Source organism: Ranitomeya variabilis, chromosome 2, assembly GCF_051348905.1.
Source record: "Ranitomeya variabilis isolate aRanVar5 chromosome 2, aRanVar5.hap1, whole genome shotgun sequence".
Classification (NCBI taxonomy): domain Eukaryota; kingdom Metazoa; phylum Chordata; class Amphibia; order Anura; family Dendrobatidae; genus Ranitomeya; species Ranitomeya variabilis.
Window position 1 is genome coordinate 374705211 of NC_135233.1, and position 144179 is coordinate 374849389.

General features: G+C 43.4%; 3 protein-coding genes and 1 long non-coding RNA gene across 4 annotated transcripts; 3 read left to right on the forward strand and 1 right to left on the reverse strand.

The window, feature by feature from the left end:
- The first annotated feature begins 2353 nt into the window (after positions 1-2353).
- On the forward strand, positions 2354-27490 carry LOC143803793 (uncharacterized). Its single transcript, XM_077281560.1, has 7 exons — positions 2354-2443; positions 8785-8880; positions 14069-14161; positions 14333-14422; positions 25679-25726; positions 27342-27380; positions 27486-27490. The coding sequence occupies exons 1-7, from the start codon at positions 2425-2427 to the stop codon at positions 27488-27490; spliced, it is 390 nt and encodes a 129-aa protein (XP_077137675.1). The 5' UTR covers positions 2354-2424.
- LOC143808948 (uncharacterized) lies at positions 18714-25429 on the forward strand. The gene is made up of 2 exons (XM_077292125.1): positions 18714-18816; positions 23235-25429. The coding sequence occupies exons 1-2, from the start codon at positions 18714-18716 to the stop codon at positions 25427-25429; spliced, it is 2298 nt and encodes a 765-aa protein (XP_077148240.1).
- Positions 27491-28746: 1256 nt separating the features above from the next.
- Positions 28747-113569, forward strand: LOC143806081 (uncharacterized). Its single transcript, XM_077286016.1, has 31 exons — positions 28747-28875; positions 38818-38994; positions 39217-39306; positions 41359-41457; positions 43492-43581; positions 43853-43990; positions 44226-44315; positions 50275-50373; positions 50585-50674; positions 51003-51119; positions 51356-51445; positions 69407-69505; positions 69717-69806; positions 74435-74554; positions 74791-74880; positions 75216-75332; positions 75569-75658; positions 83886-83984; positions 84196-84285; positions 84616-84732; positions 84970-85059; positions 87451-87549; positions 87761-87850; positions 88181-88297; positions 88534-88623; positions 90994-91092; positions 91304-91393; positions 91724-91840; positions 93298-93396; positions 110833-110927; positions 112477-113569. The coding sequence occupies exons 1-31, from the start codon at positions 28824-28826 to the stop codon at positions 112615-112617; spliced, it is 3171 nt and encodes a 1056-aa protein (XP_077142131.1). The 5' UTR covers positions 28747-28823; the 3' UTR covers positions 112618-113569.
- A 25273-nt stretch (positions 113570-138842) lies between these two features.
- On the reverse strand, positions 138843-140803 carry LOC143806083 (uncharacterized). Its single transcript, XR_013221390.1, has 3 exons — positions 140611-140803; positions 140271-140350; positions 138843-139181 (listed from the first exon to the last, which is right to left on the reverse strand). It is a non-coding gene; the product is annotated as an uncharacterized LOC143806083 (long non-coding RNA).
- Between the last annotated feature and the right edge of the window lie 3376 nt (positions 140804-144179).

Genomic DNA, 144179 nt, shown 5'->3' on the forward strand with positions numbered 1-144179 from the left:
CAAGACTCCCAACAACTACAATCATGTCAACTACTACAACAGAAAGCTCAAAAACTACAACCATGCCACCTACTACCACACAAATCCCAACAACAACAATCGTGTCAACTACTACCACACAAAGCCCAACAACTACAACCAATCCACCTACTACCACACAAAGCCCAACAACTACAACCAATCCACCTACTACCACACAAAGCCCAACAACTACAACCATGACATCGGCTACCTCAGAACACCCAACAACTACAAATATGCCAACTACTACCACACAAAACAGAAGAACTACAACCATGCCAACTACTACCACACAAAGCCCAACAAATACAACCATGCCACCTACTACCACACAAAGCACAACAACTGCAACCATGCCACCCACTAACACAAAAAGCACAACAACTACAACCATGTCAATGGCTACTACAGAACACCCAAGAAGTACAACTTTGCCAACTACTACCACACAAAGCACAAGAACTGCAACCATGCCACCTACTACCATAGAAATCCCAACCACTACAACCATGCCAACTACTACCACACAAAGCCCAACAAATACAACCATGTCAACGGCTACCACAGAACACCCAACAACTACAACTATGCCAACTACTACCATACAAAGCCCAACAACTAGAACCATGTCAACGGCTACCACAGTACTCCCAATAACTGCAACTATGCCAACTACTACCACACAAAGCACAACAACTACAACCATGCTAACTACTACCATGCAAAGTTCAAAAACTACAACCATGCCACCTACTTCCACACAAAGCTCGACTACAACCATGCCATCTACTACCACAGAGCACTCAAAAACTACACCCTTACTATCTACTCACAAAGGTACTCAACTTACTAAACTTACTAGGGGTATTAGCTATTCAGTCCCACTATCTGGATTCTTTCCAGTGGAAGAGGTTCTCCACCAAAATAAATTTTTTGCTAAATCAAATCAATGCAGTTGAAAGTGCAAACTTGCTTTTCCTAATCACCTCTTTCCTTAGCTGAGTTGGCAGATAACTCACTCATTGTACAAAGAAAAATAATAATAATATTCATGTCTCCTAAACATAGGAATAGATCACTGCTGGTTTCTTCCACAAAATTGCAACCCAGAAATTTACTGCAGTTATCTACAGCATGTTCTCATATACTATGTGAATGTCAATCAAAGTATAATTTACCTGAATGTTATAGAGATTGTGTGATCAGTAGAGATGAGCAAATCTTTGGAATTGTATATTTGAAACATTTGATTAATTTTGAGATGAAATTCCATTTATTGTGAAAACAATTACTGTGAAAGTCCTCGAAAGCCTCCAACTGCCCTGATACGACATGAATAACACTATGAGGTGTTTTTTGGCTTTATTTCCTTATCTCTGTGGCTATGTGAACTGTGAGTCCCCTCACAATCTAGATTCACCACAAAATGGCTGCTGTATTGCCTACATTTGCTTTTATACAGGTTGTGATAGTCCCTCCTGATTGGCTGAGTCATAACTTGTAATGTGATATCTGTGAGACATTATGGGGAAATCAACCCAGCTGTGTCCATGGTCTTTTGGTCCATGTCTTGCTGATGCATTGCTCTGCATTATGTGAAATGTTTGTGACCAATTTGGTTGATTCAACAAACCCAAATTCCAAAGTGGTTGAATTCGCCAGGTTCAGCAAATTTAAAAAAAAGTTTACATGAATTCAATATGCATCACATCGATTAACTAATTTCTGTTGATAAATCCTTTATATTTTGCATAAAGCTGTTCTCGCTGAGAAGGTACATTGGTGACATATTGATTTTATTGGGCATCATGATAGTTATCTAATCATACATTAAAGTATACTTCTAATAATGGTTCCAGCAGTGCATTCCACCAAAAATAAAAAAGATGCGAGAGAGATGGTTGGTAGAACTGGAACTGGTGGGTTATGGCATATAATAGGTTTCTTTAAATAATCGACACCCCCTACAAGTAAGGGCATTCCAACATTAAAGACATCTATTCAGTTCTTGGAAGGAATCCCCAGTTGGTCCCATCACGTTTGTTATTACATACTAAACTGTTGCATGACTCCTCTCTGTAGAAACAAAGTGTGGTGGACTTGGCCCAAGGGTCATAGGAAGGGTGTAGCCCACAGCGATTTCCAAAAGGAACTATGCGGGGATTAGACATAAATGGAATACCAGACTTGAGTGACACGAAGTTACCTGTCTTACTCTATATTAGGCATTTAACATCATGTATGATATGTGCCCATTGACCACCACTGATGACCACCATCACATTCTCTTTTTTCAACGGAATAAATTTACATTTTTTTCTTGGAACAGACATTACTACTACACAACATCCAACAACTTTAACTCTACCGCCTGCTACTGCACAACGCCCAACAACTACAACCATGCCAACTACTACTGAAGGTATGCTATTGAAAATTTTGAATGGTGATCACGGGGATAGTTAGATTAATGTGTTGAGGCGGAAGGCAGTTCATATGTTGGCAAGGCTTAGTGACAGCAGAGAGCAGTGTCTGAATTCCAGCTTCTCAATGCCCGTCAGAGTAACACTCAGCCCCCACATATAACAACTACTGAGTGGGTTCTTCAAAACATTGAGTACTGCATGAAGATGGTGAGCGCTGATGATGCTATTGTCAGCGTGACCATCCCGCTGCTCTGTCTATTAAAACATTCACTGAATAATCTCAAAGAGAAAGATTTAAATGCCAATCAGGTGGCTATGGAGCAAGATTGTACAGTGGCTGATACCACACAGCCCAGCATAACACTATATTCTCAAGCCACACTGAGTAATGACGAGGAACAGGAGGAGGATGAGGCAGAACAGGAGTTTTTGGTGTGTGCTACAGACGGGACTTCCAATCCCAACTTCATACCTGTCCAGCATGGTTGGCCTGAAGAGGAGAAGGAGAAGGAGGCTATGCATCGTGAGGAGGAGAGGATGGTTAGCATTCTTCCTGGTGGGGACACTGAACATTTGACTCTTTGTTTTCTGCCACGCAAGGCATTGTTCATGTCCAGATGCCTTTCCCAAGACCGTTGCATGAAACACATTTTGTCCAACATGAAATACTGGCTGTGCACCTTTTTTGACCCATGGTACAAGTAGATACTTGATTCTATTATGTCGGAGTCAGACCTGCCACTTTCAGTGCATTTATGCATTCATTTATTTATGGTGGCAGAGGTACTGGCTGTTTTCACCCACAAGGATTACAGGGGAGGGCCACGCACACCAAGTGCACCTTGGGTTTGGGGGGAATGTCCACCAATTGACACATTTTCATAAGACTGTCACATCAGCAAGGGCTATCTATGGGTGTAAATATGATGAGGAGTGAGAACTTGAAGATGGTGAAGGATTACTTAGTAAGTGACCATATCAGCGTCCCTCCTTATTCCTGCTGTTCTGTTCACATTGACTGCACACTTGTGTATATATACTTTTTCGGGTCCAATAAACCCAAACAGAACTGCAGGATTAAATATTGGTTGTCCAAGCTCCACATTTGGCCAGACCTCTCCTTCTACATCTTGGAGGTGCTGCCATGCCTTGCTGTAAGTGTATTGTCTGAGCAGGTTTTTAGTTTGCCTGATGCAATCATAATGGATAGGCGCACATGCCTGTCAACGGAAAATGCAGACAGGCTGACTCTTCTAAAATTGAATAAGGACTGGATTTCTGGCAACTTTGTAAGCCTTACGGATGAAAGCAACAAAACGTAAAAGCAGCCCAAATGTTTTGTTTGGGAAGTTGTCTTAGCACATCCATCCCTTACCATTCAAAACCATTTTTTTCATGAAATCACCTCATCCTCCTCATCTTCCTGCTTCTGCAACAAGTACTTTGTGATTATGTATGTATACCCCACATGGCTAATGTGTTGCACTTTGTGAAAACCTGGCATATTGTGCAATGGTGAAACTTGTACTCTCTATTGATTGTCTTGCTGACGCACTCCAATATCGGAGTAATGAAGATTATTGCACCTGCTAAATTGTCACGTAAGATTATCTGTACCCGGATTGCGCCAGTCTCACAACTGCTAGATAAAGATATGCTATTTTTTAGAACGATAGAACATTAAGATTTTTTTTAATCAGATTGCTATAACACTGCAAATGCGGAGTAATGAAGAATATTGCCCCTGTTAAATTGTCACGTAAAATTATCTGTGCCAGGATTGCGGCAGTCGCACAACTGCTAGATAAAGATACGATATTTTTTTAAAACAATAGAAAATTAAGATTTGTTTTTAATCGTCTTGCTGACATACTCCAAGAGTGGAGTAATGAAGATTTTTGCCTCTTCTGAATTGTCACGTGCGGTTTTCTCTACCCAGATTGCGCCAGTCGCACAACTGCTATACAAATATTAGATATTTTAAGTGGAAACTAGGACAGAGCTGCAGCATGTACTTCCAAAGATAACACCCAGGTGCCTGCCTTTCACCCACCCTCCCTCCCTCCTTCTCTCCCTCCCTCCCTCCTTCTCTCCCTCCCTCTTACTGAATCTCTCCCTACTAAATCCCCACTGAACAAACAACTAATCTTGACAATCTTCAGCTCTTAAAAGAGCTTTTTGGAAGAAATAATGCTCACTGTAAACTCCTATAAATTGCCCTAAGCTATTTTCACTGTCCCTACAGTGAAACTACGCTCTCCCTACGCTGTTTCCAGCTGCAATATGTGCAAGATGGTGCAGGCAGCTTTTAAATTGTCTGGAAGGCCAGCCAATCACAGTAATGCCGGCTGCACCAAAGATGGTGCCTGCATTACTGCGATTGGCAAGCCAGCCCAGCATGTTCATTAGCTGCAAATAAAGCACAAAACATGCCGGGTGGGTCACTCCAATATACCTAGGTGAATACCTAATTACTCGTTCAGGGCCGGTTTTAGACAAAGTGGGGCCCTAGGCAAAATTCAAAGTGGGGCCCCAAATTCTGAAACATTGCACTAACAACCACACTACAGTCAATTCAGTGCATTGAAGTGAATTTTTAACTAGTAGCAACATCTTTAACCCCCAAGAAGCCACTAAATAACAAAGACAAAATTTCTGTCCAAGGAGTAAAACATATCACAAGGTTGGGTTTGTTCTTTGTTGACTACAACTAGTTAAGTCACTAAAAACACATTTTCTCGGGTATCCTCACTCTAGTTGTATCCTACAAAGAACACAGCTTTGTAATATGTTTTAAATTCAGAACAAGAAAATGGATATGTGGAAAATATGTAAATTAAAGAATATTATTACACCATTGAAATTTGCATTCTAGGTTTATTTATCACTTATTTCTCGCAAATGAGTATGAGCCCTAAGAATGGATAGAGTTGTTTTGCACCTGATCAATCTCTGCTCCATTCAGCTGGGGCTCTGAAGCCCTGATTCTTGGGAATAATGGGGGGTCTTGGCAGTCAGACCGCAGGGATCTGAAAATTATCCCGTGGATGAGTGACATCTTCTAACCTTGAGAACCCCCTTGAACAGTGATGTCTGAGCTAAATATAATATTGCATGGCAGCGTTAATTCACTAGAAATAATGAAATGAATGATACCTGCGGTCACTGATCAGGATCCTGCACAGGCTGCTCTGTGGTGTGCACTGTCACCAAGAGTGATGATGTCACTGATCACTAGTGCCAGGACCCTGGGCAGAATGGAGACATATGGTCTATGTGTCTCCATCCTGCCGGCGAAACATATTGCATCTTGCTGCTTTCAATAAATATAATTTAAAAAAAAAAAACTTTCTCCTTACCTGGCTGCGCTCCTGTGGTGATGACCCCTCCAAGCATTTCAAGCTTGCACTCGCCGGCCAATGACAATGTTGTAATACGCCGGTGGCGTGCGTGCTGCCGTCAGCTGTCAGCCTCCAATTGGCTGGCGCTTTATTGCCGTGCGGGCCCGCACAGCGATAGAGTAACTGAACCTGTGTCCCACTGGGGCCGGGAGCAGAAGAGATGGGGCTCAATGTGGTGTCATTAGGATAATCATCGCAATTATCTTGCATGAGAGAATATACACTAGTGTGAGCAACCCCTATAAGGATATATGCACACGTTGTGGATTTGGCTGCGGATCTGCAGCGGACTTGGCCCTGCGGATTCGCAGCAGTTTTCCATGTGGTGTACAGTACCATGTAAACCTATGGAAAACCAAATCCGCTGTGCCCATGCTGTGGAAAAATCCACATGGAAACGCTGCGATTTATTTTCCGCAGCATGTCAATTCTTTGTGAGGATTCTGCAGCGTTTTACACGTATTCCATAATAGGAATACAAAGGTGTAAAAACGCAGGTGGAATCCGAACAAAATCTGCATAAAATCCGCAGATAATCCGCGGTGAATCTGCAGGTAAAACGCAGGGGTTTTACCTGCTGATTCTTCAGAATCCACGCGGAAAAATCCGCAATGGAATCCGCAAAGTGTGCACATATAGCCTCACAGAACAAAGTGGTACCGTGGCTAGGGATCAGTGACATCATCACTCCTGGTGCCAGCGCACACTGCAGAGCTGCCTGTGCAGGATGCTAACGAGTGACAGACAGTAGTAGGTATCATTCATTTTTTTATCACTTTTTTTTCATTTCTTTTTTACGTTAATTACATTGGAGTTTTGGTTGCTGACTGCGCAGACTGTGTGACTGGTGTGGTAGTGCAGTTGAAAAAAACTCACCAGTAAGCACCTAAGCAGTGAAGTGTCTTCTATATGGGAACACTTGTCTTCTGGGTGGCAGCACAGCTCCTGCATTGTGTCCCTGACAGGGGCTGCTGACTGCTGTGCAGCATTAGGACAACGTCGGAGGTCACTGGTCAGGTGACCGTGTCACATAGGAAGGTCCTGCCGGCTGCCGCTGAACAGCAGCTGCCAGCCCAGGACCCAGTATACATTATAACCTGGAGCCTGCTGCACAGTGAGGATGGACGGCCACAGAGGAAGAACAGGAGAACATGCAGAGCGCTGGTCAGGTCAGTATAACACGCCTGACTGCTTCTGCCTCAGGGATTGCAGCCGCTGAGCCGACATAGATAACACAGACAAGGTAGTGCAGCCAGCGCCGACAGGAAACAACTCACAATTGCAGAACAGATAAGAGACAGATGCACTTATGTCTGCCTCTTCTGCAAAGCAAAGCACTGCCTTGTCCTATTTTAATTGTAAGCAAGCTCCATTGTGGTCATGGAACCAGCAGGGGGCCCTTGGAGGAGCGGGGGCCCCAGGCAGCTGCCTGGTCTGCCTGTGCTTAACGCCGGCCCTGTACTCGTTAAGTAATGAATAGCCCAAATAGCATACTATTCATGCGAGTAACGAATAGGGCTAAATCTATTCGGTCATCAGTGATCATCACTAGTTGTCAGTCATTATATAGGAGAGGGAGAAGGTGAGATATGACATAGAATCATAGAATGCTAGAGTTGGAAAGGACCTCAATGGTCATCGTATCCAATGCAGGATTCACTAAGCCATCTCAGACATATGTCTGTCCAACCTCTGTTTAAAGACTTCCATTGAAGGAGAAATCACCACCTCTCCTGGCAGCCTGTTCCACCCATTGACCACCCTCACTGTCAAAAAGTTTTTTCCAATATCTCATCTGGATCTTCTCCCTTTCACTTTCATTCCTTTTCTTCTTGTGTTTCCATGTGCAAATGAGAATAATGATGATCCCTTTACAATGTGACAGCCCTTCAGATATTTATAGACAGCTATTAAGTCTCCTCTTAGCCTTCTTTTTTGTAAGCTAAACATTCCCAGATCATTTAACCGTTCCTCGTAGGACATACTTTTCAGTTCACTCACCATCCTGGTAGCTCTTCTCTGAACTTGCTCCAGTTCTTTGATGTATTTTTTAACATGTGGTGCCCAGAACTGGACACAGTATTCTAGATGGGATCTGACCAAAGAGGAGTAGAGGACGATAATTACTTCATGTGATCTAGACTCTATGCTTCTCTTAATACATCTTAGAACTGTGTTTGCCTTTTTTTCTGCTGCATCACACTGTTGACTCATGTGCTGTCTGTAATCTATTACTATACTCACACCTGATAATTATACCTTCACTTTGCTTATCTAGATCCTTTATAAAAAGAAACAGCACTGGGGCAGGACAGATCTTTGTGGTACCCAACTTGAAACACTTTTACAATTGGATGTGCAACCATTTATTACCACTCTTTTAGGACAATCACTGATTCACCTATCATGAATGGCAGATCCTGAGTTATCTACTGTATATATAGATGTAATTAGTCATTTTACAGGAAGGGGAGGAGGTAAGTTGTGATATCATCTAATGTGAATGGTGGATCCTGTGTTATCTACTGTATATAGAGGAGTTATCAGTCATTGTACAGGAGGAGGTGAGCTGTGATATCACCTATTGTGATTAGTGGATACTGTGTTATCCACTGCGTATAGAGGTATAACTTTATATTTTAATCCTATCTGTGATGATAATGAGATGACCGATATTTAACCCACTAAGGACATGGCCTATTTTAAGCATATTGTCATTTGAAAACCCTATTTTTTTCTATTTAGATTACAATTTAAACCAATTTTTTGAACATTATATTCCCCTTTCTGTATACTAAGTTCCATTAGTAAAATATCCCCTAGAGATGAGAAACTTAACAGATGTTAAACTCAGCTTATATAATAAATGTATAATAAAGATAAACACTATATAAAAATAATGTTTATAACAATCGTGTGTTCTTAACAATATGCAGAAAAGAAACACTGCTGGTGCCTTCCTCAACACTGCAATCCGACTATGCCCAACTACAACCATTATAAATGCCGCCTCATCCTGTGTGACTGTCCACGTAAGTAAGATTCACTCCAGTGTTGTCTAATACAAAGATTCAGCTCCTGTTGAAACTCACTGCATAATAGATATACATTAACCCTTTAAGCACACAATCTATTTCAGCCTATATGTGAAGACTTTTTTTCATATTTTTAATCTCTGCTTTCCAAGAGCCATAACTTTTTTTCTGTCTTCCTCAGGAGGGATTATCCTTTTTTTGCAGAATGAGCCATATTTTTCAGCACAACAATTTTACATAGAATTTTACCACTCTTTCTACTTTCTGTGGGGAATAATAACTGATAACAGAATCAGCTTCTGTTTAAACTCACTGCATAATAGATATACATTAACCCTTTAAGGACCCAATCTATTTCAGCCTATATGTGAAGACTAGTGATGAGCGAGTATACTCGTTGCTCGGGTTTTCCAGAGCACGCTCAAGTGGTCTCCGAGTATTTATAACTGCTCAGAGATTCAGTTTTCATCACCTCAGTTGAATGATTTACAGCTACTATCCAGATTGAGTACATGTGGGGGTTGCCTGGTTGCTAGGGAATCCCCACATGTACTGAGCCTGGATTGTAGCTGTAAATCACTCAGCTAAGGTGATGAAAACTAAATCTCCGAGCAGTCATAAATACTCGGAGACCACCTGAGCGTGCTCAGAAAAAAACCCAAGCAACGAGTACACTCGCTCATCACTATTACTTACTAGTATACTCGTTGCTCGGGTGGTCTCCGAGTATTTGTTAGTGCTCGGAGATTTAGTTTTCATTGCCTCAGCTGCATGATTTGTGACTGCAAGACAGCTTGAATACATGTTGGGATTCAACCAGGCAAACCCCACATGTACTCAGCCTGGCTAGCAGCTGTAAATCATGCAGCTGAGTCGACAAAAACTAAATCTCTGAGCACTAACAAATACTCGGAGACCACCCAAGCGTACTCGGGCAAACCCGAGCAACGAGTATATTCGCTCATCACTATTATTTACCCATAGTAGCATTGCTTTGAAGGAAAATATGTGCAAATAGAGGTGCCATAATATTTTTTTTCTTTTTGATCTGTGTGTTAGGGCTTATACTTTTTTTTTTTGCAGAATGAGCCATATTTTTTATCACAACAATTTAACGTATAGGTTATTAACTCTGTAGGGAATGATAACTAAAGGGAAATTCTGATCTTGTTTTTGTGAGTTTTTTATTACATATCGGGCAGCTTAATGGGAGCATGTCGATGGATAAATGTAAAATGTTCCATTGTGTGCCAGAGTTAATTAGTTACTTACCCATAGTAGCATTGCTTTGAAGGAAAATATGTGCCAAATAGAGGTGCCATAAGGTGACAAATTAAAGGGAATCTGTCAGTGGGATCAACCCTCCTACTACATCTATATGGATCTGTAGGCCATAGGAAGCGGAATAAAGTGATACCTTGATCTCTGTGACCCGTTGTCTTATTCCAGAGAATTTACATTTTTCTTATATGCAAATGAGTAGATAAGATCTATGGGCCGGACTTAGATCTCTCTGAGAATCTGCCCCCTGAGATTGGCATCACCAGTGTGAGACATGTAATGACTGCTAGTCTGCTCTCCTGATCTACATGTCTCATACTAATTATGGCCCCTGTCATTTCAGAAAAAGCTTTACAGGCAGATTATCAGGTAGATCTATGTCTGGCCCATAGATCTTAACAAATAATTTACATATTAAGAAAAGTTTGTTTTTCTCTGGAATTAGACATTGGATTGCAGATATCAATCAGTATAATAGTGTCTCAGGAACTGTGGGGGGATCACTATGGGACATAATATTGTGGAGAGATCAGTGAGAAAGGCCTCATAATATATGGAAAGAAACTGACTGGGTTTCATATTATGTAGGGGGATTACTTTGAGGGCTTCATACTGCTTGTGGAAGAATCCATGTGTGGGATACTGGGGGGAGAAATTCTGCGGGGGATTGACTGTGGTTTATACCATATGGTGTATGTTGGGAGGCGGATTTCAGAACATAATATTGTATGGCGGCCATGAAAGGAATATCACAGTGGGAGAAAGAGCACTAAGAGGCTTCCATATGGGCATTATGCACTGTCCTCTACCTGTCTTTAAAAAATAGGAAGGTACAGTATGCCCTTCTGTGACTTCACCTAAGCACCACTATCCTACAGACTCCACCGAATATTTTTATTATTTTGGTGTATCATCCAATTTTTACTTTTGCTTCGGGACCCCATGATTTTTATGTACCCATCTGCCCATCTCCTTTACTACAACTATGTAGTAACAAGTACTTACAGCAGTAACTGGGAAGAGTTAGTAATAAAAGTTGTACCAGACTCAAGATAAACAAAGTTACATGTCATCACCTACGTTGGGCATGTCACTGTCCATATCACATTTGCTTTGTGCCCATTGCCCAACATCACATTCTCATTTTTCATTGGAGTGAAATAACTTTTTGTTTGGCGTGTTTTCTTTTCTCGGTCCAGGCACTACTACTACACAAAGCCCAAAAGCTACAACCATGCCACCTACTACCACACAGAGCCCAACACCTACAACCATGCCATCTACTACCACACAAAGCCCAACACCTACAACCATGCCACCTACTACCACAGAACACCCAACAACTACAACCATGCCACCTACTACCACAGAACGCCCAACAACTACAACCATAGCAACTACTACCACACAAATCTCAACAACAGCCATCTCAATTACTACCATAGAACACCCAACAACTACAACCATGCAAACTACTACTACAGAGCGCCCAACAACTGCAACCATGCCACCTACTACCATAGTAATCCTAACAACTACAACCATGCCAACCACTACCACACAAAGCCCAACAACCACAACCATGTTAACTGCTACCACAAAACACCCAACAACTACTACCATGTCAACTACTACCACACAAGGCTCAAAAACTACAACCATGCCACCTACTACCACTCAAAGCCCAACAACTACAACCATGCCAACTACTACCACACAAAGCCCAACAGCTAAAACCATGTTACCTGCTACCGCAAAACGTCCAACAGCTACAACCATGTCAACTACTACCACACAAAGCTCTAAAACTACAACCATGCCACCTACTACCACACAAAGCCCAACAACTGCAACCATGCAAACTACTACCACACAAATCCCAACAACAACCATGTCAACTACTACCTCAGAACGCCCAACAACTACAACCATGCAAACTACTACAACAGAACACCCAACAACTACAACCATGTCAACGGCTACCACAGAACACCCAACAACTACAACTATGCCATCTACTACCACACAAAGCACAAGAACTACAACCATGCCAACTACTACCACACAAAACCCAGCAAATACAACCATGCCACCTACTACCTCACAAAGCCCAACAACTGCAACCATGCCACCCAATAACACAGAAAGCCCAACAACTACAACCATGTCAATGGCTACCACAGAACACCCAACAACTACAATTATGCCAACTACTACCACACAAAGCACAACATCTACAACCATGCCAACTACTACCATGCAAAGCTCAAAAACTACAACCATGTCAACTACTACCACACAAAGCCCAACAACTACAATCATGCCACCTACTTCCACACAAAGGCCGACTACAACCATGCCATCTACTACCACAGAACACTCAAAAAGTACAACCATACTATCTACTCACAAAGGTATGTTACTCAACTTACTAAACTTACCAAGGGTATTGGCTCTTCAGTCTCACTATGTGGATTCTTTCCAGTGGAAGAGGTTCTCCACCAAAATTAATTTTTTGCTAAATCAAATTAATGCAGTCGAAAGTGCAAACTTGCTTTTCCTAATCACCTCTTTCCTTGGCTGAGATGGCAGATAACTCCCTCATTGTACAAAGAAAAATAATAATAATATTCATGTCTTCTAAACATAGGAATAGTTCACTGCTGGTTTCTTCCACAAAACTGCAACCCAGAAATTTACTGCAGCTATCTATGTTCTCATATACTATGTGAATGTCAATCAAAGTATGATTTACCTGAATGTTATAGAGATTGTGTGATCAGTTGAGATGAGCAAATCTTTTGAATTGTATATTTGAAATATTTGATGAATTTGAGATGAAATTCCATTCATTGTGAATACAATTACTGTGAAATTCCTCGAGAGCCTCCAATTGCCCTAAAAGGACATGAATAACACTATGAGGTGTTTTTTGGCTTTGTTTCCTTATCTCTGTGGCTATGTGAACGGTGAGTCCCCTCACAATCTAGATTCACCACAAAATGGCTGCTGTATTGCCTACATCTGCTTTTATACAGGTTGTGATAGTCCCTCTTGATTGGCTGTGTCATAACTTGTAATGTGATATCTGTGAGACATTATGAGGAAACCAACCCAGCTGTATCCGAGGTCTTTTGATCCATCTCTGGCTGATGCATTGATCTGCAGTATGTGAAATGTTTGTGGCCAATTTGGTTAATTCAACAAACCCAAATCCCAAAGTGTTTGAATTCGCCAGGTTCAGCAAATTTAAAAAATGTTTACATGAATTCAATATGCATCACATCGATTAACTAATTTCTAATGATAAAACCTTTATATCTTGCATAAAGCTGCTCTCGCTGAGAAGGTACATTGATGACGTATTGATTTTATTGGGCATCATGATAGTTATCTAATCATACATTAAAGTATACTTTTAATAATGGTTTCAGCTGTGCATTCCACCAAAAATAAAAAAAGATACGAGAGAGATGGTTGGTAGAACTGGAACTGGTGGGTTATGGCATATAATAGGTTTCTTTAAATAATCGACACCCCCTACAAGTAAGGGCATTCCAACATTAAAGACATCTATTCAGTTCTTGGAAGGAATCCCAGTTGATCCCATCACGTTTGCTATTACAATGTAAAGTGTTACATGACTCCTCTCTGTAGAAACAAAGTGTGGTGGACATTGCCCAAGGGTCATAGGAAGGGTGTAGCCCATAATGACTTGCAAAAGGAAGTATGCGGGGATTAGACATAAATGGAATACCAGACTTGAGTGACACGAAGTTACCTGTCTTACTCTATATTAGGCATTTAACATCATGTATGATATGTGCCCATTGACCACCACCGATGACCACCATCACATTCTCTTTTTTCAATGGAATAAATTTACATTTTTTTCTTGGAACAGACATTACTACTACACAACATCCAACAACTTTAACTCTACCGCCTGCTACCGCACAACGCCCAACAACTAAAATCACGCCAACTACTACTGAAGGTATGCTATTGATTATTGAACTTCCTAAAACTTACCAAAAAACAACACAACGCAGCCAAAGCTACCAACCTGCTATTCCTATTCGCCTCCTTCCTTTGCTGCATTGAAACATTATGTTGATCTTGTATACAGAACAATGATGATAATAATATTCATGTCTTCTAAACATAGGAAATGATCAGTGCTGGTGCCTTCCTCAAAACTGCAGCCCAGAAATGTACTACCGTAATCTATGTCCTCTTATGCCATGTGAATGTCCATGTAAGTAAGAGTTACCTCAATATTATGGAGCACATGTGGTCACTAGAGATGAGACAGCTTTTGAAATTTGAAGTCACCACCTTTGCCAAATTTTCACAGGAAATTCGTTTTACTGCTAATCGAAAGTACTTGATTACTTGATTGAGTACCTGATGAGATGAGTACAGCACACATTTGATTTACATTAACTCCACTTGCTCATCAATACTGACAACACCTCTATATCCAGTAGATATAACATGATTCACCAACAGGGCAAGTTTTAGACAATGTGGGGTAAAAGTTTAAAGTGTGTCCCCAAATACAAAGATGCTGCATCATCACAAGGAAACATTTCGATTTATCCAGCTGATAAACAAGCGCGATGGACAATATTGAAGTAGTTAGATGCCTATTTACCGGACTTTTCACAGAAGATACGTAGACTGATGGGCACAGAACAATCACAAGTAGATCAATCTGTCCCCATACAGTATCTGTGGTTTAGACCGGTGAAGTGCTGATGAAGGCAGTGATCTTTGTTCAGGTATAAACAATCCATTCAACAAATGAATAAGCAGTATTTTGCTCATTCGTTGGGTGATGTTTACACCTATGAACTCTCATCTTCGTTGTCAGTAATTATTAATGCTACATAAACACACACTGTATGTGGCACAGACATTATATGTTACACACACATATGTATATATATGTAGCACACATGTATGCACAGAGCAGGTACATGCAAATCCAGAGCTCCTACGTACACGGACCAAATACTGTACATACAGATCAATGAATACACATACATACATTTACATGCATGCAAAGGCACATAAATACAGATGCATGTGTAAGCAGGTTACGGGATGCAGAGGACAGAGCAAGGGTTGACACAAAATTAATTTTTTTTACGATTACTACTCCCCTCAGGGAGAAAACACAACAGGGATAATGGGTCAGCAGAACACGGAATCGGGAGCAAGGAAAAAAAAATGGGTGTGGAGGAAAAAAAAGAGAGAAAAGAGGAAAAAAATAGTTCCAGGGGAGAAAACCAGTTTGTTACAGAGAGTTCGTTGGCGTCAAAACTGTGACGCATAGATGTCCATTATGATCCTCTGAATAATGATGTCTCTGATTCTGGCGGTGGTGTTAATCCCTCGGGATCAGGAGTATTTCTCTTAATATTGACGTATATCCTCCTGCCGGCGGTGGGGATTTCCCGGAGTACGGTCAGTGTGCAATCAATAGGGATGTGATAAGCTGGGTATCACACAATTTCTCTTCCCCTCAGCGTACCGAGATCTCGTATCACCTGTCTTCGTTGTCACTGAAGAAATCTCCTCAAAGCCATTATCTAATTTCCCCCATCTGTGGGCGCTAACGTTCTGCCTCTGTGATCTTTTCCTCACAGTATATGATGTTGGCAGAAAGCCGGTTCATTGTGGTTGGTAGTCTCTATCTAAAGGCACGCGTGCAGCCCCCGCTATCTCTGTCAGTTTGGCACCTCGATGCAACAGGAGCCACCTCAGTCCAGCGAGCTTTTTGTCCCCGTCCTCTTGGCACATCCTTCTCTCTGCCTGACGCACGTCCTTCTTCTTGACCATTAACCAACTCCGTCCTTTTTTCTCCTCAACCGCGCGCTTTGCCTTTCCGCCAAATCTTCCTGGTCTCTGGCGCGCTGCAGCCCTATTAGCTTGCCCGTACTCCCTTCTTCCCTGTATAACCTGGGTGACAGTCCCGTTGGTTCCAGACCCTTCATGGAAAGATACGCCTGTATCGGGTTTTCTCCTTACATTCCCCCGTCTTTGTGCTAGCCATTCCACGGGCGAGAGTTCTCGTAATAGGCATTGGCATTCTCCCACTCCTTGAACAATTTGTTGCCAAACAAAATACTCCTGATCAAAGCAGTTGGGGTTTTTCCCTGCTGTATAACATACAGAACATTGTAATTAGGGAATCTTGGACGAATCTGGTTGAGTAGCTGGGTCCGTTTGATCTGTTGGAGGCGGGGATGCAAGTGGAACAGCCAATTTAGGAACTGCAGATGTTTCACACTTCAGTCCTCTTTGTGTTAGCTCTAGACACTCTCCTTCTTCAGAGTCACTATCGTTAAAGGGAAGATTCTCAGTAAGGTTAGGCTTCTCTTCTTTCGCTAAGACAGGGTCTCTGGATGCGCAGGGGCGGAGCAGGTTTCTGTGTAATATGTACGTAGAGGAATCTTCCTTTCCTTCTAATTGTACTTCATAGATGGGTTCTTCAGAATTGACTCGCCGCTAGTGTTGAGCGATACAGTCCGATACTTGAAAGTATCGGTATCGGAAAGTATCGGCCGATACCGGCAAAGTATCGGATCTAATCCGATACCGATACCCGATACCAATACAAGTCAATGGGACTCATGTATCGGACGGTATTCCTGATGGTTCCCAGGGTCTGAAGGAGAGGAAACTCTCCTTCAGGCCCTGGGAACCATATTAATGTGTAAAATAAAGAATTAAAATAAAAAATATTGCTATACTCACCTCTCCGACGCAGCCTGCACCTTACCGAGGGAACCGGGAGCCTTCTTTGCTTAAAATGCGCGCTTTTCCTTCCTTCCGTGACGTCACGGCTTCTGATTGGTCGCGTGCCGCCCATGTGACCGCGACGCGACCAATCACAGCAAGCCGTGACGTAATTTTCAGGTCCTTCTAGGCATTCAGTATTTTAAAATTACGTTCCGGCGTTGTGATTGGTCGCGTCGCGGTCACATGGGCGACGCGACCAATCACAAGCCGTGACGTCACGGGAGGCTGGACACGCGCGCATTTTAAAAAATTTCTTTACCTGGTCTGCCAAAAAACAGGGTGTATGGGGTGTTTCCGGTGGTGCGATGCACTCGGTTGTTGTATACCCATACCAATTCTGTCACGAATTCAGGCCAACGAGCATGACAGTCTTCCTCCAATGTTCTCAGCATTTGAATGAGAGTCCGGTTAAATCTTTCACGTGCTCCATTTCCCTGAGGATGATAGAGTGTTGTCCGTGACTTCTCTATTTGATACAAATGATAGAACTCCTCCATTACTCGTCCCATAAAACAGGCCCCTTGATCCAAATGTATCCTCTTCGCTCCGGACCTACACCATCGGGACTGTCACCCCCTGTTCTTGCTCACGCATATGTGCCTCAAGCTCAATTTCTGCAAACATCATGTGATGGTTTACTCGCAAGCGTTCCCGCAAAGCCTGTGTAATAATTATAGGGGATAACTCAGGAGACTCTTTGCGTGGAACAAGACAACTACAGGACACAGTTTTATAAATGGTAAAGTCTATATTATCACACGGTGATTCAAACAGGTGCAGAGAGAAACTCAAGTCTACAACACTTGGTGCAATTATCAAATGCAGCTCAGCAGTCTATAGGAAACATCAGAGGAAAATGCAATAACGCCGAAAGTCTATGAAGCACAATTATTCTTGAGGATACTTGACACGAATAAGTCCTTTCTTAGTCCACAACACAGATAGATATGCTTATAAGGCAGTTCAAATAATATCTTAGCTCAACCAGGGAGGTCTGGGTAATAGTCTCAGGTTCTTGCAGAGCAGAAACAGCTTACATGTCCAGCAAATGCAGATGGAAGCAAACACGAGCAGCAGATGAAGGAGGATTACTGGAACTGGTGTATGCAGCAGGAACTCAAAGCAGAGTAGCAGGATAACCCCACAGGTTCACAGGAGCAGGTATATAGCCAGGTAGTCACCAGAGGTCAGGAGCTGGATGCAAGGCAGAATACTCTAGCACAGACTGAAGGCTGGGGTGGAGTTTTATAGCAGGAAGACACAGTGCACATGAGACCAATGACGCTATCTTGGAAAAGGGTAGTAATGCACAAAAAGGTAATAAAAAATGTTCAGAGTCCTGACAGCCTGTTTCAACAGCGCATCTCTCAATCCAGTCACTAACTTATCCCGTAACACTATGTCAATTGACCCTACTCCCACAACGTCCTTATGGGTTATAGCAGTGTGATTCTCCTGTAAGAATTCATATACTGGGTCACTGTATCCCCCTCTCTTTGAACTCGATTAAATAGTGGCATATGCAGTTTCCCTACATCTGTGGGGTCCCCATGCATCTCCTCCAGTATACTTAACACTTTGTCAACTGTATCCCTCATTTGGGGAAGTCTTAGCATTAACTGACCCCCTGGCCTCTCCCTCCAGGGCCATCATGGCCACCTCCGCCTGTAGTGTGGGGATCATAGGGTGCATCTTCATCATCCCTCTAATACAAACATGGAATCGGGAGCAAGGAAAAAATGGGTGTGGAAGAGAAAAAAGAGAAAAGAAAAAAAATAGTTCCAGGGAAGAAAACAAAGGAAAACAATAATTTCTTCAACTACCGTCGACTTCAGGAAACCGGTTCGATACAGAGAGTTCGTTGGCGTCAAAACTGTGACGCATAGATGTCCGTTATGATCCTCAGAAAAATGACGTCTTTGATCCTCGGGATCTGGAGTATTTCTCTTAATGTTGACGTATAGTCCTCCTGCCGGTGATGGGGATTCCCTGGAGTACGGTCTGTGTGCAATCCATAGACACGTGATGAGCTGGGTGTCTCACAATTTCTCTTCCCCTCAGCATACCGGGATCTCCTGTCACCTGTCTCTGTTGTCGCTGAAGAAATTTCCTCAAAGACAATATCTAATTTCCCCCATCTAAGCGTGTGGGCGCTTATGTCCTGCCTCTGTGATCTTTTCCTCATGGTACACGATGTAGGCAGAAAGCCGGTACGTTGCTGTCGGTAGTCTCTATCTAAAGGCACGTGCGCAGCCCTCGCTATCTCTGTCAGTTTGGCACCTCGATGTAACGGGAGCCACCTCAGTCCAGCGAGCTTTTCGTCCCCGTCCTCTTGGCACAACCTTCTCTCTGCCTGACGCACGCCCCTTTTCTCGACCGTTAACCAAATCTTCCTGGTCTCTCGCGTGCTGCAGCCCTATTAGCTTGCCCGTGCTCCCTTCTTCCCTGTATAACCTGGGTGACAGTCCGTTGGTTCCAGACCCTTCACGGAAAAGATTTGCCTGGTTCGGCTCTTCTCCTTACACATGCATGCATATACATACAGAAATATGCATGCGCAGGCATATAGATAGAGAGACATGCATGCACATACACAGGGACACAGAGACAGAGACATGTATGCACACAATAGAATACTTACCAGTCTCCTCTTCTTCAGTTCTTAAGCAGTATCAACATTAAAAATTAGATTGATAATGCAGAGTTATTATAAATATCATTTTTGCCATAGGCTCTGGGGGCCCTTGAGGGAGTTTGTGCACTGAGCAATTACCCAGTATTTCCCTTAATGCTGGCCCTGTCACCATTCACAAATAGGTGATATCACAGCTCACCTTCTCCTGTACAATAACTGATAAACACCTCTATATACAGTAGATAATACAGGATCCACCATACACAATAGGAAATTCCACAGCTCACCTCCTGCTCCTGTACAATGACTGATAACACCTTTATATACAGTAGATAACACAGGATCCACCATTCACAATAAGTGATATCACAGCTCACCTCCCCCTCCTGTACAATGAATGATAACACCTCTACATACAGTAGATAACACAGGATCCACCATTCACAATAGGTGATGTCACAGCTCACCTCCTCCTTCTGTATAATGACTGATAACACTTCTATATACAGTAGATAACACAGGATCCACTATTCACAATAGGTGATGTTACAGCTCACCTCCTCCTCCTGTACAATGACTGATAACACCTCTATATACAGTAGATAACACAGGATCCACCATTCACAATAGGTGAGGTCACAGCTCACCTCCTCCTCCGGTACAATGACTGATAACACTTCTATATACAGTAGATAACACAGGATCCACCATTCACAATAGGTGATGTCACAGCTCATCTCCTCCTCCTGTACAATGACTGATAACACCTCTATATACAGTAGATAACACAGGATCCACCATTCACAATAGGAGATGTCACAGCTCACCTCCTCCTGTACAATGACTGATAACACATCTATATACAGTAGATTACACAAGATCCACCATTCACAATAAGTAATGTCACAGCTCACCTCCTCCTCCTGTACAATGACTGATAACACCTCTATATATAGTAGATAACACAGGACCCACCATTCACAATAGATGATGTCACAGCTCACCTCCTCCTTCTTCTGTAGAATGACTGATAACACCTCTACAGTATATACAGTAGATAACACAAGATCCACCATTCACAATAGGTGATATCACAGCTCACCTCCTCCTCCTGTACAATGACTGATAACACCTCTATATACAGTAGATAACACAGTACCCACCATTCACAATAGATGATGTCACAGCTCACATCCTCCCCCTCCTGTACAATGACTGATAACACCTCTATATACAGTAGATAACACAGGACCCGCCATTCACAATAGATGATGTCACAGCTCACCTCCTCCTGTATAATGACTGATAACACTTCTATGTACAGCAGATAACAACAGATCCACCATTTACAACAGTTGATGTCACAGCTAACCTCCTTCCCCTCCTGTACAACTTTGCTCAAATTACAACATATTTAGAAAACACCTACCGTATATACTCGTTTATAAGTTGAGTTTTTTCAGCACATTTTTTTGTGCTGAAAACGCCCCCTCGGCTTATAAACGAGTCACGTTACAGAAAGCCGGCGGGGGAGGGGGGGTGGTGCACATATCATACTCACCTACCTGCGCGCCCTCGGTGTTGGCACTGCATCTCGTCTACACTCCCATTGGGTGGCGAGCATATTCATCACCTTAATGAGCAGTACCACGTGACCATTGACCACAGGAAGAGCTGCAGGCAGACACCGGGGACAGAACGAGATGCAGTGCCAGCACCCAGGGCGCGCAGGTAGGTGAGTATGATGTTTGTTTGTTTTTTCAATAGGAAACATTCACACAGGGATAGGGAATAAGTAGGCATGCATACAGGGACAGAACGGGGGGGAGGCATTCATACCAGGACAGGAAAGGGGGAGGCATGCATACAGGGACTGAATGGGGAGGCATGCATACAGGGAAGGAACGGGGGAGGCATGCATACAGGGACTGAACGGGGGAGGCATGCATACAGGGACTGAACGGCGGGAGGCATGGAAACAGGGACTGAATGGCGGAGGCATGCATACAGGGACTGAACGGGGGAGGCATGCATAAAGGGACGGAACGTGGGAGGCATGCATACAGGGACTGAAAGGGGGGGTATGCATACAGGGACTGAACCGCGGGAGGCATGGAAACAGGGACTGAATGGCGGAGGCATGCATACAGGGACTGAACGGGGGAGGCATGCATACAGGGACTGAATGAGGGAGGCATGCATACAGGGACTGAATGGGGAGGCATGCAAACAGGGACTGAATGGGGGAGGCATGCATACAGGGACTGAACGGGGGAGGCATGCATACAGGGACTGAATGGGGAGACATGCATACAGGGAAGGAACGGGGGAGGCATGCATACAGGGGCAGGGACAGGGGAGGCATGCATACAGGGACTGAATGGGGAGACATTCATACAGGGACTGAATGGGGAGGCATGCAAACAGGGACTGAATGGGGGAGGCATGCTTACAGGGACTGAATGGGGAGACATACATACAGGGAAGGAACGGAGGAGGCATGCATACAGGGGCTGGGACAGGGGAGGCATGTAGACAGGTGCAGGGATTGGGAGGCATTCATACCAGAACAGGGATGAGGGAACAAAGTATATCCAGCTTATACTTGAGTCAATAAGCTTACGCAGTTTTCCAAGGTAAAAGTAGGTGCCTCGTTTTATACTCAGGTCGGCTTATACTCGAGTATATACGGTGTACAAAAAATAGGGTATGCATCACTATGCTGCAGCTAAAGTTCATGTGCCCAACAGGAAGTAGGAGTCTAATATTAGGTCCACTGGCCAATGTGAAAACTGCAAAGATTTTTTATATATATATATTTAAATATTTACATATCAACAGTTAAAATACAGGTAAAAATTTGCTTAAAAAAATAGGTCACTTTATGATTACATATTTCTTTTGCTGCTATAGTAGCTTTGTTGCACGTAACTACTGTATACAGTTACCTGTTTGTTCTCAAAAAATAAATCTCAACTACTAGGATCCATTCCTGACAAGCAAAGTAAAGATAGAAGTGCTTAGTACTTACATCAATCATTTCTCTGCATAAAGCAGCTCTAGTTATAGGAGGATTTTGACACACCAATTATACCTGTCCAAATGATAGTAGTCCAGCCATACATTAAGGTATACCTCTAATAGTGGTCCAAGCTTTACCTTCCACCAAAAATTTAAGTCATGCGAGAGAGGTAGCTGGAAGAACTGGCTGGACCTTTAAAGAATTATACTTCTTTAAACAATTGACACCACCAACTTTAGAGATAGCTATACATTTTGTAGACCATATCTGTTAGGAAGAAAGGATCCCAGCTCCAGTTGGCCTCATTCACTTTGCGAATATATATTGAAATTTGGTAAGATTTCTGTTTAGAGAAACAGCAAATAAACTGTGGGGCATTTGGCCCAAGGGTCATTGAAATGGTAGAGCCCACATGGATTTGCAGCAGGAACTGGGTGAGGTAACTAAAGCTGTAGAACAAGACTCCAGTGACGAAACATTGCATCCCTTGTACTATGTTAGGCATGTCAATGTCCACATCTTATATGCTATGTGTTGATTGCCAACCACCACATTCCCCTTTTTCTTTGGATTTAAATAATTGATTTTTTTTTCGGGCATCAGACAATACAACTACACAACTCCCAGCAACTACAACCATACCATCAACTACCACAAAACACCCAACAAATACAACCATACCACCAACTTCCACAGAACACCTAACAACTACAACCATACCACCAGCTACGACAGAATGGTCAACAACTACAACCATACCACCAACTACGACAGAACACCCAACTGCAACAATACCACCAACTACCACAGAACACCCAACTACAACTAAACCACCAACTACGACAGAAAGCACAACAACTACAACCATACCACCAACTACCTCAGAACCCCCAACTACAACCATACCACCAACTACCATAGAACATCCAACAAGTACAACTATACCACCTTCCACAGAGCGTAAAAAAACTACAGCCATACCACCAACTACCACAGATCTCCCAACAACTAGAACCAAACCACCAACTACCACAGAACACCCAACAACTACAAATATACCATCAACTATGACAGAACACCCAACAACTAGAACTATGCCACCAACTATGACAGAACGCTCAACAATTACAACCATACCAACTATCACAGAACGTTCAACAACTACAACCATACCACCAACTACCACAGAACACCCAACTGCAAAAATACCACCAACTACCACAGAACATCCAACTACAACTAAACCACCAACTACGACAGAAAGCCCAACAACTACAACCATACCACCAACTACCTCAGAACCCCCAACTACAACCATACCACCAACTACCACAGAACATCCAACAACTACAACTATACCAACTACCAGAGAGCGTCAAAAAACTACAGCCATACCACCAACTACCACAGATCCCCCAACAACTAGAACCAAACCACCAACTACCACAGAACACCCAACAACTACAAATATACCACCAACTACGACAGAACGCCCAACAACTACAATTATACTAACTACCACAGAACTCTCAACAACCACAATCATACCACTAACTACCACAGATCGCCCAACAATTACAACCATACCACCAACTACAACAGAACGCCCAACAACTACAGCCATATCACCAATTACCTCAGAGCGTTCAGCAAATAAAACCATACCACCAACTACCACAGAACACCCAACAACTATAACCATGCCACCAACTACCACAGAACGCCCAACAACTTCAACCATACCACCTACTACCACAGAACGCCCAACAACTTCAACCATACCACCTACTACCACAGAACGCCCAGCAACTTCAACCATACCACCTACTACCACAGAACACCCAACTGCAACAATACCACCAACTACCACAGAACATCCAACTACAACTAAACCACCAACTACGACAGAAAGCCCAACAACTACAACCATACCACCAACTACCACAGAACGCCCAACAACTTCAACCATACCACCTACTACCACAGAACACCCAACTGCAACAATACCACCAACTACCACAGAACATCCAACTACAACTAAACCACCAACTACGACAGAAAGCCCAACAACTACAACCATACCACCAACTACCTCAGAACCCCCAACTACAACCATACCACCAACTACCACAGAACATCCAACAACTACAACTATACCAACTACCACAGAGCGTCAAAAAACTACAGCCATACCACCAACTACCACAGATCCCCCAACAACTAGAACCAAACCACCAACTACCACAGAACACCCAACAACTACAAATATACCACCAACTACGACAGAACGCCCAACAACTACAATTATACTAACTACCACAGAACTCTCAACAACCACAATCATACCACTAACTACCACAGATCGCCCAACAATTACAACCATACCACCAACTACAACAGAACGCCCAACAACTACAGCCATATCACCAATTACCTCAGAGCGTTCAGCAAATAAAACCATACCACCAACTACCACAGAACACCCAACAACTATAACCATGCCACCAACTACCACAGAACGCCCAACAACTTCAACCATACCACCTACTACCACAGAACGCCCAACAACTTCAACCATACCACCTACTACCACAGAACGCCCAGCAACTTCAACCATACCACCAACTACCACAGAACGCCCAACCACTAATGCCATACCACCAATTACCACAGAACACCCAACAACTACAAACATATCACCAACTACCACAGAACGACCAACAACTACAGCCATACTACCAACTACCACAGAACACAAAACATCTATAACCATGTCACCTACTACTGAAGGTATGTAACTCAATTTACTAAACTGACCAATAGGGCATTGGTTCTTCAGCCTTGCTATCTACAGGAAGCATCTTTCAAATTCAAGAGGCTATCTACCAAAATTAATATTGGCATCTACCTAATGCAACTGAAACTAACAACTTGCTTTTTATATATGCCCCCCACCCCTTGTCTGTGTTTGTGGATAGAAATTAAGTAAGAAAATCAAAAGCAAGAAGTTATGACTGTTATTGTTAACTCAGTTTTCTTTTCTTCAGCTCTGACTACATCAAAAAGCTCAAGCACCACTCCGCATCTCACTGCTGGTAAGCTATTGGTATACTTGTGGTAAAAAATGTAAGACTTGAAAATGTCAAGATTTAATTATTTTTTTAGAGTGAAATTTCATCTAGTGAAATATACAAAAAATATCTGCATATACGAGATTATGGATTTTTGTAAATTTGAAAGGCTTCAGAAAAATGGCTTCTAGCTGGTTGCTAAATTGGTAAGCCATAGATGGCCAGGGTAAGTTAAAAAAAGTTATACTCCGCAATACACTAACCTGCCCAGCCTCTCTACCACTGGCTGCCCATCATGTGGCCTTCAGAGCTGCTTCTTCTTTCCCCCTTCATGCTGCCCACCGTCTGGTCCTCTTCTTTCCACAGTTGTGTCTTCGGCCAGCTTACATTGGGTGACCAGGCCTCAGAGGTCTCTGCACATCAGACAACATGATGCCATGGATGAGTGACATGCAGTGACCTCTGGGGCCTGGTCTCAGCCTGAAGTCCTGAAAAAGAGTGAATAGGTCAAAGAAGGCCTCTTCTACTGCCTTCCTACACCATATTTTGCAGCCTGTTCAATTTAGGCTTTGACTTTAAGCCGCGACCTCACTGTGCATTGCAATAGATGAGGAGCACAACGGAGGAAAGAGGCAACTCTGAGGAACAGATGGCAGGCAGCGATGGGTCCAGACAGGTGAGCAGTGAGTATCATTTTTTACTATCTTACATTTACTATGCTCTGGGGTTTGATGAGACCTCATAGTATAATAAAAGACATTCAATTTGTGGAGAATAACTTTGCTGAGAAATGAATTTCCTGAGAAAATTTACATAATTTAGATAACTCAAATTTTGTCAGATCTGCTCATCGATAGTTTTGTGACATGGTTTACATATTGTGTTATGTGAAAAAGGGGTTGTCCGGTCTTCTAATAAAAGTCTGCAGTCACTCTATGTGACTGCAGACTTTTGAATCCTTACAGCATGCACACCGCACACTGTCAGGATTCTTCAGTGTTGCTGCCAAAAGCTGCTGGTCAAGTGACTACAAGTTTGCAATTTGGATCCTTCTGGTCACATTCCGACTAGACGTTTTCAGCCTCGCTTTAATACAAGTGAAATGTGTGAGGACCAGCAAGTATGCTCAGCATATAACTGCATGTATGCAAATCGCATACATGTGGTTACCTCAAACCCACTCAAAGTAGCAACACTGGCGAATCCTGACATTGGGCGCATGGCTTGTGGCTTGTGTGATTTAAGAACCTCACGTGAGTCCCAAGAACGCGAGTGCCGACACTGCTGGAACAGCACGGGAGGTGAGTATAGGAGTCTTTATTTTAACGGGGGCAAATATCAAGACTGAGAAGGGGTTATCCTAGTAGTGGACAACCCCTTTAACCAATATCTTGACAGAAGAATAATTTTTTTATGTGATTAATCTAAAACATCCAATTTATACAGATCAGATTGACATGTTTTTAAACTATTCCTTTTCGTATGGGTCCATCTACATCACCATACCTAAGCCCAACAATTCCAACTACTAATAATAAGCTTTTGGTGTCAGTTTACATTACATTGTGTTCTGCATCATGGAAAAACTGTAATTTTTTTTAATTATATTGTTTAGTAACTCTCCTTAATTCTGGTATAGTTCCAGATACGTCATTAACCCCAACGGCAGCCTCTACAAGTAAGTGTTTAATACTTTTGATATAGAGAAAAAAGTTTTTTTTTTTTAATTATTTAACAAGTATTCAGGTTGTGTTTAGTTGTAATTATACTTTTTGTGACACAGCTTAACCTGCAATAGATCACAGAATCCAATTAGAATCACTTTGCTTGTCACTGTTTTCATGCTATTATATATTCTTCTACTAAAAATAATGTCCGGAATGAGAGAAGAAAACCTGTGGATTCAACTGAAACATATTTTAATGTATTGATAACTTTTGGTACATTTATTGATTCATTATGGGCTACTTCACTGAAAAGGTTTTATTTTCCCACCAAAGCTGAGAAAAATATATAAAAGGTTAAAAAAGGGAAGTGACCTCTTTATACACGGGAATTTAATCTGCGAAAAACTCTGAAACGCTACAGAACTTTAAAAAAGACGGAAACGTGCTGACGAGTACAAGCCACAGAGGAATGTGAGGACTCCACCTCGTTCGATGTACTATGTGTATAGGTAGAGACCTGTCAGTCCAGATCCAGAGGGAGGGCAGGAGACAGTGGGACAGGCCTCCATGACTAGTCTGACGAAACCACTAATCTGTTTGATAATTTTGGCTCAGGTACAATTACAACAAAAAAGCCAAGTACAACAACGACATTATCAGTCATTGCACAGGAGGAGGAGGTGAGCTGTGATATCACCTATTGTGTATGGTGGATCCTGTGTAATCTACTGTATATAGAGGTGTTATCAGTCATTGTACAGGAGGAGGAGGTGAGCTGTGATATCACCTATTGTGTATGGTGGATCCTGTGTAATCTACTGTATATAGAGGTGTTATCAGTCATTATACAGGAGGAGGAGGTGAGCTGTGACATCACCTATTGTGAATGGTGGATCCTGTGTAATCTACTGTATATAGAGGTGATATCAGTCATTGTACAGGAGGAGGAGGTGAGCTGTGATATCAGCTATTGTGAATGGTGGATCCTGTGTTATCTGCTGTATATAGAGGTGTTATCAGTCATTATACAGGAGGAGGAGGTGAGCTGTGACATCACCTATTGTGATTAGAGGATCCTGTGTTGTCTACTGTATATAGACGTATAACTTTTCATTTTAATCCGGTTTGTGATGATAATGAGATGACCGATATTTCACCCACTAAGGACACGGCCTATTTTAAGCATATTGTCTTTTGAAAACCCTTTTTTTATTTCGATTACAATTGAAACCAATTATCTTGCACCATAATATTCCTCTTTCTGTATACTAATTTCTATTAGGAAAATATCCCCTAGAGATTAGAAACTTAACAGATGTTAAGCTCAGCTTATGTAATAAATGTGTAATAAAGGTAAACACTATATATAAATAATGTTGGTAACAATCGTGTGTTCTTAACAATATGCAGAAAAGAAACACTGCTGGTGCCTTCCTCAACACTGCAATCCGACTATGCCCAACTACAACCATTATAAATGCCGCCTCATCCCGTGTGACTGTCCACGTAAGTAAGATTCACTCCAGTGTTTCCTAATACAAAGATTCAGCTTCTGTTTAAACTCACTGCATAATAGATATACATTAACCCTTTAAGGACACAATCTATTTCAGCCTATATGTGAAGACTTTTTTTTTTCATATTTTTAATCTCTGCTTTCCAAGAGCCATGACTTTTTTTCTGTCTTCCTCAGGAGAGATTATCCTTTTTTTTTTTGCAGAATGAGCCATATTTTTCAGCACAACAATTTTACATAGAATTTTACCACTCTTCCTACTTTCTGTGGGGAATGATAATTAAAGGGAAATTCTGATTTTGTTTTTCTGAGTTGCTTATTACATATCGGGCAGCTTAAAGTGAGCTTGTCGGTGGTTAAATGTAAAATGTTCCATTGTGTGCCAGAGTTACTTAGAGTTACATACCCGTAGTAGCTAAATAAATAAAATTTAGATTAGGGACAGTTAAAATATACATTAGTGATCGACATCTACTATTCTTACATTTAGTTAGGGTTAGTGTCAACGTGGAAAAAAAGAATCACATCCGTGCGTGCGTCTTACAGCCATCGAGCGCTCATCACTGACGCACATCTGTGATCGGCCTATGGTTGTTGGGGTTTTTTTTTGGTGTGAAAAAATAATTAATAAAAAATGTAGATTAGGGACTGTAAAAATATACTCTAGTAATCGGCGACTACTATTTTTTTTTTTTACGGAATTGAGTCAGGTTTAGTGTCAGTTGTGGGCTCTCAGTAATTATTTTTTACTGACTTCCGTTCAGTAAGTTTGTTTTTTATTTTTCCACATTTTTATATTCTTTTTATATTTTTCTATCTAGATTATTTTCTTTTTTTCCTCTTGTAAATAATAAAAAGTTTACAGCAAGCACTCACACACCTGAATAATTTGGTGCACACACAAACACGACATACGTGAAAAAATGTCCCGTTTGTCCCAATCACTGTATTTAGCGGAGGAGACATATGCCTTCCTTGCCTCCGACATTGATAGTGAGGGGGAGGATCCCACCTTCCTTTATTTTTCCTCCTCCTCAAGTGATACTGAAACGCTACGCAGACACCCCAGGCCAGAGAATGAACCAGTGCCGACCATTACTGATCTCATATTGACCTCACCCCCCTCAGATTATGAGCCACTGATTCCCGATTTTGTGGCGCAATCAGGCAATCAGGAATCAAATTTCACACAACCATCCTTACAGAAATAAACGTTTTCAAAGTCTTTTTCTCTGAGGATTTTGTGAACCTCATGGTGGCCCAAACTAATCTGTATGCCCAGCAATTTTTGGCACAAAACCGCCTTTCATCATTTTCTAACTGGACCCCTGTAGACACAGTAAAAATGATGACATTATGGGGCCTGGTCCTCCACTTGTGGTTAGTGAAAAAGCCAAAACATCATCAATATTGAAGTGTTGATGTTTTATACAACACTCCAGTGGCTATGACCCATAAACAATTTGAGGCAACCCAAAAATGTTTGCAATACAATGATACTGCACAAAATGACCCCAAGTTTGACTGTTATTTCAAAGTTCAGCTGATGAAGAGGTTCTGCATTGACCTTGAAACACGTTGACTTTGTAAACCTGCTAAAATAACGTTTTCAAGGAAAATATTCGTTGGATATAATTATCAGCAGCACATCCAGTGACACTTCAACAGGAAAGGTATGGAATTAAACTCTGCAAGCTCTGAGATAGTACCTCAGGGTACACCCACAGGTTTAGAGTTTATGATGGGAAGGACACCCAGATTGAAACCCCTGAATGTCCCTCTGTCCTGGGAGTGAGTCAAAAAAGTGTGGGATTTGGTGCACCCATTTCTGGATAAGGTTATCAGTCCTCTACATAGGTAACTTTTATTCCAGCATCCAACTTTTCAAGTCCCTCTCTGTGTAAGCTACCGCAGCCTACAGTACTGTCCACAAAAATCAGAGAGGCCTCCCTAATGCTAATTGGGAAGCTGCTCAGAAAGGGTAAGAGCAGAGCTCAATGTATAGACAACCTATTGGTGGTCAAGTACAAGGACAAGAGGGATGTCTTTTTCTTGACCACAGTACATGGTGATGGAAGTACCCCCACCGCTGTATGAGGTACCTGTACACAGGTCACCAAACTATACTGTGTACTAGTGATTGAGGAAAGCTCATGTTACCGGACAAACTGTCAGAGAATGTGCAGGAACCAAGGAACAAATGGAGGAGGATGAGGTGATGGATGTGCAACGGTCAGGAGATGAAGAGGATAATGATCCCCTTTCTGTTGTCCATGGTTGGGAAAGGGGACAGAGAAAGCAACCTTTACCCCCCCACCAACACACCATGGACTTGGACCTCATGGAAGCGCCCGACACATGAGCGCCTTCTAGCTGCACTGTCTGCAACATGATGACCGTATTCTTCGGTTTAGAAATAGTGCCGACTACTGAGTTGCTACTCTGTTAGATCTATGGGACAAGAGTACATTGAGCTTGATGCTTCATCTCTGGAAAGGGACCTATGCATGCTGTAGTATCAGAACACGCTTGCAGACAATCTTAAGTGTGCATCCCAGTTCTAGACGTAAATCCCTGGGAACATCAAGCAATCATCACAAAAACTTTAGCAGCAGCATCAGTGTAAGTGGCATAAGCAATTTCTGTGAGTCGTTTCACACATTTTTTAGACCAGCCCATGCACCAGCAGAACTGAGTACAAGTCTGACGCGTTGTGAACAAATGGAGAGGATGGTGCAGGAGTATCTTGAACTCAATATCAGTGCCATCAGGGGGGATTTGGACCCTTTTGCATTTTGGTCTTCAAAAATGGAAGCGTGATCTGAGCTCGCCTGTTACCCCTTGGAGGTTTTCTCATGTCCGGCAGCCAACGTTAAGCATATCTGGCTGTCCCCTGACAGTGTAGATCGCATAGCTTTCATTAAAATGCATAAGTCATGGATCTCCAATGACTTTGGTGTTCCAGTTGCAGACTGGCAAGACTAGGCGATGGTGTCGCTTTTAGTGTCACTCACTGATCTTGCATTATTGCAGTCTGTGACACCTTTGTTATGGCTTTTGTGTCTGCTGCTGCTACTGCTACTGATATTACAAACAATTTTTTTTTAATTTGAAGACTCAAAGTTGGGGCTCCATCTGGTAGGTTGCCTGTAGTGGAAGGTGTGTCAGAGGTCTATTATACTGTTTGTACTCTGTGGAAATTGATGCCACTTCAGTGGTGTGTGTCAATAATTTTTTGGAAATGTGGAGAATCCAAGTTGCATCTCCTCCGTGTATGTTGCCTGTAGCAGTAGAGTTCCCAGACAGGCAGACCTGCGCTTACTTTCACTCAACTACTTGTGTTACTATCCTTACATTTTTCTACCAATAGTACTCTATGAAACTGATGTTTGTGCCATCTGAGTGTGGCTGGAAAAAAAATTGTTGCTTGAGGTATCAGGGCTCTCAGCAAAGTAGGCTTACACTGATCGCTTAACCACCAGGTCTTAATTAAAACTTCAATTCAAAGTTCTAAATTCTGGCCCAGACCCTGATACCTCATGCACGGCCCGTTGTTGACTGCTGCTATGCCATTAGAAAATTTCTAGTGTGGGTCAATTCATGTCACTTTTCCTGTTGTCTGCCCCTAATTTTTGGAAATGTTTGGACTCCAAGTTGGGTCTCCTTCGTGTTTGTTGCATGAATTTGGCAGGGCTTTCAGAGCACCAGGCCCAGGGGCGGACTGGCCCGGGTTGCAGGAATGCATATGCCCCCCGGGCCGGTGCCTGAGCAGGTGCACAGGGCCGCTGGAGGACCGGCAGCGATTTAAATACATAGCGCTCCGAATCCCTCCAGCCGGCCCTTTAAAACTCAGCCAGGTCCTGTGTGCGCGCATTGCCCGAGCTGATAAGTGCCGCGGCGGCCCACGCTAGTGCGCGAGCATGGCCGCGGTCCTGAGTCCTGCGCGTGCTCGTCTGCTGCCAGTGTCAGCGCGGGCAAGCAGGAGACCACGCGCGCACATGGAGATATTTGAAAAGTCCGGCGCGCATAGGGCGCCTCCACCTGTCTGTCTGACGCTGGCCCGCCTGCACCAGCGTCGGAGAAGACTGCTGCTCACCAATGCCTGGGATCGTCTTCACCGCCGACGCTGGACAGGACCCGACCCACCTCAGCTCTTCATCCTCCCCACCTCCCCCCCCATCTCAGGGACCTGGGTGAGTCCCAAGATGATTTTTTTAATGTATGTACAGCAGTTGCACTTATATAATGTGTATAGACTGCTATATATATACATTATATAGGTGATGCTGCTGTATATAATCACTATACCACCTATATTATGTATGTATAGCAGCCTATATCTGATATAGATGACACTGCTACTGATGCGTATATACGTTATATAGGTGATACTGCAGTGTGTGTGTATATACACACACACACACGTATGTATACACATATATGTACATGTATGCACAGCAGTATCACCTATATAACGTATGTACACATCAGTAGCAGTGTCACCTATATAAGATGTAGACTGCTATACATACATTACATAGGTGGTATAGTGATTATATACATCAGTATCACCTATATAATGTATATATAGCAGTCTATACACATGATATAGGCAATACCGCTACTGATGTGTACACTGATGTGTATATAGGTGATACTGCTGTGTATATATGTCGTTATATAGGCGATACTGGTGTGTATATACACAAACACGTACATATATACACAACAGTATCACCTATATATAACGTATATACACATTGGTAGCAGTATTGCCTATATAATGTGTATATATATACAGTATAGACTGCTGTATACATGATATATAGGTGATACTATCATTATACAGCAGTAGCAGTATCGCCTATATATCGTGTATCCAACATTTGCAGTATCACCTGTATAATGTATAGACTACTGCATATACTTTGTATAGGTGATACTGCTGTGTATAGTCGCACTATCTATCTGTGTCTAATATATATATATATATATATATATATATATATATATATATATATATATTTTATTTTTTTTCAGTTTCATCTATATAATGTGTGTACACCAGTCACAGTATCACACACAATATATAGGTGATACTACAACTATACACATCGGTCGCAGTATCAGCTATATATTGTATATACAGTAGTTTCAATGTAATATATATTCAGCAGTCGCAGTGTCTCCTATGTGATGTGTGCATCATAATCTATATATATATATAATTGTCTAAGGGTTACTTCCGTCTTTCTGTCTGTCTGTCTGTCTGTCATGGATATTCATTGGTCGCGGCCTCTGTCTGTCACGGAAATCCAAGTCGCTGATTGGTCCTGGCAAAACGCCCACGATCAATCAGCGACGGGCACAGTCCAGCAGCGAAATGGCCGCTGCTTACTACCCTGCACTCAGTGTCCCGTCCATACTCCCCTCCAGTCAGCCCTCACACAGGGTTAATGGCAGCGTTAACGGACCGCGTTATGCCACGGTGTAACGCACTCCGTTAACGCAGCTATTAACCATGTCTGAACAACTTTTTACTATTGATGCTGCCCATGCAGCATCAATAGTAAAAAGATCTAATGTTAAAAATAATAATAATAATATTAAAAAAAAATGGTTATTCTCGCCTTCCGACGTCGCCCGCTGTCCATGGCAGTGCAAGCGGATGCCAAGGATGCTATGCACGCAGGACCTGGAATGACGTCATGTGACCGTGACGTCATCCCAGGTCCTAAGGGCATAGCAACCCTGGGACCGGAAGCCGCCGCGTGCACCGCAGAGTCGCCAGGACTTAAAGGGGCCTTCGGAACATGAGCATATGTTTATTTTTTATTTTAATTCTTTTTTTTTTACCACGCATATAGTGCCCACATTGCTATATACTGCGTGGGCTCTGTTATATACTACATCTCTGTGCTATACACTATGTAGCCGGGCAATACACTAAATCGCTATGCTTTATACTACGTAACCTGTGTTATATACTACTTCTATGTGTTATATACTACTTCTATGTGTTATATACTACTTCTATGTGTTATATACTACGTGACTGTGCAATATACTACGTGACTGCAATATACTACATGGCTGTGCAATATACTACATGGCTGTGCAATATACTACATGGCTGTGCAATATACTACGTGCTCTGTGCAATATACTACGTGCTCTGTGCAATATACTACGTGCTCTGTGCAATATACTACGTGCTCTGTGCAATATACTACGTGGCTGTGCAATATACTACGTGGCTGTGCAATATACTACGTGGCTGTGCAATATACTACGTGGCTGTGCAATATACTACGTGGCTGTGCAATATACTACGTGGCTGTGCTATATACTGCGTGCGCTGTGCTGTGTTATATACTTCGCCGGTTGTGTTATATACTACGTGACTGTGCAAAATAGTACGTGGGCTGTGCTATATACTACCTACATATTCTAGAATACCAGATACGTTAGAATCGGGCCACCATCTAGTATAGTATAATGCTGTCCTAATTACCGTATATTGTAGAGATGTGTGTGTGTTTGTATATGTGTATATATATATATAGAGAGAGAGAGAGATGTTTATATAGTATGGCGCTATGTATATAGTGTGGAATTCACACTATATATACACTGCTGCCACATCTATACACTATATAATATATACACTGCTCTATATTCCTTAACACGGTATATAATATGCCGCTGTGTATTTAATAGATTGTAGTATACCATATAAACTCGTGTATAAGCCGAGTTTTTCAGCATATTTTTTTTTTGTGTGAAAACACCCCCCTCGGCTTATATACGAGTCATTGTCCCAAAAAAATGGTGGGGGCTGTGGCTAAAGCCTGGGCTGCTGCTAAGGAGGAATGAATATTCACTGCGCTGGCAGTGAATATTCATTTCTCTTATAGCGTTCACAGCCACAGCCTTCTAGCACACATCCCACTTACCTTCCCTGCGCACCCTCGCTGCATCTCGTTCCGGCGCCAGCAGTTCTTCAGGCCGAGCGATCACGTGTCTTCCGCTCATTAAGGTAATGAGTATTCACCCCTCTCCACTCCCATAGGCGTGGGTAAATATTTATTACCTTAATGAGTGGGGGACACGTGATCACCCGGCTACAGGAGCTGCTGGCACCAGAACGAGATGCTGCGCGAGGGCATGCAGGGAATGTAAGTAGGGTGTTTTTTTTTTGTTTTTTTTATCGGAACCATGCATACATGAACAATGAAGGAGCCATGCATACAAGGACGGGGATAAGGAGCCATGCATACAAGGACGGGGATAAGGAGCCATGCATAAAAGAATGGGAATAAGAGGCCCATGCATACAAGGACGGGGATAAGGAGCCATGCATACAAAAATGGGAATAAGAGGCGAGGGAGCCATGCAGACAAGGATGGGGATGAGGAGCTATGCATACAAGGACGGGGATAAGGAGCCATACATATAAGGACGGGGAAGCCATGCAGTCAAGGATGGGGATGAGGAGCTATGCATACAAGGACGGGGATAAGGAGCCATGCATACAAGGACAGGGACGGGGGAGCCATGCATACAAGGACGGGGATGTGGGGACAATGCATACCTGGCTTATACTCCACTCAATAAGCTTTCCCAGTTTTTTAAGGCAAAATTAGGTGCCTCGGCATATACTTGGGTCGACTTATACTCAAGTATATACGGTATATTGGGAGCTGTGTATACTTCTACTGTCCTGCATAAATGGTGTAATTCTCAGTATCTATTCTTATTATGTATGTGTGTGTATCTGTCTATCTATCACTCTGATTAATTGTGAGAAAAGTAGCGTACTCTTTATTGGCCCATGTGGCAACATTTCGGATCCATAACTGCACATTTCTCTGATATGGAAGTGAAATGTTACCACATGGACTAATAAAGAGTATAAAAAAAAAAAACTGTTCCATTTTCTTCCACAAAAGTAGTCTGATTCTCCTCTCACTTGCTGTCCGTGTGCAGTAGTTTTTTTTTTCTCAGCAGATGTTGCAGTCTGATACACGGCGAGTCAGACCATTGAGGAGATGGAGAAATTAATTTCTCCGTCTCCTCCACACCTGTGCTGCGAGAGCATTAGAGCACGGACACTTGGCTCACACTCACAGCAGAGCAAGAGCCAAGTATCATTGGCAGATCACATCCAATGCCATATGCTGCTGTGATTCCACCCTAATGAGCACCTGTATTAAAGGGAACCTGTAACCCCCCCAGGTGTTTTTAATTAAAAGAGCCACTTGTGCAGCACTACTGCTGCATTCTGTGAAGGTGGCTCTTTTAGTTCGGGTGAAATACCGTAATCGTTTTTCGAATTTGCCTGTCATACCTGTAGTTTGTCAGGGGGGCATGTCCTTTCCCCCCTGACACAAACGCCTTCCAGCCATCACTCAGTACTCTGCGTGCCGGGCGCCACCTCCTCTTCCTCCATTAGCGTCCCTGGCGCCTGCGCTGTAAGTTTTTTTTCGGGCATGTGCAGTTTGTGCTGCCCTTCAAACATACAGCGCAGGCGCCGGGGATGCTAATGAAGGAAGAGGAGGTGGCGCCCGGCTCCGGAGCAGAGACTGCTGGGCGGCAGGAGGAGCGCTGGTCCTCTGTGAGGGAGATGCCACCTCTGCTGTGACTCCTCTGCAGAGTGGTCACTGGGCGCTGTGCTCCTCAGTCCTCTGCCATCCTCTGGGCTCTCCTCGTCCCCAGGGTGTCCCCGGCGCCTGCCTGCAGTGTAAAGAGCACCATGTACATGGACCTGTGGTCGATCATGCGCACTGCGGCGCCATTCACATGTGGCTCTTCAAATAACGCCTTTAAGAGGAGTGTTGAGGGGCAGGACAAAGCAAAATTCACTGATCGGGATGGGGAGTGTTATAGTATGTGGGCTGGTGGGATTTGTGTGGCAGGGCTGTTTTTTTGTCCCAGTCCGGCCCTGTCTGTGTGTCATTATACAGTGAGGCTGTGCGTGAGATTATACAGTGGGGCTGTGCGTGTCATTATACAGTGGGGCTGTGCGTGTCATTATACAGTGGGGCTGTGCGTGTCACTATACAGTGTGTGTGCGTGTCACTATACAGTGGGGCAGTGTGTGTGTCATTAATTATACAGTAGGGTTGTGCGTGTGTGTCATTATACAGTGGGGTTGTGCCTGTCATTATACAGTGGGGTTGTGTGTGTGACTGTCACTATAGAGTAGGACTGTGTGTGTCAATAAATAAATATATATTCGCATGCTTGCAGTAACAAGACCGCCTGTTCCCGGTGCCGGCACCAGAGAATCCTCAGTGCGCACGATATGAGGATTCACACATAGTGACTGTAGACATGTAGCTTAAGATCCGACAACCCCTTTAAGGATGGGCCGCGACTCATGGGCCACTGCTGTGTGCTTGCCCCCCAGGCTAAAATTTGCCAGCCAGCCCCTGACCAGGCCTATACCTGTCACTCATCCACCTGTTACTGATCAATGTTTCAGCTGGAAATGCTGGTTCAAGCCCCTGTCTGCCCCTAATTTGAGCTGTTTGGGAAGCTTTTTGGCACCCATTAAGGTGTTGTGTATAAATTTGGTGAACATGTTTGGTGAACATTGAGACATTCGGAGAACTGAACCAAACCTTGGAAAGTTCACTTATCTCTATTCCTCAACACTGCAGCCCAAATATGTACTACAGTCATCTAACTGTGATCACGTTAAGGCAGAATTTTAGAATTTACATGTAGTAGTGAATCTAAATAGGAGCAATTATCTGCTCTGATTCAGTTCTAAGGTTGTGATTGCATCAAAGGTTGGCTTACTCTATGTTCGACATGTCACTGTCCACATCATATATGTCATGTGCCCACTGACCATCATTACATTGTTTTGTTTCTTAGGAATAATTTTTATTTTTATTTATTTTCCAATTTTTGTTTTGTTCCAGGGTCAGTAAGTACTACTGCACAACCTCCAACAACTGCTATCATACTATCTACTACCACAGAACGCACAACATCTACAACCATGCCATCTACTACCACAGAACGCACAACATCTACAACCATGCCATCAACTACCACAGAATACCCAACAACTACTACCATACCATCTACTCCTGAAGGTATGTTACTTAATTTACGAAGCTTACCATAGGCTATTGTTTCTTCAGCCTTGCTATCAGGCATTTTTCCATTTGAAGAGGCTTTCTAACTAAATTAATTTTGGAATCAACCTAATGCAACTGATTTTTCTATTCGCTTCCTTCCTTGGCCAAGTTGACAGATCATGTTCACCCTATATAAAAAATGATGATGATAATAATATTTATGACTTCTGAACTTAGGAAAGGATCACTGCTGGTGCCTTCCTCAACACTGCAGCCCAGATATGTACTACAGTAATCTGTGTCCTCTGATACCGTGTAAATGTCCACGTAAGTATGATTTGCCTCAATATTATTTAACCCTGTGATTTTTTAAGGCCGAATTTTACAATTTATATGTTGTACTGAATCGATATAGGTGCAATTATCTGCTCTCAGTTCTGAACATATAGTTGTACAGTACTGTGTAGAGTGTAGGCAGTTGTGGAAAAAATGCTACAATGTGAGAACGCTTCAAAAATAATAGCGTAATCGTATATGATATCAATGAACAGAATGCAAAGTGAATGAGGAAAAGAGGAATATAAGTCAAATATTTTTTCTTTGGGACCACTAGAGATGATGGAATCGATTCTGCTTCGAATTAAATTCAATTCAAATTTTATAAAGCTGGTTGGTCCCGGAGAATTCAAAAAATTTGCAAATCAATTTCTGTTCTCCACCTTTTCACACATTGAAGAAGAGTATATCAATCATGAAAGACTGACATGACTTCAGGCACGACCCGCACAGGCTTCCCCATAATGACTTGCAGCTATTACATTACAAAGAACAGAGCAGCCAATCAGGAGAGACTATCATAGCCTGTTTAAAAGCTGAGGCAGGGAATGCAGCATCTGTTTGAGGTTGATTTTTTGAGCGTGAGCAGATGTCAAAGCTCACAGTTCAGCAATGGAGATGGAAAGAGAAAGCCGATAAACATTGGACAAATACTGCAGGCATTATTATGTTAAATAACTGCAGCTAAGAAAATAAGAATAATAGTCCATGAATAATATAGAATTTCCGTTCATACGGAGAGAGAAGAGAGGAGCAGCTTTATCAGAACTACAGCAGCAGCCCAGTAAGTGGTAACCACAAGACTCTTTTCCCCTCCATCATGCTTCTTTCTGATCATGAAGCAAAATCTTAGTGACAGATGTACTTGAACTAATAAGCAGGCCAGCACAATATTTTTACAAGTGCTCACAAGAGACTGTTCTGAATATTCACATTTCTTGTGCAGTCCTTTATGTGAAGAGGAAATACTTTTTTTTAATATAAAAGGATATTCCCTAAAATCCAGATATTTAACAGTGACTGTGTAGCCTACAATGTATGCATGTCTTAATCAATTTGTTTTTTGCACATCTATTTTAGAAGTCAAATTTAACATTTTTAAACATCAAATCAATGTCAAGACAGCACCCTGTTGCAGATGATGGCTTTTTGGATGTGCACCTACCTAGAATTTCTTAATTTGTCATTTTTTTGGAAAACACAAAAGCAAAAATTGAAAAAAATGCAGCCTTCTCTTTGTGCATTTCTACTGTTGCCCACCTATTTTCGTAGTCCAATTTGACAACAGTACATGCCACACTAACACTGCAGCTTGCTGCCATATTTTGTTTTCTGCATGTGTACATTCGCATATAGTGTTTCTTCTTATGTGATATTTGGTAAGGTTTGAATAGTTAGGGTTGAAAAGATTGTCAAACATTAATGATAGTATTATACAAATTGTATGGTAAAAGAAAAGTGGTAATGCATTTGGATGTGGTAGGATGAAAGCGAAATTAAAAAAAAAAAAACTTACTGTGGATAAGAATATGTGAATGACTTGTGCCAGCAAAAGTATAATCATTAGCACTGACAGAAGCTGCAGGCAGGGCAGTGGTGCTGCCAAATGAAAGCTACACTAGGCCTCCTCTTTTGTATGGTAAGCGTGTTAGTGGGGAAGAAGTGGAGAACATTGTAGAATTTACAATCTCTCAGTCTCAGCAGGATAATGTTACCTCTGACAGTGACACAGTCAGTTAGAGTCTGTGGTTTGCTCGGAATAGTTTACTTGATCGCAAATGACAAAGAAGGATAATTTTTGGAACTTTTTGGATTTTAAAAGACATGACAAGTCTAAACTGCACTTTGCTATTAAATGGGCTGTTGGTTACTACCACGTTACCGTCTATTTCTTTGGTGAGATCACTGACATTACTAAGGTTGAGTTTGCATTAAAGGTTGACTTGCTCTATGTTACTGTCTAAATCACACATGCCATGTGCCAACTGACCACCATGAACAATCTGAACTATTTTGTATTTTTTTTGCTTTGTTTTGTTCCAGGGCCAGTCAGTACTACTACACAACATCTACCAGCTACAGCCACGCCATCTATTACTGCACAAAGGCCAACAACTACAACCAAGACACCTACTACTGAAGGTACATCACCCAACTTACTACACTTATCAAAGGGTTTTGATTCTTCAGCCTCGCTGTCTGGCTTCTTTTTAATATAAGGGATTCTCCACCAAAATTCGCTTTTTGAAATATCAATCCAATGCAGCTGACACAACCTACCTTCTTTTACTATTTGCCTCCTTCCTTTGCTCCATCCTGTATAAAGAACAATGATGATAAAAATATTCATGCCTTCTCGACATAGCAATGAAATAATGCTGGTGACTTCCTTGAAATTATAATCCAGATATGCAGTATAGTTTTCTATGTCCTTTTATACTGTTTCAATGTCCACATAAGTAGCATTTACCTCAATATTATTGATGCCCCCACATTACAATCCATCACACACAGCACAATTCCTACACAGACACCCCCACCCCAACACACACACACTCGGGATGATGCCTACAGAGCAGCATATTGACTCAAAGCTGACAACACAGAGTGATGCCCCAAGACCCCATTAGAGACAGGATGGTGGCCAAGAGTTCTCACAGCTCTGGTACATCAATACATACAGCTCCGTTACATCAACACACACAGCTTTGCTACATTAGAACATGCACACACCTTCCATATGCATCCTGCTCCTCACCTTTTCTGCCTTGTCACATGACCTGAGAATGTCACGTGACTCAAAGATCCTGACAGCCCATTCAGAGTCTATATATACTGAACAGTGGAGGAGGGATCATCTGGATCCCTGCTCCACCATTATATTAAATTCTATCATTAACCTAAGGAGACATTAATATCTGAAGCACAGACGTAACTCCTACATCAAGCAGGATAGCTTTCCAACTTTGGGACAGTCCTGCTGGATCTAGAAGACAGTTGGGAGATATAACTATCACACTTACTACTACATATTATTATTATTATTTATTTATTATTATAGCGCCATTTATTCCATGGCGCTTTACATGTGAGGAAGGGTATACGTACTAAAAACAGGTATAATAATCAAACAATACAAGTCATAACTGGTACAGGAGGAGAGAGGACCCTGCCTGCGAGGGCTCACAATCTACAAGGGATGGGTGAGGATACAGTAGGTGAGGATAGAGCTGGTCATGCAGCGGTTTGGTCGATCGGTGGTTGCTGCAGGTTGTAGGCTTGCCGGAAGAGGTAGTAAACTTTGTAGAACTCCTCCATGGAGTATCAGCAAACAAATGATGGGTGTTTGGCCCAAGGATCATGGAATTGTTGCTGGCCACAGGCGCTTGCAGTTGGAACTGGAATGGGTGAGTACTTGCCCTATATTAAATATGTCACTATCCACATCACATATACTATGTGTCCAAAGCTTCTAGCCGCATTCTCCTCTTTCATTGTTATGAATTAACTTTTTTTAGTTTTTCTTTTTTCTCTCGGCTCAGACATTACTACTAGCCAGAGCCCTACAACTACAACCATGTCATCTACTACCACAGAACTCCCAACAACTACAACCATGCCAACTACTACCACAGAATCCCCAAGAACTAAAACCATGCCATCTACTACCACAGAACTCCCAACTACTACAACCATGCCAACTACTACCACAGTATCCCCAAGAACTAAAACCATGCCATCTACTACCACAGAACTCCCAACTACTACAACCATGCCACCTACTACCCAGAGCCCTACAATTGCAACCATGACATTTACAACCCAGAGCCCAACAATTACAACCATGACACCTACTACCACAGAACTCCCAACATCTACAACCATGCCACCTACTGCCACAGAATCCCCAACAACTACCACCATGCCATCTACTACCACAGAACATCATAAAACTACAACCGTACCATCTACTCCTAAAGGTATCTTACTTAATTTATTAGACTTACAATATTGTATTGGTTCTTCATCCTTCAGCAATTTTGGAATCATCTCTATGCAAGTGAAACTAGGAGCCTGCTACTTCTATTCGCCTTCTTCCTTGGCCAAGTTGGCAAATCATGTCCGTCTTGTATAAAGAATGCTGATGATGATAATGTTCATGTCTTCTGAATGTAGGAAAGAATCAGTGCTTGTGCCTTCCTCAACACTGCAGCCCAGATATGTATTACCGTCATCTATGCCCCCTTATACCATGTGAATGTCCACGTAAGTAAGATTTTCTTAATATTATTTAACTGTGATCACTTTCAGGCAGAATTTTAGAATTGACATGTGATATTTAATCTAAATAGATGCAATTATCTGCTCTGTTTCAGTTGCAAGGTTGTGTTTACATCAAAGGTTGACTTGCTCTATTCTTAGATATGTCACTGTCCGCATCACATAAGTCATGTGACCAGGACCACCATTACATTGTTTTCTTTCTTAGGAATAATTTTAATTTTTTACATTTTTTTGTGATATTTGTTTGTTCTAGAGCCAGTCAGTACTATTACACAACCTCCAACAATTAACACCAAGCTACAAACTACCACAGAATACTCAACAACTACAACCAAGCCACCTCCTACCATGGAACGCCAAACAACAACAACCATGCCATCTACTCCTAAAGGTATCTTACTTAATTTATGAAACTTACCATAGGGTATTGGTTCTTCATTCTTGCTATCTGGTAGTTTTCAATTGAAGAGTCTTTCCAACAAAATTAATTTTGGAATCAACCTATTGCAACTGAAACTAGCGGCCCGATTTTCCAATTCGCCTCCTTCCTTGGCCGATTTGACAGATCATGTCCACCCTATATAAAGAATGATGATGATAATAATATTCATGTCTTCTAAACATAGGAAAGGATCACTGCTGGTGCCTTCCTCAACACTGCAGCCCAGATATGTACTACAGTTATCTGTGTCCTCTGATACCGTGTAAATGTCCACGTAAGTAAGATTTGCCTCAATATTATTTAACCCTGTGATTTTTTTAAGGTAGGATTTTACAATTTATATGTTGTACTGAATCGATATAGGTGCAATTATCTGCTCTGACTCAGTTCTGGACATATTGTTGTACAGTACTGTGCAAAGTGTAGGCAGTTGTGGAAAAAATGCTGCAAAGTGAGAACGCTTCAAAAATAAAAGTGTAATCATATATGTTATCAATGAACAGAATGGAAAATGAATGAGGAAAAGAGAAATATAAGTCAAATCATTATTCTTTGTGACCACTAGAGATGATGGAATCGATTCTACTCGAATCAAATTCAATTCAAACAATTTCCAAATTGATTTCTTTAAAATGCCCAAAAAGTATTCCTCACCTTTACACACATTGAAGAACAGTAAATCAATCATGAAAGGCTGACATGACTTCAGACACAAGCGCGCAGGCTTCCCCATAATGCTTTGCAGCTATTACATCACGAAGAGCAGAGCAGCCAATCAGGAGAGACTATCATAGCCTGTGTAAAAGCTGAGGCAGGGAATGCAGCATCTGATTGAGGTTGATTTTAGGAGAGGGAGCAGATGTCAAAGCTCACAGCTCAGCAAAGGAAATGGAAAGAGAAAATCGTTAAATGTTGGACAAATACTGCAGGCACTAACACGATGAATAACTGCAGCCAAGAAGATAAGAGTATTAGTATGTGAGTAATATAGAATTTCAGTTGATATGTGGAGAAAGAGAAGGAAGAGGTGTAGCTGGCATCCATTACAAATACACTTTTCTTTCATTCTTAAAGAGAATCTTTCACTAGGTTTTTTTTCATCTACATGTGTTCTAGTAGTCAAATTTTACATTTTAAAACACCCCACGAATACTGCACTCTGTTGCAGATGATGGCTTTTTGGATATGTATCTACCTAGCATTTCTTAATATTTGAAAAAAAATGTAGCCATTTAGTTGTGCATTTCTGTTTTTGCGCACATATTTTTCTTGTCCAATGTGACAACTGTACATGCCAAACTAGCACTGCGGCCTGCTACCACATGTCACTTTCTATATGTGTACATATGTATATAAAATGTCTTTTTATGTTCTTTTTGATAACATTTGAATAATTGGGGTTGAAAACATTATCTACAGTTAATTAGAGAGGCATCTGACCGGGATCTTAGAGGTAATGTTTCTCCTTGCGGAGAGTGACAAGTCAAGTATGCCAAGATGAGGAGACTTTTAAGCCGCAATGCTCCTCTCGGAAATATGCAAATTGTCTCTTCAGAGAGGAAGAGGTCTAGAACTCTAGCGTCACCTATAGGAAGTAGAAATCCTAACAGTCAATATCGACGCTTTAACGAGCCTTGTGACATGAATTAGGATATTTGCCAAAACCAGAATTTCAGTTTGCAGACACTGTGTTTCGGGTACTGCCCCTCGTCAGTGCAAAATGTTATTGCAGAATTATACAAACTATATGGTAAAAAGAAAAATGACTATGGCATTGGACATGGTAGGATGAAAGAACAAAAACATATTGTGGCTAATAATAATGTGTGAGCGACTAGTGGTAGAAAAACCATCATCACCATCACTGACAGCAGCTGCAGGCGGGGCAGTGGTACTACAAATCGTAAGCTACACTAGGCCTCCAATTTGTATGGCAAGAGTGTTGTTGGGGAACATGTCTTCTAAACATAGGAAAGGATCACTGCTGGTGCCTTCCTCAACACTGCAGCCCAGATATGTACTACAGTTATATGTGTCCTCTGATACCGTGTAAATGTCCACGTAAGTATGATTTGCCTCAATATTATTTAACCCTGTGATTTTTTAAGGCAGAATTTTACCATTTATATGTTGTACTGAGTCGATATAGGTGCAATTATCTGCTCTGACTCAGTTATGAACATATTGTTGTACAGTACTGTGCAAAGTGTAAGCAGTTGTTTAAAAAATGCTGCAAAAGTCAGTGGAATGCCCCGTGGGGCCGTGGGATTGTTCGTACCGGGTCGGCACAGTTCTTAAAGGGGAAGTCACGGCGGCAGTGACCCAGTCCGTGGCCCTTGGCGTCCAGTTAAAGGAGAAGTGAATGAAAGTGAATAATAAAGTCTATAAAGGAATTGTTCGTGACGCCACCTGTGGTGTTCGGCAATGGAGATGTTAGCCAACGCTGCAGTGCTGTCCTTTGGAGCAGATGATAATACAGCTGAGTTATTACAGCTCTCCACACGTAGAGCGTGGTCCCCAGGGCAGTTAGTGATGTGGGTGACAATGTTGCTGGGGGCAGGTAGTGGTGCAGGGTAGGTGATGTCAGAAAAAAATGGAAGGACACAGCATGTTTCAGTGTTCGCAGTTTTACTTACAGTTCGGGCCCACAGCCGGGGTGCTGTGTCCTCCGGGTGTGAAGTCCAGGAAACTCTCCGGCAAGTTGGGCTTCTGTCCAGAACTCCTTTTTTGTATGCCTCTCCTGGCCCGCTCTCTGTGCTGGCTGCCTCCTCTCCTGCCCTGTGTTTGCCACCCAGTGTCCGAAGCCAGTGAATGCAGGTCTTGTCGGGTGATGTACTCTCTGTCCTCTGGACCCTCTGTGTTCATCTTTTGGGCGAATAGGTGCAAGTTTGGTTGCTGCACCTACAGTTACAGCAGCCTTCTTATTGCTAGCTGGAGCCGAAAGCTGTCCCACTAGTTCAGGGGCCGGTCCCCTACTGCGGCCTGGTTCCTCCACTTCTTGATACCGGCCCCACGGGTTGCCTTTGCACTTCCTGTGTCCCTCAAACCCCTTCTAGCTTCCTGGGAGCTTCTTGTCTTCCTTCTCCCTTCAGTCTGTCAAGAGCTGCAGTCTCCCACGTCTGCTCAGTGTAAGGAATCACTGATTAAGTTGGTGCACCCTCTGGACCGTGACGACGATCCCCTCACAGACGAGCTGACCTGGTAGACCGCCCCCTATACAGGGAGTGTTAGGGGCAGGAACGTGAGGGACTATCGCCACGGAAGCTGGAGGACCAAAGAGCAAAAGAGAAAAGAGGACTAGGGACCGGAGAGGCGGAAGAAAGCCTGAACCTGGCGGAAGAGGCAAGGACGCAGGAAAGGCGGGATGCCGCAGGGAACCAGAAGAGAACTAAAGAGACACAGGGAAAAAACAGGAACACTTGGACAGCTGGGAGACAGAGACTTGCAGGGACACGGTACCAGTAGAGACACAAGGGCAGCTGGAACACGAGGAGTGCAGAGGAGCCGGGACGGCAGGGACAGACACCGGAACTGACGCAGGCACTGCGGAGAAAACAACAAAGAACCAGATCAGGAAACAAGGAGATATACGAAGTATACGAGCAACCAGGAGCAATTGAAAAATACAAATGATCATCAGGCACAGGAAGAGGAAACAGACAGGAAGATATAGCAGTGCTCCGACTTACTTCCGGGTGGAGAGAGTCCTCCAAGACCATAGAGAGGACAGCGCAGGAAGCGCAAATAGGACCTAGAGGTGCGCACGCGCAGAACGAAACCTGGCGCGCGAGCGCACCCGATGATCAGCTGGGACTGGGAGCGAGCACTGGAGGAAGGATGCCGCAGCAGCAGGGCCATGCCGGGACGCCGAGGACACGTGAGTATAGCAGGGTAAAGCGTGTGGCAGCGTCGGCGTGACACTCAGCTCCACTTCCCTTCTCCAACTCTCCTTGTGTCTAACTCTGTGTGTGTCTAGCTCCTCCCTCTTTCCTACCTTCCTCCACCCACACCCTCTGCCTATTAACCCTCTCCAGCCTGGGATGAGGCCAACCTCTCTTAGGGTACACCCAGGTGACCTGACTGGAGAAGTGTGGTGTTGGCTGCAGGTGTTAGAGTTCTGTACAATGTTTCTTTCTTACCAGAAAGTTGGGATACTGCACTTCTGGATGAGATGCAGTACCTCTGTGGCATCTGGACCCTCAGGGGCGCCACATGAGAACGCTTCAAAAATAACAGTGTAATCGTATATTTTTGTCAGTGAACAGAATGCAAAGTGAATGAGGAAATGAGGAATATAAGTCAAATCATTATTCTTTGTGACCTCTAGAGATGATCGAATCGATTCTACTCGAATAGAATTCAATTCAAACAATTTCCAAATCGATTTCTTTGAAAAGCCCAAAAGTATTCCCCACCTTTAAACACATTGAAGAACAGTAAATCAATCATGAAAGGCTGATATGACTTCAGGCACGAGCCACGCAGACTTCCCCATAATGCTTTGCAGCTATTACATCACGAAGAGCAGAGCAGCCAATCAGGAGAGACTATCATAGCCTGTGTAAAAGGTGAAGCAAGGAATGCAGCAGCTGTTTGAGGTTGATTTTAGTAGAGTGAGCAGATGTCAAAGCTCACAGCTCAGCAATGGAGATGAAAAGAGAAAGCCCTTAAACGTTGGACAAATACTGCAGGCATTAACACGTTGAATAACAGCAGCCAAGAAGAAAAGAGTATCGGTATGTTAGCAATATAGAATATCAGTTGATGTGCGGAGAAAGAGAAAGGAGAGGTGTAGCTGGCATCCATTGTGCTGAATTTGAATTACAAATACACTTTTCTTTCATTCTTAAAGAGAATCTTTCACTAGGTATTTTTTTTTATCTACATGTGTTCTACTAGTCAAATTTTACATTTTAAAGCACCCCACGAATACTGCACTCTGTTGCAGATGATGGCTTTTTGGATGTCTACCTACCTAGCATTTCTTAATATTTTTCGAGAAAAAAAAAAATAAAAAAATGGAAAAAAATTTAGACATTTAAGGCTGGCGTCACACTAGCAGTATTTGGTCAGTATTTTACATCAGTATTTGTAAGCCAAAACCAGGAGTGGAACAATTAGAGGAAAAGTATAATAGAAACATATGCTCCACTTTTGCATTTATCACCCACTCCTGGTTTTGGCTTACAGATACTGATGTAAAATACTGACCAAATACTGCTGGTGCGACTGCAGCCTAATTGTATAAGTCTGTTTTTGCACAACTATTTTCCTAGTCCAATCTGACAACTGTAAATGCCAAAGTAGCACTGGGGCCTGCTACCACATGTCACTTTCTATATGTGTACATATGTATAAAAAAAAATTTTACGTTCTATTTTACAAGGTTTGAATAACTGGGCTTGAAAAGATTATCAAAATGATGGGATTATACAAATTGTCTCTTCAGAGAGGAAGAGGACTAGAACTTTAGCACCACCAATAGGAAGTAGCAATCTTAAAAGTCAATATCGACCCTTTAATGAGCCTTGTCACATGAATTAGGATATTTGCCAAAATCAGAATCTCAGTTTGCAGACACTGTGTTTCGGGTACTGCCCCTCGTTAGTGCAAAAAGTTATTACAGAATTATACGAACTATATGGTAAAAAGAAAAATGATTATGGCATTGGACATGGAAGTATAAAAGAACAAAAACATACTGCGGCTAAGAATGCGTGAGCGACTAATGGTAGCAAAAGCATCATCACCAGCACTGACAGCAGCTGCAGGCAGGGCAGTGGTACTACAAAACGTATGCTACAGTAGGCCTCCTGTTTGTCTGGCAAGCGTATTATTGGGGAAGAAGTGGAGAACATTATGGAATTTGTAATGTATCACTCGGCTCAGTCTCAACAGGATAATGTTACTTCTGACAGTGACACCGTCAGTTTGAGTTTGTGGTTTGCTCAGAATAGTTTGCTTGATTGTAAATGCCACTGAAGGATAATTTTTGGAACTTTTTTATTTAAGAAACATAAAGAGTCTGTACTGCACTGTGCTATTAAATGGGCTGTTGGTTACTACCGAGCTGCCATCCATTTCTTTAGTGAGGTCACTTTGATATTACTAAGGTTGTGTTTTTATTAAAGGTTGACTTGCTCTATGTTACTGTCCACATTACACATGCCATGTGCCAACTGACCACCATGAGCATCTAACTTATTTCTCTTATTTGCGTTGTTTTGTTCCAGGGCCAGTCAGTACTACTACACAACATCCACCAACTACAGCCAAACCACCTATTACTACACAAAGGCCAACAACTACAACCAAGACACCTACTACTGAAGGTACATTACCCAACTAACTACACTTATCAGAAGGTTTTGATTCTTCAGCCTCGCTGTCTGGCTTCTTTCCAAAATTAGGGATTCTCAATCAATATTAGACATTAGCAGCCTGATTTTTCTTTTTGCCTCCTTCCTTGGCCAAGTTGGCAGATCATGTCCACCCTGTATAAAGAATGCTGATGACAATAATATTCATGTCTTCTGAACATAGGAAATGATCAGTGCTGGTGCCTTCCTCAACACTGCAGCCCAGATATGCACTACCGTCATCTATGTCCCCTTATACCATGTGGATGTCCACGTAAGTAAGATTTTCCTCAATATTTTTTAGCAGTGATCTCTTTAAGGCAGAATTTTAAAATGTATTTGTAGTATTGAATCTAAATAGGATAAATTATCTGCTCTGATTCAGTTCTAAGGCTGTGATTGCAGCAAAGGTTGACTTGCTCTATGTTAGACATGTCAGTGTTCGCATCACATAAGTTATGTGCCTACTGACCACCATTACATTGTTTTCTTTCTTAGGAATAATTTTACTTTTTTCTTTCCTTTCTGCTTTTTTGTTCCATGGACAGTCAGTGCTACTACACATCCTCCAACAACTAATATCGTACTTTCTACTACCACAGAACCCCCAACAATTACCACCAAGCCACCTACTACCACAGAAAGCCCAACAACTACAACCAAGCCACCTCCTACCATGGAACGCCAAACAACAACAACCATGCCATCTACTCCTGAAGGTATCTTACTTAATTTATGAAACTTACTATAGGACATTGGTTCTTTATTCATGCTATCTGGCAGTTTTTCATTTGAAGAGTCTTTCCAACAAAATTAATTTTGAAATCAACCTCATGGAACTGAAACGAGCAGCCTGATTTTCCTATTCGAATCCTTCCTTGTCCGATATGACAGATCATGTCCACCCTATATAAAGAATGATGATGACAATAATATTCATGTCTTCTAAACATAGGAAATGATCACTGCTGGTGCCTTCCTCAACACTGCAGCCCAGATATGTACTACAGTTATCTGTGTCCTCTGATACCGTGTAAATGTCCACGTAAGTAAGATTTGCCTCAATATTATTTAACCCGGTGATTTTTTTTTAAGGCCGAATTTTCCAATTTATATGTTATACTGAATCGATATAGGTGCAATTATCTGCTCTGACTCAGTTCTGGACATATTGTTGTGGAAGTAGGCAGTTGTGGAAAAAATGCTGCAAAGTGAGAACGCTTCAAAAATAATAGTGTAATTGTATATGTTATCAAAGAAAAGAATACAAAGTGAATGAGGAAATGAGGAATATAAGTCAAATCATTATTATTTGTGACCACTAGAGATGATGGAAACGATTCTACTCGAATCAAATTCAATTCAGATTTTATGAAACTGGTTGGTCCCGGCAAATTCAAACTATTTCCAAATTGATTTCTTTGAAATGCCCAAAAAGTATTCCTCACCTTTACACACATTGAAGAACAGTAAATCAATCATGAAAGGCTGACATGACTTCAGGCACTACCGTGCAGGCTTCCCCATAATGCTTTGCAACTATTACATCACGAAGAAAAGAGCAGCCAATCAGGAGAGACTATCATAGCCTGTGTAAAAGCTGAGGCAGGGAATGCAGCAGCTGATTGAGGTTGATTTTAGGAGAGTGAGCAGATGTCAAAGCTCACAGCTCAGCAATGGAGATGAAAAGAAAAAGCCCTTAAATGTTGGATAAATAACGCAGGCATTAACACGATGAATAACTGCAGCCAAGAAGATAAGAGTATCGGTATGTGAGTAATATAGAATTTCAGTTGATGTGTGGAGAAAGAGAAAGGAGAGGTGTAGCTGGAATCCATTCTGCTGAATTTGAATTACAAATTCACTTTTCTTTCATTCTTAAAGAGAATCTTTCACTAGGTTTTTTTTCATCTACATGTGTTCTACTAGTCAAATTTTACATTTTAAAGCATCCCACGAATACTGCACTCTGTCGCAGATGATGTCTTTTTGGATGTCTACCTACCTAGCATTTCTTAGTTTGTCTTTATTGGAAAGATACTTTTTTTTTTTTCAAAAAAAAATAAAAAATTGAAAAAATGTAGCCATTTAATTGTGCATGTCTGTCTTTGCACACCTATTTACCTAGTCCAATGTGACAACTGTACATGCCAAACTGACACAGCGGCCTGCTACCACATGTGGCTTTCTATATGTGTACATATGTATATAAAATTTCTTTTTATGTTCTTTTTGACAAGGTTTGAATAATTGGGATTGAAAAGATTATCAAAAGTTAATTATAGTATTATACAAATCGTCTCTTCAGAGAAGAAGAGGACTAGAACTTTAGCGCCACCTATAGGAAGTAGCAATCCTAAAAGTCAATATTGACCCTTTGCGAGCCTTTTCATATGATATAGGATATAAGCCAAAACCAGAATCTCAATTTGCAGACACTGTGTTTCGGGCTACTGCCCCTCATCAATGAAGAGTGTGAGAACTGGTTTGGCTTTGTGAGAGGCGTCTGACCAGGTACAAGGGGTAATGTTTCTCCTTGCAGAGTGTGACATGTCAAGTATGACAAGTAGGGTTGAGCGAAACGGGTCGATCATTTTCAAAAGTCGCCGACTTTTGGCTAAGTCGGCGTCTCATGAAACCCGATCCGACCCCTGTGCTTGTCGGCCATGCGGTACGCGACTTTCGCGCCAAAGTCGCGTTTCAATGACGCGAAAAGCGCCATTTCTCAGCCAATGAAGGTGAACGCAGAGTGTGGGCAGCGTGATGACATAGATCCTGGTCCCCACCATCTTAGAGAAGGGCATTGCAGTGATTGGCTTGCTGTCTGCGGCGTCACAGGGGCTATAAAGGGGCGTTCCCGCCGACCGCCATCTTACTGCTGCTGATCTGAGCTTAGGGACAGGTTGCTGCCGCTTCATCAGAAGCAGGGAGAGCGTTAGGCAGGGTCCACTAACCACCAAACCGCTTGTGCTGCAGCGATTTCCACTGTCCAACACCACCTTCGGTGTGCAGGAACAGTGGAAGCTATTTTTTTTTTTTTTTCCCCTCAGCGCTGTAGCTCATTGGGCTGCCCTAGAAGGCTCCGTGATAGCTGTATTGCTGTGTGTACGCCACTGTGGAAACCAACTGCTTTTTTCAAAGCACATATCCTCTTGTTCCTTCCTTTCTGCACAGCTATCTTTTTTGTTTGTCCACACTTTTTATTTAATTTGTGCATCAGTCCACTCCTATTGCTGCCTGCCATACCTGGCTTACATTACTGCAGGGAGATAGTAATTGTAGGACAGTTTTTTTTTTTTTTTTGTTTTTTTTTTGTGGGAGATTAAGATTGGCATTTCTGCTACAGTGCCATCCCTGTGTGTGCCATCTCTCACTGAGTGGGCCATAGAAAGCCTATTTATTTTTTCCGTGATTTGTGTTCTAAAATCTACCTCAACACAGAAACACTACATCAATCAGTGGGAGAAAAATATTGGCCTCAGTCAGGGCTTGTGTGCCACTGCTGTGTGTGCGCTATCTCTCATTCAGTGGGCTATAGCAAGCCTATATTTTTTTTTTTTTTTTTTTTTTAATATTATTTGGTTTCAAAAGTCTCCCTGAAAAAAAAAAAAAACCTAAAAAAACAGTGGGAGAGTAATATTGCCCTTTCAGCTTGTGTGCCAGTCTTGACTCCTGGGTGTGCCACCTCTCTCCCTCTCATTCAGTGGGCCATAGAAAGCCTATTTATTTTTTTTTTTAAATATTATTGGGTTTCTAAAGTCTCCCTGAAAAAAACAAAAAATACATAAAAAAACAGTGGGAGAGTAATATTGCCCTTTCAGCTTGTGTGCCAGTCTTGACTCCTGGGTGTGCCACCTCTCTCCCTTTCATTCAGTGGGCCATAGAAAGCCTATTTTTTTTTTTTTTAATATTATTTGGTTTCTAATTCTCCCTGAAAAAAAAAAAAAAACCTAAAAAAACAGTGGGAGAGTAATATTGCCCTTTCAGCTTGTGTGCCAGTCTTGACTCCTGGGTGTGCCACCTCTCTCCCTCTCATTCAGTGGGCCATAGAAAGCCTATTTATTTTTTTTTTTTAATATTATTTGGTTTCTAATTCTCCCTGAAAAAAAAAAAAAAACCTAAAAAAACAGTGGGAGAGTAATATTGCCCTTTCAGCTTGTGTGCCAGTCTTGACTCCTGGGTGTGCCACCTCTCTCCCTCTCATTCAGTGGGCCATAGAAAGCCTATTTATTTTTTTTTTTAAATATTATTGGGTTTCTAAAGTCTCCCTGAAAAAACAAAAAATACATAAAAAAACAGTGGGAGAGTAATATTGCCCTTTCAGCTTGTGTGCCAGTCTTGACTCCTGGGTGTGCCACCTCTCTCCCTTTCATTCAGTGGGCCATAGAAAGCCTATTTTTTTTTTTTTTAATATTATTTGGTTTCTAATTCTCCCTGAAAAAAAAAAAAAAACCTAAAAAAACAGTGGGAGAGTAATATTGCCCTTTCAGCTTGTGTGCCAGTCTTGACTCCTGGGTGTGCCACCTCTCTCCCTCTCATTCAGTGGGCCATAGAAAGCCTATTTATTTTTTTTTTTAAATATTATTGGGTTTCTAAAGTCTCCCTGAAAAAACAAAAAATACATAAAAAAACAGTGGGAGAGTAATATTGCCCTTTCAGCTTGTGTGCCAGTCTTGACTCCTGGGTGTGCCACCTCTCTCCCTTTCATTCAGTGGGCCATAGAAAGCCTATTTTTTTTTTTTTTAATATTATTTGGTTTCTAATTCTCCCTGAAAAAAAAAAAAAAACCTAAAAAAACAGTGGGAGAGTAATATTGCCCTTTCAGCTTGTGTGCCAGTCTTGACTCCTGGGTGTGCCACCTCTCTCCCTCTCATTCAGTGGGCCATAGAAAGCCTATTTATTTTTTTTTTTAAATATTATTGGGTTTCTAAAGTCTCCCTGAAAAAACAAAAAATACATAAAAAAACAGTGGGAGAGTAATATTGCCCTTTCAGCTTGTGTGCCAGTCTTGACTCCTGGGTGTGCCACCTCTCTCCCTTTCATTCAGTGGGCCATAGAAAGCCTATTTTTTTTTTTTTTTTAATATTATTTGGTTTCTAATTCTCCCTGAAAAAAAAAAAAAAACCTAAAAAAACAGTGGGAGAGTAATATTGCCCTTTCAGCTTGTGTGCCAGTCTTGACTCCTGGGTGTGTCACCTCTCTCCCTCTCATTCAGTGGGCCATAGAAAGCCTATTTATTTTTTTTTTTAAATATTATTGGGTTTCTAAAGTCTCCCTGAAAAAACAAAAAATACATAAAAAAACAGTGGGAGAGTAATATTGCCCTTTCAGCTTGTGTGCCAGTCTTGACTCCTGGGTGTGCCACCTCTCTCCCTTTCATTCAGTGGGCCATAGAAAGCCTATTTTTTTTTTTTTTAATATTATTTGGTTTCTAATTCTCCCTGAAAAAAAAAAAAAAACCTAAAAAAACAGTGGGAGAGTAATATTGCCCTTTCAGCTTGTGTGCCAGTCTTGACTCCTGGGTGTGCCACCTCTCTCCCTCTCATTCAGTGGGCCATAGAAAGCCTATTTATTTTTTTTTTTAAATATTATTGGGTTTCTAAAGTCTCCCTGAAAAAACAAAAAATACATAAAAAAACAGTGGGAGAGTAATATTGCCCTTTCAGCTTGTGTGCCAGTCTTGACTCCTGGGTGTGCCACCTCTCTCCCTTTCATTCAGTGGGCCATAGAAAGCCTATTTTTTTTTTTTTTTTAATATTATTTGGTTTCTAATTCTCCCTGAAAAAAAAAAAAAAACCTAAAAAAACAGTGGGAGAGTAATATTGCCCTTTCAGCTTGTGTGCCAGTCTTGACTCCTGGGTGTGTCACCTCTCTCCCTCTCATTCAGTGGGCCATAGAAAGCCTATTTATTTTTTTTTTTAAATATTATTATTGGGTTTCTAAAGTCTCCCTGAAAAAACAAAAAATACATAAAAAAACAGTGGGAGAGTAATATTGCCCTTTCAGCTTGTGTGCCAGTCTTGACTCCTGGGTGTGCCACCTCTCTCCCTCTCATTCAGTGGGCCATAGAAAGCCTTTTTTTTTTTTGGTTTTTTTAATATTATTTGGTTTCTAAAGTCTCCCTGAAAAAAACAAAAAAAACATAAAAAACAGTGGGAGAGTAATATTGCCCTTTCAGCTTGTGCGCCAGTCTTGACTCCTGGTTGTGCCACCTCTCTCTCTCTAATTGTGGGCCATAGAAAGCCTTTTTTTTTTTTTTTTTTAATATTATTTGGTTTCTAAAGTCTCCCTGAGAAAAAAAAAAAAATAAATTAGGTGGGAGATTAATATTGACATTAGTGCTTGAGTGACAGTCCTGCGTGTGTGTCATCTCTGTGATTTTGTGCCACAGAAAACAGAGTGTGTAACATTGTGCCTGATTTTCCTTGTGGTCTCACCAACCTGTTAAGGGATATTGAAATCATACTGAAGTTATAGCTCACCGTGTAAGTTGTTTGATAGCAACAAATAAAGTTACTTTGGTTAAGATTTTAAAACAATGAGGAAGTCTGGTGCAAGAGGTCGTCGTGGGCGTTCATTGTCAGCTGGTAATGATGGTAGTGGTAGTGGAGCATCAGGTGGTCGTGGGGATAAAAATATTCCACCTAAGTCTGGAGCTGTGGAGCCAGTTTCGTCGTCAGGCTACACAAGGCCTCGAACGCTCTCTTTTCTGGGAGTAGGAAAACCGCTTTTAAAGGCGGAGCAGCAACAGCAAGTTTTGGCTTACATTGCAGACTCAGCCTCTAGCTCTTTTGCCTCCTCTTCCGAAACTGGTAAATGTAAAAGCAGCGCGTCGCTTGTGGATGTTCACGGTCAGGGACAAGTCGCTTCCTTGTCCTCCTCAGCAAAAACTACAACAAGAGAGAAGGATGCAGCAGGCGACACAACGGGTCACTCCATGGAGCTCTTTACACATACCGTCCCTGGCTTAGAAAGTGAAACATTTAACAGGCCATGCCCATTACAAGTATATTCTGACATGGAGTGCACTGATGCACAGCCACAGCCAGAGTACTATGCTGCTCCTTTGACTCAGACCACCACATTGCCCTCTCAGGGTACAGATCCACAATCAGACCCTGATGAGACTATGTTGCCCCGCCACGAACGCTATACCACCGACCGACACAGTGACACAGACGAAGTTGCACACGAGCTCGAAGAGGAGGTAATAGATGACCCAGTTATTGACCCCGATTGGCAGCCATTGGGGGAACAGGGTGCAGGCGGCAGTAGTTCAGAAGCGGAGGTGGAGGAGGGGCCGCAGCAGGCATCAACATCGCAACAGGTTCCATCTGCCGGGCCCGTATCTGGCCCAAAACGCGTGTCAAAGCCAAAACCTGTTGGAGCACAGCGTTGCCATCCGGTTAAAGCTCAGTCTGCAATCCCTGAAAAGGGATCAGAGTCTAGGAAGAGTGCAGTCTGGCATTTTTTTAAACAACATCCAACTGATCAGCGCAAAGTCATCTGTCAAAAATGTTCAACTAGCTTAAGCAGAGGTCAGAATCTGAAAAGTCTAAATACTAGTTGCATGCATAGACACTTAACCACCATGCATTCTCAAGCCTGGACTAACTACCAAACGTCCCTCAAGGTTGTAGCACCCTCGGCCAATGAAGCTAGTCAGCAACGCAACATCCCTTCCGTCACTGTAAGGCCACCATTTTCCGCACCACCGGCAGTATCTGTGCAGGTTTCTTTGCCAGCCAAAAGCAGTCAGGGTCAGGGAATCACCAGTTTTGTAGGAGGAAATATTGCATGTAGGGCACCGGCGGAAACAATACCGTCTCCAACCGTCTCTCAGTCTGCCATGTCCACCGGCACACCCGAAAGTTCCACGATCTACAGCTCTCCAGTCCAGCTCACCCTACATGAGACTCTGGTTAGAAAAAGGAAGTACTTATCCTCGCATCCGCGTACACAGGGTTTTAACGCCCACATAGCTAGACTAATCTCGTTAGAGATGATGCCCTACCGGTTAGTTGAAAGCGAAGCTTTCAAAGCCCTGATGGAGTACGCTGAACCACGATACGAGCTACCCAGTCGACACTTTTTTTCCAGAAAAGCCATCCCAGCCCTGCACCAGCATGTTAAACAGCGCATCGTCCATGCACTCAGGCAATCTGTGAGTACAAAGGTGCACCTGACTACAGATGCATGGACCAGTAGGCATGGCCAGGGACGTTATGTGTCCATCACGGCACACTGGGTGAATGTGGTGGATGCAGGGTCCACAGGCGACATCAATTTAGGGACAGTTGTGCCTAGCCCACGGTCTAGGAAACAGTTGGCTGTAGGCGTTCGCACCCCCTCCTCCTCCTCCTCGTCCTCCTGCAGAAGCTACAGCTCTTCCACAGAACGCAGTCGGCCAACCACTCCATCGGCAGATGACACTGTTGCACACCAGTTGTCCCATTATGGGCCAGCTACTGCCAAGCGTCAGCAGGCTGTATTGGCTATGAAGTGTTTGGGCGACAACAGACACACCGCGGAAGTTCTGTCCGAGTTCTTGCAACAAGAAACGCAGTCGTGGCTGGGCACAGTAGATCTTGAGGCAGGCAAGGTAGTGAGTGATAACGGAAGGAATTTCATGGCTGCCATCTCCCTTTCCCAACTGAAACACATTCCTTGCCTGGCTCACACCTTAAACCTGGTGGTGCAGTGCTTATTGAAAACTTATCCTGGGTTCTCCGACCTGCTCCTCAAAGTGCGTGCACTTTGCTCACATATCCGACGTTCGCCTGTACACGCCAGCCGTATGCAGACCTATCAGCGGTCTTTGAACCTTCCCCAGCATCGCCTAATCATAGACGTTGCAACAAGGTGGAACTCAACACTGCACATGCTTCAGAGACTGTGCGAACAGAGGCGTGCTGTTATTTATTTGTGGGAGGATACACGGGCAGGCAGTAGGATGGCAGACATGGAGTTGTCAGGTGTGCAGTGGTCGAAGATACAAGACATGTGTCAAGTCCTTCAGTGTTTTGAGGAATGCACACGGCTGGTTAGTGCAGACAACGCCGTAATAAGCATGAGCATCCCCCTAATGCGTCTGCTGATGCAAAGTTTGACGCACATAAAGGAGCAGGCGTCTGCACCAGAGGAAGAGGGAAGCCTTGATGACAGTCAGCCATTGTCTGGTCAGGGCAGTGTACAGGACGAGGTAGCGGGCGAAGAGGAGGTGGAGGACGAGGAGGATGATGGGGATGAGTATATTTTTAATGCGGAAACTTTCACGGGGGCACAGGAAATTGGTTGCGTGTCACGGCCGGGTTCTGGTTTTTTGAGGGACACAAGTGACGTAGATTTGCCTGCAACTGCCCCTCAACCAATCACAACCGGAGATTTGACAAGTGGAACTTTGGCCCACATGGCGGATTATGCCTTACGTATCCTACAAAGGGACACACGCATTACGAAAATGATGAACGATGACGATTACTGGTTGGCCTGCCTCCTTGATCCACGCTATAAAGGCAAATTGCAAAATATTATGCCACATGAGAACTTGGAACTAATATTAGCAACCAAACAATCAACTCTTGTTGACCGTTTGCTTCAGGCATTCCCAGCACACAGCGCACGTGATCGTTCTCACACGAGCTCCAGGGGGCAGCAGACTAGGAGTGTTAGGGGTGCACACATCAGAAGTGGCGTTGGACAGAGGGGTTTTCTGACCAGGTTGTGGAGTGATTTTGCTATGACCGCAGACAGGACAGGTACTGCTGCATCAATTGAAAGTGACAGGAGACAACATTTGTCCAGTATGGTTACTAACTATTTTTCATCCCTTATCGATGTTCTCCCTCAACCGTCATTCCCATTTGATTACTGGGCCTCCAAATTAGACACCTGGCCAGAATTGGCAGAATATGCATTGCAGGAGCTTGCTTGCCCGGCAGCAAGTGTCCTATCAGAAAGAGTATTCAGTGCTGCAGGGTCAATATTAACCGAAAAAAGGACTCGTCTGGCTACCCAAAATGTTGACGATCTAACATTCATTAAAATGAACCACAACTGGATTTCAAAATCTTTTGCCCCACCTTGCCCGGCCGACACCTAGCTTTCCTATGAAAAGCTCTTGCCTGTGAATTACTTTTCTAATGTCTAATTTGCTGCTGCAGATTGTACAGCATACGACATGTTTACACCTCCCTAAATGGCCAAACTCCCCACACGGGGCCGTGGTATCGCGACTTGGCGCAAGCACCCGTGAGACTGCTGTTTGTCTGAAGAGGTGGGTGTGCTCGCTTTTGGTTGACGGCATTGCTACTGGGTCCCTCATAGTACAATGTAGTGTCTCTGGCGGTGGTGGTGCGCACCCAACGTCAGACACACCGTTGTAACATGAGTGGCCCTGGGGCGGTCCCGCCGGCCTCAAGAGAGTTCCCCCCTACCCCAGCTCAAACTGGGCTCTACTACGTGCAAAATTATGTCGCACAGCTCCACCAATCTTTAGTCTATTCGCTGACATCATTCAATGTCTGGCACTGACAATACAAATTTGTAGACATCTATGATGCAACTTAAAGTAGTCTGTGTCTGTGTCCTATATTGGCACCATTAAATAGTTACTGCCAAATTACTATGTCAGAAACACAGCAGATGAGCCCACCCCTGTACCTAAGTATGCCATCTTTTTTTTTGTTTTGGTTGTTTTGCGAGACATTAACATCTATTTATATTTTGGGAGTACTGGGACAGACACTCCTTGCACTACTCCTCCACTCAGCACCAAGCTGCCTGCCCGTGTATCCATGTAACCGCTGTAAAACTGCCATGAGCCTATTGTTTGTTATTTTAGGCCTTTGATAGCCTGTCTGCGGTCCCTACTCCTCCACTGACCACCAAGCTGCCTGCCCGTGTATCCATGTAACCGCTGTAAAACTGCCATGAGCCTATTGTTTGTTATTTTAGGCCTTTGAAGCCTTTCTGCGCTCCCTCCTTCCACTAGTCCTCCACTGACCAGACCACTGCTGCCCGTGTACCCCTGGAACCAATTTTAAAGTGCCTACAGCCAGCCCATTTTATTGTGTTAGGCCTTCGAAGCCTGTCTGCGGTCCCTCCTTCCACTAGTCCTCCACTGACCAGACCACTGCTGCCCGTGTACCCCTGGAACCAATTTTAAAGTGCCTACAGCCAGCCCATTTTATTGTGTTAGGCCTTCGAAGCCTGTCTGCGGTCCATACTTCCACTAGTCCTCCACTGACCAGACCACTGCTGCCCGTGTACCCCTGGAACCAATTTTAAAGTGCCTACAGCCAGCCCATTTTATTGTGTTAGGCCTTCGAAGCCTGTCTGCGGTCCATACTTCCACTAGTCCTCCACTGACCAGACCACTGCTGCCCGTGTACCCCTGGAACCAATTTTAAAGTGCCTACAGTCAGCCCATTTTATTGTGTTAGGCCTTCGAAGCCTGTCTGCGGTCCATACTTCCACTAGGCCTCCACTGACCAGACCACTGCTGCCCGTGTACCCCTGGAACCAATTTTAAAGTGCCTACAGCCAGCCCATTTTATTGTGTTAGGCCTTCGAAGCCTGTCTGCGGTCCATACTTCCACTAGTCCTCCACTGACCAGACCACTGCTGCCCGTGTACCCCTGGAACCAATTTTAAAGTGCCTACAGCCAGCCCATTTTATTGTGTTAGGCCTTCGAAGCCTGTCTGCGGTCCCTCCTTCCACTAGGCCTCCACTGACCAGACCACTGCTGCCCGTGTACCCCTGGAACCAATTTTAAAGTGCCTACAGCCAGCCCATTTTATTGTGTTAGGCCTTCGAAGCCTGTCTGCGGTCCCTCCTTCCACTAGGCCTCCACTGACCAGACCACTGCTGCCCGTGTACCCCTGGAACCAATTTTAAAGTGCCTACAGCCAGCCCATTTTATTGTGTTAGGCCTTCGAAGCCTGTCTGCGGTCCATACTTCCACTAGGCCTCCACTGACCAGACCACTGCTGCCCGTGTACCCCTGGAACCAATTTTAAAGTGCCTACAGCCAGCCCATTTTATTGTGTTAGGCCTTCGAAGCCTGTCTGCGGTCCATACTTTAAATACTCCTCCACTCACCACCAAGCTGCCTGCCCGTGTATCCATGTAACCGCTGTAAAACTGCCATGAGCCTATTGTTTGTTATGTTAGGCCTTTGATAGCCTGTCTGCGGTCCTTACTTTAAATACTCCTCCACTCACCACCTAGCTGCCTGTGTATCCATGTAACCGATGTAAAACTGCCATGACTGCCTACTGTTTGTTATTTTAGGCCTTCGAAGCCTGTCTGCGGTCCATACTTCCACTAGGCCTCCACTGACCAGACCACTGCTGCCCGTGTACCCCTGGAACCAATTTTAAAGTGCCTACAGCCAGCCCATTTTATTGTGTTAGGCCTTCGAAGCCTGTCTGCGGTCCATACTTTAAATACTCCTCCACTCACCACCAAGCTGCCTGCCCGTGTATCCATGTAACCGCTGTAAAACTGCCATGAGCCTATTGTTTGTTATGTTAGGCCTTTGATAGCCTGTCTGCGGTCCTTACTTTAAATACTCCTCCACTCACCACCTAGCTGCCTGTGTATCCATGTAACCGATGTAAAACTGCCATGACTGCCTACTGTTTGTTATTTTAGGCCTTCGAAGCCTGTCTGCGGTCCATACTTCCACTAGGCCTCCACTGACCAGACCACTGCTGCCCGTGTACCCCTGGAACCAATTTTAAAGTGCCTACAGCCAGCCCATTTTATTGTGTTAGGCCTTCGAAGCCTGTCTGCGGTCCATACTTTAAATACTCCTCCACTCACCACCAAGCTGCCTGCCCGTGTATCCATGTAACCGCTGTAAAACTGCCATGAGCCTATTGTTTGTTATGTTAGGCCTTTGATAGCCTGTCTGCGGTCCTTACTTTAAATACTCCTCCACTCACCACCTAGCTGCCTGTGTATCCATGTAACCGATGTAAAACTGCCATGACTGCCTACTGTTTGTTATTTTAGGCCTTTGATAGCCTGTCTGCGGCCCCTACTTGCAATACTCCTCCACTGACCACAATGCTGCCTGGAGTGCCTGCCTGTGTATCCATGTAACCGATGTAAAACTGCCATGACTGCCTACTGTTTGTTATTTTAGGCCTTTGATAGCCTGTCTGCGGCCCCTACTTGCAATACTCCTCCACTGACCACAATGCTGCCTGGAGTGCCTGCCTGTGTATCCATGTAACCGATGTAAAACTGCCATGACTGCCTACTGTTTGTTATTTTAGGCCTTTGATAGCCTGTCTGCGGCCCCTACTTGCAATACTCCTCCACTGAGCACAATGCTGCCTGGAGTGCCTGCCTGTGTATCCATGTAACCGATGTAAAACTGCCATGACTGCCTACTGTTTGTTATTTTAGGCCTTTGATAGCCTGTCTGCAGCCCCTACTTGCAATACTCCTCCACTGACCACACCAATGCTGCCCGTGTACCCCTGGAACCTATTTAAAAGTTCATAGAGCCTAGTTATATATTTTATTTACTATTAATAAGGCCATGATGGACTACGCTGTACCACGCTACAAGCTAACCAGTCGACACTTCTTTTGCGAGAAAAGCCATCCCAACCCTCCACCAGCATGTAGAAGACCGCATTGTCCATGCACTCTGGCAATCTGTGAGTACAAAGGTGCACCTGACAACAGACGCATGGACCTGTAGGCATGGCCACGGAAGATTACGTGTCCATTACGGCGCAATGGGTTAATGTGGTGGATGCATGGTCCACAGGGGACAGCCTACTAAGTCTGTCTGCAGTCCCTAATTCAAATTGTCCTCCACTGTCTAAATCGGAACTTCCACCTTCTGGCTTTCGGCCTATAGTATCAGAAATTAAACTGCATTTGGCCTTCAACTTTGGTTAGGGCCTACTAACGGCTTCTGCCCCTCCCTGGTGTTGCCCTCAACTAAATAAAGCTGAGCTTCAACCTTCCGGCTCTCATTATGTGGTTTTAAAAAAAAAAATGGTGGTTAGGGCCTACTAACGGCTTCTGCCCCTCCCTGGTGTTGTCCTCAACTAAATAAAGCTGAGCTTCAACCTTCCGGCTCTCATTATGTGGTTTAAAAAAAAAAAATGGTGGTTAGGGCCTACTAACGGCTTCTGCCCCTCCCTGGTGTTGTCCTCAACTAAATAAAGCTGAGCTTCAACCTTCCGGCTCTCATTAAGTGGTTTTAAAAAAAAAAAAAATGGTGGTTAGGGCCTACTAACGGCTTCTGCCCCTCCCTGGTGTTGTCCTCAACTAAATAAAGCTGAGCTTCAACCTTCCGGCTCTCATTAAGTGGTTTTAAAAAAAAAAAAAATGGTGGTTAGGGCCTACTAACGGCTTCTGCCCCTCCCTGGTGTTGTCCTCAACTAAATAAAGCTGAGCTTCAACCTTCCGGCTCTCATTATGTGGTTTTAAAAAAAAAAATGGTGGTTAGGGCCTACTAACGGCTTCTGCCCCTCCCTGGTGTTGTCCTCAACTAAATAAAGCTGAGCTTCAACCTTCCGGCTCTCATTAAGTGGTTTTTAAAAAAAAATGGTGGTTAGGGCCTACTAACGGCTTCTGCCCCTCCCTGGTGTTGTCCTCAACTAAATAAAGCTGAGCTTCAACCTTCCGGCTCTCATTAAGTGGTTTTAAAAAAAAAAAAATTGGTGGTTAGGGCCTACTAACGGCTTCTGCCCCTCCCTGGTGTTGTCCTCAACTAAATAAAGCTGAGCTTCAACCTTCCGGCTCTCATTATGTGGTTTAAAAAAAAAAAATGGTGGTTAGGGCCTACTAACGGCTTCTGCCCCTCCCTGGTGTTGTCCTCAACTAAATAAAGCTGAGCTTCAACCTTCCGGCTCTCATTAAGTGGTTTTAAAAAAAAAAAAATTGGTGGTTAGGGCCTACTAACGGCTTCTGCCCCTCCCTGGTGTTGTCCTCAACTAAATAAAGCTGAGCTTCAACCTTCCGGCTCTCATTATGTGGTTTAAAAAAAAAAAATGGTGGTTAGGGCCTACTAACGGCTTCTGCCCCTCCCTGGTGTTGTCCTCAACTAAATAAAGCTGAGCTTCAACCTTCCGGCTCTCATTAAGTGGTTTTAAAAAAAAAATGGTGGTTAGGGCCTACTAACGGCTTCTGCCCCTCCCTGGTGTTGTCCTCAACTAAATAAAGCTGAGCTTCAACCTTCCGGCTCTCATTATGTGGTTTAAAAAAAAAAAATGGTGGTTAGGGCCTACTAACGGCTTCTGCCCCTCCCTGGTGTTGTCCTCAACTAAATAAAGCTGAGCTTCAACCTTCCGGCTCTCATTATGTGGTTTTAAAAAAAAAAATGGTGGTTAGGGCCTACTAACGGCTTCTGCCCCTCCCTGGTGTTGTCCTCAACTAAATAAAGCTGAGCTTCAACCTTCCGGCTCTCATTAAGTGGTTTTTAAAAAAAAATGGTGGTTAGGGCCTACTAACGGCTTCTGCCCCTCCCTGGTGTTGTCCTCAACTAAATAAAGCTGAGCTTCAACCTTCCGGCTCTCATTAAGTGGTTTTAAAAAAAAAAAAATTGGTGGTTAGGGCCTACTAACGGCTTCTGCCCCTCCCTGGTGTTGTCCTCAACTAAATAAAGCTGAGCTTCAACCTTCCGGCTCTCATTATGTGGTTTAAAAAAAAAAAATGGTGGTTAGGGCCTACTAACGGCTTCTGCCCCTCCCTGGTGTTGTCCTCAACTAAATAAAGCTGAGCTTCAACCTTCCGGCTCTCATTAAGTGGTTTTAAAAAAAAAAAAATTGGTGGTTAGGGCCTACTAACGGCTTCTGCCCCTCCCTGGTGTTGTCCTCAACTAAATAAAGCTGAGCTTCAACCTTCCGGCTCTCATTATGTGGTTTAAAAAAAAAAAATGGTGGTTAGGGCCTACTAACGGCTTCTGCCCCTCCCTGGTGTTGTCCTCAACTAAATAAAGCTGAGCTTCAACCTTCCGGCTCTCATTAAGTGGTTTTAAAAAAAAAATGGTGGTTAGGGCCTACTAACGGCTTCTGCCCCTCCCTGGTGTTGTCCTCAACTAAATAAAGCTGAGCTTCAACCTTCCGGCTCTCATTATGTGGTTTAAAAAAAAAAAATGGTGGTTAGGGCCTACTAACGGCTTCTGCCCCTCCCTGGTGTTGTCCTCAACTAAATAAAGCTGAGCTTCAACCTTCCGGCTCTCATTAAGTGGTTTTAAAAAAAAAAAAATTGGTGGTTAGGACCTACTAACGGCTTCTGCCCCTCCCTGGTGTTGTCCTCAACTAAATAAAGCTGAGCTTCAACCTTCCGGCTCTCATTATGTGGTTTAAAAAAAAAAAATGGTGGTTAGGGCCTACTAACGGCTTCTGCCCCTCCCTGGTGTTGTCCTCAACTAAATAAAGCTGAGCTTCAACCTTCCGGCTCTCATTAAGTGGTTTTAAAAAAAAAATGGTGGTTAGGGCCTACTAACGGCTTCTGCCCCTCCCTGGTGTTGTCCTCAACTAAATAAAGCTGAGCTTCAACCTTCCGGCTCTCATTAAGTGGTTTTAAAAAAAAAATGGTGGTTAGGGCCTACTAACGGCTTCTGCCCCTCCCTGGTGTTGTCCTCAACTAAATAAAGCTGAGCTTCAACCTTCCGGCTCTCATTAAGTGGTTTTAAAAAAAAAAAAAATGGTGGTTAGGGCCTACTAACGGCTTCTGCCCCTCCCTGGTGTTGTCCTCAACTAAATAAAGCTGAGCTTCAACCTTCCGGCTCTCATTATGTGGTTTTAAAAAAAAAAATGGTGGTTAGGGCCTACTAACGGCTTCTGCCCCTCCCTGGTGTTGTCCTCAACTAAATAAAGCTGAGCTTCAACCTTCCGGCTCTCATTAAGTGGTTTTTAAAAAAAAATGGTGGTTAGGGCCTACTAACGGCTTCTGCCCCTCCCTGGTGTTGTCCTCAACTAAATAAAGCTGAGCTTCAACCTTCCGGCTCTCATTAAGTGGTTTTAAAAAAAAAAAAAATGGTGGTTAGGGCCTACTAACGGCTTCTGCCCCTCCCTGGTGTTGCCCTCAACTAAATAAAGCTGAGCTTCAACCTTCTGCTCCAAATTACCATTTTAAAAAATGCAATAGGCTTTTCCGGCCTACTAAAGGTGTCTGCCCCTCCCTGGTGTTGTCCTCAACTGAACAAAGCTGAGCTTCCACATTCTGGCTTTCGCCCTATACTATCAGATATTAAACTGCATTTGGCCTACTAGTGTGGTTAGGCCCTTGAAACAGTGTCTGCTGCTCTTGGGTTTGCTACTCCACTGAACAAAGCAATGCCGCCTGTTTAGTCCTGTTACCAATTTTGAACTGCATGTAGCCTACTTTATTCTTTGGCCCTATATCTGTTTCCTCCTCATCCTGCCCATTGCCCAGCCACTGCTAAATGAGTCTGCTGGTACATTGACCTAGACCACTACATTCCCCTTGTACTCTACACAGCCAGAATCTGTCCCTGCTGAAAGTAAGGTTCCCCTTCCCGCATGTTATACCACCTTACACAGGGACAAAGAGGAAGGTGCAGATGAAAGTGCAGGTTCCTTCATCAGGTGGGGGGGCATACTCGTTGGCGACGTCACTGGCACAGGGCCCCTCAGAGTACGCAAAAGTGTCGCTGCTGGTGGGAGGCGCCCCCGCCATGCAAACACACCGCCGTACTTTGAGGGGCCCTGTGCCAGTGGCAATGCGAACGAGTGGGCCCCCCCTGCTTGCTCAGGATCACAGCACTTGCAACTTTTAAATACTTACCTTTCCCTGCAACACCGCCGTGACGTAGTCCGCATTTCCTGGGCCCACGAAAAACTTGAGCCAGCCCTACTCCCCCCACAACTTTCCCCCAATTCCCTATGCCCAACTATTATTATACAGTTAATTAAGATTGGCAAGCTTCAGAAACAAGAATGGATGTTTTTGGCATTAAAATGGGCACTGTAGGTGTTTTCCTGGCCTCCACTCACTGCCGACTATGCTTCCCCATTGACTTGCATTGGGTTTCGTGTTTCGGTCGATCCCCGACTTTTAGCGATAATCGGCCGACTGCACTCGACTCGACTCTGGACAAAATCGGGTTTCCCAAAACCCTACTCGATCTTAAAAAAATGAAAGTCGCTCAACCCTAATGACAAGATGGGGAGACTTTTAAGCCGCAATGCTCCTCTGGGAAATATGCAAATTGTCTCTTCAGAGAGGAAGAGGTCTAGAACTCTAGCGCCATCTATAGAAAGTAGAAATCCTAAAAGTCAACATCAACCCTTTAATGAGCCCTGTAACATGAATTAGGATATTTGCCAAAACCAGGTTCTCAGTTAGCAGACACTGTGTTTTGGGTACTGCCCCTCGTCAGTGCAAAGAGTTATTACAGAATTATACGAACTATATGGTAAAAAGAAAAATGATTATGGCATTGGACATGGTAGGATGAAAGAACAAAAACATACTGCGGCTAATAATGTGTGAGCGACTAGTGGTAACAAAAGCATCATCACCAGCACTGACAGCAGCTGCAGGCAGGGCAGTGGTACTACAAAACGTATGCTACACTAGGCCTCCTGTTTGTCTTGCAAGCATATTATTGGGGAAGAAGTGGAGAACATTATGGAATTTATAATGTATCACTCGGCTCAGTCTCAGCAGGATAATGTTACCTCTGACAGTGACACCGTCAGTTTGAGTTTGTGGTTTGCTCAGAACAGTTTGCTTGATTGCAAATGCCACAGAAGGATAATTTTTGAAACTTTTTTTATTTAAAAAACATGAAAAGTCTGTACTGCACTGTGCTATTAAATGGGCTGTTGGTTACTAACGAGCTACCATCCATTTCTTTAATGAGATCATTTTGATATTACTAAGGTTGTGTTTTTATTAAAGGTTGACTTGCTCTATGTTACTGTCCACATTACACATGCCATGTGCCAACTGACCACCATGAGCATCTAACTTATTTCTGTTATTTGGTTTGCTTTCTTCCAGGGCCAATCAGTACTACTACAAAACATCCACCAGCTACAGCCACACCACCTATTACTACACAACGGCCAACAACTACAACCAAGACACCTACTACTGAAGGTATATCAACCAACTTACTAAACTTATCAAAGGGTTTTGATTCTTCAGCCTCGCTGTATGGCTTCTTTCCAAAATTAGAGATTCTCAAAAAAAATTTGAAATTAGCAGCCTGATTTTTCTTTTTGCCTCCTTCCTTGGCCAAGGTGGCAGATCATGTCCACCCTGTATATAGAATGCTGATGACAATAATATTCATGTCTTCTGAATATAGGAAATGATCAGTGCTGGTGCCTTCCTCAACACTGCAGCCCAGATATGTACTACCGTCATCTATGTCCCCTTATACCATGTGGATGTCCACGTAAGTAAGATTTTCCTCAATATTTTTTAGCAGTGATCTCTTTAAGGCAGAATTTTAAAATGCATTTGCAGTATTGAATCTATATAGGAGAAATTATCTGCTCTGATTCAGTTCTAAGGCTGTGATGGCAGCAAAGGTTGACTTGCTCTATGTTAGACATGTCAGTGTTCGCATCACATAAGTTATGTGCCCACTGACCTGACCACCATTACATTGTTTTGTTTCTTAGGAATTATTTTACTTTTTTCTTTCTTTTCTGCTTTGTTTTGTTCCATGGACAGTCAGTACTACTGGAGCGCCCCCACTGCCGCAGGGCAGAGGGGTACCCGGTACCGGGCCTCTGAGTCTCTGTCGATGGGGTTGTCACGGTGGCTAGACCCGGTCCGTGACCCAGCTGAGGGGCGTCCAATAAAAGGGTGTGGGGATGGTGGTGATGTTGTGGTGCAGCGTAGGTCGCAGCAAATAACGAGGACACAGGGATGCAGTCTCTTTACCTCTTTACTGAAGGTTTCAGGATCTTCAGTCCGGAATACGGTTAACCGGGCTGCGCAAGTCCGGCCGGTCCGATGGCACCTCCAGAGTTCCCTTTGCAGGTGGAAATCTGTGCCTACCTTCTAGCGCTTGTGTGTTGTGGTCCTCCCCTGCTGTGCTTACGGGATAGTCCCCACAACTGTTGTGTCTGTTTCTTAAGTTCCCTCACAACTCGATTATGATGTTCTTCTTCGTCCCCCAGATGCTATGGATAGGACGCACCCGTATGACGGGTAGGCTCGGAGTTCTTCCGGGACCCTAGAGTCGCCCCTCTCCAAATGTTGCCCCCTATGTCTTCTTAGGTGATTTGGGTGAGACAGCCAGCCTATAACTGACTGTCCTGCTGTTGGTTTGAAGCTAGGCCTGGAGCTCTATACTTCCTCGGCCTTTCCGGCCACTGGCTGCGCGCCTCAGTAGGATGTTGCCTTGTCTTACAGCACGACTCCTACTGGTGTTTCTCCTTGTTGCGTTGATCTCGTTTCTCACTCTCCTCACTACACCTCGCTTCTTATCCTTTCTTAGGATGCTGCCGCACGTGGGGCAGGCGCAGCTCCGTAACTTTCTCTCTAGTTCGCTAGGTCTCTGCCAGGATCCCACTCCTGACAAGGACCCCCCTGAGTCTCTCCCCGAAACACCCTCTGCCACAAGATGTTGCATGTTCGATTCCCAGTCAGCTTCTCTTCTAACTTCCTATCTAACCCCCAGTTTTACCAGACTGTGAGGAGTGGCCTAATACATAGCGCCCTTAGCTCCCCCTGGAGGCCAGACTGTGAAGTGTACTGTGTGTCTGTGATACCTGGTCAGGTGAACTCCTTCAGTGCCATCAGACGTACCATAGCCCCCCTTAGTGGCGGAGCAACAGTACTGCAATGACCAGGACTCTGGGGCGCTGCACTCCCCCCCGGTTAAATCCAGTACTCCTGGACTGGGAAGAAAACAACAATACATGTCAGCAAAAAGACATACAATTTTTGAAATGCAATAACAAGTAAACTTTTAACAGAGCTTCCCTTTTTGGGAGGTGAGGACACTTGAACGTTACAAACATGGTTAAATACTTTTAAGTAACATACTATAAATAACTTCTTTTACCCAACCGGGTATTCTACTTAGTGCACTTTCTGAACAATAATTTAACATTGCCTTTAAGGATGTACACACTAAATCCACTAAAGACCTTCTTATAAAACACTATAAGGCTAATCAACTTTTCTTCATTCTCCATCTTTACATCTGCAGGACCGCCTGTCTATCTGCCCCAGGCCTGCTGCCTCTCGTTCTGTTGCAGGACCGCCCCTTTCCGCCCGGGCCTTCTGCCTTTCTGCTACTATACACAGTATAGGACGTACCATCCATCTCTCAATTCAAGATCACTGAGCCATCTCTGTATGTCTCCTAGGAGGACTCACTGACTAACCCCATACGGGTTCACTTTCTGTCCTCATTCTTCTAGCAACATCATTAAACATTTCTCACAATTAACTAGTTAGCTACATATAACTTTTACATATTGGCATTATTACTATTTAACTATCTTAAGGCAACACTATTCGTAAGTGCAACACGTGAACATTCCCTTTAAGAAGGAACCAAGTGTCTATGAGGTAGTGCAACTTCTCAAGCTGCAAGTCTGTATACAGTAAGGACTCCGGTACTGTTTCCAGGAACAGTTTCTTCGCAAAGAGTCCTTTTCTTTTGTAAAACCAGTAGAGGGCACCTTTAAGAAGGTGCAAACTATTTACAGTGAGTTTGTAATCATGCAGTGTTCATGATCCAGCAGTTCTTTTCAACAAGGATGAACGAGAAACAAAAAAAAAACAAAAAGGCAATAATAGGGATCCCGGGTAAACGAAGGGATCCCTTTAAGAGTTAACCCTAGACGGGTTTAAAGCAGCAAAAAGCAGGGAAACAAGCAGTTAACTATTTACATATCCATGGCATCGAGGTTTACTCTCGCTCTGGCGGCCGTAGCTCCGCATAGACCTCGCTCGGCAAGGTGATCGGCGAGATCAGGGCCTTTAAGAAGTGCTCCATACCCGTGGCCCGATCCCAGGGTGTAAGGCGCCGGAGTCTATAGGTCCCAGGGAGAGGGGGTACCGCGACGGGGCCTATCAGCAAGTCCCCTGCTGGCGAGGCAGGGTCGTTCTTCATACCTGCTTCAGATGCGGTCCCTCCGGTGCCGATCTGCTCCGTCTCCGCTGGGGCCTGGAACACCAGTTGCAGGGCCTTGCGCTGCGGCGTTGTCATCTCCATTTGCAGCACCTCACTTTCCGGCAGGGCCTTGCTTTCTGGCTTCAGACCGGACGAGGCTGCCAACAGACGTCTGATGAGGCTCCCGATGAAGGTCTTCTTCCACCCGGCCTCAGCGCTCAGCTGCGTCCGCCGGAGTTGGTCGCCGAGCTCATCCACTCCGGCCTGCAGGAAGTGAATATCAGCGGTGGAGGCTTGGTTGCGGTGTCCCTCTGGGTAGCTGGGGGAGTTCTCTGCTCCTACCCCACGCTCCGGCTCTGGGTGGCTCGCCATGACGTCCTCCATGTCGCTGACTTCTTCTTCCTGGTCCTTTTCCCGCTCTCTCCTTCGTGGGCGGTTTCGCTTTTGTTGTCTCCGCCCCCCATTGAGGATCAGTAGGCGGATCTCGGCTGCTGACGGACACGTCCTCAAGGGGCAGAAATATTTAGACTGGGCGGCCATTGTCTTTCGCGCTCTCCAGCTTGTCTATGACCACTCCATGCCCTTCTTCTCCTGCGCTCTCCTTAGCGCTGTAATGGCGGCGGTTTTGGCGGGAACTTCTGGCGGCAAGTGGCAATACACAGTCTTTGCAATAAGTCACAGTCCAAGCACAATTCAATCACAGTTCCAAGGCACACATGACCTGATTCTTCAGGCTTAAGTAGATCCTGTTCGTGACGCCAAGTTGGAGCTCCCCCACTGCCGCAGGGCCGAGGGGTACCCGGTATCGGGCCTCTGAGTCTCTGTCGATGGGGTTGTCACGGTGGCTAGACCCGGTCCGTGACCCTGCTGAGGGGCGTCCAATAAAAGGGTGTGGGGATGGTGGTGATGTTGTGGTGCAGCGTAGGTCGCAGCAAATAACGAGGACACAGGGATGCAGTCTCTTTACCTCTTTACTGAAGGTTTCAGGATCCTCAGTCCGGAATACGGTTAACCGGGCTGCGCAAGTCCGGCCGGTCCGATGGCACCTCCAGAGTTCCCTTTGCAGGTGGAAATCTGTGCCTACCTTCTAGCGCTTGTGTGTTGTGGTCCTCCCCTGCTGTGCTTACGGGATAGTCCCCACAACTGTTGTGTCTGTTTCTTAAGTTCCCTCACAACTCGATTATGATGTTCTTCTTCGTCCCCCAGATGCTATGGATAGGACGCACCCGTATGACGGGTAGGCTCGGAGTTCTTCCGGGACTCTAGAGTCGCCCCTCTCCAAATGTTGCCCCCTATGTCTTCTTAGGTGATTTGGGTGAGACAGCCCGCCTATAACTGACTGTCCTGCCGTTGGTTTGAAGCTAGGCCTGGAGCTCTATACTTCCTCGGCGTTTCCGGCCACCGGCTGCACGCCTCAGTAGGATGTTGCCTCGTCTTACAGCACGACTCCTACTGGTGTTTCGCCTTGTTGCGTTGATCTCGTTTCTCACTCTCCTCAATACACCTCGCTTCTTATCCTTTCTTAGGATGCTGCCGCACGTGGGGCAGGCGCAGCTCCGTAACTTTCTCTCTAGTTCGCTAGGTCTCTGCCAGGATCCCACTCCTGACAAGGACCCCCCTGAGTCTCTCCCCGCAACACCCTCTGCCACAAGATGTTGCCTGTTCGATTCCCAGTCAGCTTCTCTTCTAACTTCCTATCTAACCCCCAGTTTTACCAGACTGTGAGGAGTGGCCCAATACATAGCGCCCTTAGCTCCCCCTGGAGGCCAGACTGTGAAGTGTACTGTGTGTCTCTGATACCTGGTCAGGTGAACTCCTTCAGTGCCATCAGACGTACCATAGCCCCCCTTAGTGGCGGAGCAACAGTACTGCAACGACCAGGACTCTGGGGCGCTGCACTACTACACATCCTCTAACAACTAATATCGTACTTTCTACCACCACAGAACCCCCAACAATTACCACCAAGCCACCTACTACCACAGAAAGCCCAACAACTACAACCAAGCCACCTCCTACCATGGACCGCCAAACAACAACAACAACCATGCCATCTACTCCTGAAGGTATCTTACTTAATTTATGAAACTTACTATAGGATATTGGTTCTTCATTCTTGCTATCTGGCAGTTTTTCATTTGAAGAGTCTTTCCAACAAAATTTATTTTGGAATCAACCTAATGGAACTGAAATGAGCAGACTGATTTTCCTATTCGCCTCCTTCCTTGCCCGATATGACAGATCATGTCCACCCTATATAAAGAATGATGATGACAATAATATTCATGTCTTCTGAACATAGGAAATGATCTGTGCTGGTGCCTTCCTCAACACTGCAGCCCAGATATGCACTACCGTCATCTATGTCCCCTTATACCATGTGGATGTCCACGTAAGTAAGATTTTCCTCAATATTTTTTAGCAGTGATCTCTTTAAGGCAGAATTTTAAAATGTATTTGCAGTATTGAATCTAAATAGGAGCAATTATCTGCTCTGATTCAGTTCAAAGACTGTGATGGCAGCAATGGTTGACTTGCTCTATGTTAGACATATCAGTGTTCGCATCACATAAGTCATGTGCCCACTGACCTGACCACCATTACATTGTTTCCTTTCTTAAGAGTAATTTTACTTTTTTCTTTCTTTTCTGCTTTGTTTTGTTCCATGGTCAGTCAGTACTACTACATATCCTCCAACAACTAATATCGTACTTTCTACTACCACAGAACCCCCAACAATTACCACCAAGCCACCTACTACCACAGAAAGCCCAACAACTACAACGAAGCCACCTCCTACCATGGAACGCCAAACAACAACAACCATGCCATCTACTACTAAAGGTATCTTACTTAATTTATGAAACTTACTATAGGACATTGGTTCTTTATTCATGCTATCTGGCAGTTTTTCATTTGAAGAGTCATTCCAACAAAATTTATTTTGGAATCAACCTAATGAAACTGAAACGAGCAGACTGATTTTCCTATTCGAATCCTTCCTTGTCCGATATGACAGATCATGTCCACCCTATATAAAGAATGATGATGACAATAATATTCATGTCTTCTGAACATAGGAAAGTATCACTGCTGGTGCCTTCCTCAACACTGCAGCCCAGATACGTACTACAGTTATCTGTGTCCTCTGATACCGTGTAAATGTCCACGTAAGTAAGATTTGCCTCAATATTATTTAACCCGGTGATTTTTTTTAAGGCCGAATATTACAATTTATATGTTGTACTGAATCGATATAGGTGTAATTATCTGCTCTGACTCAGTTCTGGACATATTGTTGTACAGTACTGTGCAGAGTGTAGGAAGTTGTGGAAAAAATGCTGCAATGTGAGAGCGCTTCAAAAATAATAGTGTAATTGTATATGTTATCAATGAACAGAATGCAAAGTGAATGAGGAAATGAGGAATATACGTCAAATCATTATTCTTTGTGACCACTAGAGATGATGGAAACGATTCTACTCGAATCAAATTCAATTCAGATTTTATGAAACTGGTTGGTCCCGGCAAATTCAAACTATTTCCAAATTGATTTCTTTGATATGCCCAAAAAGTATTCCTCACCTTTACACACATTGAAGAAAAGTAAATCAATCATATAAGGCTGACATGACTTAAGACACTACCGTGCAGGCTTCCCCATAATGCTTTTCAGCCATTACATCACGAGGAACAGAGCAGCCAATCAGGAGAGACTATCATAGCCTGTGTAAAAGCTGAGGCAGGGAATGCAGCAGCTGATTAAGGTTGATTTTAGGAGCGTGAACAGATGTCAAAGCTCACAGCTCAGCAATGGAGATGGAAAGAGAAAGCCCTTAAACGGTGGACAAATACTTCAGGCATTAATAAGTTGAATGTCTGCAGCCATGAAAATAAGAGTATTGGTATATGAGTAATATAGAATTTCCATTGATATGCGGAGAAAGAGAAAGGAGAGGTGTAGCTGGCATCCATTCTGCTGAATTTGAATTACAAATACACATTTTTTTCATTCTTAAAGAGAATCTTACACTAGTTTTTTTCATCTACATGTGTTTTAGTAGTCAAATTTTACATTTTAAAGCATCCCACGAATACTGCACTCTGTCGCAGATGATGGCTCTTTTAATGTCTACCAACCTAGCATTTCTTTATTTATCATTATTAGAAAGATATGGTAGTTTTATTTATTTATTTATTTTTTAAATCAAAAATTGAAAAAAAATCTAGCCATTTAACCCCTTAGTGACATAGCCAATTTGGTACTTAATGACCGAGCCAATTTTTACAATTCTGACCACTGTCACTTTATGAGGTTATAACTCTGAAACGCTTTAACAGATCCTGCTGATTCTGAGATTTTTTTTTGTGACATATTGTAATTTATGATAGTTTTAACATTTCTTCGATATTACTTGCGATTATTTATGAAAAAAATGGAAATATGGCGAACATTTTTAAAATTTTGCAATTTTCAAACTTTGTATTTTTATGCCCTTAAATCAGAGAGATATGTCACAAAAAATAGTTAATAAATGACATTTCCCACATGTCTACTTTACATCAGCACAATTTTGGAAACAACATTTTTTTTTGTTAGGGAGTTATAAGGGTTAAAAGTTGACCAGCAATTTCTCATTTTTACAACACCATTTTTTTTAGGGACCACATCACATTTGAAGTCATTTTGAGGGGTCTATATGATAGAAAATACCCAAGTGTGACACCATTCTAAAAACTGCCCCCCTCAAGGTGCTCAAAACCACATTCAAGAAGTTTATTAACCCTTTACGTGCTTCACAGGAACTGAAACAATGTGGAAGGAAAAAATGAACATTTAACTTTTTTTGCAAACATTTTACTTCAGAACCATTTTTTTTATTTTCACAAGTGTAAAAACGGAAATTTAACCATAAATTTTGTTGTGCAATTTCTCTTGAATATGCCGATACCCCATATGTGGAGGCAAACCACTGTTTGGGCGCACCGCAGAGCTTGGAAGAGAAGGAGCACTGTTTTACTTTTTCAATGTAGAATTGGCTGGAATTGAGATCGGACACCATGTCGCGTTTGGAGAGCCCCTGATGTGCCTAAACAGTGGAAACCCCCCACAAGTGACACCATTTTGGAAACTAGACCCCTTAAGGAACTTATCTAGATGTGTGGTGACACTGGTGAGCACTTTGAGCCCCCAAGTGCTTCACAGAAGTTTCTAACATAGAGCCATGAAAATAAAAAATAGCATTTTTTCCATAAAAATGATCTTTTTGCCCCCAAACTTTTATTTTCACAAGGGTAAAAGGAGAAATTAGACCACAAAAGTTGTTGTGCAATTTCTCCTGAGCACGTCGATACCCCATATATGTGGGGTTAAACCACTGTTTGGGCGCACCGCAGAGCTTGGAAGAGAAGGAGTGCCGTTTTACTTTTTCAATGTAGAATTGGCTGGAATTGAGATCGGACGCCATGTTGCATTTGGAGAGCCCTGATGTGCCTAAACAGTGGAAACCCCCCACAAGTGACCCCATTTTGGAAACTAGACCCCTTAAGGAACTTATCTAGATGTGTGGTGAGTAGTGTTGAGCATTCCGATGCTGCAAGTATCGGGTATCGGCCGATACTTGCTGTATCGGAATTCCGATACCGGGATTCCGATACTCTTGTGGTATCGGGTATCGGGTATCGGAACAACATTAATGTTAAAATGTGTAAAATAGAGAATTAAAATAAAAAATATCGCTATACTCACCTGTCCGACGCAGCCGGGACCTCAGCGCAGGAACCGGCAGCGTTGTTTGTTTAAAATTCCCGCTTTTACATGGTTACGCGAAGTCCCGGCTTGTGATTGGTCAGGGCGGCCATGTTGCCGGGCCGCGGACCAATCACAGCAAGCCGTGACGAAAATACGTCACGGCTTGCTGTGATTGGTCCGCGTCCCGGCAACATGGCCGCCATTAACCAATCACAAGCCGTGACGTCACGGGAGGCTGGAAACGCGCTCATTTTAAAAAGGGCGCGTGTCCAGCCTCCCGTGACGTCACGGCTTGTGATTGGTTGCGTCGCGGTCAACCAATCACAAGCCGGGAGGCTGGACACGCGCCCATTTCAAAATGAGCGCGTCCAGCCTCCCGGCTTGTGATTGGTTGATCGCGGCGCAACCAATCACAAGCCGTGACGTCACGGGAGGCTGGACACGCGCCCATTTCAAAATGAGCGCGTCCAGCCTCCCGGCTTGTGATTGGTTGATCGCGGCGCAACCAATCACAAGCCGTGACGTCACGGGAGGCTGGACACGCGCCCATTTTAAAATGAGCGCGTGTCCAGCCTCCCGTGACGTCACGGCTTGTGATTGGTCAGGGCGGCCATATTGCCGGGACGCGGACCAATCACAGCAAGCCGTGACGTAATTTCGTCACGGCTTGCTGTGATTGGTCCGCGTCCCGGCAACATGGCCGACCTGACCAATCACAAGCCGGGAATTCACGTAACCAAGTAATAGCGCGATTTTTAAACAAACAACGCTGCCGGTTCCCTCGCTGAAGTCCCGGCTGCGTCGGACAGGTGAGTATAGCGATATTTTTTATTTTAATTCTTTCTTTTACACATTTATATGGTTCCCAGGGCCTGAAGGAGAGTTTCCTCTCCTTCAGACCCTGGGAACCATCAGGGATACCGTCCGATACTTGAGTCCCATTGACTTGTATTGGTATCGGGTATCGGTATCGGATTGGATTCCGATACTGTGACGGTATCGGCCGATACTTTCCGATACCGATACTTTCAAGTATCGGACGGTATCGCTCAACACTAGTGGTGAGCACTTTAAACCCCCAAGTGCTTCACAGAAATGTATAAAGTAGAGCCGTGAAAGTAAAAAATCCTTTTTTTTCCCCTCAAAAATAATTTTTTAGCCTGCAATTTTTTTATTTTCTCAAGGGTAACAGGAGACATTTCACCCCAAAATCTGTTGACCAGTTTGTCCTGAGTACGCTGATACCCCATATGTGGGGGGGGGCACTGTTTGGACACCCATCGGGGCTCGGAAGGAAGGAGCGCTGCTTGGAATGCAGACTTTGATGGGATGGTCCGCTGGCGTCATGTTGCATTTGCAGAGCTCCTGATGTACCTAAACAGTAGAAACCCCTACAAGTGACCCCATTTTGGAAACTAGACCCCCCACGGAGCTTATCTAGATGTGCGGTGAGCACTATGAACCCCCAACTGCTTCACAGAAGTTTATAATGTAGATCCATGAAAATAAAAAAAATCATATTTTTTCCACAAAAATGATTTTTCAACCCCAAATTTTTACTTTCACAAGGGTAACAGGAGAAATTGGACCCCAAACTTTGTTGTGCAATTTATGCTGAGTAGGCTGATACCCCATATGTGGGGGTAAACCACTGTTTGGGCGCATAGCAGAGCTCGACAGGGAAGGAGAGCCGTTTTGGAATGCAGACTTTGATAGAATGGTCTGCGTGCGTTATGTTGCGTTTGCAGAGCCCCTGATGTACCTAAACAGTAAACAGTAGAAACCCCCCACAAGTGACCCCATTTTGGAAACTAGACCCCCAAAGGAACTTATCTAGATGTGTGGTGAGAACTTTGAGTGCCCAAGTGCTTCACAGAAGTTTATAATGCAGAGTTGTGAAAATAAAAAAATATTTTTTTTTCCACAAAAAAGATTTTTTAGCCCCCAAGTGTTTATTTTTACAAGGGTAACAAGACAAATTGGACACCAAAAGTTGTTGTCCAATTTGTCCTGAGTACACTGATACTCCATGTGTGGGGGGGCCACTGTTTGGGCGCATGGCAGAGCTCGGAAGGGAAGGAGCGCCATTTTGGAATGCAGACTTTGATAGAATGGTCTGCGTGCATTATGTTGCGTTTGCAGAGCCCCTGATGTACCTAAACAGTAGAAAATCCCCACAAGTTAACCCATTTTGGAAACTAGACCCCTCAAGGAACTTATCTAGATGTGTGGTGATAACTTTGAATGCCCAAGTGCTTCACAGAAGTTTATAATGCACAGTTGTGAAAATAAAAAAATATTTTTTTTTCCACAAAAAAGATTTTTAGCACCCAAGTTTTTATTTTCACAAGGGTAACAGGAGAAATTGGACCACAAAAGTTGTTGTGCAATTTATCCTGAGTACGCTGATGCCCCATATGCAGGGGTAAACTACTGTTTGGGTGCCTGGCAGAGCTCAGAAGGGAGGGAGCACCATTTGACTTTTTGAGCGCAAAATTGGCTGTGGCATTTGGAGACCCCCTGATGTACCTAAACAGTGGAAACCCCCCAATTCTAACTCCAACCCTTACGCCAACACACCCCTAACCCTAATCCCAACCCGATCCATAATCCTAATCACAACCCTAACGATAATCACAACCCTAACCCCAAAAAACCCTAATCCCAACCCTAACCATAACCCTAATCAGAATAATAAATCCAACACACCCCTTATCCTAATCTCAACCCTAACCTCAAACCTAACCCTAATCTCAATACACCCCTATCCCTAATCCCAACCCTAACCTTAACCCTAATCCCAAACCTAACCCTAATCCCAAACGTAACCCTAATGCCAACCCTAATCCAAACTCTAATCCCAACTCTAAACCCTAACTTTAGCCTCAACCATAGCCCTAACTTTATCCCCAACCCTAGCCCTAACTTTAGCCCCAACCCTAACCCTAACCCTAGCCCTAACTTTAGCCCCAACTCTAACCCTAACACTAGCCCTAACTTTAGCTCCAACCCTAACCCTAACCCTAAATTTATCCCCAACCGTAACCCTAACCCTAAATTTGGCCCCAACAATAACCCTAACCCTAAATTTAGCCCCAACCCTAACCCTAGCCCTAAATTTAGCCCCAACCCTAACCCTAACCCTAGTTTTAGCACCAACTGCTCTAGCTGCCGGCCGGCCATATAGCAGGGTCCCCGAATCCCCCTATTTCTCTATCCTCTGATGTGCAATCACATCAGAGGACAGAGAATTACACATCGCTTTTTTTTTGCGGTCGCCGGTAAAGAATTAATTACCGGCGATCGCAAAACAGGGGTCGGTAAAAACCGACCCCGATCATGTTCTTTGGCCGGCGGGCGCACTGCGCATGCGCCCTTCATTTTTTGGCCAGAACAAGATGGCGGTGTCCATCGGGAGCCACGAGGAGCACCGGGGGAGACAGGTGAGTATCGGGGACCCCATTTCTCTGTCCTCTGATGTGCGATCACATCGGAGGACGGAGAAATTAAATGGGAAATCGCTTTTTTTGTTTTTTTTGCGACCGCCGGTTAAATACCGGCGATCGCAACCTGGGGTCGGTAAAGAAACCCCAAATCATGTTCTCTGGGGTCTCAGCTACCCCTGGTAACTAAGACCCCAGAGAAAATCCGACTCTGGGGGGCGCTATTCACTTTTTCCACAGCGCTGTTAATTAACGGCGCTGTGGTTTAAGTACCCTTAACTGCCGCCGTTAAAAGGCGTATCGGCTGTCGTTAAGGGGTTAATTGCACATGTCTGTTTTTTCACACCTATTTACCTAGTCCAATGTGACAACTGTACATGCCAAACTAGCACTGCGGCCTGCTACCACATGTCACTTTCTATATGTGTACATATGTATATAAAATTTCTTTTTATGTTCTTTTTAACAAGGTTTGAATAATTGGGGTTGAAAAGATTATCAAAAGTTAATTATAGTATTATACAAATCGTCTCTTCAGAGAAGAAGAGGACTAGAACTTTAGCACCACCTACAGGAAGTAGCAATCCTAAAAGTCAATATCGACCCTTTGCGAGCCTTTTCATATGATATAGGATATAAGCCAAAACCAGAATCTCAATTTGCAGACACTGTGTTTCGGGCTACTGCCCCTCATCAATGAAGAGTGTGAGAACTGGTTTGGCTTAGTGAGAGGCGTCTGACCCGGTACAAGGGGTAATGTTTCTCCTTGAAGAGTGTGACATGTCAAGTATGCCAAGATGAGGAGACTTTTAAGCCGCAATGCTCCTCTGGGAAATATGTAAATTGTCTCTTCAGAGAGGAAGAGGTCTAGAACTCTAGTGCCATCTATAGAAAGTAGAAATCCTAAAAGTCAACATCAACCCTTTAATGAGCCCTGTTACATGAATTAGGATATTTGCCAAAACCAGTGTCATGATCCGTTCCAGGGTTTATTAGTGTCTGCCCTTTTTTCTGGACGGATCATGTCAAGGGTTAACTGTGCTCTGCCTCATTTTGGGTTCAGGTTTGCTATTTAGCTCCCATGAATCTTGCTGGCAGTGTCAGCTATAGTTCTGCCTTTGGCGTGTTAACCTGACCCTGCTGGTAGCTCTTGATTTGCCCTTCTGTGAACCCTGACTTGTCCTTTGTCTGTTAACTCCCTATGTCTCCCTTTTTCCCAGTGTTTCTCTGTCTGTCTGCTTGATTCTCCGGTTCTGATCTCCTGGCTTGGTTTTTTACGCTGTTGCTGTTTGTCCATTTTGTACCGTATATTGTCCGTTCTTGTTTACTGATCTCTGGCTACGGTTTGACTATCCATCTGTCTTATCCTATAAATACTGTCGTGCTATCTCGTGCTTTTGACTCGGCTTGCCTGACCACTCTCTCGCCACTTGGTGGCATCTGTTCTGCCGTCCTGTGTGTGCAGTCTTACTTTCCTCTCAAACTCTGGAGGTTGTGCCGTACTGCACTGCAGCAGCCTGACAACCAGATTCTCAGTTAGCAGACACTGTGTTTCGGGTACTGCCCCTCGTCAGTGCAAAATGTTATTACAGAATTATACGAACTATATGGTAAAAAGAAAAATGATTATGGCATTGGACATGGTAGGATGAAAGAACAAAAACATACTGCGGCTAATAATGTGTGAGAGACTAGTGGTAACAAAAGCATCATCACCATCACTGACAGCAGCTGCAGGCAGGGCAGTGGTACTAAAAAACGTATGCTACACTAGGCCTCCTGTTTGTCTGGCAAGCATATTATTGGGGAAGAAGTGGAGAACATTATGGAATTTATAATGTATCACTCGGCTCAGTCTCAGTAGGATAATGTTACCTCTGACAGTGACACCGTCAGTTTGAGTTTGTGGTTTGCTCAGAACAGTTTGCTTGATTGCAAATGCCACAGAAGGATAATTTTTGGAACTTTTTTTTATTTAAAAAACATGAAGAGTCTGTACTGCACTGTGCTATTAAATGGGCTGTTGGTTACTAACGAGCTACCATCCATTTGTTTAATGAGATCACTTTGATATTACTAAGGTTGTGTTTTTATTAAAGGTTGACTTGCTCTATGTTACTGTCCACATTACACATGCCATGTGCCAACTGACCACCATGAGCAATGTAACTTATTTCTTTTATTTGGTTTGTTTTCTTCCAGGGCCAGTCAGTACTACTACAAAACATCCACCAGCTACAGCCACGCCACCTATTACTACACAACGGCCAACAACTACAACCAAGACACCTACTACTGAAGGTATATCACCCAACTTACTAAACTTATCAAAGGGTTTAGATTCTTCAGCCTCGCTGTCTGGCTTCTTTCCAAAATTAGAGATTCTCCAAAAAAATTTGAAATTAGCAGACTGAATTTTCTTTTTGCCTCCTTCCTTGGCCAAGTTGGCAGATCATGTCCACCCTGTATAAAGAATGCTGATGACAATAATATTCATGTCTTCTGAACATAGGAAATGATCGGTGCTGGTGCCTTCCTCAACACTGCAGCCCAAATATGCACTACCGTCATCTATGTCCCCTTATACCATGTGGATGTCCACGTAAGTAAGATTTTCCTCAATATTTTCTAGCAGTGATCTCTTTAAGGCAGAATTTTAACATGTATTTGTAGTATTGAATCTAAATAGGAGAAATTATCTGCTCTGATTCAGTTCTAAAGCAGTGATGGCAGCAAAGGTTGACTTGCTCTATGTTAGACATGTCAGTGTTCGCATCACATAAGTTATTCGCCCACTGACCACCATTACATTGTTTTATTTCTTAGGAATAATTTTACTTTTTTCTTTCTTTTCTGCTTTGTTTTGTTCCATGGACAGTCAGTACTACTACACATCCTCCAACAACTAATATCGTACTTTCTACCACCACAGAACCCCCAACAATTACCACCAAGCCACCTACTACCACAGAAAGCCCAACAACTACAACCAAGCCACCTCCTACCATGGAACGCCAAACAATAACAACCATGCCATCTACTACTAAAGGTATCTTACTTAATTTATGAAACTTACTATAGGATATTGGTTCTTCATTCTTGCTATCTGGCAGTTTTTTCATTTGAAGAGTCTTTCCAACAAAATTTATTTTGGAATCAACCTAATGGAACTGAAACGAGCAGACTGATTTTCCTATTCCAATCCTTCCTTGTCTGATATGACAGATCATATCCACCCTATATAAAGAATGATGATGACAATAATATTCATGTCTTCTGAACATAGGAAATGATCACTGCTGGTGCCTTCCTCAACACTGCAGCCCAGATATGTACTACAGTTATCTGTGTCCTCTGATACCGTGTAAATGTCCACGTAAGTAAGATTTGCCTCAATATTATTTAACCCGGTGATTTTTTTTAAGGCCGAATATTACAATTTATATGTTGTACTGAATCGATATAGGTGCAATTATCTGCTCTGACTCAGTTCTGGGCATATTGTTGTACAGTACTGTGCAGAGTGTAGGAAGTTGTGGAAAAAATGCTGCAATGTGAGAACGCTTCAAAAATAATAGTGTAATCGTAATATGTTATCAATGAACAGAATGCAAAGTGAATGAGGAAATGAGGAATGAATATAAGTCAAATCATTATTCTTTGTGACCACTAGAGATGATGGAAACGATTCTACTCGAATCAAATTCAATTCAGATTTTATGAAACTGGTTGGTCCCGGCAAATTCAAACTATTTCCAAATTGATTTCTTTGAAATGCCCAAAAAGTATTCCTCACCTTTACACACATTGAAGAACAGTAAATCAAACATAAAAGGCTGACATGACTTAAGACACTACCGTGCAGGCTTCCCCATAACGCTTTGCAGCTATTACAACACGAAGAACAGAGCAGCCAATCAGGAGAGACTATCATAGCCTGTGTAAAAGCTGAGGCAGGGAATGCAGCAGCTGATTGAGGTTGATTTTAGGAGAGTGAGCAGATGTCAAAGCTCACAGCTCAGCAATGGAGATGAAAGAGAAAGCCCTTAAATGTTGGACAAATACCGCAGGCATTAACATGATGAATAACTGCAGCCAAGAAGATAAGACTATCGGTATGCGAGTAATATAGAATTTCAGTTGATATGTGGATAAAGAGAAAGGAGAGGTGTAGCTGGCATCCATTCTGCTGAATTTGAATTACAAATACACTTTTCTTTCATTCTTAAAGAGAATGTTTCACTAGGTTTTTTTTCATCTACCTGTGTTCTAGTAGTCAAATTTTACATTTTAAAGCATCCCACGAATACTGCACTCTGTTGCAGATGATGGCTTTTTGGATATCTACCTACCTAGCATTTCTTAGTTTGTCTTTATTGGAAAGATACGGTATTTTTTTTTTTTTTTTTTTAAATAAATCAAAAATTGAAAAAATTTAGCCATTTAATTGTGCATGTCTGTTTTTGCACACCTATTTACCTAGTCCAATGTGACAACTGTACATGCCAAACTAGCACTGCGGCCTGCTACCACATGTCACTTTCTATATGTGTAGATATGTATGTAAAATTTCTTTTTATGTTCTTTTTGACACGGTTTGAATAATTGGGGTTGAAAAGATTATCAAAAGTTAATTATAGTATTATACAAATCGTCTCTTCAGAGAAGAAAAGGACTAGAACTTTAGCGCCACCTATAGAAAGTAGCAATCCTAAAAGTCAATATCGACCATTTAACAAGCCTTGTCACATGACTTAGGATATAAGCCAAAACCAGAATGTCAATTTGCAGACACTGTGTTTCGGGCTACTGCCCCTCATCAATGAAAAGTGTGAGATCTGGTTTGGCTTAGTGAGAGGAGTCTGACCAGGCACAAGGGGTAATGTTTCTCCTTGCACAGAGTGACATGTCAAGTATGCCAAGATGAGGAGACTTTTAAGCCGCAACGCTCCTCTGGGAAATATGCAAATTGTCTCTTCAGAGAGGAAGAGGTCTAGAACTCAAGGGCCATCTATAGAAAGTAGAAATCCTAAAAGTCAATATCGACCCTTTAATGAGCTCTGTGACATGAATTAGGATATTTGCCACAACCAGAATCTCAGTTTGCAGACACTGTGTTTCGGGTACTGCCCCTCGTCAGTGCAAAATGTTATTATAGAATTATACGAACTGTATGGTAAAAAGCAAAATGATTATAGCATTGGACATGGTAGGATAAAAGAACAAAAACATAGTGTGGCTAATAATGCGTGAGCGACTAGTGGTAACAAAAGCATCATCACCAGCACTGACAGCAGCTGCAGGCAGGGCAGTGGTACTACAAAATGTAAGCTACACTAGGCCTCCTGTTTGTCTGGCAAGCGTATTATTGGGGAAGAAGTGGAGAACATTATGGAATTTATAATGTATCACTCGGCTCAGTCTCAGTAGGATAATGTTGCCTTTGACAGTGACACCGTCAGTTTGAGTTTGTGGTTTCCTCAAAACAGTTTGCTTGATTGCAAATGCCACAGAAGGATAATTTTTGAAACTTTTTTTATTTAAAAAACATGAAGAGTCTGTACTGCACTGTGCTATTAAATGGGCTGTTGGTTACTAACGAGCTACCATCCATTTCTTTAATGAGATCATTTTGATATTACTAAGGTTGTGTTTTTATTAAAGGTTGACTTGCTCTATGTTACTGTCCACATTACACATGCCATGTGCCAACTGACCACCATGAGCAATCTAACTTATTTCTTTTATTTGGTTTGTTTTCTTCCAGGGCCAGTCAGTACTACTACAAAACATCCACCAGCTACAGCCACGCCACCTATTACTACACAACGGCCAACAACTACAACCAAGACACCTACTACTGAAGGTATATCACCCAACTTACTAAACTTATCAAAGGGTTTTGATTCTTCAGCCTCGCTGTCTGGCTTCTTTCCAAAATTAGAGTTTCTCCCAAAAAAATTGAAATTAGCAGACTGATTTTTCTTTTTGCCTCCTTCCTTGGCCAAGTTGGCAGATCATGTCCACCCTGTATAAAGAATGCTGATGACAATAATATTCATGTCTTCTGAATATAGGAAATGATCAGTGCTGGTGCCTTCCTCAACACTGCAGCCCAGATATGCACTACCGTCATCTATGTCCCCTTATACCATGTGGATGTCCACGTAAGTAAGATTGTCCTCAATATTTTTTAGCTGTGATCTCTTTAAGGCAGAATTTTAAAATGTATTTGCAGTATTGAATCTAAATAGGAGAAATTATCTGCTCTGATTCAGTTCTAAGGCTGTGATGGCAGCAAAGGTTGACTTGCTCTATGTTAGACATGTCAGTGTTCGCATCACATAAGTTATTCGCCCACTGACCACCATTACATTGTTTTCTTTCTTAGGAATAATTTAACTTTTTTCTTTCTTTTCTGCTTTGTTTTGTTCCATGGACAGTCAGTACTACTACACATCCTCCAACAACTAATATCATACTTTCTACTATCACAGAACCCCCAACAATTACCACCAAGCCACCTACTACCACAGAAAGCCCAACAACTACAACCAAGCCACCTCCTACCATGGAACGCCAAACAACAACAACCATGCCATCTACTCCTGAAGGTATCTTACTTAATTTATGAAACTTACTATAGGACATTGGTTCTTCATTCATGCTATCTGGCAGTTTTTCAATTGAAGAGTCATTCCAACAAAATTAATTTTGGAATCAACCTAATGGAACTGAAACGAGCAGCCTGATTTTCCTATTCGAATCCTTCCTTGTCCGATATGACAGATCATGTCCACCCTACATAAAGAATGATGATGACAATAATATTCATGTTTTCTGAACATAGGAAAGTATCACTGCTGGTGCCTTCCTCAACACTGCAGCCCAGATATGTACTACAGTTATCTGTGTCCTGTGATACCGTGTAAATGTCCACGTAAGTATGATTTGCCTCAATATTATTTAACCCGGTGATTTTTTTTAAGGCCAAATTTTACAATTGATATGTTGTACTGAATCGATATAGGTGCAATTATCTGCTCTGACTCAGTTCTGGACATATTGTTGTACAGTACTGTGCAGAGTGTAGGTAGTTGTTGAAAAAATGCTGCAATGTGAGAGCGCTTCAAAAATAAAAGTGCAATTGTATATGTTATCAATGAACAGAATGCAAAGTGAATGAGGAAATGAGGAATATACGTCAAATCATTATTCTTTGTGACAACTAGAGATGATGGAAACGATTCTACTCGAATCAAATTCAATTCAGATTTTATGAAACTGGTTATTCCCGGCAAATTCAAACTATTTCCAAATTGATTTCTTTGATATGCCCAAAACGTATTCCTCACCTTTACACACATTGAAGAAAAGTAAATCAATCATATAAGGCTGACATGACTTAAGACACTACCGTGCAGGCTTCCCCATAACGCTTTGCAGCCATTACATCACGAGGAACAGAGCAGCCAATCAGGAGAGACTATCATAGCCTGTGTAAAAGCTGAGGCAGGGAATGCAGCAGCTGATTGAGGTTGATTTTAGGAGAGTGAGCAGATGTCAAAGCTCACAGCTCAGCAATGGAGATGAAAAGAGAAAGCCCTTAAATGTTGGACAAATAACGCAGGCATTAACACGATGAATAACTGCAGCCAAGAATATAAGAGTATCGGTATGTGAGTAATATAGAATTTCAGTTGATGTGCGGAGAAAGAGAAAGGAGAGGTGTAGCTGGCATCCATTCTGCTGAATTTGAATTACAAATTCACTTTTCTTTCATTCTTAAAGAGAATCTTTCACTAGGTTTTTTCATCTACATGTGTTCTAGTAGTCAATTTTTACATTTTAAAGCATCCCACGAATACTGCACTCTGTTGCAGATGGTGGCTTTTTGGATGTCTACCTACCTAGCAATTCTTAGTTTGTCTTTATTGGAAAGATACTTTTTTTTTTTTTTCAAAAGAAATCAAAAATTGAAAAAATGTAGCCTTTTAATAGTGCATGTCTGTTTTTGCACACCTATTTACCTAGTCCAATGTGACAACTGTACATGCCAAACTGACACAGCGGCCTGCTACCACATGTCACTTTCTATATGTGTACATATGTATATAAAATTTCTTTTTATGTTCTTTTTGACAAGGTTTGAATAATTGGGGTTGAAAAGATTATCAAAAGTTAATTATAGTATTATACAAATCGTCTCTTCAGAGAAGAAAAGGACTAGAACTTTAGTGCCACCTACAGGAAGTAGCAATCCTAAAAGTCAATATCGACCCTTTGCGAGCCTTTTCATATGATATAGGATATAAGCCAAAACCAGAATCTCAATTTGCAGACACTGTGTTTCGGGCTACTGCCCCTCATCAATGAAGAGTGTGAGAACTGGTTTGGTTTAGTGAGAGGCGTCTGACCAGGTACAAGGGGTAATGTTTCTCCTTGCAGAGTGTGACATGTCAAGTATGCCAAGATGAGGAGACTTTTAAACCGCAATGCTCCTCTGGGAAATATGCAAATTGTCTCTTCAGAGAGGAAGAGGTCTAGAACTCTAGCGCCATCTATAGAAAGTAGAAATCCTAAAAGTCAACATCAACCCTTTAATGAGCCCTGTTACATGAATTAGGATATTTGCCAAAACCAGAATCTCAGTTTGCAGACACTGTGTTTCGGGGTACTGCCCCTCATCAGTGCAAAATGTTATTACAGAATTATACGAACTATATGGTAAAAAGAAAAATTATTATGGCATTGGACATGGTAGGATGAAAGAACAAAAACTTACTGCGGCTAAGAATGCGTGAGCCACTACTGGTAACAAAAGCATCATCACCAGCACTGACAGCAGCTGCAGGCAGGGCAGTGGTACTACAAAACGTAAGCTACACTAGGCCTCCATTTTCTCTGGCAAGCGTATTACTGGGGAAGAAGTGGAGAACATAATGGAATGTATAATGTATCATTCGGCTCAGTCTCAGCAGGATAATGTTACCTCTGACAGTGACACCGTCAGTTTGAGTTTGTGGTTTGCGCAGAACAGTTTGCTTGATTGTAAATGCCGCAGAAGGATAATTTTTGGAACTTTTTTTCTTTAAAAAAAATATGAAGAGTCTGTGTACTACATTGGGCTGTTGGTTACTACCGAGCTGCCATCCATTTCTTTATTGAGGTCACTTCGATATTACTAAGGTTGTGTTTTTATTAATGGTTGACTTGCTCTATGTTACTGTCCACATCACACATGCTATGAGCCAACTGACCACTATGAGCAATCTAACTTATTTCTCTTATTTCATTTGTTTTGTTCCAGGGCCAGTCAGTACTACTACACAACATCCACCAACTACAGCCAAGCCACCTATTACTACACAACAGCCAACAACTACAACCAAGACACCTACTACTGAAGGTACATCACCCAACTTACTAATCCTATCAAAGGGTTTTGATTCTTCAGCCTCGCTGTCTGGCTTCTTTCCAAAATTAGGGATTATCTACCAAAATTAGAAATTAGCAGCTGGATTTTTCTTTTTGCCTCCTTCCTTGGCCAAGTTGGCAGATCATGTCCACCCTGTATAAATAATGCTGATGACAATAATATTCATGTCTTCTGAGCATAGGAAAGGATCAGTGCTGGTGCCTTCCTCAACACTGCAGCCCAGATATGTACTACCGTCATCTATGTCCCCTTATACCATGTGGATGTCCACGTAAGTAAGATTGTCCTCAATATTTTTTAGCTGTGATCTCTTTAAGCAGAATTTTAAAATTTACTTGTAGTATTGAATCTAAATAGGAGAAATTATCTGCTCTGATTCAGTTCTAAGGCTGTGATTGCATCAAAGGTTGACTTGCTCTATGATAGACATGTCAGTGTTCGCATCACATAAGTTATGTGCCCACTGACCACCATTACATTGTTTTCTTTCTTAGGAAAAGTTTTACTTTTTTCTTTCTTTTCTGCTTTTTTTTTGTTCCATGGACAGTCAGTACTACTACACAACCTCCAACAACTAATATCATACTTTCTACTACCACAGAACCCCCAACAATTACCACCAAGCTATCTACTACCACAGAAAGCCCAACAACTACAACCAAGACACCTCCTACCATGGAACGTGAAACAACAACAACCATGCCATCTACTCCTAAAGGTATCTTACCTAATTTATACAAATTGTCTCTTTGGAGAGGAAGAGGACTAGAACTCTAGTGCCACCTATTGGAAGTAGTAATCCTAACAGTCAATGCTGACCCTTTAACGAGCCTTGTCACATGACTTAGGAAAAAAACAAACCAGAATATAATTTTGCAGACACTGAGTTTTTTGGTACTGCCCCTCATCAGTACAAAGTGGAATTATGTTTTGGACCGGTGAGAGGCGTCTGACCGGGATCCAAGGGGTAATGTTTCTCCCTGCGGAGAATCACATGTCAAGAATGCTGAGAAGAGGAGGCTTCTAAGCCGCAATGCTCCTCTGCGAAATATTAAAATTTTCTCTTTAAAGAGAAAGAGGACTAGAACTCCGGTAGCAATCCTACAAGTCAATATCAACCCTTTGCAAGCCTTTTCACATGACTCAGGACATAAGCCAAGACCAGAATCTCAATTCTCCGACACTGTGTTTCGTGGTACTGCCCCTCATCAATGAAAAGTGTGAGATCTGGTTTGGCTTGGTGAGAGGCTTCTGACTGGGATACAAGGGGTAACGTTTCTCCTTGCGGAGAGTGACATGTCAAGTATGCCAAGATGAGGAAACTTTTATGCCGCAATGCTCCTCTGGGAAATATGCAAATTGTCTCTTCAGAGAGGAAGAGGACTAGAACTGTAGCACCACCCATAGGAAGTAGAAATCCTAACAGTCAACATCAACCATTTAATGAGCCTTGTCACATGACTTAGGATATTTGCCAAAATCAGAATCTCAGTTTGCAGACACTGTGTTTCGGGGTACTGCCCCTCGTCAGGGCAAAATGTTATTGCAGTATTTTACGAACTATATGGTAAAAGAAAAGTGATTATGGCAATGGACGTGGTTGGATGAAAGGAAAAAAACATACTGGGGCTAATAATGCATGAGCGACTAGCGGTAGAAAACCATCATCAATAGCACTGACAGCAGCTGCAGGCAGGGCAGTGGTACTACAAATCGTATGCTACACTAGGCCTCCTGTTTGTCTGGCAAGCGTTTTACTGGGGAAGAAGTGGAGAACATAATGGAATTTATAATGTATCATTCGGCTCAGTCTCAGCAGGATAATGTTACTTCTGACAGTGACACCGTCAGTTTGAGTTTGTGGTTTGCTCAGAAGAGTTTGCTTGATTGCAAATGCCACAGAAGGATAATTTCTGGAACTTTTTTATTTGAAAAACATGAAAAGTCTGTACTGCACTGTGCTATTAGTTGTGCTGTTGGTTACTACCGAGCTACCATCCATTTCTTTAGTGAGATCACTTTGATATTACTAAGGTTGTCTTTGCATTAAAGGTTGACTTGCTCTTTGTTACTGTCCACATCACACATGCTATGTGCCAATTGGCCACCATGAAATTTTCCTCCTTTTTATGAAAAATTAACTTTTTTCTTTTTTTTTGCTTTATTTTGTTTCAGGGCCAGTCAGTACTACTACACAACATCCACCAACTGCAGCCACAACACCTATTACTACACAACAGCCAACAACTACAACCAAGATACCTACTACTGAAGGTACATTACCCAATTAACTACACTTATCAGAGGGTTTTGATTCTTCAGCCTCGCTGTCTGGCTGATTTACAATGGAAGAGATTCTCTCCTAAAATAAGTTTTTGGAAAAATCAATGCAATGCAGCTGAAACTACCTACCCACTTTTACTATTTGCCCTCTCCCTTTACTCCATTTGCTCTACGCTGTACAAAGGATTATGATGATGATAAACATATTCATGCCTTATCGACATAGCAATGAAAAAATGCAGGTACCTTCCTCAATATTGTAATCCAGATATGCAGTATAGTTTTCTATGTCCTTTTATACCGTGTCAATGTCCACATAAGTATCATTTACCTCAGTATTTTTGATGCCTCCACATTACAATCCATCACACACAGCATGATTACCACATAGACCCCCCCACCCCAACATACAGTATGATACCCTCAGAAATCCCACACACACAGTATGATATCCTCACAAATCCCCCACACACAGTATGATACCCTCAAAAATCCCTCACATACAGTATGATAGCCTCACGAATCCCCCACACACAGCATGATATCCTCACAAATCCTCCACACACAGTATGATACCCTCAGAAATCCACCACACCCAGTATGACACCCTCACAAATCCCCCACACACAGTATGATATCCTCACTAGAGTTGAGCAACTTTTACTTTTTTCGGATCGAGTTGGGTTTCGCGAAACCCAACTTTGTCAAAAGTCGGGTCGGGTGAAATCGGCCGATTATTGTGAAAATTCGGGGGCCTACTGAAACACGAAACCCAATACAAGTCAATGGGGAAGCAAAGTCGGCAGTGAGTGGAGGACAGGAAAACACCTACAGTGCCCATTTTAATGCCAAAAACATCAATTCTTATTACTTAAGTTTGTCAATCTTAATTTACTTTATAATAATAGTTAGGCATTGAAAACTGGGGGTCATTTGGCTAAAGTTGTGGGGGGGTAGGGCTTGCTCAAGATTTTTGTGGGCCCAGGAAACGCGGAATACATCACGGCAGAGGAGCAGGGAGAGGTAAGTATTTAATCTTTGCAAGTGCTGTGATCCTGAGCAAGCAGGGGGTGCCCACTCGTTCGTAGGAAGGTGCAGATGAAAGTGCAGGTTCCTTCATCAGGTGGGAGGGGCATAATCATTGGCGACGTCACTGGCACAGGGTCCCTCATAGCGGGTGGCGCCTCCCACTGGCAGAGACACTTTTGCGTACTATGAGGGGCCCTGTGCCAGTGACGTCGCCAACGAGTGTGCCCCCGCACCTGATGAAGGAACCTGCACTTTCATCTGCACCTTCCTCTTTGTCCCTGTGTAAGGTGGTATAGTATGCGGGAAGGGGAACCTGACTTTCAGCAGGGTCAGATTCTGGCTGTGTAGAGTGCAAGGGGAATGTAGTGGTCTGGGTCAATGTACCAGCAGACTCATCTAGCAGTGGCTGGGCAATGGGCAGGATGAGGAGGAAACACAGTTAGTAGGCCCAAATAACACAGTAGGATAAATGCAGTTCAAATGTGGTAACAGGACTAAACAGGCGGCATTGCTTTGTTCAGTGGAGGAAAACTGTAATGAGTGGCAGACACAGTTAGTAGGCCCAAATAATAAAGTAGGATAAATGCAGTTCAAATGTGGTAACAGGACTAAACAGGCAGCATTGCTTTGTTCAGTGGAGGAAAACTGTAATAAGTGGCAGACACAGTTAGTAGGCCCAAATATTAAAGTGGGCTAAATGCAGTTCAAATGTGAATATAAGCAATGTAATCACCCAGAAGATCTACTCTGAATGTCTCTGACTAAATATCAAACAATTAACAGCAAAGTCAGCCCTTTAAATCCTAGTAAAACTTAGCATTTATTAATACACCTAAAAATAAAAACATAATTCAAAATTGTATACATAAAGTGCTCATAATTAACAGTGCACTAGATAAAAAATGGCACAATCTCACCCAAATTGTTAGCTGGCCCTCAGATACTGCTCCATATACCAAGAGACCAGATGATGGGGAGAAAGGACATCAAGACCAAATAAACGACATAGGGGGGGAGTGGGGAACACGGGGGCCTCTTTTACCCTGTCGTGCCCTCTGCAGTCAACTCCCGCCCTTACAAGGGCAGTACCCAAGTGTGAGCCTATTTTTCAGTGCCCCTGGTCAGATATAGCCTCCCTGAACAAAAGTGTGTATCTTCCCTACGCGTTTCCCCACCCGTTTGGGGGGTTCATCAGGGGAAGTTTAACCGGGCTAAAGAAAACCGAACGAAGTCACCTGCAGTGGCAGGGTATGACCTCTCTGTATGCCGAGATACTGTGTATAAGAAAAAATGGGGAGACCATTTTTTCTTATACACAGTATCTCGGCATACAGAGAGGTCATACCCTGCCACTGCAGGTGACTTCGTTCGGTTTTCTTTAGCCCGGTTAAACTTCCCCTGATGAACCCCCCAAACGGGTGGGGAAACGCGTAGGGAAGATACACACTTTTGTTCAGGGAGGCTATATCTGACCAGGGGCACTGAAAAATAGGCTCACACTTGGGTACTGCCCTTGTAAGGGCGGGAGTTGACTGCAGAGGGCACGACAGGGTAAAAGAGGCCCCCGTGTTCCCCACTCCCCCCCCTATGTCGTTTATTTGGTCTTGATGTCCTTTCTCCCCATCATCTGGTCTCTTGGTATATGGAGCAGTATCTGAGGGCCAGCTAACAATTTGGGTGAGATTGTGCCATTTTTTATCTAGTGCACTGTTAATTATGAGCACTTTATGTATACAATTTTGAATTATGTTTTTATTTTTAGGTGTATTAATAAATGCTAAGTTTTACTAGGATTTAAAGGGCTGACTTTGCTGTTAGCAGTTCAAATGTGGTAACAGGACTAAACAGGCGGCATTTCTTTGTTCAGTGGAGGAATACTGTAATGAGTGGCAGACACAGTTGGTCCCTTTTTAGGATACGCAAGGCATACTCAGCCATGTGGGCCAATGTTCCAGGTGTCAATTCACTGCTTGTGCTGGGTTGAGGAGCACTTTCTTGCAAATCAACATCACTTGTGTCCCGCAAAAACCCTGTACCTGACCTTGCCCCCTGAGAAGCATCCTCCTCCCATAAATATTCATCCCCATCCTCCTCCTCCTCTTCATCCTCCACCTCGTCCAGGAGAGTTCCCTGAGCAGACAATGGATGACTGTCATCAAGGCTTCCCTCCTCCTTGGCTGCAGATGCCTGCTCCTTAATGTGCATCAAACTTTGCATCAGCAGACGCATTAGTGGCATGGTCATGCTTATGATGGCGTCGTCTGCACTTACCAGCCGTGTGCATTCCGCAAAACACTGAAGGACTTGACAGAGGTCTTGTAGCTTCGACCACTGCACACCAGATAACTCCATGTCTGCCATTCAAGTGCCTGCCCGTGTATGTGTATCCTCCCACAAATTAATTACAGCATGCCTCTGTTCGCACAGCCTCTGAACCATGTGCAGTGTGGAGTTCTACCTTGTTGCAACGTCAATTATTAGGCGGTGCTGGGGAAGATTCAGCGGTCGCTGATGGTTCTGCATACGGCTGGAGTGTACGGGCGACCGGCGGATGTGCGAGCAAAGTCTTCACACCTTGAGGAGCAGGGCTGGTAACCCCAGATAACTTTTCAGGAAGCACTGCACCACAAGGTTCAAGGTGTGAGCCAGGCAAGGTATGTGTTTCAGTTCTGAAAGGGCTATGGCAGCCATAAAATTCCTTCCGTTATCACTGACTACCTTGCCTGCCTCAAGATGTACACTGCCCAGCCATGACTGAGTTTGTTGCTGCAAGTACTCGGCCAGTACTTCCACGGTGTCTGTTGTCGCCCAAACACTTCATTTGTAACACAGCCTGCTGACGCTTACCACTAGCTGTTTGATAATGGGACACCTCGTGTGCAACACTGGCAGCTGCGGATGGAGTGGTCGCGACTGCGACTGCGCTCTGTGGACGAGCTTTTGCTTCTGGAGGAGGAGGAGAAGGAGGGGTGGCGAACGCCTACAGCCAATTGTTTCCTAGACTGTGGGCTAGGCAGAACTGTCCCACTATGGCTGTCCCCTGTGGACCCTGCATCTACCATATTAACCCAGTGTGCCGTCATGGACACGTAACGTCCCTGCCTACTGGTCCATGCATCTGTTGTGAGGTGCACCTTTCCACTGACTGATTGCCTCAGTGCATGGACAATGCGGTCTTTGACATGCTGGTGGAGGGCTGGGATGGCTTTTCTAGCAAAGAAGTGCTGACTGGGTAGGTCATAGCATGGTACTGCGTAGGCAATCAGGTCTTTGAAAGCTTCGCTTTCAACCAACCGGTAGGGCATCATCTCTAACGAGATTAGTATAGCAATGTGGGTGTTTAAACCCTGTGTACGCAGATGAGAGGATGAGTACTTTCTTTTCCTAATGAGAGTCACTTGTAGGGTGAGCTGGACTTGAGAGCTGCATATGGTGGAACTAGCGGTAGGGGTGGTAGACATGGCGGATTGAGAGAGGGTTGGTGATGGTATTCTTGATGTTGGCTTACCTACATTGTTTCCTACCAAGAACCTTGTGATTCCCTGACTGCGTTGGCCTTGCGACGATACCTCCACATTTGCTGCTGGTGGTGACCTAACCGGTGGGCTTACAGTGAGGGAAGCAATGTAGCGTTGCTGACTACCTTCATTCTGAGCAGGTGCACCAACGGTATGGGACGTTTGGTAGTTAGTCCAGGCTTGCAAGTGCATGCTGGTTAAATGTCTACGCATGCACGTTGTATTTAAATTTTGAAGATTCTTCCCTCTGCTAAAGGTCTTTCAGCATTTCTTAGAGATAACTTTTGACTGATCATTCGGATCTTGGTTAAAAAATTGCCACACTACACTCTTCCTACTATGGAATACCTTTTCAGGCATTGCATGCTGTGCTACTTTCACCGGATAGCCACGCTTTCCTAAAACTGTTTTTGTTTTTGACAAACCTTTTTGGCCTGATACAGGCCTGCCAGATGACAGCTGTTGCAATGTAGATGGCTGCTGCGGATCATCCTCCTCCGCTTCTGAGCTACTGGCAGCGGCACCCTGTTCCTCCAATGGCTGCCAATGTGGGTCAACAACTGGGTCATCTATCACCTCCTCTTCAATGTCATGTGCACCTTCCTCTGTGTCACCGTGTAAGGTGCTATAGCGTTCAGGACAGGGCACCATAGTCTCATCAGGGTCAGATTCTGGCTCAGTACACTGCGAGGGCAATGTAGTGATCTGAGTCAATGGAACAGCATAATAATCTAGCTGTGGCTGTGCATCTGTGCAATCCATGTCCGATTCATCTTGTAATGGGCAGTTAACAATTTCCCTTTCTAACCCAGGCACGGTATGTGTAAAGAGCTCCATGGAGTAACCTGTAGTGTCGCCTGACGCATCCTTCACTTTTGGTTTGGGTGAAGGACACAAGGAAACGTCTTGTTCTTGACCGGGAGCATCCACTAACGACTCGCTGCTTTTATATTTTGAACTTTCTGAAGAGGAGGCGAAAGAGCTAGAGGCTGAGTCAGCAAGGAAAGCCAAAACTTTTTCCTGCTGCTCCGGCTTTAAAAGCTGTTTTCCTACTCCCAGATAAGGGAGCCTTCGAGGCCTTGTGTAGCCAGACGATGATGCTGGCTCAACACCTCCAGCTTTAGGTGCTATTGTGCTTTTGCCACTACCACCAGATGCACCACCACCACCATCAGTACCAACTGCCAACCTACGCCCACGGGCTCTTCCACCAGACTTCCTAGTTTTTTGGGAAATCTAACCAAAATAACAACCGTTATTTGGTACTGTAAAACAAGGTAGAAGGTGTATATAAACTTGTTGAAAATTTAAATCTCCCTTCTTTTTTTGGGAGACTGAACCAAAACTCAGGCCCTGTGCATAAAACAACACAATGTAAGTGGCAGAAAGTGGCTGGCTGATATATGACAAACTAACAGGACTGAAGTATATCCACTTTGTGAGATTTTGAATCTCCCTTTTTTTTTGGAGACTGAACCAAAACGCAGGCCCAGTGTATAAAACAACGCAATGTAAGTGGCAGAAAGTGGCTGCCTGATATATGACAAACTAACAGGACTGAAGTATATCCACTTTGTGAGATTTTGCATCTCCCTTTTTTTTTTTGGAGACTGAACCAAAACTCAGGCCCAGTGTATAAAACAACGCAATGTAAGTGGCAGAAAGTGGCTGTCTGATATATGACAAACTAACAGGACTGAAGTGTATCCACTTTGTGAGATTTTGAATCTCCCTTTTTTTGGGGAGACTGAACCAAAACTCAGGCCCAGTGTATAAAACAACGCAATGTAAGTGGCAGAAAGCGGCTGCCTGATATATGACAAACTAACAGGACTGAAGTGTATCCACTTTGTGAGATTTTGAATCTCCCTTTTTTTTTTGGAGACTGAACCAAAACTCAGGCCCAGTGTATAAAACAACGCAATGTAAGTGGCAGAAAGTGGCTGCCTGATATATGACAAACTAACAGGACTGAAGTATATCCACTTTGTGAGATTTTGAATCTCTCTTTTTTTTTTTGGAGACTGAACCAAAACTCAGGCCCAGTGTATAAAACAACGCAATGTAAGTGGCAGAAAGTGGCTGGCTGATATAAGACAAACTAACAGGACTGAAGTATGTCCACTTTGTGAGAATTTGAATCTTACTTTTTTTTTTTGGAAACTGAACAAAAACTCAGGACCAGTGTATAAAACAACACAATGTAAGTGGCAGAAAGTGGCTGGAAGATATATGAAAAAATACAAGGACTGTAGTACAATTTCAATCTCCCTACAATGATCTCAGGACAAGTATGGCAGCAATAAAAAGGACTGCTGCACACAAAAGTGTGGACAAATAAACAAGATAACTGTGCAGAAAGGAGCAACAGGATTTTTGCTTTTAAAAAAGCAGTCGGTTTGCACAGCAGCGTACAAACAGCAATGCAGCTATCAGGGAGCCTTATAAGGTAGCCTAATAAGCTACAGAGCTGATGCACAAAAATATAGCCTCCACTGTGCCTGGAAAAAAAAAGGTGGTGTTGGACAGTGGAAATTGCTACAGCACAAGCAGTTTGGGGGTTAATCTTCCCTCCCTAACTATACCCTTTCTTCTGATGAAGCTGCAGCAACCTCTCCCTATGCTAAGATCGGCAGAAGATGGCGGTCTGCGTGCACGCCCCTTTATAGCCCCTGTGACGCCGCAGAAAGCAAGCCAATCACTGTCATGCCCTTCTCTAAGATGGTGGGGACCAAGACCTATGTCATCACGCTACCCACACTCTGCGTCCTCCTTCATTGGCTGAAAAATGGCACTGAAAGTGTCATACGAAATCCCACACTAGGATCGGGTCGGGTTTCATGAAACCCGACTTTGCCGAAAGTCGGCGATTTTTTACTTTGTCTGATCCGTTCTGCTCAACCCTAATCCTCACAAATCCCCCAAATACAGTATGATATCCTCACAAATCCCCCACACACAGTATGATACCCACAGAAATCCCCCACACACATTATGATATCCTCACAAATCCCCCACACACAGTATGATACCCTCACAAATCCCCCACACACAGTATGATACCCTCACAAATCCCCCCCACACAGTATGATATCCACACAAATCCCCCACATACAGTATGATACCCTCACAAATCCCCCACATACAGTATGATATCCTCACAAATCCCCCACATACAGTATGATATCCTCACAAATCCCCCACATACAGTATGATACCCTCACAAATCCCCCACATACAGTATGATACCCTCACAAATCCCCCACATACAGTATGATACCCTCACAAATCCCCCACATACAGTATATCCTCACAAATCCCCCACATACAGTATGATACCCTCACAAAACCCTCACACACAGTATGATATCCTCACAAATCCCCCACATACAGTATATCCTCACAAATCCCCCACATACAGTATGATACCCTCACAAAACCCCCACACACAGTATGATATCCTCACAAATCCCCCACATACAGTATGATATCCTCACAAATCCCCCACATACAGTATGATACCCTCACAAATCCCCCACATACAGTATGATACCCTCACAAATCCCCCACATACAGTATGATATCCTCACAAATCCCCCTCATACAGTATGATACCCTCACAAAACCCCCACACACATAAATGATAGTGCAGCGCCTCAGAGTCCTGGTCGTTGCAGTACTGTGGCTCCGCCACTAAGGGGAGCTATGGTACGTCCGATGGCACTGAAGGAGTTCATCTGACCAGGTATCACAGACACCAATACATTTCACAGCCGGGCCACCAGGGGGAGCTAAGGGTTCTATTCACTAGGCCACTCCCCACCATTGAGGGTAAACTGGGGGTCAGGCAGGAAGTTAGTGAGAAAGCTGACTGGGTTGGAACCAGGCAACACCTTGTGGCAGAGGGTGTTGTGGGAGAAGATTCAGTAGGGTCCCTGTCAGGGGTGGGATCCTGACAGAGGCTTGGCAACTTGAGCGAACGTAACGGGACCGTGCCTGCTCAGTATAGCGGCGGTACCCAAGAAGGGACTGGAAGCGAGATAGATTGTGCTGAGTGAGAAACGAGATCAAAGCAAGAAGGAGAATACCAGTAGGAGTCGTGCTGTAAGACCGAGGCAACATCCTACTGAGGCGCACAACCGGCGGCCGGAATGCCGAGGGAGTATTACAATATTCAGCTTCAAGCAATACTCTAAACCACGGCAGGACAGTCAGTCTAAGGCGGGCTGTCTCACCTAAATCACCTATGCAGTCTTGGGGGGCAACTTGTGGAGAGGGGCGACTCTAGGGTCCCGGAAGAGCTCCGAGCCTACCCGTCATACGGGTGCCGTTCCAACCGTAACATCAGGGAGGGACGGAGGATTAGCAGAACATCATCTAATCGAGTTGTGAGGGAACTTAAGAAACGGACACAACAGTTGTGGGGACTTTCCGTAAGCACAGCAGGGAAGGACCACAACACATAGCGCTAGCAGGAAGGCGCAGATTTCCACCTGTTAAGAGAACTCTGGAGGTGCCATTGGACCGGCCGGACTTGCGCAGCCTGGTTATCTGGATTCCGGACTGAGGACCCAGAGATCTTCAGTAAAGAGGTAAAGAGACTGCAACCTGGTGTCCTCGTTATTTACTGCACCGCACCACTACGGCATCACCACCACCATCATCTATTCACATCTATTACTGTACGCCCCTCAGCAGGGTCACGGACCGGGTCTAGCCACCGTGACAACCCCAGAGCAGAGACTCAGAGGCCCGGTACCGGGTACCCCTCGGCCCTGCGGCAGTGGGGGCGCTACAACATCCTCACAAATCCCCCACACACAGTATGATACCCTCACAAATCCAGTCCCCATGCAGTATATTACCTCACAGCTGACAACACAATAAGATGCCCCAAGACTCCATCACATACAGCATGATGTCCATCAGTTCATACAGTGCTGCTACATGAACACACACAAGACTGTGTAGTGTGGCTAATGGTCGCGTAGTCGATGGGAGGTATGTGTCACAGAGATGGCTTTTGTCTGTGATGCAGCCAGTAGTATTTTCTGTAGTGCATGAAAGCACTAAGATGTCGTTTAGTGCACCTGGGTCCGGGTTGAGGGTAGCTATAAGAGATGGGCGGGTCTGGCTACCCACATATCTCGCCTGTGGGTGTGGTTACAGCCTATATAATGGAGGCTGTTGTTTGGCACACGGTCTGTGTGTTGGGAGGGAGAAGGCCTCCTCTGTGTGTGGCTCCAGACCGAGCCTGAGTACTGGACACTACCCCAGCCTGTGTGTCCACAGGGCTGGCGGAGCAGAGCCCTGTTATGGACATTTGTACTTTGTTTTGCCTGATCTAAAGGCTGTTTACTTTCTGTTGGTGCTTCTGGGGTTTATGAAGCAATAAACCCACATGAACTTTTAAAGGAATGTGCCTCCTGTTTTCATCCCGTCGCACCCGAGTGAGTACAACCCTTTCAACTGTTACATCAACACACACACAGCTCTGTTACATCAACACACATTGCTCTGTTACATTAAAACTTGCACACACCTTCCATGCGCATCACGTTCCTCATCTTTTCTGCCTTGTCACATGACCTGAGAATGTCACGTGACTAAAAGATGCAGACAGCGCCTTCAGTCTCTATACAGTTGTTCTCAAAAGTTTACATACCCCGACTGAATTTTTGCTTTCTTGGCCTTTTTTCAGGGAATATGAATGATACAGATCTAGAAATATTCAAATTTGCCAAATTGAGTATATTGTACAAGGAAATTTGGCCTGCAGCTAAGTTATCCTCTGTGAATTAAATGTGCCTCATGTCTCTCCAGACCACATAGCATAACAAATGTGGGATGCATAAAAAATGAATACTCAAATCTCCCCCAAAAGTGGTTTATTTTTTGTTTAAAATCATCAAATTTTTCTCCTCAAAAAACTGCATGTGAACATGGCCTTAGGCTATCAAATAGCTGCAAACATAGCTCAGGAAAAAACCCTTTTCCAAAAGTCTGCAAAACCACTTCAAAGAAACAAAAATGCGTCTAAGACCTCCCCCCAAAAAATATTTCCCAACGTAATTTCTTGTTAAAAATGCTCATCAGATTTGTCTGCTTGAAAAAAATTTTGTTATACTTTTTTCTTTAGCCAAAACCAGCTCTCATGGCAGGAAAAACACTACATTCAAAATGTCCATTTTGCTGTGTTTTTCGCGATTTGTTTGCTTTGTTTTTGCTGCTTTTTTTGTAGCTTTTTTACAGCGTTTTTTGGGTGTGGATCATGTTTGCATTGTCTATAGCAAATGTTTAACCCTTTTATGACATTGGAATTAATAATACATCCCTGTGCTGTGTAGCTTATTATCAAACTCGATCACAGCATTCCAGGAGCCTGCAGAGGGATGACAGCTCCTCTGCCCTTGGATCAAAGACCCCACAGCATGACGCACGGTCCCGATCGTTACCATGGTGACTCGATGTCGTCCTGAGAAAGATAAGAAAGTTAAGAAAGTTGCTTGATCATGCACAGGGCATGATCAGCAACTTTCCCTGTCAGTGCAGAGCTGACAGTTTCTACAGCATGGGGATACTGCTGCATCCCCATGCTATACAAGCGATTAGCATGCAAAAAATTATAGGCCCATAGTGGGACAAAAGAAAATATTTAAAAAATTTAAAGAAACATATTTTAAATAATTGTAAAAATATTTAAAGTAAAAATTAAAAAATATATATATTGTATCCATAAATGGATATTTGTATGAAAAAAAAAAAATATAAACAATAAAAGTACACCCAGTATGTCGGGAACAACCCAACGTATAAAACTTAACTCCTTTAGTGAACACCATAAAAAAAATAAAAAACAAGGCAAAAAAACAATGCTTTCTCATCATACCGCTGAACAAAAAGTGAAATAAAACACAAAAAAAGGATATAAAAAGCCATGGTACTGCTGAAAACATCATCTTGTCCCGCAAAAAACAAATCATGATATAGCTCCATCAGCATAATAAAAAAGTTATTGCCCTCAAAATAAAGCGATGTAAGAATAATTATTTTTTCTCTAAAATAGTTTTTATTGTGTAAAAGCGCCAAAACATAAAATATAAATGAGGTATCGCTGTAATCGTACCGACCTAAAGAATAAGACTGCCTTATCAAATTTACCACATGTGGAACGACGTAAACCAACCCTTCCCCCCAAAAAAAAATTATTAAATTGCTGGTTTTTGTTCATTCTGCCTCCTAAAAATCAGAATAGAAAGCGATCAAAAAATGTCATGTGCCCGAAAATGGCATCGATTAAAAACGTCAATTTGTCTTGCAAAAAACAAGCCATTACATGACTGTCGGCCAAAATATGGAAAAATTATAGCTCTCAAAATGTGGGGATTAGTGAAGAGCGAGTATACTCGATGCTCGGGTGGTCTCCGAGTATTTGTTAGTTCTCGGAGATTTCGTTTTTCTCGCCTCAGCTGCATGATTTACGTTGTCTTGCAGCCGTAAATCATGCAGCTGTATCGACAAAATCTAAATCTCCGAGCACTAACTAATATTCGGAGACCACCCGAGCGTGCTCGGGAAAACTCGATTAACGAGTATACTCGCTCATCACTATTGGGGATGCAAAAACTTTTTTTGCAATAAGGAGCATCTTTTAGTGTGTGACAGCAGCCAAATATCAAAACCCAATATAAATCTGATATCGCTGTAATAGCACCGACCCGAAGAATAAAGTCACCTAATCACTTATACCGCATGAGGAACCGAGTAAAAAAATAAATAAAACCAATTCTTCACCTGCTGTTGATTTTTTCATTCTGCCTCACAAAGATTGCAGTAAAGCTCAAGTACATTTATCCTGCGCTCTGCGCGGAGAGCTTGCACCGCGGTTTCTGTGTAAATCTCTGAAATATTCAGATTGAACCGCTAGAGGAAGATTCCCTATAATGAGGCAGATGGAGGCACTGTGGACTCCGTCTGACCTTTGATCCAGCAGTGTCCATCGTTTTAGAATTGCATAAAAATGCGGCCACAGTTTTGTGCACTTAAGAAAAGAAGGACACCCCTGAAAAGAGGCCAGACGGAGTCCAGAGTAACTGTGCTGCCTCATTATAGGGAATGGACCCCTCAGAGGTTTCATCTGAATCACATCATTCAGAGATTTAGATGCAAATTGTCTCTTCAAAGAGGAAGAGGACTAGAACTCTAGTGCCACCTATTGGAGGTAGCAATCCTAACAGTCAATGTCGACCCTTTTAACGAGCCTTGTCACATGACTTAGGATGAGCCAAACCAGAATCTCAATTTGCAGACACAGTGCTTTGGGGTACTGCCCCACATCAGTGCAAAGTGGAGATCTGGTTTGGCTGATTGAGAGGCGTCTGACCGGGATCCAAGAAGTATCATGTCTCCTTGCGGAGAGTGACATGATAAGCATGTCGAGGTGAGGAGACTTAAAGCCGCAATGCTCCTCTAGGAAATATGCAAATTGTCTCTTCAGAGAGGAAAAGGCCTAGAACTCTAGTGCCACCTATTGGAAGTAGCAATCCTAACAGTCAATGTCGAACCTTTAACGAGCCTTGTCACATGACTTAGGATAATAGCCAAACCAGAATCTCAATTTGCAGATACTGCACTGAGGGGCAGTACCCCGAAACACAAAGTGGAGATCTGGTTTGGCTGATTGAGAGGCGTCTGACCGGGATCCAAGAAGTATCATTTCTCCTTGCGGAGAGTGACATGATAAGCATGTCGAAATGAGGAGACTTAAAGCCACAATGCTTCTCTGGGAAATATGCAAATTGTCTCTTCAGAAAGGAAGAGGACTAGAACTCTAATGCCACCTAGGGGCTCTGTATATGGAGTCTGCAAACTGTTTTAGGAAACTCTGCGCTCCAGGAGGCAAATAGCGCTCCGTTCCTCCCGAGTCTCTCTGAATGGCTATGTAGTGCTGTACAGCCTGTAGCATTTCACCCGCTACGGGTCTAGGGGACACTCGCTTAGGTGCGGCGGATGACACTCAGGAGACACGTTTCCTTAAAAGTTCACAGGTTTATTGCTGCACAAACCACATGGCAACATGAACGACGGGTAAACAGTCTTACGTCAGACAGGTTAATCCTCAATGTCCATAGTAGAGCTCCGCTCTCTCACGTCTGTCGGCACACAGACCGTGCTATGACCAGCACGTAGGCTCTCTAGCCTAAAGATGGTCTCTGTGTGTTTCCAGGATGTCTGTCCCCACGTGGAACCGTCCAACACACAGGCCACTCTGCAGTGTGCAACCAGGACACCTGGAAGTGTGTCCACTCTGACATACACCCACACACTCCCCCTGGAGGCTAGCATTAGGCTTTCTTTAATAAGTCTAACCACACCCAGAACCCATCACATGATCAGACATGTGGTTGTGACCTCACCACAGGTCCTGCAACAAACATAGACAGGCATGGTTATGCCCCTTACCCAGGGGTGAGGTATATGGGTAGCCAGACCCTCCCATCTCTCATAGCTACCCGTAACCCGGACCCAAATATACTAAGCAACTCCTTATTGCTTTATGTGCAAACAGAAAACACTCCGGGTTACATCACAGCGACAAGCCTTCTCTGTGATATATACCTCCCATCGATTAGACACCCTTTAGCCATGCTACAAGCCCTATATGGGGTATTGCCACGTTCACTAGAAGTTGTGGGAGAAATTATGGTGACATTAGAGATTTAGACGGAAATCCCAAAGTAAGTGCTCAGTGTAGAGCGCCGGATAAATGTGATCCCAAATGTTATGTAAAATGTTCCCAATAAAAACTTCAACTGAATCCACAAAAAAAGCAAGTCCCCACTCCGATCAGTTATCTGTTCATTTCCATTAACAGATGACTGACCTGATTGGGGACTTGTTTTTTTTATATATGGGGGACTTCCTCGATACTGGTAGTACAAAGGCTCTGGAAAAGCGAAATGGCTCCTTACTCACCAAAAGAAATTCAGCAAATTCTCCGCTCCCAAATCCAAATGCCCGCTCCCTTCTGAGCCCCGGTGTACCTAAACCACAAATAGCGTCCACATGTTTGGCATTTCTGTAACGATGAGAATCCCGCCTAACTTACAGCTGCATGTCTCCGGAAGCACGAGTTAGGCTTAACGTACTGGTGACTGCAACGTACTGATCACTGCAATGTACTGGTCACTACAAGAGCAGTTTGCAATTTTCACTCGGTAATATTCATTGCTGCTTGCTTCTGGAAAACACCCACGGAGTCAAAATTGTCACTATACCTGTAGATAAATTCCCAAAGGGTTATAATTTCCATAATAGGGTCACTTGAGGGGGGATTCTGCTCTTTTAGCAATTAGGGGCTCTGTATATGGAGTTGCCAAACTGTTCTAGGAAAATCTGCGCTCCAGGAGGCAAATAGCGCTTTGTTCCTCCCAAGTCTCTCCGAATGGCTAAGTAGTACTGTACAGCTCTATATGGGGTATTGCCACGTTCAATAGAAGTTGTGGAAGAAATTATGGTGACATTTTTGCCTACTTCTTGTGTGAAAATGTAAAATTTGGGGTTAAAACAAAATTTTGGTGGTAAAAATGTTATTTTTTCTTCACTGCCCAATGGTATAAAATTCAGTGACTGTGGTGTTAATATGATCACTGCACCCCTTCACATATAGGGGGATTCTGTTGTTCTGGCACCTCAGAGGCTCTGCCAATGTAACATGGCACCCTCAAACCATTCCAGCAAAATCTGAACTCAAATATGGTGCCTCTTCCCTCTCCCGTACATATGGGGTATTGGCGTATTCAATTGCACAACAAATTGTATGGTGCAATTTTTCCTGTTACCCGTATGAAAATGCAAAATTTTGGGAAAAATAATTTTTTCGGGGGAACTGTGATTTTATTATTTTCACAGCTCAACACTTCCGTGAAGCACCTGGGGCTTTAAGGTGCTCACCACACATCTAAATACATTGCTTGAATGGTGTAGTTTCCAAAATGGGTAAATTGTGGGGGGTTTGCCCTGTTTAGGCACATCAGGGGCTCTCCAAACGGGACACGACGTCCTCTAATGATTCCAGGAAATTTTACATTCAAAAAGTCAAATGACCCTCCTTCCCTTCCGAGCCCTGCCCAAACCGTGGTTTTCTCCCTCATATGGGGTATCGGCATGCTCAGAAGAAATTACACAACACATTTTGGGGTCCATTTTTCCTGTTACCCCTATCAAAATAAAAAAAAATTGCATCTGAAGTAAATTTTTTGCAAAAAAAGTTAAATGTTCTTTTTTTTCCACATTCCAAAAATTCCTGTGAAGCACCTAAATGGTTAAAAAGAACTTCTTGAATGTGGTTTTGAGCACCTTGATGGGTGCAGTTTTTAGAATAGTGTCACTTTTGGGTATTAGACCCCTCAAAGTGACTTCAAATGTGATATGGTCTCTAAAAAAATGGTTTTGTAAATTGTGTTGGAAAAATGAAAAACCGCTGGTCATCTTATAATCCTTATAACTTCTTAACAAAAAAAAATGTTTCCAAAATTGTGCTGATGTAAAGTAGACATGTGGTAAATGTTACTTATTAACTATTTTGTGGGACACATCTGTGTGATTTAAGAGCATGAAAATTCAAAGTTGGAAAATTGCAAAATTTTCAAAATTTTCACCAAATTTCGTTTTTTTTAACAAATAAGCGCAAGTCATATCAAAGAAATGTTATCATGAAGTACAAAATGTCACGAAAAAACATTCTCAGAATCACCAGGATCCGTTGAAGCGTTCCAGAGCTATTGCTACATAAAGCGACAGTGCTCAGAATTGTAAAAATTGCCCCGGTCATTAATGTGCAAACCACATTCTGGGGTAAAAGAGTTAACAAAATTAGTTTTATTCACCAAAGATGCTTAAAAAATGTCACGAAAAACTCAGTTGAGCTTTTTGTAGCATTTTTACATTTTTCCATTGCTTTCTAGCTTTCTAGGTGAAAAAATGCTGCAAAAATGCAGAAAGAACAGACATGATGCAGAATTCGGACCCGCTTCAGTCCACAACTTCAATCAGGAAAAAAAAAATAAGAGTGTGCATGAGACTTCTGAAATCTCATAGTTTTTGCTGGTACTGTAAAAAGCTGCTTTTAATTTGCCTAAAAAAACGCAGCAAAAAATGCTGTGTGTGACCATCACCTAAGGCTAAAGCATCTCCGAAATCCTCCATGAGAACCTAAGTTTCCTTCTCTAAACCTTGAATTTCGGGACTAACCATGTAAATGAGATGTTGAGAAAAAATGTTCTTCTTGTTGGTTGGGGATATTTCAGAACTTAAAATAATTTTTTATAAAAAAAATTAAAATGAAGGAGCTTTTTGAGATCAGATAGAAGAGGAAACTTCTTAAAGTTAGTTGTGGCACGTTGTGAATGGTACTTGTATTTTCAGTACAATCATGGAAGGAATCTTCTGAAAAACATCTTTGGTATCAAATACACGAAATTGAGAGGTTTTCTTCAGATTAATTGCATGATTCCATCAGATTAGTCCAATGACCAATTTGCTTCTGATCTAAAATACAAAGGATATGAATCATTTTTACCTTTAGGCCTTTTAGAAATCATCTTCAACTTGCTTAACTGTTCACAATAACAGTAATTTTGACCAGGGGCACCCAATCTTTTACACACCACTGTACAAGAAAAAACAACGGTAAGATTGAAGTGAGAGTTTATAACATTTCCAAGTGTGACAGTCATTCATTTTCACAATGCACATACAAAAAAAATAAAGATTTTGCATTATATTTAACTAATTAAAATAATTTATATTTGATCCTACTAATTTGGCGAAAAGAATCCATCCAAATGTTTCAATTCTAACCCATGTTTGTTCTATGTAGCACCTACAGGACCTATTGTGCCATGGTATGGATTTCTTCTCATTGCGTTGGCTGTTTCAATTATTGTACCTGCCCTGCTTTGTATATACGGCCTGGTAAGTCTTTTAATAACTTTATCAATAAAACTTTATATTATCATGGTTTAAAATATGTACCACAAAAATGTAGAGGTTTTGCAGTAGGTTGTGTCTTTTTACAAACGACGTCAAAGTTTACTATAGACAAGGTATGGCAAGTACTGCATAGAAAGCCTATAACAGTTCTTAAAGTCCATAGTCATTCTGCCCTATTCTCACCCAAAATCACTAGTCTAGGAGGTGTACTTATTTTTCTCATTTCCATGGTTGGTTTTCTTAAAAATAGATAGAACGGTAAACACTGCGTCCACGATTCATCATTGCCTTCGCGCCTGGCTTTTGCCCAGTTTTGACCCTTTTTTTGTTTGAACCCAATTCATGATACTATTTATACCTTTTTTAAAGTCTATTTTATTTGTGCTCACCTGTTTTATTTTGTTTTGTTTCTTTTCTGCCTTTTGGGCATAGTTTAGTGACTCCAGATGGTTTTGCTTGATTCGTCAATTACAACTTTTTTAAAATGTCACAAAATTTGGTGCAATTTCACTCCAGCCTGACACCCACCCCCAGTATGTTATTGAGTATGCCGGAATAATTTTGGTGCAATTATTGGAGTCAAAATTCAAAAAACTAATTGAAGACAGGAAAAAAAGACCATTTTTCAACTTGACCCAAATTCATCAATCGTGTGCGCCATTTTGCTGAATTTTGGGCCAAAAATGGCACTAAAATCACAGGAAAGAAATGGAGAGTGACTTAAAAATGCAAATGATGAATTATGGCCTACAAACCTAAAGTATTGAGTTTTTTCATGGTGGGAGTTTTTCTGATCACCAGCCTATGACTGACTGCAGGATACCCCAGCTGATCAATTTTCCATATTCATATGTTGGCAGTGACATGATCCAGAGTCAGTATGGATGGTCTCATGACTATGAACTACGTATTTCCTTTTCGTAGGGTTCTGGTGTAGCCGATATCTTTAGTCGTGTCACAAGAGTCTGACACTGACTTAAAGCCGACACATATGCATTGGAGAAAAGTCAGCCTAATGCCCTGGTTTTGATCGGAATGGTCACCCAGTAATGTATATGGAGGTCTCTCGACTCTCCCCCGACAGATAATGTCTGAGAAGAGAAGGATCAAGCCAGTTGTATTTCAATTATCAAATCTTTTTGCTTGATGAGAAGATAACTCTCTTTCAGAGGAGTTTGGCACCAGTTCTCTCAAAAAAGACTCAGGAGTGCTCTCAGCCTTCCAGTGTATCGGGAAGTCGAAAGAGATAGCTGTTAACTCGAAGAAAGCTATGTCATATATGGACAGCTTTATAGTTACTCCGTTGGTGGCACAGGAGACGTTTCTCTTCCTTGTTTAGGAGAGACAACTATACTTTTATCTCACCAGTTATTGCCTAGCCCATGCTACCGGTTACACCATCTGATAGCCATCTCCTCAAGAAGAAACCGTACTCTTCTGTCTATTGGTTTGGAAACATAGTAAGCAACAACCTAATCCATATTAGTTACTTGAAATACCCTGACAATGACATTCTCTCTTCAATCCACAGATCATGAAGAGTATTAAATGCTCTGGGGTGGCCTACTTCACACAACCAAGCAACACATGGGAATCGTTCAGAAGAATGTGGACCAGGAGTGACCCAACAACAATTGGAACAACAAGAGAAGTAGTCATTGAGATTTCATAGCCTCGTTATCATCATGTCTACTGGTCCAAGCTGAAATAAAGATTCTTCAAAGGGGTTTCCAGAAACATGGGGGCCTTGACCCACAGGACCTTGATGATAAGCAGATCAGAAAGTGCTGAACTATGGTATCAGCCATAGCCGATTTCAGATGTGACACTATTGTAATGATCACTGACTGAGCCTCCACAAACCAGACCACTGACTCTACTAGTCCGTGGAGACAGATTTCCACCATTCACATATTGACGGCTTATTTTAAGCATAGACCTTAAAGTAGCACTGCAATCGAAAATGTTATCCTCTTAATATATAGCAGTCTTCATATTATATAGCTCTCAGTACTTACAATTGCTCATTTTGTCTTTCTACCGGATTAATTCTTCTCTTTTCCATTAAGTCTATGACATCATGTGATTGAAAACTTACTAGCTGAATCCTTCTAAGCTCTATGTAGCAACAGGAGGTTAATCTTCTCTGCACAAGTCATGAGTCACTGCAAAAGTCCCTGGCAGGGAGGAGGAGCTGAGCAGCTGGGTCAGGAGTTGAAAAGGGGAATTATAAATGCAGGGACAAGATACTTCCTTTTTCTACGTAAAGCAGAGAAAAGAGATGAATTAAGTGGGTAGAAAGGAAAAATGAGCAATTGTATGTACACAGTGATATATAATATAGTGAGTGAAATATATTAATAGGATGAAAACTTTAATGAGAGGAGGAGGAAGAGGACGACATCTTCAATGAAAATGCTTTGTACAAATATGACATAAAGGAGAGACAATAGGGCTTTAGGGGTATTTTAAAGACTTGTCTAATTTATTTTATTGAAAGCTGTACATGTAAAGACTTATTTTTGTTTGGTGTATTTTACTTAATATTTTTGTTGTACATTTTATATATTTATTGTTTTTTTTATAATTTGAAAATATTTAATAAATACTAATATCCCGAAAAATGGCCATTGTACTTTGTGTTACAATAAAATCTGAAATACCTCTATTTAACTCAGGATCAGTGCGGGATAAGTAATGTAATGTATGTACACAGGGACTGCACCAGCAGTATAGTGAGTGCAGCTCTGGGGTGTAATACAGGAAATAACTCAGAATCAGTAATGTAATGTATATACACAGTGACTGCACCAGCAGAATAGTGAGTGCAGCTCTGGGGTATAATACAGGATGTAACTCAGGATCAGTAATGTAATGTATGTACACAGTGACTGCACCAGCAGAATAGTGAGTGCAGCTCTGGAGTATAATACAGGAGGTAACTCAGGATCAGTAATGTAATGTATGTACACAGTGACTGCACCAGCAGAATAGTGAGCGCAGCTCTGGGGTATAATACAGGATGTAACTCAGGATCAGTAATCTAATGTATTATCGCAGTGACTGCACCAGCAGAATAGTGAGCGCAGCTCTGGGGTATAATACAGGATGTAACTCAGGATCAGTAATGTAATGTATGTACGCAGTGACTGCACAAGCAGAATAGTGAGTGCAGCTCTGGAGTATAATACAGGAGGTAACTCAGGATCAGTAATGTAATGTATGTACACAGTGACTGCACCAGCAGAATAGTGAGTGCAGCTCTGGGGTATAATACAGGATGTAAGGATGTAACTCAGGATCAGTAATGTAATGTATGTACACAGTGACTGCACCAGCAGAATAGTGAGTGCAGCTCTGGGGTGTAATACAGGAAATAACTGAGGATCAGTAACGTAATGTATATACACAGTGACTGCACCAGCAGAATAGTGAGTGCAGCTCTGGAGTATAATACAGGATGTAACTCAGGATCAGTAATGTAATGTGTGTACACAGTGACTGCACCAACAGAATAGTGAGTGCAGCTCTGGAGTATAATACAGGATGTAACTCAGGATCAGTAATGTAATGTATGTACACAGTGACTGCACCAGCAGAATAGTGAGTGCAGCTCTGGGGTATAATACAGGATGTAAGGATGTAACTCAGGATCAGTAATGTAATGTATGTACACAGTGACTGCACCAGCAGAATAGTGAGTGCAGCTCTGGGGTGTAATACAGGAAATAACTGAGGATCAGTAACGTAATGTATATACACAGTGACTGCACCAGCAGAATAGTGAGTGCAGCTCTGGAGTATAATACAGGATGTAACTCAGGATCAGTAATGTAATGTGTGTACACAGTGACTGCACCAACAGAATAGTGAGTGCAGCTCTGGAGTATAATACAGGATGTAACTCAGGATCAGTAATGTAATGTATGTACACAGTGACTGCACCAGCAGAATAGTGAGTGCAGCTCTGGGGTATAATACAGGAGGTAACTCAGGATCAGTAATGTAATGTATGTTCACAGTAACTGCACCAGCAGGATAGTGAGTGCAGCTCTGGAGTATAATACAGGATGTAACTCAGGATCAGTAATGTATGTACACAGTGACTGCACCAGAAGAATAGTGAGTGCAGCTCTGGGGTATAATACAGGATGTAACTCAGGATCAGTAATGTATGTACACAGTGACTGCAACAGCAGAATAGTGAGTGCAGCTCTGGGGTATAATACAGGATGTAACTCAGGATCAGTAATGTATGTACACAGTGACTGCGCCAGCAGAATAGTGAGTGCAGCTCTGGGGTATAATACAGGATGTAACTCAGGATCAGTAATGTAATGTATGTACACAGTGCCTGCACCAGCAGATTAGTGAGTGCAGCTCTTGAGTATAACATTGTCTTTAACTCAGGAATAACTTAAAGATCATTAGCCTGCTCCGGCATAAAGGACCAAGTATGACTTCTATCTCTGGACCCCCAAAGCAGTCTATAACTAGTGTATAACTGTGTATAAGTTTATCTTTTGGCAATGAGTATAGTGTTGCCACTGAAGGAAGCAATTATCTTTCTTGCCTTTAATAAAGGAATAGTAGACACAGAAATTCTGCGTCCCATACATGTAGCTTGCAGAGGATATTATATGGATGCCGATATGTAAACATACAGGGATCCAGCCTCTAGCCCTATCATCTACTTGTCTACTATTCCTAAATGAGTAAATACCTCTAATGATACTCTGATTTCAATGTCATTTTATTTCCATCAGGTGTCACTATACGACCACAGATAATGTATTCTCATGCTCAGCAATCCTTCAATGAGACCGGCTGAGTTACATGTAGATGAGTCCGCGATACATCCCTGGTGCCGGAATCTGTGTACTTTACCTTATATTGTGCAGTAATACACAGTTCAGTTCTTTACCACAATTGTCCAAATGTCCTAAATGCATGGACACAGTCCTGACAATTTCACGGCTGTCCTTGACCAAAATGGGCTGTGTTTATGTAACCTCCGGCCAAAAGAAGGTGATCCTGTGTGATTAACATATGGAACTATTCCGTAATATATAATCTATACTGTAAATAATATATACCATACTGTTATATACTACAGTATATAATGCACCATGCTGCACAAGAGGCTTATAGGTCAATCTGTTAGGAAGCTAAACCAAGACATCTCCTCGCAAGTCCTCACAGAAGACATAGCTATGAAATGAATTGTTGCGTGGACCAGTGAAGGAACTGGATAACTTGAATAAGATTATGCTATTACTGTTAATGGTGTTTTAATCATCTTCAAAACACATGTCCCCAAATGCTAGTCTACAAATAATTTTGCAAATAAGGCAGGCATTCACCTTCCCAGGATCTAATGTCGCGCCCCAGGGTCCTGGTCGTCACAGTGGCATTGCTTTCCCTTTGGGGAGAGGGATGTCATGCTTGGGAGCGATGAAGGATATCTTTCACCAGGTAAATCTCACATACAACACGTTCACACTCCAGACCAGAAGGGGGAGCTCTGAACTCGGATTAAGGGGAACTTCCTTATATTCTGGCTGGAGGGGAAGTGAGTAGGCAATCTGAGAGAGACAGTGAAAGAGAGCAGATGGACCTAGAGGGTCGAAAAGTCTGAAGGAGCCATGTGGTCTGAGGAACCATTGCTCCTGGAGCAGGAGAACAGAAAGCACGGACAGCTTGTAGAACGAGAACAGGAGGGAGAAAGCACAGGAGAGAAACACCAGTGGAGCAGAGCTGAGAAGAGGATACCTCCCTGGTTAGTGCAGATTCCATAGCTGGAAAACCGTGGCCGTGCTGAACTCTATAGTGGCATAGCAGAAACCGGCAGGACAGCTGGATTGTACATCATCTGTCCGTATCGATACCCTGGAGACACAGTGATAATTATAGGGCCCGGTCATCCAAGAGACCCTGAAAAAAGGCCCAGTTCACCTGTCATATGGGTTGTGTCCTAACCTTCATGGGGTACAGAGAGGAACTGTGTGGACCTTATGTGAAGCCTTAGGCAGTAAGGGACTACATCACCACCGCACTTGGAGGAAGGCTTTGATCTCCGCCTGGTGAAGGGGACTCTGGATTCGCTCCCAAGCCGGCCGGACCCTGCCTGTCCTGTGATCTGGTGCCCTGGGCTGTGGTTGCCTGAAGCTACAGTAAACCAGGTAAAGACTACAAATCTGTGCCCTCGTTATTTGCCACACCATCCAGAACACCATCGGTGCCCTACACCTGGAAAGCCCTGGGGACCCTGCTTCACCTGTGGGAAGAGTTACCATCTTGCTGCAACAACATCACCCCAGAGGACCCCTTTAAGCAGCATCAGTCCCTATTGACTGAGAACCACAGGTGGCATCACGAACAATAAATTTTATCCACAATTCCCCTTAAAAGACCTTTCCCCTTTTATTGGGCGCACAGGGCTACGGACCAGGTCGCAGCCACCGTGACATTCCCATTTAAAACCGGACCCGGTACCAAGTACCCCACGGCCCAGGCGGGCGACTCACTAACACTGACTCTCCACCATTATACAAGTCTTTGATTATGGGCTGCAACTGTAAAGTCACAACTACATTGTGCATCACCACTGCAGCCAATCACAGAGGTTAATGAGAGAAATTCTGAGAGGTGGTCTAAAGTAATATGAAGCTATGGGGTGCTCCCATTTTCCCAGAGACAACTTGTATTAGATTGGCCTAAGGCAGCAATAGAGACTGCATTTCGGAAAGCAAGTTATCTCAGACAGTAAGGGAAGCTGTGTAATGGCATACTGTTACACACCTGTCCCGGATATGGACTCTACTGCCTTCAGCCCAGTCCGCTGAACTCTGTTGTGCTCCATGTCGAACATTACAAGTCCCCTGGCGTGCTCCTATGTGGTCATCTGCATGGGCTTACGTAAGAGCTACCAAGGCATACACGTGTACCTTTACTTTTTTAGGATCGAGTTGGGTTTCGCGAAACCCGACTTTGTCAAAAGTCAGGTCGGGTGAAATCGGCCGATTATAGCGAAAAGTCGGGGATCCGACTGAAACACGAAACCCAATGCAAGTCAATGGGGAAGCAAAGTCGCAAGTGAGTGGAGGACAGGAAAACACCTACAGTGCCCATTTTAATGCCAAAAACATCAATTCTTGTTACTTAAGCTTGTCAATCTTAATTTACCTTATAATAATAGTTAGACATTGAAAATTGGGGGTCATTTGGCTAAAGTTGTGGGGGGGTAGGGCTGGCTCAAGTTTTCCGTGGGCCCAGGAAACGCGGACTACGTCACGGCGGTGGAGCAGGGAGAGGTAAGTATTTCAACTTTGCAAGTGCTGTGATCCTGAGCAAGCAGGGGGGGACACTCGTTCGCATTGGCACTGGCACAGGGCCCCTCAAAGTACGGCAGTGTGTTGGACGGCGGGGCACTGGCAAAGACACTTTTGCGTACTATGAGGGGCCCTGTGCCAGTGACATCGCCAAAGAGTATGCCCCCCCACCTGATGAAGGAACCTGCACTTTCATCTGCACCTTCCTCTTTGTCCCCGTGTAAGGTGGTATAGTATGCAGGAAGAGGAACCTGACTTTCAGCAGGGTCAGATTCTGGCTGTGTAGAGTGCAAGGGGAATGTAGTGGTCTGGGTCAATGTACCAGCAGACTCATCTAGCAGTGGCTGGGCAATGGGCAGGATGAGAAGGAAACACAGTTAGTAGGCCCAAATAATAAAGTAGGCTAAATGCAGTTCAAATGTGGTAACAGGACTAAACAAGCGGCATTGCTTTGTTCAGTGGAAGACAACTGTAATGAGTGGCAGGCACAGTTAGTAGGGCCAAATAATAAAGTGGGCCAAATGCAGTTCAAAATTGGTAACAGGAGTACACAGGCAGCACTGCTTTGTTCAGTGGAGGAGAACAACAAGCAGCGGCAGACACCGTTAGTAGGCCCAACCAAACAAGTAGGCCAAATGCAGTTTAATATCTGATATAGCCTGAAAATTGAAGCTCAGCTTTGTTCAGTGGAGGAGAGCAACAAGCAGCGGCAGACACCGTTAGTAGGCCCAACCAAACAAGTAGGCCAAATGCAGTAAAATATCTGATACTGGCTGAAAGCCTGAAAATTGAAGCTCAGCTTTGTTCAGTGGAGGAGAAAAGCAAGGAGCGGCAGACACCGTTAGTAGGCCCAACCAAACAAGTAGGCCAAATGCAGTTTCATATCTGATATAGGCTGAAAGCCTGAAAATTGAATCTCTGCTTTGTTCAGTGGAGGAGAAAAGCAAGCAGCGGCAGACACCGTTAGTAGGCCCAACCAAACAAGTAGGCCAAATGCAGTTTCATATCTGATATAGGCTGAAAATTGAAGCATAGCTTTGTTCAGTGGAGGAGAAAAGCAAAGAGCGGCAGACAGCGTTAGTAGGCCCAACCAAACAAGTAGGGCAAATGCAGTTTAAAATTGGTTACAGGGCTACACAGGTGGCATTGGTTTGTTCAGTGGAGGTCAACTGTAAGGAGTGGCGCATACAGACTTAGTAGGCCTAAAATAAAAAAAGTAGGCTCAATGCAGTTTAAAATTGCTTACAGGGTTACACAGGCGGCATTGGATAGTTCAGTGGAGGTCAACTGTAAGGAATGGCGCAGACAGACTTAGTAGGCCTAAAATAAAAAAGTAGGCTCAATGCAGTTTAAAATTAATAAATATGAAATATGTATACTGGCGCCTAGTCACCTGAAAGGGTAGAGTAGAGTGCTACGGGAGCTGCAAGTGGTTGCAACAGGTTCTGTGCCAATCCTGTTAAAAAGAACAACCAAGTAGTGAAAGATAATTAGAACCACTGCGCTACCCAAAAGCAATGGAACGAGCAGAAGAAAAAAACTAGACTTACTTGTTGAGGAATTAGTTAATGGGTATAGGAGCCAATTGTTCCCTTAGGAGCGGAGTAGAACCTGATTGCGGTATATAACTGAAAGGAATGTCATAAAGTCAATGGAATATTAAAAAAAATAGTGCAAATTAAATAATAGAGGATATTGTATGCACCCTTACTTAATATATAAGGCTGTTATGTGCTATACTGTAAAGTGTTCCTATGTGGATACTGCTAATACTCCTTCCCCAGGCTTAGAGAATGTTTCTAAGGAGAGATAGTATGTTACGTATTATAAAGCATAAACATACAACCTCAACCTATTATTGATATTGATTCAGACTACTCACTGCTTATGTGGGGGTCTGGCGGCTGCACCGGCAGTGCTCGCTAGCCGCAGTATGGTCAATCGATACTAATATGGAGAGGGATAGAATAATGATATAAGCAATCTATCGTGTTATAAATAATCTGTCCTGGAACATATGAAGCTGGCGATATCAAAGGAATAAGGCTATCCGTTCACTCACCATATACTGCTAGGGTCAGTGCTTCTAAGTGTAGTAGCGCTGATTGCATCCGGCAATTGGTGGTGCAGGGGGATACCAGGGGTTTCCTGCAGAAGCGCGTTCTAGCGAGAGCACAGGAGCGCGGGAGATCACCAGCGCCTCGCGTGCCCCGGCCGGAAGCAACGCTGAGGACGCGGCGGTGAATTGGGGGCGGAGCTGTTGTGACGTCACACAGAGTAAGGACGGGAACGTGGTGGAGACAAGCTGCCTACGCGTTTCGAGGGTTAACTTCCCTCTTCGTCAGGGCTATGTCTCCACTATAGGGATCCGTCCTTAAATAGTCGCCTGATTGCTAGATAAGCTCCCCTGGAACCCCTGATTGGTGAATGGCACCATGATAAAAGTTAATTGCTCGCATTGAGTGATCCCTCTTTATCAATTAACCTTGTGGTTTGGGCTGAGATGCCGGATGATGGATTATTATTAAATGCCGTTTATCCAACACCATGGGATAAGATAGTAAAAGGGCGGCATTGCTTTGTTCAGTGGAAGACAACTGTAATGAGTGGCAGGCACAGTTAGTAGGGCCAAATAATAAAGTGGGCCAAATGCAGTTCAAAATTGGTAACAGGAGTACACAGGCAGCACTGCTTTGTTCAGTGGAGGAGAACAACAAGCAGCGGCAGACACCGTTAGTAGGCCCAACCAAACAAGTAGGCCAAATGCAGTTTAATATCTGATATAGCCTGAAAATTGAAGCTCAGCTTTGTTCAGTGGAGGAGAGCAACAAGCAGCGGCAGACACCGTTAGTAGGCCCAACCAAACAAGTAGGCCAAATGCAGTAAAATATCTGATATAGGCTGAAAGCCTGAAAATTGAAGCTCAGCTTTGTTCAGTGGAGGAGAAAAGCAAGGAGCGGCAGACACCGTTAGTAGGCCCAACCAAACAAGTAGGCCAAATGCAGTTTCATATCTGATATAGGCTGAAAGCCTGAAAATTGAATCTCTGCTTTGTTCAGTGGAGGAGAAAAGCAAGCAGCGGCAGACACCGTTAGTAGGCCCAACCAAACAAGTAGGCCAAATGCAGTTTCATGTTGTGAATCTGCTTTTGGGCTCCTTCTGGTGGTGGCTAGTGGTACTGGTGACTCGGGTGTGTTTTCTTTCTCAGTTCACCTGTTTTCATCAGTAGTGGGGAGTTCCTATTTATTCCTGCTCTTCAGTCATTGCCTTGCCGGCCATCAATGTAACCAGAGCCTTTCTGTTGCATGTTCCTGCTCCTAGACTACTGATCAGCTAAGTTGGACTCTTAGTCCTAAGTTTGTTTGCATTTTTTGTTCCAGTTTACAGTTATATCATTCTCTGTAGCTGGAAGCTCTTGTGGGCTGAAATTACCACTCCGGTGTCATGAGTTGACACATGAGTCTTAAAGTAATTTCAGGATGGTATTTTAAAAGGGTTTTCAGCTGACCGTGCAGTTCCCTTTTGTATCTTTCTACTATCTAGTAAGCGGACCTCGCTTTGCTGAACCTACCTTCATACTGCGTATGTCTTTTCCTCTGAACTCACCGTCAATATACAGTGGGGCAAAAAAGTATTTAGTCAGTCAGCAATAGTGCAAGTTCCACCACTTAAAAAGATGAGAGGCGTCTGTAATTTACATCATAGGTAGACCTCAACTATGGGAGACAAACTGAGAAAAAAAAATCCAGAAAATCATATTGTCTGTTTTTTTATCATTTTATTTGCATATTATGGTGGAAAATAAGTATTTGGTCAGAAACAAACAATCAAGATTTCTGGCTCTCACAGACCTGTAACTTCTTCTTTAAGAGTCTCCTCTTTCCTCCACTCATTACCTGTAGTAATGGCACCTGTTTAAACTTGTTATCAGTATAAAAAGACACCTGTGCACACCCTCAAACAGTCTGACTTCAAACTCCACTATGGTGAAGACCAAAGAGCTGTCAAAGGACACCAGAAACAAAATTGAAGCCCTGCACCAGGCTGGGAAGACTGAATCTGCAATAGCCAACCAGCTTGGAGTGAAGAAATCAACAGTGGGAGCAATAATTAGAAAATGGAAGACATTCAAGACCACTGATAATCTCCCTCGATCTGGGGCTCCACGCAAAATCCCACCCCGTGGGGTCAGAATGATCACAAGAACGGTGAGCAAAAATCCCAGAACCACGCGGGGGGACCTAGTGAATGAACTGCAGAGAGCTGGGACCAATGTAACAAGGCCTACCATAAGTAACACACTACGCCACCATGGACTTAGATCCTGCAGTGCCAGACGTGTCCCACTGCTTAAGCCAGTACATGTCCGGGCCCGTCTGAAGTTTGCTAGAGAGCATTTGGATGATCCAGAGGAGATTTGGGAGAATGTCCTATGGTCTGATGAAACCAAACTGGAACTGTTTGGTAGAAACACAACTTGTCGTGTTTGGAGGAAAAAGAATACTGAGTTGCATCCATCAAACACCATACCTACTGTAAAGCATGATGGTGGAAACATCATGCTTTGGGGCTGTTTCTCTGCAAAGGGGCCAGGACGACTGATCCGGGCACATGAAAGAATGAATGGGGCCATGTATCGTGAGATTTTGAGTGCAAACCTCCTTCCATCAGCAAGGGCATTGAAGATGAAACGTGGCTGGGTCTTTCAACATGACAATGATCCAAAGCACACCGCCAGGGCAACGAAGGAGTGGCTTCGTAAGAAGCATTTCAAGGTCCTGGAGTAGCCTAGCCAGTCTCCAGATCTCAACCCTATAGAAAACCTTTGGAGGGAGTTGAAAGTCCGTGTTGCCAAGCAAAAAGCCAAAAACATCACTGCTCTAGAGGAGATCTGCATGGAGGAATGGGCCAACATACCAACAACAGTGTGTGGCAACCTTGTGAAGACTTACAGAAAACGTTTGACCTCTGTCATTGCCAACAAAGGATATATTACAAAGTATTGAGATGAAATTTTGTTTCTGACCAAATACTTATTTTCCACCATAATATGCAAATAAAATGATAAAAAAACAGACAATGTGATTTTCTGGATTTTTTTTTCTAAGTTTGTCTCCCATAGTTGAGGTCTACCTATGATGTAAATTACAGACGCCTCTCATCTTTTTAAGTGGTGGAACTTGCACTATTGCTGAATGACTAAATACTTTTTTGCCCCACTGTATGTGGAGGGCTTCTGTCTCCTTTTCGGGGGAATTTCCCTAGAGGTAAGCCAGGTCTGTTTTTTCCTCTACTAGGGTTAGTTAGTCCTCCGGCTGGCGAGAGACGTCTAGGGATAAAACGTAGGCACGCCCCCCGGCCACTATTAGTTGTGTGGTAGGTTTAGCTCACGGTCAGCTCGAGTTTCCATCACCCAAGAGCTCGTCCGTTATTTATGTGTCCTGACGTTCCCCTGCCATTGGGAACCATGACAGTTTCATATCTGATATAGGCTGAAAATTGAAGCATAGCTTTGTTCAGTGGAGGAGAAAAGCAAAGAGCGGCAGACAGCGTTAGTAGGCCCAACCAAACAAGTAGGGCAAATGCAGTTTAAAATTGGTTACAGGGCTACACAGGTGGCATTGGTTTGTTCAGTGGAGGTCAACTGTAAGGAGTGGCGCATACAGACTTAGTAGGCCTAAAATAAAAAAAGTAGGCTCAATTGTTGTGAATTAGACTTTTTTGGCTCCCTCTTGTGGTCACTAGTGGTATGACTCTGAGATTCTCTTTCCCTAGTTTGGCACCCACCTGGGTCGTTAGTCCAGGGGTGTTGCTATATGAACTTCCTGAATTCTTAGTCTGGTGCCTGGCATCGTTGTAATCAGTCCTTTCTGTTTGCTCCTGTCTGCTGGTCCTGGTTCATGCAAAATTAAGCTAAGTCCTGCTTCCTTGTTTTTGGGTATTTGTATTGCTCTTATTTTTTGTCCAGCTTGTACTAAATGTGATTCCTGATTTTGCTGGAAGCTCTAGGGGGCTGGTATTCTCCCCCTGGGCCGTTAGACGGTTCGGGGGTTCTTGAATATCCAGCGTGGATATTTTTGATAGGGTTTTTGCTGACCGTACAAGTCATCTTACTATATTCTGCTATTAGTCAGTGGGCCTCTCTTTGCTAAATACCTAGTTCATTCTTACATTTGTCTTTTCTTCTTACCTCACCGTTATTATTTGTTGGGGGCTTGTATCCAACTTTTGGGGTCTTTTCTCGGGAGGCAAGAAAGGTCTATCTTTTCCCTTCTAGGGTTAGTTAGTTCTCCGGCTGGCGCGAGACGTCTAGAACCAACGTAGGCACGTTCCCCGGCTGCTGCTATTTGTGGTGCTAGGATTAGCTATACGGTCAGCCCAGTTACCACTGCCCTATGAGCTGGTTTTTTGTGTTTGCAGACTTGGTATTTATTGCAGAGACCCTCTGCCATTGGGGTCATAACAGTATGCCAGGCCCAAGTTGAATGTTTAATGCATTGCAGAAGTGGGATTATAAGAAAGGAAATTCTGAGTTTTTTTTTTTTTTTTCCTCTCTTTCTTGCCTCCTAGAGTTGAAGCGCCGGTTTACTTCAAGCGCCTGTTTTGTGCCAGCCTGATGTCTCACTTCCCTTTCAGGTAGAAGTGTATTGCCAAAAATTTCGGAAATGGTCCGTGCTTACTCAGTGGAATGAGTGTGCTCTGGCCGCAAATTTCAGAAATGGCCTTTCTGAAGCCATTAAGAATGTGATGGTGGGTTTCTCCATTCCTACAAGTCTGAATGATTCCATGGCGCTGGCTATTCAAATTGACCGGCGTTTGCGGGAGCGCAAAACTGCTAATCCTCTGGTGGTGTTGTCTGAACAAACACCTGATTTAATGCAATGTGATAGAATTCAGACTAGAAATGAACGGAAAAATCATAGACGGCAGAATGGGTTGTGTTTTTACTGTGGTGATTCTACACATGTTATATCAGCATGCTCTAAACGCCTTACAAGGGTTGTTAGCCCTGTCGCCATTGGTAATTTGCAACCTAAATTTATTTTGTCTGTGACTTTAATTTGCTCATTGTCTTCCTACCCTGTTACGGCGTTTGTGGATTCAGGTGCTGCCCTGAGTCTTATGGATCTGTCGTTTGCCAAGCGCTGTGGTTTTGTTCTTGAGCCATTGGTAAATCCTATCCCTCTTAGAGGTATTGATGCTACGCCATTGGCGGAAAATAAACCGCAGTTTTGGACACAGGTAACCATGTGCATGACTCCTGAACATCGGGAGGTGATTCGTTTTCTTGTTCTGCATAAAATGCATGATTTTGTCGTTTTGGGTCTGCCATGGTTACAGACCCATAATCCAGTCTTGGATTGGAAGGCAATGTCTGTGTCAAGTTGGGGCTGTCAGGGAATTCATGGTGATTCCCCACCGGTGTCTATTGCTTCCTCTACTCCTTCGGAAGTTCCTGAGTATTTGTCTGATTATCAGGATGTATTCAGCGAGTCCAGGTCCAGTGCTCTTCCTCCTCATAGGGACTGTGACTGCGCTATAGATTTGATTCCGGGTAGTAAATTTCCTAAGGGAAGATTATTTAATCTGTCTGTACCTGAGCATACCGCAATGCGTTCGTATATCAAGGAATCTCTGGAGAAGGGGCATATCCGTCCATCCTCTTCCCCTCTTGGTGCGGGATTCTTTTTTGTGGCCAAGAAGGACGGATCTTTGAGACCTTGTATTGACTATCGGCTTCTGAATAAAATCACTGTTAAATTTCAGTATCCTTTGCCTCTGTTGTCGGACTTGTTTGCCCGGATTAAAGGTGCCAAGTGGTTCACCAAGATAGATCTTCGTGGTGCGTACAACCTTGTGCGCATTAAGCAAGGAGATGAATGGAAAACTGCATTTAATACGCCCGAAGGTCATTTTGAGTACTTGGTGATGCCTTTTGGGCTCTCTAATGCTCCTTCAGTGTTTCAGTCCTTTATGCATGATATTTTCCGGAAGTATCTGGATAAATTTATGATTGTTTATCTGGATGATATTCTGTTTTTTTCTGATGATTGGGACTCGCATGTAGAGCAGGTCAGGATGGTGTTTCAGGTTTTGCGTGAGAATGCTTTGTTTGTTAAGGGCTCAAAGTGTCACTTTGGAGTACAGAAGGTTCCCTTTTTGGGTTTTATTTTCTCCCCTTCTGCGGTGGAGATGGACCCAGTCAAGGTCCGAGCTATTCATGATTGGACTCAACCCACGTCAGTTAAGAGTCTTCAGAAGTTCTTGGGCTTTGCTAAATTCTACCGTCGTTTTATCGCAAATTTTTCTAGCGTTGTTAAACCTTTAACGGATATGACCAAGAAAGGTTCTGATGTTGCTAACTGGGCTCCTGCAGCCGTGGAGGCTTTCCAAGAGTTGTCACAGGAGAAGGCTCAGCGTTTTGCCAACCGCCGCCGCAGTGTGGGTCCCCGACTTCGTGTTGGGGATTTGGTATGGCTGTCTTCTCGATTTGTTCCTATGAAGGTCTCCTCTCCTAAATTTAAGCCTCGCTTCATCGGTCCTTACAAGATATTGGAAATCCTTAATCCTGTGTCCTTTCGCTTGGATCTTCCGGTGTCGTTTGCCATTCACAACGTGTTCCATAGGTCTTTGTTGCGGCGGTACATTGTACCTGTGGTTCCTTCTGTTGAGCCTCCTGCTCTGGTGTTGGTGGAGGGCGAGTTGGAGTACGTGGTGGAGAAAATCTTGGATTCTCGTCTCTCCAGACGGAGGCTTCAGTATCTGGTCAAGTGGAAGGGCTATGGTCAGGAGGATAATTCCTGGGTGGTTGCCTCTGATGTGCATGCGGCCGATTTAGTTCGTGCCTTTCACGCTGCTCATCCTGATTGCCCTGGTGGTCTTGGTGAGGGTTCGGTGACCCCTCCTTAAAGGGGGGGTACTGTTGTGAATTAGACTTTTTTGGCTCCCTCTTGTGGTCACTAGTCGTATGACTCTGAGATTGTCTTTCCCTAGTTTGGCACCCACCTGGGTCGTTAGTCCAGGGGTGTTGCTATATGAACTTCCTGAATTCTTAGTCTGGTGCCTGGCATCGTTGTAATCAGTCCTTTCTGTTTGCTCCTGTCTGCTGGTCCTGGTTCATGCAAAATTAAGCTAAGTCCTGCTTCCTTGTTTTTTGGTTATTTGTATTGCTCTTATTTTTTGTCCAGCTTGTACTAAATGTGATTCCTGATTTTGCTGGAAGCTCTAGGGGGCTGGTATTCTCCCCCCGGGCCATTAGACGGTTCGGGGGTTCTTGAATATCCAGCGTGGATATTTTTGATAGGGTTTTTGCTGACCGTACAAGTCATCTTACTATATTCTGCTATTAGTCAGTGGGCCTCTCTTTGCTAAATACCTAGTTCATTCTTACGTTTGTCTTTTCTTCTTACCTCACCGTTATTATTTGTTGGGGGCTTGTATCCAACTTTTGGGGTCTTTTCTCTGGAGGCAAGAAAGGTCTATCTTTTCCCTTCTAGGGTTAGTTAGTTCTCCGGCTGGCGCGAGACGTCTAGAACCAACGTAGGCACGTTCCCCGGCTGCTGCTATTTGTGGTGCTAGGATTAGCTATACGGTCAGCCCAGTTACCACTGCCCTATGAGCTGGTTTTTTGTGTTTGCAGACTTGGTATTTATTGCAGAGACCCTCTGCCATTGGGGTCATAACACTCAATGCAGTTTAAAATTGCTTACAGGGGTACACAGGCGGGATTGGATAGTTCAGTGGAGGTCAACTGTAAGGAGTGGCCGAGACAGACTTAGTAGGCCTAAAAAAAAAAAGTAGGCTCAATGCAGTTTAAAATTGCTTACAGGGGTACACAGGCGGCATTGGATAGTTCAGTGGAGGTCAACTGTAAGGAGTGTCTGACACAGTTAGTAGGCCAAAATAATAAAGTGAGGTAAATGTCTGCCAAAACAATTTTCAAAAATAAACAGGTGGCTTAGCGACGTACAGGGGTGGGTTCCTCTGTTGAGTAGCAGACAGTGGTAGTTGGCGCAAAGTATTAAATGGTCTAAATGGAGGCCAGGGCCCCTGTATATTCTAACTATAATCTATCATGTCAACAAATTTGTATTGGCAGTGCCATTGAAGGATTTATCAGCACAGACTACACTGTGGTGGAGCAGGGAGAGGTAAGTATTGCAAGTGGTAGAGCACTGTTTGACCTGGAGGGGAACACTCTCTCATGGGCGGCGGTACTGGCACAGGGCCCCTCATATTACGACGGTGTGTCTGACGTTGGTTGTGCACCACCACCGTCAGAGACACTTCATTGTACTGAATATATGAGGGACCCTGTGCCAGTGCCGTCGCCCAAGAGTGGGCACACCCACCTGTCCAGACAAACGGCACTCGCACGGGTGCTTGCGCTAGGTGGTGACCACGGCCCTGTGGGGGGAGTCAGCCCATTTAGGGAAGTATAAAAATGGCCTATGGTGGACATTCTGCAGCTGCAAATGGAGGAATTGGAGCAGTCAGTAAGAGGAGGCCAAAAGCAAGACATTTTTCAGGCAAGCTACGTGTCAGCAGGGGAAGGTGGGGCAAAACAAATAGAAATCCATGATTGGTTCATTTTTATGAAGGTTAGATCATCAACATTTTGGGGAGCCAGACGTGTCCTTTTTTCGGTCAGTATTGAACCAGCAGCACTGAACACTCTTTCTGATAGCACACTAGCAGCTGGGCAAGCGAGCTCCTGTAATGCATATTCTGCCAATTCAGGCCAGGTGTCTATTTTAGATGCCCAGTAATCAAAGGGGAATGACGTGTGAGGGAGAACATCGATAAGGGAGGAAAAATAGTTCATAACCATACTGGACAAATGTTGTCTCCTGTCACTTTGAATTGATGCAGCAGTACCTGTCGTGTCTGCGGTCATTGCGAAATCACTCCACAACCTGGTCATAAAACCCCTCTGTCCAACGCCACTTCGGATTTGTGCACCTCTAACACCTCTGCCATGTTGCCCCCTACGGCTCATGTCAGAACCATCACCGCCGCTGTGTACTGGCAATGCCTGAACCAAACGGTCTACAAGAGTTGCTTGTTTGGTGGCCAATATTTGTTCAAGGTTCTCATGTGGCATGATATTTTGTAATTTCCCTTTGTAGCGTGGATCCAAGAGGCAGGCCAACCAGTAATCATCATCGGTCATCATTTTTATAATGCGGGGGTCCCTTTTTAGGATACGCAAGGCATAATCAGCCATGTGGGCCAGTGTTCCAGGTGTCAATTCACTGCTTATGCTGGGCTGAGAAGCACTTTCTTGCAAATCAACATCACTTGTCTCCAGCAAAAACCCTGTACCTGACCTTGCAACGCCACCAGTTTCTATTGCCCCCTTAGAAGCATCCTCCTCCCATAAATATTCATCCCCATCATCCTCCTCCTCCTCCTCTTCGGCCGCCACCTCGTCCAGGAGAGTTCCCTGAGCAGACAATGGCTGACTGTCATCAAGGCTTCCCTCATCCTCGGCTGAAGACGCCTGCTCCATAATGTGCGTCAAACTTTTTATCAGCAGATGCATTAGTGGGATGCTCATTCTTATGATGGCGTCGTCTGCACTTACCAGCCGTGTGCATTCCTCAAAACACTGAAGGACTTGACAGAGGTCTTGTAGCTTCGACCACTGCACACCTGACAACTCCATGTCTGCCATCCAACTGCCTGCCCGTGTATGTGTATCCTCCCACAAATACATTACAGCACGCCTCTGTTCGCACAGCCTCTGAAGCATGTGCAGTGTGGAGTTCCACCTTGTTGCAATGTCGATTATTAGGCGGTGCTGGGGAAGCTTCAGCGATCGCTGATGGTTCAGCATATGGCTGGAGTGTACGGGCGACCGGCGGATGTGCGAGCAAAGTCTTCGCACCTTGAGGAGCAGGGCTGGTAACCTCGGATAACTTTTCAGGAAGCACTGCACCACCAGGTTCAAGGTGTGAGCCAGGCAAGGTATGTGTTTCAGTTCTGAAAGGGCTATGGCAGCCATAAAATCCCTTCCGTTATCACTGACTACCTTGCCTGCCTCAAGATGTACACTGCCCAGCCATGACTGAGTTTCTTGCTGCAAGCACTCTGCCAGTACTTCCGCGGTGCGTCTGTTGTCGCCCAAACACTTCATTTCCAACACAGCCTGCTGACGCTTACCACTAGCTGTTCCATAATGGGACACCTCGTGTGCAACACTGGCAGCTGCGGATAGAGTGGTAGGGTGACTGTGCTCTGTGGACGACCTTTCACTTCTGGAGGAGGAGGGGTGTCAAACTCCTACTGCCAACTGTTTTCTAGACCGTGGGCTAGGCAGAACTGTCCCACTATGGCTGTCCCCTGTGGACCCTGCATCCACCACATTAACCCAGTGCGCAGTGATGGACACGTAACGTGTCCATGCATCTGTTGCGAGGTGCACCTTTCTACTGACTGATTACCTGAGTGCATGGAAAATGCGGTCTTTGACATGCTGGTGTAGGGCTGGGATGGCTTTTCACACAAAAAAGTGTCGACTGGGTAGGTCATAGCATGGTACTGCGTAGGCTATCAGGGTTTTGAAAGCTTTGCTTTCAACCAACCGGTAGGGCATCATCTCTAACGAGATTAGTCTAGCAATGTGGGCGTTCAAATCCTGTGTATGCGGATGAGAGGATGAGTACTTCCTTTTCCTAACGAGAGTCTCTTGTAGGGTGAGCTGGACTGGAGAGCTGCATATGGTGGAACTAGCGGGGGTGGTGGTGGACATGGCAGATTGAGAGAGCGTTGGTGATGGTATTCTTGATGTTGGCCTACATGCAGTGTTTCCTCCCAAGAACCTGGTGATTCCCTGACTGCCTTGGCCTTGCAACGATACCTCCACATTTGCTGCAGGTGGTTCCCTAAACGATGGGCTTACAGTGAGGGAAGCAATGTATCGTTGCTGACTACCTTCATTCTGAGCAGGTGCACCAACGTTACGGGATGTTTGGTAGTTAGTCCAGGCTTGCAAGTGCATGCTGGTTAAATGTCTACGCATGCACGTTGTATTTAAAATTAGGGGATTCTTCCCTCTGCTAAAGGTCTTTGACCATTTCTTACAGATAACTTTTGACTGATCATTCGGATCTTGGTTAAAAAATTGCCACACTGCACTCTTCCTACTATCGCAGGCATTGCACACTGTGCTACTTGCAACGGATGGCCACGCTGTCCTAAAACTGTTTTAGTTTTAGACACACGTTTTGGGCCTGATACGGGCCTGCCAGATGAAAGCTGTTGCGATGTTGATGCCTGCTGCGGATCATCCTCCTCCGCTTCAGAGCTACTGCCAGCGGCACCCTGTTCCCCCAATGGCTGCCAATCTGGGTCAACAACTGAGTCATCTATCACCTCCTCTTCAATGTCCTGTGCGCCGTCCTCTGTGACACCGTGTAAGGTGCTATAGCATTCGGGACGGGGCACCATAGTCTCATCAGGGTCATATTCTGGCTCCGTATACTGCGAGGGCAATGTAGTGATCTGAGTCAATGGAACAGCATAATAATCTAGCTGTGACTGTGCATCTGTGCACTCCATGTCCGATTCATCTTGTAATGGGCTGTTAACTATTTCCCTTTCTAACCCTGGCACAGTATGTGTAAAGAGCTCCATGGAGTAAACTGTAGTGTCGCCTGCCGCATCCTTTACTTTTGCTTTGGGTGAAGGACACAAGGAAGTGACTTGTTCCTGACCGGGAGCATCCACTGACGACTCGCTGCTTTTATATTTCGAACTTTCGGAAGAGGAGGCGAAAGAGCTAGAGGCTGAGTCAGCAATGAAAGCCAAAACTTGTTCCTGCTGCTCCGGCTTTAAAAGCGGTTTTCCTACTCCCAGATAAGGGAGCCTTCGAGACCTTGTGTAGCCAGACGATGACGCTGTGTGAACAACTCGAGCCTTAGGTGCTATTTTGCTTTTGCCACTACCACCAGATGCTCCACCACCACCATCATTACCCGCTGGCAATGACCGCCCACGGCCTCTTCCACCAGACTTCCTCATTTTTTGGAAAATGTAACCAAACTAACAACCGTTATATGGTACTATAAAACAAGGTAGAAGGTGTATATAAACTTGTTGAGACTTTAAATCTCCCTTTTTTGTGTGGGAGACTGCTGCAAAAACCAGGCCCGCTGTATTTCACTACACAATGTAAGTGGCAGAACGTGGCAGGCAGATATACGACAAACAGAAATGACGCAGATCCACTTAGTGGCAATTTAAATCTCCCTTTATTATGTGGGAGACTGCTGGAAAAAAACAGGCCCGCTGTATTATACTACACAATGTAAGTGGCAGAATGTGGCAGGCAGATATACGACAAACAGAGCTGACACAAATCCACTTAGTGGCAATTTAAATCTCCCTTTTTTATGTGGGAGACTGCTGGAAAAAACCAGGCCCGCTGTATTATACTACACAATGTAAGTGGCAGAACGTGGCAGGCAGATATACGACAAACAGAACTGACGCAGATCCACTTAGGGGCAATTTAAATCTCCCTTTTTTGGGTGGGAGACTGCTGGAAAAAAACAGGCCCACTGTATTACACTACACAATGTAAGTGGCAGAACGTGGCAGGCAGATATATATATAAAAAAAGGGACCGTACTACAATAACAATCTCCCTACAATGATCTCAGGACAAGTATGGCAGCAATAAAAAGGACTGCTGCACACAAAAGTGTGGACAAATAAACAATAGAACTGTGCAGAAAGGAGCAACAGGATTTTTGCTTTTAAAAAAGCAGTTGGTTTGCACAGCAGCGTACAAACAGCAATGCAGCTATCAGGGAGCCTTATAAGGCAGCCTAATAAGCTACAGAGCTGATGTACAAAAATATAGCCTCCACTGTCCCTGCAAAACAAAGGTGGTGTTGGACAATGGAAATCGCTACAGCACAAGCAGTTTGGGGGTTAATCTTCCCTCCCTAACTATATCCCTGCTTCTGACGAAGCTGCAGCAACCTCTCCCTATGCTCAGATCGGCAGAAGTAAGATGGCGGTCAGCGTGCACGCCCCTTTATACCCCCTGTGGCGCCGCAGAAAGCAAGCCAATCACTGTCATGCCCTTCTCTAAGATGGTGGGGACCAAGACCTATGTCATCACGCTGCCCACACTCTGCGTCCTCCTTCATTGGCTGAGAAATGGCGCTGAATGCGTCATACGAAACGCGACTTTGGCGCCATGATCGCCGACCGCATGGCCGATCCCACACTAGGATCGGGTCGGGTTTCTTGAAACCCGACTTTGCCGAAAGTTGGCGATTTTTGAATTTATCTGATCCTTTTCGCTCAATCCTACTTCTAAGTGCTCCAGAATCCTGTGGTCTTCAGGACCTTTGCTACCTGTCTGTGGTCTGCTTGACATCTGATACCTGTCTGCAATCTCCAGAACCTCTCAAACCTGCCTGAGGTCTCCAGGACCTCTGCTACCTGTCTGCAGTCTCCAAAACCTCTGATACCTTTCTATGATCTCCAGAACCTCTCCAACCTGTCTGTAGTCTTCATGACCTCTACTACCTGTTCCCAGTCTCCTGTCTGTCTGCTGTTCCCGGTACTGCAGTTACCTGTTTCCCATGCTTGTGGCCTTTGTGCCTACCCAGACCCTGGACTTTGAGAATCCACCTCACCTGGTGAGCCTAACAGACAGTCAATAAGCTTAGACCTGAATATTTTGCCTTCCTGAGACAGTGAACGTCAATTTGGCTTGCACTGACAGACTGGTCAAGACGTTGTGCATCTCTGAAACTTGGTCTACTTTCCAGCTATAGTAGCTCACTATGGACAGTCTCCATCTAAAATACTGTAGCTCACTATGGACAGCTGTTGAACGAGACCCCGGTGTGTAATATACTGAAAAGTGGTACATGATAGCTGCTTGAAAATCCAAGCAGATAAACTGAATTCCAAGCAGAAAAACCACCAGGGTTAAAGAAACTGTTCTTATAGATTCCATTAACTACCAAGCTCTGTGTCTACTAGGTGTGCAACTACCAAGCTGTGTACTCCAGTCCTGAAGTGTAACCGGCAAGCCTAGACTGTTCCTGTTATCGTGTAACTGCCAAGCTCAATGACTCAATATTAAAGTGTAACCAACTAGTATTGTTCCCATGTTGATATGCCTGTGTCCTCATTGATAGACTGTAACCACTATGATTGCCTGCCTCAAATGAAGAAAACTAGCTTGAATTTATCCTTACCATGCATTTGTCCCTCGCTGCACTGTCCCCAAGTTATATCGAACAACGTTGGTGCTGTCAATCAAGACAAAAAGACAATGTGTACATTACAGATTGAATTTGTGCAAATCTCTAGGCTCTTTTAAATGCTGTTCTTGGCATTTAGTGGGCAATCATGGGGCAAGGCTTAAATGTCCCAATGTTGATTATCTAAATTGGTAAGTGGAATACCTTTACAAGAGTTTTCCAGCTTACTCCAAGCACCAGGTGGTGCCGAGTATACAGCATAACATCATCCAGGCCTTTGCTCCACTTACTTGTCGGGTAGTCCTATTTCACAGCACTAAGATCTCACTATGAACTCTCAGATTCATACTTGCACCACTATGGGAGATTTGTCAGCTGTTACAGGAATCCAACAGATCTCATTTTTACCTGAAAACCTCCTGAACATTTGGAGACAGTTTTCAATTATAATATAGATGTATTGTCAATAGTGTTGAGCATTCCGATACTGCAAGTATCGGGTATCGGCCGATACTTGCTGTATCGGAATTCCGATACCGAGATCCGATATTTTTGTGATATCGGGTATCGGTATCGAAACAACATTAATGTAAAAATGTGTAAAAGAGAGAATTAAAATAAAAAATATTGCTATACTCACCTCTCCGACGCAGCCTGCACCTTACCGAGGGAAGCGGCAGCGTTCTTTGTTTAAAATTTGCGCTTTTCTTTCCTTTACGTGAGTCCCGGCTTGTGATTGGTTGCGTGCCGCCCATGTGACCGGCACGCAACCAATCACAGCAAGCCGTGACGTAATTTCAGGTCCTTCAGGATTTTAAAATTACGTTCCGGCGTTGTGATTGGTTGCGTCGCAGTCACATGGGAGACGCAACCAATCACAGCAAGCCGTGACGTAATTTCAGGTCCTTAAGGATTTTAAAATTATGTCCCGGCTTTGTGATTGGTTGCGTCGCAGTCACATGGGAGACGCAACCAATCACAAGCCGTGACATCACGGGAGGCTGGACACGCGCGCATTTTAAAATGGGCGCGTGTCCAGCCTCCCGTGACGTCCCGGCTTGTGATTGGTTGCGCCGCGATCAACCAATCACAAGCCGGGAGGCTGGACACGCGCCCATTTTAAAATTTTAAAATGCGCGCGTGTCCAGCCTCCCGGCTTGTGATTGGTTGACCGCGGCGCAACCAATCACAAGCCGGGACGTCACGGGAGGCTGGACACGCGCCCATTTTAAAAAGCGCGCGTGTCCAGCCTCCCGTGACGTCACGGCTTGTGATTGGTTAATGGCGGCCATGTTGCCGGGACGCGGACCAATCACAGCAAGCCGTGACGTAATTTCGTCACGGCTTGCTGTGATTGGTCCGCGTCCCGGCAACATAGCCGCCCTGACCAATCACAAGCCGGGACTTCACGTAACCAAGTAAAAGCGCGAATTTTAAACAAACAACGCTGCCGGTTCCCTCGCTGAGGTCCAGGCTGCGTCGGAGGGTGAGTATAGCGATATTTTTTATTTTAATTCTTTCTTTTACACATTTATATGGATCCCAGGGCCTGAAGGAGAGTTTCCTCTCCTTCAGACCCTGGGAACCATCAGGAATACCGTCCGATACTTGAGTCCCATTGACTTGTATTGGTATCGGGTATCGGTATCGGATTGGATCCGATACTTTGCCGGTATCGGCCGATACTTTCCGATACCGATACTTTCAAGTATCGGACGGTATCGCTCAACACTAATTGTCAATCCTTACTGTAATTTCTTACTGATTTTACTATACGGGACACGTGAATTGCCGGCTTTTATTCTCTCTTTTAACGAATGTTACAGACTTTTTCCAATTTTAAGAAAAATGCTTGTGTTACCGATCAAAAATCCATGCCGAATTTATGTTTGGCGATAGTTTTCCAAACATATTCGCTCATCTCTAGTAGTGGAGCCTTGTACTTGACAAATTGATACCAGCTGGGAGATCCGCATGGTTCCTTGATAAATTAGTGGCAGTGGTGTGATCTGTGTGATCTCTCTGTTGTTACCTGACAAAAGCTTTGGCATGACTGGAACACTAGGTGTACAATGTGGGTCAGAAGATGTGGGTCCTATTCCCAATGAAAAAGAACAAACTTCAGACGGCAAGGTAAGGTTCATACCTTGTGCATCAGTGTCTCGACATGAATTATGTGGTTGCCATTGACAATTCCAGGAAGAGGCAGAAGGTCTTCCATGCCAACATGATGAAAGCTCATCATGACGGGGATTCCTGAGCCCATCCTACTGCCTACTTTTTGGATTAAATATATAAAAATATAATAGCCTTGTTCCTCTTGCTTTATAAACCGCTCCCTTGAAGCCACACGCTATCTGTAAAGGGTGTCCAATCGACTTGTATAAACAATTGGTGGTGGCAGCTGGTTCCTTTTGTTATTGTGGAGTAGGCAGTCACCGTAATGGAGTACATATATATACACTGCTCAAAAAAATAAAGGGAACACTTAAACAACAGAATATAACTCAAAGTAAATCAAACTTCTGTGAAATCAAACTGTACACTTAGGAAGCAACACTGTTTTACTATCAATTTCACATGCTGCTGTGCAAATGGAATAGACAGCAGATGGAAATTATTGGCAATTATCAAGACACTCTCAATAAAGGAGTGGTTCTGCAGGTGGGAACCACAGACCACATCTCAGTACCAATGCTTTCTGGCTGATGTTTTGGTCACTTTTGAATGTTGGTTGTGCTTTCACACTCATGGTAGCATGAGACGGACTCTACAACCCACAAAAGTGGCTCAGGTAGTGCAGCTCATCCAGGATGGCACATCAATGCAAGCTGTGGCAAGAAGGGGTGCTGTGTCTGTCAGTGTAGTGTCCAGAGGCTGGAGGTGCTACCAGGAGACAGGCCAGTGCATCAGGAGACGTGGAGGGGGGCCGTAGGAGGGCATTAACCCAGCAGCAGGACCGCTACCTCAGCATTTGTACAAGGAGGAACAGGAGGAGCACTGCCAGAGCCCTGCGAAATGACCTCAAGCAGGCCACAAATGCGCATGTGTCTGCAAAAACAGCTAGAAACTGACTCCATGAGGATTGTCTGAGTGCCCGCCATCCAAAGATGGGGGTTGTGCTCACAGCCCAACACCGTGCAGGATGCTTCACCACTGGCACTCTGTGCTCTTCACAGATGAAAGCAGGTTCACACTAAGCACATGTGACAGGCGTGACAAAGTCTGGAGACGCCCTGGAGAGTGATCTGCTGCCTGCAACATCCTTCAGCATGGCTGGTTTGGCAGTGGGTCAGTAATGGTGTGGTGTGGCATTTCTTTGGAGGGTCGCACAGCCCTCCATGTGCTTGCCAGACGTAGCCTGACTGCCATTAGGTACCAACATGAGATCCTCAGACCCCTTGTGAGACCATATGCTGGTGCGGTTGGCCCTGGGTTCCTAATGCAGGACAATGCCAAACCTCATGTTGCTTGAGTGTGTCAGCAATTTATGCAAGATGAAGGCATTGAAGCTATGAACTGGCCCATTCCCCAGACCTGAATCCGATTGAACACATCTGGGACATCGTGTCTCGCACCAACATCACGTTGCACCACAGACTGTCCAGGAGTTGGCGGATGCTTTAGTCCAGGTCTGGGAGGAGATCCCTCAGGAGCCCATCTACCTTCTCATCAGGAGCATGCCCTGGCATTGTAGGGAGATCATACAGCCACGTGGAGGCCACACACCCTACTGAGCATCATTTCCTTGTCTTGAGGCATTTCTACTGAAGTTGGATCAGCCTGTAACTTCATTTTCCACTTTGATTTTCTAACTCCAGACCTCCGTGGAATATTTGTTGTGATTTATGTTGATCATTTTTAGGTTTTATTGTTCTCAACACATTCCACTATGTAATGAATAAAGATTTACAACTGGAATATTTAATTCAGTGATATCTAGGATGTGGGATTTTGGTGTTCCCTTTATTTTTTTGAACAGTGTATATTCATATATATATTACATGCAATATATTCCATGCAATGGAATTGGACTTGTTTGTTCCTTGACAAATTATTGGCATTGAGATCTGCCTGATTTTCCCTGCTGTTAACAAAATTGGTGACAGCGGTGGGATCTGCTTTATCTCTCAGCTGTTACCTCTGACAGATTGAAGTTTTATAAGATTCATCCTATGGTAACTCAAACTTTTCTGGGTTTTTAATAGTCCTCAATGGTCATGTAGTCACTATGTTGTGAACTTCACCTCTAGAATTAACCCTTTAATATGTAATGTTTAATTGTGGTGGTCATAATACTGGGAATTACCTTCAGAAACAAACACCACATCAAAGTGTTTTAGATAATTTATTATGAGATCATTTTAAATTACAAGCAATAAATACAAATCAAAGGTCTGTGGATGACCAGACCCCTTCATAACTTCAGTGCCAACTCAACATCTCCAGAACCAATATGGCAAGACTTCAACATGCATCTTCATGGTTAGAGATGATTCAGTTCTACAAATCTGGCACCTGGGACACGGCACCTCCATTGATTGTGCCCATATTGCCGAGACATATGATATAATATATACATATTCATGATGTACTGTACAAGGTTAGGGTTCTTCATGAGGGTTCTCTGGTTCAAGAGTCTTCAATTAATTTCTGAATTGAAAAATGAAATACTGAAAAAAAAAAATTATTGTTAGACCATTCAGCTTTTGGAGTGGTGATGGAGTGAACTATAGTAATTACTAAGTACAGTGTTGTTGTGTGTCCATGTTGACCTCAGTAAAACCTCATTCCCTATACTTTGTTAGAGTATACCGATGTCATGGGGGACACATCCTCACCCAAGGACCCTTTGTATTTCCCAAGGTAAAGAGTCACTCATAAATGTAACTGACACCCTGGAGGACTTATCAGGACCATGTATTATATAGGTACTTTTAGACTTCGTAGGGTGCCATGTTATATGTAACTGTCATTAATGTGACAGTCCCTGTATAAGGAGTTTTCCTCCCTAGGATCATACTAATTTTCTAGAAAGGTCCCATTATGATAAGCTTAGACCACTAGTGATCAGCTTCACTACTTGGTATTAAGTGTACACTTTCGATGCAGCGCCACCACAGGGGAAATGAAGCAATGCACTTTTTTTTTAATCAATGGGTTCCTGAAATCTCTAGGTCCTCCATAAATATAAGGAGACGCTCTTTGCAGTTGATCCCACCTCTTATAGTATTTGAAAGGGGGCTCCACTCTATTAATGCAAAAATCCTTAAATGGGTAAGGTGTAACATGCAGCTTTCGGTCTATAGTGCACCAATTTTCATAGATCACTCATAATTGTGATCCACAGGTTCAATGATTAAGCTGGGCTGTAGTTGTGATCTCAATGTCTACAACCCTGCGATACCTATAGTCCCTTTCTTTGCATTAGTATTTAGTCTATTTTAACACCGAAATGAGAACCCTCTGGTTGTCAGCTATAGCTTATGGTTGTGTTATGTCCAGAGATGAATCTCAAAACTTCTGGACTTCAATGGAAAAAAAACAATAATTAAACCTCAACCTGACCATGTGCCATTTATTAGACTGAATCCCCTTAGGCACCAAGTCCAGGGTGCTCCTTCTATCTAAGCCTTTGCAGTAGCTCTCCAGGATGGTTCATAGTTAGGTCCTCCACATGCCCTTGTACTACTGATGTTCTTGTGATAAATCTAGGTTATATTCAACTCACATTAAAATACAAGTATGACATATTTACTTACCATGCAAGTCATCAAAAAAAGGAAAAATAGAATAAGCGCCGCCAAGACAATGATGGCAATTTCTGCAGGAGTAATAGTTGCTGCGGAAAGAAGAGATGAAAAGTTACAACAGATAATCAAAACGCATGGATGTTTTTGTAGAAAATAAAACCCTGCCCTCCTGGCACATTTTCAGCATAATACTGCCAAACGGTAAAGAGATAATACTGCTGCATGATACCTGAAGCGTAGGAAGAACAATATTAATTGTAATAACGTTAGGAAGTGTAATAATGAGATAAATATCTACGCTCTGACAAAATCATATGGTGGCTGCAGAGGTACAGGCTTAAATACTTACATGCTGCTGTTGTAGTTGCTGTTGTAGCTGCTGTTGTAGTTGTTGTAGCTGCTGTTGTAGTTGTTGTAGCTGCTGTTGTAGTTGTTGCAGCTGCTGTTGTAGTTGTTGTAGCTGCTGTTGTAGCTGCTGCTATGGATAACATAAATAAAAGAGTTAAATGTCTGTAGGCTGAGTGCAAAAAGACAATTATATAGCTAATGAGTGTTTATGTACGGCACCAAGCTATAGGTTGGTGACAGGGTGAACAAATGGCTGTAAAGTACTATATAGATTTTTGGAGCAGGTTGCCCTCTAGGTACATGGGCCACTTGACTACTCAGATTTGTTCCACCCCAGTTTCAAAAAAAGAGGATGAGGAGTAATAATAAGGTAAAATATACTTACTGGTTGTATCTGAGTCCATAAAAGAAATAAAATAGAAAATTAGTTATTTCAAAATAGTTATAAATATATAAAAAAAATGTTAGAAAGTTTTAGGGGACAAATATGTGTTCTAAATAGTCCATATATTCCTGACATATCGCTCCCACATAGTATATCATCATACACATAACCAACATTTGCATTCTGAATGGCAGGACTCTTTAAAGGGGTATTCCCATCTCCAAGATCCTATCCCAATATGTAGTAGGTTTAATAATAATAGCAAATACCAACAATTAGAAATGTAGTATCGTTTTTTCTGATTTGCTGTCTCTTTCCTCATGTGCAGGGCATTGCTGGACCTTAGGTATCCATGGTTACATCCACTGATAAAGTGACAGGTAACTAGTTGCTAATGGTTGTAACCATGGATAACTAAGGTCCTACAATCTGAGGAAAGAGACAAAGTAAATAAGAAAAACTATACTACATTCCATATTTTGAGGTATTTGTTAATATTATCATTATTACACCTACTACATATTGGGGAGATGGGAAACTTTTAGCAAATGTGGATAATCCCTTCACACTTTGAGACCCATTTCGAGAGACAGACCATAAAAAAATGAATCAGTAGGAACTATAACTAGTTTACTTCTTACATTTCCAACTTTGAGACCCCATACAAAATGGAAGATCTTGGCAAATACCCAGTTTGTTACTCCCTAAACTCTCCCTGTCCGCATTTTAGGGACTGTATGACATCCTGTCAGTCAAATCAAGGATCACCGAGCTATGACTTGCTTACTTTAGATAAATCATACGAAGAGAACAAACACTGGAAAAGGAGAACACGGTAGGAAGAATAGAAGGAACAAGGCGAAGAGGAAGGTCAGTAACTCGATGGCCTGATAGAATCAAGATTAAGGCGGAGAAGACCCTGGTGGACCTATCTAGGCTTGCACAAGATTGTCCTTCCTACAGAGCATTCATTCATCAAGTCGCCATGGCTCGAGATCGAGTCGAAGGCTGTTAAATAATAATAATTACATCTGCAACAACTCAGATCTACTTTCTAACTTGCCCCAACTAAACACACAGTCTCCATGGCAGTAAGAATTTATAAATGTGACTTACTTTGACAAAACACTGTAAGAAAGGAAGGACAAGAAAACCATTAGTTCATGTACAAAGTTGAGTTACTTTAGTAATAATGTAAAACTTAAATAGCAATTATAGTTTGTTTTGCCTCGAACAAAACTTGATTTTAATCATTAAATCCTGGAATAATAATAATTTCCACAATTGGATGTGTGTAAATAAAATGTTCCTGTGCTGATATAATCTTATAAATGTGCCCCTGCTGTGTACTGTGTAATGGCTGTGTCTGACTGTGTAGGAACATGGCCTGATCATACCACATCTCCTGGGCAGGAGGGCTATCTCCAGCACTGTAGGGATTAATATTATCATCTCTAGCATACAGAAGTTACAATTATCTATATATAAAAACGAGTGTATGTGTGTATATGTGTGTGTATCGACGATGATGTCATAATGGTTGCCATGGCGACAATGATATCATAAAGGTTGCCGTGGTGAAGATGATGTCATAATTGGTTGCAATGGTGATGGTTATGTCATATTGTTGCCATGGTGATGATGATGTCATAATAGGTTGTAATGGTGACGGTTATGTAAAAGAAGTTGTCATGGTGACGATGATGTCATAATAGTTTGCCATGGCTACGGTGATGTCAGAATGGTTGCCATGGTGAAGATGATGTCATAATGGGTATATGGGCACAGAACTATGGGATGGAGGATATGTGTGATGGGTATATGGGCACAGGACTATGGGATGGAGGAAGTGTGATGGGTATATGGGCACGGGACTATGGGATGGAGGATATGCATTTTGGGTATATGGTCACGGGACTATGGGATGGAGGATGTGTATGATGGGTATATGGGCACAGGACTCTGGAAAGGAGGTTATGTATGATGGGTATATGAGCACGGGACAATGGGATGAAGGATATGTATGATGGGTATATGGGCACGGGACTCTGGAAAGGAGGTTATGTATGATGGGTATATGAGCACGGGACAATGGGATGAAGGATATGTATGATGGGTATATGGGCACGGGACTATAGGATGGAGGATAATCATTATAATTTGATATAACTAACCACAGTTAGTTACTATGCCCGGGCCACGCCGGGCTCTTCAGCTAGTTGTTAATAATCATTACATCCAACATCACTGGTGCTTGTATTTCTGACCTTTTCTTACTAGCTAAGAAAAGGAGGCAGATGGAAGATACTGTAGTTAGGTCTGCATAGGAGCTGCATGCACAAAACGGTATGAGATTTTCAATCAGGATTAATTGCAAATTTTTTTCAATCAAATGTATACCAGTGTTAGTAGTAGAAATATCATAAAAAAACAGTTTTGTCCTATTCAAAACATGTCAAAGAAAAGCAATTTAGTAGTAGATTTCAATGAACTTTTAGAATTAATTTGTACTTACCTTTTGCTTGTAAGGTGAGGAACACCAGCAGAATCAGTCCCCGGGACACGGCCTTAGGTGCCATAGTCAATCCTTCTTGGTTGAGTATGAGCTGGAGTGCGGCTGCTGTAGACTGGAGTGAGGACACTGGATACAGGTGCGGTTTTATACTCTCAGGTAGCACTGCTGTAGGATGTGCTCACTGCCTAGTCTTTATTGTTTCTGTTGTTGTTGACATCAAGCATGACAAATAATGCTGGGTCAGAGGATAAATACCAGCATTCCAAATATCCGAAAGTAGCACCTAATATTTCTCCACAGCTGCTAATTGTAGGCTCATTCAGAAACTATGTGACGGAGATCATAGATATGATGTAAATTATCTGTTTCTATTTTCATCATCAGTCTCATTCATTTACTAATTATCTACTTATCTCCAATATATTTACTGCATCTATTATCTATTTATCTATCTATCTATCTATCTATCTATCTATCTATCTATCTATCTATCTATCTATCTATCTATCTATCTATCATCTATCCAGCTATTATCTATCTATCTATCTATCTATCTATCATCTATCTATCTATTATCTATCTATATCTATCTATTATCTATATATCATCACCTATGATCTATCATCTATCTATTTATAATCTATCTATCATTTATCTATTTATCAATCTA

Bases quoted from the DNA above. Each gene is read 5' to 3' on its own strand.
- LOC143803793 (XM_077281560.1), top strand. The intron at 8,881-14,068 runs GTAAGTAAGATT...TTCTTGGAACAG, and splicing joins CATCCTGTGTGACTGTCCAC to ACATTACTACTACACAACAT. The intron at 14,423-25,678 runs GTAAGTAAGAGT...TCTTTTCTTCAG, and splicing joins TATGCCATGTGAATGTCCAT to CTCTGACTACATCAAAAAGC.
- LOC143808948 (XM_077292125.1), top strand. From the start codon at position 18,714: ATGGGTGTGGAAGAGAAAAAAGAGAAAAGAAAAAAAATAGTTCCAGGG. The intron at 18,817-23,234 runs GTTCGATACAGA...TTCGGGCATCAG, and splicing joins CCGTCGACTTCAGGAAACCG to ACAATACAACTACACAACTC.
- LOC143806081 (XM_077286016.1), top strand. From the start codon at position 28,824: ATGCCCAACTACAACCATTATAAATGCCGCCTCATCCCGTGTGACTGT. The intron at 50,374-50,584 runs GTACATTACCCA...TTCTGAACATAG, and splicing joins CAAGACACCTACTACTGAAG to GAAATGATCAGTGCTGGTGC. The intron at 84,286-84,615 runs GTAAGTAAGATT...CTACCACCACAG, and splicing joins TATACCATGTGGATGTCCAC to AACCCCCAACAATTACCACC.